The sequence below is a fragment of the Mustelus asterias genome, chromosome 6 (genome assembly GCF_964213995.1).
Source record: "Mustelus asterias chromosome 6, sMusAst1.hap1.1, whole genome shotgun sequence".
NCBI lineage: Eukaryota > Metazoa > Chordata > Chondrichthyes > Carcharhiniformes > Triakidae > Mustelus > Mustelus asterias.
This window is the reverse complement of record NC_135806.1, coordinates 92,014,929-92,159,107: the sequence shown is the minus strand read 5'-3', so window position 1 is coordinate 92,159,107 and position 144,179 is coordinate 92,014,929.

Below are 144,179 nucleotides of genomic sequence, written 5' to 3'. Positions count from 1 at the left end.
GTCTTTAAGAAACAAAACAATGGGAGTGGAGAGAGCATCAAGACAGGCTAAAAAGATGTGTATTGTCTCCAGACAAGACAGCCAGTGAAACTCTGCAGGTCCACGCAACTGTGGGGGTTACAGATAGTGTGACATGAACCCAATATCCCGGTTGAGGCCGTCCTTGTGTGTGCGGAACTTGGCTATCAGTTTCTGCTCAGCGACTCTGCGCTGTCGTGTGTCGCGAAGGCCGCCTTGGAGAACGCTTACCCGAATATCAGAGGCCGAATGCCCGTGACCGCTGAGTCAGCGGTCACGGGCATTCGGCCTCTGATATTCGGGTAAGCGTTCTCCAAGGCGGCCTTCGCGACACACGACAGCGCAGAGTCGCTGAGCAGAAACTGATAGCCAAGTTCCGCACACACAAGGACGGCCTCAACCGGGATATTGGGTTCATGTCACACTATCTGTAACCCCCACAGTTGCGTGGACCTGCAGAGTTTCACTGGCTGTCTTGTCTGGAGACAATACACATCTTTTTAGCCTGTCTTGATGCTCTCTCCACTCCCATTGTTTTGTTTCTTAAAGACTGGATTAGTTGTAAGTATTCGCATTCCAACCATTATTCATGTAAATTGAGTCTCTGTCTTTATAAGTTCTGTTTGTGAACAGAATTCCCACTCACCTGAAGAAGGGGCTTAGAGCCTCGAAAGCTTGTGTGGCTTTTGCTACCAAATAAACCTGTTGGACTTTAACCTGGTGTTGTTAAACTTCTTACTGTGTTTACCCCAGTCCAACGCCGGCATCTCCACTTCTGTGACCAAGCCAGTTCTCCACCCATCTAGCCACCTCCCCCTTTATCCCATGAGATCCAACCTTTTGCACCAACCTACCATGAGGGACTTTGTCAAACGCTTTACTAAAGTCCATATAGACGACATCCACGGCCCTTTCCTCGTCATCCATTCTAGTCACTTCTTCAAAAAACTCCACCAGGTTAGTGAGGCATGACCTCCCTCTCACAAGACCATGCTGACTATTGTTAATGAGTTTATTCCTTTCTAAATGCACATACACCCTATCTCTAAGAATCCTCTCCAACAACTTCCCTACCACATGTTCCCCTACCGAAACTTTGAAGACGTGACCGGGCTCATTTCCCAGTACTAGGTCCAAAAAAGCCCCCTCTCTAGTCGGGCTATCTACATATTGTTCCAAAGAACCTTCCTGTAGGCATTTTACAAATGCCTCCCCATTCAGACTGTCAGCCCTACGCGATTTCCAGTCTATACCAGGGAAATTGAAGTCTCCCACTACAACAACCCTATTTTTCCTGCACCTATCCATTATCTCCTGACATATCCATTCTTCCACTTTCCTTGGGCTGTTGGGGGGCCTGTAGTCTACCCCCAACATAGTGACTGCGCCCTTCCTGTTTCTGAGCTCCACCCACAGTGACTCGTTACATGACCCCTCTGAATTGTCCTCCCTCTGCACCGCTGTAATATGCTCTCTAACTAATACTGCTACTCCCCCACCTCTTTTGGCCCCTCCTCTGTCTCGCCTAAAACACTTGTACCCTGGAATATTCAGCTGCCAGTCCTGTCCCTCTTTCAGCCAAGTCTCTGTCACCGCAACCACATCCAAATTCCTCGTAAGCATTAAGGCCCTAAGTTCGTCTGTCTTACCTGCTACGCTCCTTGCATTGAAGTAGATGCACTCCATACCTCCAGGCCCAGTGAGGTCATCCTCCCCCAGAGTGCTCTTCTTCTTTGCCAGCCTTGTCCTGGCCCCAAGCTCGTCCCCAGCCTCTACACTTGTAGACATAACTTTTTGATCCCCACCCCCCTGCCATATTAGTTTAAACCCACCGGAACTGCACTAGCAAAACTCCCAGCCAGGATATTCGTGCCCTTCCAATTTAGTTGTGACCCGTCCTTCTTGTACAGGTGCCCTCCTCTCTTGAAAACTTCCCAGTGATCCAGGAATATGAAGCCCTCCCTCCTGGACCAGTCCTTTAGCCAAGCGTTCAATTGTACTATCTCCCTATTCCTAGCCTCACTGGCCCTAGGCATTGGGAGCAGCCCAGAGATTGCCACCCTGGAGGCCCTACTTTTTAGCCTATTTCCCAACTCCCTGAATTGCTCTCGTAGGATCCCCCTGCTCTTCCTATCTACGTCATTTGCACCAATGTGTACAATGACATCCGTTTCTTTAACCTCCCCTTTTACTCTGTCTCCTATCCGCTCGGAGGCATCCAGTACCCCAGCACCAGGTAGGCAGACTACCATCCTGGAGTCCTGTTTGCACCCACAGAATCACCTGTCTGTGCCTCTAACCGACGCGTCCCCCACCACTATTGCTCTCCTAATCCCTCTCTTTTCTCTTTAGAAAAGGTACCTCAATCGTTGCCTTTATGGCCTCGCCAAGAGAGGTTCTCTCTGGCAAGGAAAACACCCGCTCCCCATGAACTGTAGAATCAGAGGCCATTGAGGCCCACTGGAGAGGCCGAGGGCAAGAGGGGGGTTCCCCATAGAGCAGTGTTGAGGGAATGGTATGAAGGGAGTGGGGTCTTTGGGGGGGGTGGGGCCTGAAGGGACAGGGATTGGAGGGGTAGGGCCAGGCTGGGGCACCCTGATCGGGGAGGGAGAGAGGTGGAGGGGGCTGCTGTGCACTCTGCCTGCGATCAGTGGGGGAGGGAGGGGGTCCACTGCTGCTCTGCCTATGATCCATGGAGGAGGGAGGGGCGGCCCATTTCCACTCTGCCTGCGATTGGTGGAGGTGGCGCCATCGGTCTGGCAGCAGGGATGTGGCGGGGGTTATATTTTCGGGCAGTATGAGGCTTGTAATCGGTCATGGGACTCTGCGATTGCAGGGGAAGCGCTGAATTGAGGCTGGCGGGTTCAGCACAGGCCTGACTACTCTCTCTCTCTCTCTGTCAGGCCTCTGCTGTTGGGATTGCACATGTACAGCCACAGAGATCTGCACACGCATAATAGCTCCCTCTGCTGGTTGATCAAGTTGGCTGGCGAGTTAAGCCCTACCCACTGCTTCTAGTAGCTAGAAACAGTTTAACCCATTTTTTTGTCAAGCACTATGTGCATACAATTGGGAGTAAAAACTCAACCCTAAAAACAGATCTGCAACTTTCCCATTTTCTCGCTGGATGGACCCTTTGAATTCTTCTCGTAAAATTTCACCCGTTGAGTCACGGATTTGATCTCCAACAATCCGGAGACTGGGAGATATTGTTTACAATTTATATTTGAGTTTATATCATCTGTTTTTGTGAATATGGAACGTAAATGAGAGGCAATGATACAAAATCATCTGAACCTTCAAATGGCCAACCATAATTCTGACACCGATGCATTGCAATTGAAATTATTAAATTCTGACCAGACAGCATACAAATTGAAACAAAATTAAAAATCATAAACAGTTGGTTTATTCTCATGTTGAATTGATGCCAACTAGTTATGTCAATGGTGTATGCTTTCTTAATTTATTCCAGAAATGATGGGAATATTGGCAAAAAACAACCTCCTACCACATAGTCTAATTTGGCCAGCCACCTACCTGTTTTTGAATGTATCACCTCTACAATGACATCTTATATTTTACAGATTAAGATGATTCCTAGAATGAAGAATTTCACTGTTAATTATTTATAAAGAAACTGCGGTCACAAAATTTGGCAATATGGTCACATTGCGAATATTGAAGTTCATTTTCCATGAACTATCATTTGTTTTGATGGAATGTTCTAGAAATCAATGTAAGACCACAAAGCGATGAAAATAAATTAATATTTTGTTGTCTTATAGGCCTGATAGACCTACGGTACAAGTCTGGCATTTGAGAATAGCAGGAACAGCAATTTGGGCTGTGTCCAGAAATCACATGTCTCCTTCCATAAGACTAGAGGCAGGAGATTTGTGTTGAGGCCTGTGTAAGCAGGGCTGATGTCTATACCAAACGTGACCAAGCAACAGGGGAGATGGGCCAAAGGGGAAGGATTTCCCATGCAGGATGTTCTTCAGCTGCAGACTTCATTGTGCCCTGTGATATGGATGCCAGGACTACATGAGACTACTTGGATGCCAGGGTCTCAAGGTCAGGATCAGAGCAGGATGAACCAAACATTCTGGAACCTCAATACGTGATCTAGCCTTCGGACGCAGGGATTAATCAGATCAGCTGCCTTCATTACAGGGGAACTGCCAGCAAATACCAACCACCCGCTCTCCCTATTCACCATCGGTAGTGCATTTCATGCATCACCTACCTCTGCCACCTCAGTTTCCCAAGCTGTGTGCCTGCTAAAGGTATGCTAATAAGATGACCATCTTGACTCTGAATACTCTTGTGCAGTCAAGAGCAGAGGTTAGCAGCATTGCACTATTGCTGGCAGAAGACTTTTGGGGCCCCTATCTTAAAGAAGTGACAATATGGACCATTGAGATATAAAATTTCCTTTTTGATATTACTTTTTATATGTAACATATGAAAGTGATCTATTTTCTCTCAGTCATTTACAATTAGCCTTCCCAAAACTTCCCCCGAATAGAACAACCAAATGCACAGAAAGTGGGATATCCACAATATCTCCACTTGACCGGAGATGGAGAAAAAGAAAATACAATCCTTTTGGTTGCACTTTCACTTTCCCCTAACATCAGCAGCAGCTGGTTTTATTCTACAACTTCTGTCCATCTTTCATGTGCCAGATTTAAAATAGTTTAAATATAGAATTATTAATGTTCTTGTGGTAAAAATTGATTGGAATCTGTTTCAAGCACCCAAATGGGGGGAGGGGGGTACACTCGAGGCTAAAGGCCAAAATTGGGCCACATGTCAAATGTCCATTGACAGCTTGACCATTTTAAATACAGGTAAATGAATATTGGGCTGCTTGCTTTCAGGTTTTAAGGTAAGACCCATTAACTGGCATGGAGAAACGCCAACTGACAATACTGTGGAGTTGGGGACCACTGCTACTGATGCAAAAACTTTGGAATCGTTTTGTAGAATAAAATCATTGCTTCTTGGTGGGGCAGCATGGTGGCACTGGAGTGGCATGTGGCACAGTGGTTAGCACTGCTGCCTCACAACACCAGGGACCCGGGTTCGATTCCCAACTTGGGTCACTGTCTGTGTGGAGTCTGCTCATTCTCCCCATGTCTACGTGGGTTACCTTCGGGTGCTCCGGGTGCACTGGTTTCCTCCTACAGTCTGAAACTCATGCTGATTAGGTGCATTGGCCATGCTAAATCCTCCCTCAGAACTGATGCCGGAGTGTGGTGACTAGAGGATTTTCACAGTAACTTAATTGCAGTGTTAATGTAAGCCTACTTGTGACATTAATAAAGGAAAAATAACTGCTGAAGTATTGAAATATTCTGAAGAAAGTCAGCCGGATATCATGATCCAATAATGACAGCCTAAAACAGGCATTTATCTCCTCAATTACATAGATAAGGGCAGGGCCTAACTCGGTTATTTCGATTGTCAGCCTGATGCCTGCAAAATAATCCAATCTAATATAAGGTTGCACATCTTTCAGGCATGCTTTGGCGCTGGACTTTAGTCCCTGGAATCCACCCCCAATGTACTCACTTTCCATTTGTGAGACATGTGCAACGTGTTGGCAGTTTCAAAATCACTAGTTTTAGTGTGACTATCATTTAGTAGTTCATATGTTATTAAGCATTTTGTGCTAAATTGATTGAAGCTATTTTGATTAAAAAAACAGTATTATTGGAAAACAGTCAGATTAGTTAAGTAGATAGCCTAAATTGCGAGACAATTAAAGAATAAATAATTCATTAATAGATATGTTAGAAAGGCTGTCAATGTAATTTGGAATACACAATGTATAACTTTTATAATTAGAAACACATTATTAACACTTGATTATTAATACAGATTCTGAACATGTTGTGGGATTTATAAGCTTGTGCCCTTCTCAGACAGATAGAAAAAAAATAACATGACTTGTTAACCTTGACTGGAGGGAATGAATATGCCCCTGTTCAAGATGTCTCAACTTTAAATAACAGGCAGCTATGTTAACCAATTATTGGTCAACACTCAGTCTACCTCAAGATAAGAAATGTAGTTTGAGAAAAGCATTGTCTTAAAAATTAAGATAACATGTAAAATAAGCTAAAAACCCATTAGGCTAACTCTTAATTCATTATTGACAAGTTATAGACCAAATTGCTTTTTTCCAACAATTGGCTCAGGTGGGCTTTCAGCATTTTTAAGGTTATAAAAAATGGATCCTGATAGGCCATTTTTGGGAGAGGGAGAGCTGTTGAGAGAGTGTTAGAGAGAGAGCAATGCTGAGAGAAAGATGTAGGAAGAGAGAATGATGTTTACAGAAAAGTGTGGAGAGCTGTTGGTTTTACCTACTATCCAATTTCGAAGCCATCACTTCATGTCCTCGTCTGAGAAGTTGCGATTTGTGATAGGGGGTTTAGTGCAAACAAGTGAACCCCATGAATCTTACTGTGAATAAATCAAACTTCTTGTAGATTAATGAGGCAGGATTTCTACAACAGCATCTTTCCATTCGGCATGCTACTTCTTCCTTTCTCAGGTATATACATTTACATATAGAAACTTCTGTAAAGGAGCTGGCAGGACACCATGCAGCCAAGTCTTGAAAGGCATCATCCATAATACATTAAAGATTTTTGTACGTACAATGAACCCAAGTTAATTTCAGACACAAATGATGTTGTTCTGATGCATGGGACTGGAATTTGTCGGGTATGCTGCTATTACACCTGTTTGAAAATGTACCCTGAGTTTGTGTTGAAGCAGTTGCAGGCAAAGGATATACCTGCCCCTAAAGTGCCGCACATATCAAAATGACAGGATAATAAGAGCATTTGCTGACCCAGAAATGTTGTCGTTTACATTGAACTGCACCTGCTTCAAGTTAAGCTTGTGGAAAAGAAGATAAGTTACCTGCATGACTTGTTAAATCAGGAAGTGGTTGAATGTCCACAAACTGACAGTGATATCTGCTTTGACTAAAGCGATTAGGAAAATATTTTCACAGTTTCGCCACCGAGAAAGCAATCTGCAAGTTGCCAATGAGAAGCTTCAAACAAGAAAATATTTTGCTCCCTATCCTCTGTCACAGAGCTGCTAACATGAGTTCAATATTTCCACATATATCCTTACAATGGAGACAAGGCAGGAGCAAAGGGAAGGTGAAATGACAGAGGCATGCAAAATAAGGCTGCATCAAATAAAAATACCTTGGAGTAACCTTTTGGCTAAGGCTCTAAGACCTGGAATTCCCTCCCTAAATTACTCTGCCTCTCTACTGTTTTTTCCTCCTTTAAGATGTTAATGAAAACCCACTACTTTGATCAAACTTTGGTCATCTTCACCAATGCCACCTTATGTAGTTCAGTGTCATATTTTCTTTTTAACACTCCTGTGAATTGCTTTGGGATGTTTCATGACGTGAAAAATACCATATCAATGCATGTGGTTGTTGTAGATATTACTGACCTTGGAGAAGAGATTTACTTAAGGAGGCAATTGTTGGGTAAGGAGACACAGAAGAAACTCTAAATTCCATTTCAACTGAACCTCCAAATATCCTCTCAAACACAAGGAAGAAAGAACATGATTACAGAAATTGGCGCAGAGCTGTATAATTTATGCTGATCACGATTAGCATCCTATTAGCAGGCAGGTGACTGAAGTCTCCAGGTCAATTAGCGTCTCCCCACCCCTCCCCCCTGTCAGGAGTGTTTAATTCCAGCGGGGTTTACAACAGCACCCACTAGCAGGGAGCTGGTGGCCCGAACCCCCTGGAGTGAAGGGGGACCATTGAGGTCCCCCAGGAGGTCAGGGGTGAGGGGGGTGCCACCTGGGCATTGCTAGCCTGGCCCCTTGGCACTGCCCACCGGGCATCAGGCAGCGCCAAAAGGGTGGGGCCTCTAGGAAATGGGGTCTATAAGGGGCGGGGCCTCTGTGGGGGCAGATCAGTGGGGCGGGGATTCCCACTGCCACTTTGCACTTTGGGCTTGGTGACGGAGGAAGGGAGGCCGGCGATCGGGGCTGGCCATTGGGGTGAGGGGGGGGTTCGTCTGCCAGTGGAGGGGGGGCGCTGCTGGGGCTAACGGGGAGTGGGGGGTTGAGTGTAGGGGGATCGGGGGGCTGCTGATGGGGGGGGGGGTTGGTGGAGGGGGATTGGGATGCCGGGGGGGTGATCGAGATGGACTGAGGGCGGGGGGGGAGTTCGGGACTGCTGCAGGGGGGGTTGGATTGAGGCGGGCTGGGGGCGGGGGAGGGGGTCGAGGCTGGCTCAGGGGGCTAGCAATCTGGCCGTAAGGGGATCAGAAGGGCAGCAATGTGGGCGGGGGTTGCTGTGGTGGCCAGCGATTGAGCTCGCCAGCGATCAGGAGGCCGGCAGTGCAGGACTACTGCACATGCGCCAATCTAGACAAATCGGTGCATGTGCAATGGCCCACTCAGTGTTATGCTGCCGACCTCTTCAGCAGGAATAGACCCTGCCTACTGATTGTTCGCATGAATCACTCTGCAGTACATAGAGTGTGGGAAATACATTTTGAAGATCCCGCTGAAATAAACAGTAGAATTTACTCCAGTTTTTACGTGAATTCGACAGTTAGAATCTTTTTGGGAGAATCCCACCCAAAGTTGTCTAAGGCATAACAGATCTTACAGTGAGAGCAAGTCTACCAAGAGAGGAGAAGCTTACTCTCAAGAAAGGAATAGAAACGTGCAAAAGAACAGAGGGTGTAAAATATATCGCTTCTCAGCCTTTTGGCTAAGATCAAGTGTAGTTATGCAGATGCTGCACTTGGTAGTGGCCATTGGGTTGCATTTAAGCTTCATTTTCATATGAAGCAATTTTTAAAAGCGGTATCTCGGCCTTTTGGCTAAGATGCAAATGAGATCAAGCTTGGGGGGGGCGGAGACGTCTGCCTACTCCAATCAGCTTGGCTCATGTAGATCAGGCCCAAGACAGGGTAGAGGATTGCATGCCCTGTTTTGTCAGCCTGGATCGGAAATGTCTCAACTTGTTGAGACTCTGAATTGGACTTGATTTGATTGAATTGGAAAAGTATTTTTTTTTAAATCAGTTAAAACGTACATTTGGCAGAACAGACCAGGAGTTGCATGATGCTGATATGCACGGAAGTAAAAATAGCCCATACAGATGGCCACTGGAGAGATATTAGCTTAAGAGTCTGACAAATCACTATATACCGTACAACAGTTTGGTTCCATCAAGTCTGTAGGTGATAAAAGTAAAGTTTATTTATTAGTCACAAATAGGCTTACATTCACAGTGTAATGAAGTCACGGTGAAAATCCCCCAGTCGCCACACTTCGGCGCCTATTCAGGTACACCGAGGGAGAATTTAGCATGGCCAGTTCAGCAACCTGCACATCTTTGGACCCCACCCCACCCCTCGCCCCCACTGGGAGAATGTACAAACTTCACACAGACAGTGACCCGAGCCAGGAATCAAACTTGGGTCACTGGTGCTGTGAGGCAGCAGTTCTAACCATTGTGCCACCATGATTTGTAACTGTTAGAATGATGACCATAGAAGGAGAGCATCAAGTGAACAAACAGTGCCTGATAGATACTGGTGTGTTTTGCAACAGCATGACCTTTACCAACGAACTGATTTGTGCAAAAGCTTTTTTCTCTCTGTTGCAGACCCAGCTCTGCCCATTAACCATATCATCACATGACCCTATCAATCACTCTAATCAGAAATCTCAGGGGAACTTAAGTAAACAAAAGTGCATTAGCTCTACTTAAAATAAATACTTGCAAGGTTGAAACGACTAATTATCCTGCTCTCCCAAAATCTGAGCTGTATTCCCTCCAAACCAACCGATTGCCTGTATCATAAAGCTGAATTTTTAAACATTACCCTCAAACATAAAATATATATATCCATATCAATTGCACTACTATCATCACACAAGATAGATTTTGGAGCAACCTAAATGCAGCAAGGGCAACCAACTGCATTTGCATCCAGGGCAAACTGAATGATTTATAATCAGATCGAGAAAGAGTACCTGGCTATTGTCTTTGCTTGTGAGCATTTGCATCAGTACCTGCTTGGGAGAGACAAAGTGACAGTGGAGTCTGACTACAAGGCACTTCAATGCATTTTGCTCAAACCTCTGTTATCAGCCCCAAAGCATCTGCAAATAATTTTATTTTGGTTATTGCAGTTCAGCAAGCACAGGTGTGATGGGTGAATGGGGCTTGGTGTGGATTCGGATGATCTCATGTTTATGGAGGGTAGAATGAGAGAGGCTGGCTAGGGGCCCATTGGAATAGTCAAGTCTAAAAGTAATGAAGGCATGAATAAGGATTTCAGCAGCAGATGAGCTAACATGGTGGAATTGGGTAATATCAAGAGAGTGGAAATAGATGGTCTTATTGATATTGGGGATAAGTTAAAAGCTTACCTAAGGGCTCAGATATGATAAATGCTGTGAATAGTTCTGTCTCAGCCAGTTGCCAGGAAGATGGATAGATTTTGCCTAAGTTTCAACAATTGTCAGAAGAATGAAGAGGTTGGTTGTGGCTATTTGTCCTATACTTTTTTTTCATCTTTAATTGATTAATTTTTTTACATCATAATATGCCAACTAAATGGTCCTCAGTTAAAAGAATACCACAACCATTGTTATTTTTAGGCCAAACTAAATTATCAGATTGCCTCAGTTTAAGATTCAATATTATTACTGTTTATGTAATTCTCCTCTGTTGGTCGTAATCTATAGATTTCAACATGTTTCTCATAAGTGATTTTCACCCATTGGGGCTCAATGTGTATTGATAATATGATTTCACATGGGAGACCAAAATATTCTCCAGTTTATTTGCATGCACTGAATAAAATCTTTGCTCTCATTAGCACATGAGTTCAATATTTTACTAGTCAGCTGGGACTCCTCAATTTATCAGCGTTCAGAGTAATTAATGGAGCATTTTTATTTCCTATCCTCCTTTCACATTATTGATTTCAAAATCATGTCTTGATTCATTTCCTTTCCTCTCATGGCACAATCACTGACTAACATTGTGGATGACTTAAATTTGCCTTCCCAAATATTTTGATATTTTGAATACATGCTCGTAATAACCCGGGGATGGGGTAGGAGTGGGGGGTGTTGTGGTGACGGATTCTTACCTCCTCCTACCCAGCATCCCCCGTCCAGGAAGCAAACCTGAATCACTCCATTCCAGCCCTTAAAGTCCCAGCTTCTAACTTTTTATATCCCTGGCTTTTCTTCCTTGCTGCTTGTCCATTCATTTTATTGCACAACTTTCCCGACTGTCTTTCCTTTGGTTTGAATAAGATAAAATAAGTTCATAATAACCTTAATTTCAGCCAGTTTACAGATGATTTTGCCTCAGGTATATATTTCCCCAGAAAACATATTCAAATCTGCTTAAAATCTATTATTTCATTAATATCCATATATTATTCTCTCAGCTGAATTTGAAGTCCTCATGATTTTTTTTTAACCCATTCTATTAATTACCCCAAATTCAGAATTCCACACAGGTCCAGTTTATAGCCATGACCTGTTAATGTTAGAATTGCCCCAACCAAGGTCCACCCTTTCTGCCTCACTTGGCTCTCGTGATTCATCTTTCTGTTTTCTCCCAGTTTGCCACCTCCCTTATGTAATGCACCATGTCATTCGCCTGTCACATTCATTTTTACTCTCCAGCTGAATTCCCCAGCTTGGGTTACTATATGTGCGGAGTCTGCACGTTATCCCCGTTTCTGTGCGGGTTTCTTCTGGGTGCTCTGGTTTCCTCTGAAAGATGTGCTGATTGGCCATGCTAAATTCTCCCTCAGTGTACCCAAACAAGTGCTGGAGTGCCGTGATTAAGGGATTTTCACAGTAACTTCATTGCAGTGTTAATGTAAGCCTACTCATGACACTAATAAATAAGCTTTAACTTTAATCTGGTTTGGAGAATCGGTGCAGATGATGGGCCGAATGGCCTCCTTCTGTGCGGTAACAATTCTGTGATTCGAGGAATAATATTAGCAGAATATAGCGCATAAATAATTACTGCATATTGCTATTATTAATTTAAAATTATTGGAGAACAGATCCATGCACTTTGTAATATTGCTATAAACCTTAGAACATATTAAAACCAACCTTGGACTGAATTGTGTAACTGTTATTTTTTTAAATGTACTTCTCAAAAGTAAATTTCTCGTAAATGGCTTCCTTTATTTTACATAATTACTTTGCATTTTTGATATCCCAGTATATTTGTAATTTACAATTCAGTAGAATGGTAAAATGTTGTACATTAACGCATTCCTCCCCTGCAGTGTGTGCGTTCTGCATAACAGCCGGTTTTGCAAACAAATGTATTATTTCCCAGATTGCATTTTCCTTAAATGCACCTAACAGGACACTTACGATGCTTACTTTTTCCTACCGACAGATACACAAAGGGCAGCTCGTGCGTTTAGAATTTCTAGCACCGGTACATATAAATGTTAACAACGGCGCTTAATTACAGGAATTACATCAATATGTTATTGCTTGCTCACAATCTGAAATTGCTCTCAAAATCTTAATAGTGCAGATGTCTATGAATTCATGTCCATCGTCTATTTATTAGTGCCACAAGTAGGCTGACATTAACACTGCAATGAAGTTACATTCCAAGATCATTACTGAACAAATATTAATATAATCTCTGCTCAGCGGTTTAAAGTGCAAGTAGCAATTTGGATTTATGATGAAAAACAAACATTTTTGGAAATAGGAACTAAAGATGGGAAATGCTGGAAATGCTCATTGTGAGTATTAACGTAGCTTCGGCGTGATGTTTAGATGGATGCACCGAGGCCGTGCCTGTGGTGATTTTTGAAGGGAGCAATCAATATCCTCGGTGGGATTGTGTCAGAGAATGCTACCACCATTACTTTGATGATGTGTTGCTATCTAACAACGTGGGGACAGAGGCAGAATGTTGAGATACAATTTGCAATCCTTTTGCTATTTTCAAGGCAATGCTTGTTTTCTGTCATGCAACCTCGATGGAAAAATTGCCATGGAGATTAATGCAGGGAGGTTTGAATCAAAAGGAGTCACTGCGACAGTCTTTCAAATTCTAAACCTTCATTCATGACTTCAAGTAAGCAGGATTACCACCAGTGTAATATTACAGAAAGGTTTGTTACAATACTGCTTCCAAATTTTTTTTTTGATTGGCTTGTGATTTCCTTAGAAATGTATAGAAACTTTGTATGTTTCCAGATTGTCCATTTTTTAATGTCTCACAGTTTCAGCGGTCGCTTCACCATTTTTCTGAGAAAGTACAGAAACACAAAATTTACTGGAGGAAATGGAGTAAAGATTCTGAAATATGCTACAACGATAAAGTCACCCCCCCCCCCCCCCCCATACACACACACACACACGCAACTTTTAACGAGACTGAGGAAAGACCTTGGAGAGAATAGAAAGGATATTTTCAGGGTTGAGGGATTTCAGTGTGGTCAAACTGCAGAAGTTGAGATTGTTCTGCTCAAGACAAAGAAGTTTAAGGCTTTAAGTATTCAAAATTATTCATGGTTTCGAATGGGCTAGTAAAGAGAAAATTTCTCCCCCAGCAAGTGTGGTGGATAACTAAATCATATCTCAAAGAATTGTTAAGATTTGAAAGGCCTGAAAACCCACGGGTTTCACGGAAACTTGCAACAGGCAATTGGACACGTACTCGATTTGCAGGCATCTGGAGAAAGAAAGGTTGGGCAATGGGACTAAATCGGACAGCTGTTTCAAAGAACCAGGATGTGGAGATGCCGGCGTTGGACTGGGGTAAACACAGTAAGAAGTTTAACAACACCAGGTTAAAGTCCAACAGGTTTATTTGGTAGTAAAAGCCACACAAGCTTTCGGAGCTCCAAGCCCCTTCTTCAGGTGAGTGGAAATTCTGTTCACAAACAGAGCATATAAAGACACAAACTCAATTTACATGAATAATGGTTGGAATGCGAATACTTACAACTAATCAAGTCTTTAAGAAACAAAAGAACATGAGTGGAGAGAGCATCAAGACAGGCTAAAAAGATGTGTATTGTCTCCAGACAAGACAGCCAGTGAAACTCTGCAGGTCCACGCAACTGTGGGGGTTACAAATAGTGTGACATGAACCCAATATCCCGGTTGAGGCTGTCCTCGTGTGTGCGGAACTTGGCTATCAGTTTCTGCTCAGCGACTCTGCGCCGTCGTGTGTCGCGAAGGCCGCCTTGGAGAACGCTTACCCGAATATCAGAGGCCGAATGCCCGTGACCGCTGAAGTGCTCCCCAACAGGAAGAGAACAGTCTTGCCTGGTGATTGTCGAGCGGTGTTCATTCATCCGTTGTCGCAGCGTCTGCATAGTTTCCTCAATGCACCATGCCTCGGGACATCAAAGAACCAGCACAGGCAAGACGGGCCGAGAGGCCCCCTTCTGCGCTGATAGATTCTACGGTTAAAATGTTTTGTTATTTTCCATGCGATGTGCACACATATAGGTACAACTCAGGCATGAGAATGTGAAATTTCTCAGCCCTATTTCGGGCCTTTAAGTGGAGCTGGACGTGTCCGATTCTTTCCAGTGCATGGACTGACTCCTGTCTTGAGATGTTCAGTCTCAACCTTCCCCAGCTACAAATCTACATTATACATGGGGACTGACATATAACATAGATGATTTGGAGTTGGGGACCAAGTGTAGTATGTCAAAATTCGCAGATGACACTAAGATGAGTGGTAGAGCAAAGTGTGCAGAGGACACTTTGAAAGTCTCCAAAGGGATATAGATAGTTTAAGTGAGTGGACAAGGATCTGGTAGATGGAGTACAATGTTGGTAAATGTGAGGTCATCCATTTTGGTAGGGATAACAGCAAAATTGATTATTATTTAAATGGTAAAAAAATTGCAGCATGCTGCTGTGCAGAGGGACCTGGGTGTCCTTGTGCATGAATCACAAAAAAGTTGTTTGCAGGTGCAGCAGGTAATTAAGAAGGTAAATGGAATTTTGTCCTTTATTGCTAGAGGGATGGAGATAAAAAAAACAGCAAGGCCATGTTGCAGCTGTATAAGGTGCTGGTGAGGCCACACCTGGAGTATTGTGTATATTTTTAGTCTCCTTACTGGAGAAAAGATATACTGGCACTGGAAGGGGTGCAGATTCACTAGGTTGATTCCAGAGTCGTGAGGGTTGGTTTAGGAGCAGAGACGGAGTAGATTGGGACTATACTCATTGGAATTCAGAAGAATGAGGGGGAGATCTTACAGAAACAGATAAGGTTATGAAGGGAATATATAAGATAAAAACAGGGAGGTTGTTTCCACTGGCAGGTGAAACTAGAACTAGGAGGCATAGCCTCAAAATAAGGGGGAGCAGGTTTAGGATTGAGTTCAGGGGGAACTTCTTCACCCAAAGGGTTGTGAATCTGTACAGTGAAGCAGTTGAGGCTACTTTGTTGAATGTTTTTAAGGCAAAGATAGATAGATTTTTGAACAGTAAAGGAATTAAGGGTTATGGTGAGCGCACGGATAAGTGGAGCTGAGTCCAGGAAGAGATCAGCCATGATCTGATTGAATAGTGGAGCAGGCTCCAGGGGCCAAATAGCCTACTCCTGTTCCTAGTTCTTATATTCTTATAAACCGAAGTGCGATTGACAGAAAACAAAGTTCTTCAGTTTATGTCTCTAAATATGGTGACATGACTAATTCTCTCAAACAGCACCCCCCCCCTCCAAAAAAAGACTGTACACAGAGCAGAATCACAGCTGATCAGCTTCAGACTGAATGTTACAATAGTAACCACTGCTCTCAGTGCTGTAAGTACAAAAACAACTTTGTTATACTCGATAAGATTAGGGATTCAGCCTTAAAAAGTGGGCTGCTGTCTAACTGAATATTGCTAACACAGTTCAGGTTCACTGTCAGTCCAGCATCTGTTATCAAGGTAAATACTGCAAGCATAATAGACATCGAAGGTAAAACCATTGGACACAGAATAGTGTCTAGCTTCCGTTTTTAGCTTCCCTCATGTCGCCACTGCAATAACAGTATTCGTTTTCAACAATCGTATATTCATATAAAAATTGTGTCATTCAATCTCACCCCAGTTTAATCTGCCAAACTGCGGATAGTGGTTAAGCAATATCGGTTTCACCCAATTAAGAAGCACAGTTATGATGGGCGCGTGCAATAAGTCCATCATCTATTTTTCTGACTTCTTCAACTCCAATCTTTCGATTTCTTTGAGCCTGAATTCTTGGAGCTTCACCGTGCCTTTTCAATATGCAAACAAATCTGTCTGATAAAAGATGTGGCGGGTGATCAAGAGTACTTACATACAGGGTCGAGGACGTTGTCGAAACTGCTTATTATTGTCAAGATAAAGCTGCAGATGCGATTGAATTGACGGGTGCTCGCTCCAGGTAAAAGGATTTCGCAGCGACACATTTAAACAAACTGGGAGAAGGTGCCACCCATCATCTTGTGAGGGGCACTTTCTCATCCCCTTCTCTGTGGTTTCATTAGCAGCGTGTATCTCATCCTCCTCCCACCCTGTGGTGTCGGTTTCGCCCGTGCTGAAATTGACGACTTTTTTCAACGACAAACACGATCAAGATCTTTATACAGCGAGTAAAAAGATGCCTGTGTTCTGAACCGCTCTGTGGCAGTTGGCATACCCAGGACCAAACAGCGGGAAGCGAAGGCTTCACTTTCCCGAGATACAAGCTGTCCAGGTGGCAGATAGAAGCGAAGCCGGCAGCTGCTGCAATGATTATTCCCAACACTCGAGATGGTCTAATGTTGCAGCCTGATTTCCCAGTCATGTTGGGAGAACTACAACATTTTTTAAAAAGTGCAATCTATTGGACGTTAAAATGATAGCCTCACAACAACAGAAACATTGCAAGCACATCTTAAAGAACGCGCTCATATGAATGCCGGACCAGAAACAAATATCTGGAGTTTCCAATGATTCTCTAGTCAACTCTTGTCAATAGTATATTTTGTGTCGAGCAATCTTTTTCTATCATTTCAATTTCTTATTATCTATCATATATACTCGGGGATCTTTACGTAAACCCAATTCAGAAATATCGAAAACCTGGGAAATAGTCCGAATTTCTAATTTATGTACTAGTCATTTTTTTTGCTCAGGATGATCATGTTTCAATCGTTTCTATATCAAACTGTTCAATACCACTGGATTCATGTTTGAAAGTGAAGCTACGTATTTGAGCTTTGCACAATCTAAAAATACCGCAAAACCCTCACAGTCGGTTCAAGTATCTTTTAACAAAATTACAAATGTTGATTTGATTTGATTTATTACTGTCACATATATTGGGATACAGTGAAAAGTATTGTTTCTTGCTCTATACAAACAAAGTATACCGTTCATATAGTACATCAGGGAAACGAGAGGGTGCAGAATGTAATGTTACAGTCATAGCTCGGGTGAAGAGAAAGATCAACTTAATATAAGGTGGATAGATTCAAAAGTCTGATGGCAGCAGGGAAGAAGCTGTTCTTGAGTCGGTTGGTATGTGACCTCAGACTTTGGTATCTTTTTCCGGACGGAAGAAGGTGGAAGAGAGTATGTCCAGGGTGCGTGGGGTCCTCGATTATGCTGGCTGCTTTTCTGAGGCATCAGGAAGTGTAGATAGAGTCAATGGATGGGAAGCTGGTTTGAGTGATGGACTGGGCTATGTTCACAACCCTTTGTACTTTCTTGCGGTCTTGGTCAGAGCAAGAGCCATACTAAGCTGTAATATATCCAGAAAGGATACTTTCTATGGTGCACCCCAGCAAAGTAGCTTCCTTATAAGAATTCAGTGAAATCTAAACACCATAGTGGTTATATCCGCGCCGTCTAATTTGCAATTTAATAAAATTAACTTTCATCGTTTCACAAAGCAACTCACATCAACTATCTAAGATAGATCAGTGAACAATTAATCCTAATCATCTACACATTATACTATAAAACTTTAATAGCTATTCAATATACAGGAAGGCTAAAATTCTGTAGAATCGATTGTTGTTGCTTTTTCTTTTGAAAGGCATTATTACATGGTTTAGGAAAGGCACACTTATTTAAATGAATCAACACACATACAAGAAATTGAAGCTATTAAGATTGATCACCTATGGTTTGTATGGGCAGTAAGATTTATTAACTGGGGAGAACTGACTTCAATGGGGCAAGAACAGAACTGGACAGGACAAACTGAAAGGAAAGGTTGGCGGGATAGGCTGCCTTCAAAAAAGAAATGGTTCAGGCACAGTCAAGCTATATTGCCTCAAAAGACAAAGGCAGGGCAAACAAATCCAGTGCTCGCTGGATGAAAAAAGAAGAAAGAAATTAAGATGGGGAAGAAAAAGTGTGCTTATGACAGGTGTCAAGTAGAAAATACAGTTTAAAACCAAAAGGAATACAGAAGGTTCAGAGGGGAGGTGAAAAGCTGCATTAGCGAAGCAAAGAGGGATTAAGAGAAAAGACTGGCAGTAGCATAAAGGGGAATCCCAAAGTCTTCTATAGGCATATAAATAGTAAAAGGGTAGAAAAAGAAGGGTAAGGCTGATTAGGGACTTCAAAGGGAATTTACACATGGAGGTGGGAGCATGGCTGAGGTTTTAAATGAATACTTTGCACCTGTCTTTATCAAGGAGGTAGATACTACCCAGGACATGATGACAGAAGAAGAAACTGTCACTAGAAGGGTTGAAAAGTGATAAAGAGGAACTGTTGGATAGGCTGTTGGTACTTAAAGTTGACAAGGCACCAGGACCGGATGAGATGCATCCAGGGATATTGAAGGAAGTAAGAGTAGAAATTACAGGGGTGCTGGCCATAATCTTCCAGTCTTCTTTAGACTCGGGGAGGTGCAATTCCCCAGGCTGCGACACCTTCGCTGGGTGGGAATCAGATTGGCATATTTAAATATTCATTTAAATATTCATTTAAATATGCTTAGTCGATTTCAAGCTGGGTTCTTCCTGCCATTGGGATTCTCTGACCCTCGGGTGCAGTGGATACCCAAGAGAATCACTACTGGTCTCCACAAATGGAGATTAACTGTGATGCCCTACTCTCTGAGGCCATTAAAGCCCCTGGGAGGGACATGGATATGGCTAGGCAATGCCCATCTGGCAGTGCCCCCCAGTACCCTAGCAGTGCCAACCAAGCTAGTGTGTGGATAGCAGTGAGCACAGACCTGAAGCAACAAGCAACACCAGTGAAGTAGAAACAATTCCAAGGCTCAGTAGAAGCATGAAATCCAGACTACCAGTCCCAGAACTATTTTGGAGCGTTGACAGCATGTAACAGGTCCAGAATTGGAACAACTGGAGAAAGAAGTTCACGAGATAGTGAACTGCTTCTGGATTGCACAAAATATATCAAAAAGATCAGGCCAGTGCACTACTTTGTGGAGTTGGATCTATTGCTGATGATATAATAGCAAGGAAGGGAATTAATGAGACTTCAACTTCTGGCAAGGAAGTCCGGAAAACTTTAAATTCGTATTTCAACATCAGAAGAAACTTAATTATCAAAATTAGTTTGTAGAATTTAACAAGAAAAAGCAAAGAGCAAGCAAAAGCATGGATTCATTCATTAATGACCTATACAGGCTGACAGGGAATTGTCATTATGGAACCTTAGGGATGAATTGATTTGTGACAGAATGGTAGTCCTAAATGAAGCATTATCCGCTCTCTTACATACAAGGAAGGATTTACGCCAGTCAAGATAGTACAAATTATGAGGCAAACAGAGCTTAGAAAACAGAGTTGAGTGTTTGTCCATAGACAAGGCAAAGTCTGATGGAAAAGATCAAGTGAGGCCATTTGGTGTGTCAGCCGTAAGAAAGAAAGTAAGCAAAAGCCTAAGTCCACCAAAACAGGAAAGTGTGCCAACTGTCATCTTGAAATGTCATTGGTGTGGTGGAAACAAATTGCACAAGTGAAAACAATGTCAAAAGGTGAAGGAGAGTGCCACAACTGTGGGAAAGTAGGCCACTTCGGAACTCTCTGCTGTTCAAAAATGCTGACAACCTATAAGAAGAGACAAAGTACATTAAACCGAAGCCATTTTCAAGAAGTGGAAGAACCACAAACAAAGGAAGTAACCTTCTTAGGGGAGATAAATGATACTGAAAATAAATGCTGGAGTATTAAACTTCAAGTGGATGGACACCCTACAGAGTCTAAAATTAGACACAGGAACAGAAGTTTCCGTTTTATCAGATAAAGTCAAATGGCTCAAGTAGATTGCATTGTAACCCTCACCTACCAAATTTCAGGTCTTGGTCAGACTATATTGAAACTCAAAGGCCAACTCATGGCAAAGTTGAAGTATAAAGTTGGAACATCGTCGAACCTCTCTACGTTATTCAAAATCAGGAATCCTATACTAAGTAGAAAAGCATGCTTAAAATTGAAACAATTATATAAAATGGATGAAGTTGCTGATGAACACTACAACAATACAATCAGGAATTTCCAAAATTATTTACGGGCCTAGGGAAACTAAAGATCATATCACCCAATGGGCTGCTGCTAAATCAATCAATCCCTAAACACGTTAAAGAAGCCATCCCCTCCGGACAAGCCCTCCGTATACACAGGATCTGCTCATCCTCGGATGAGGAGGATCGCAACAGACACCTCCAGACGCTGAAAGATGCCCTCATAAGAACAGGATATGGCGCTCGACTCATCGATTGACAGTTCCGACGCGCCACAGCGGAAAACCAGACCGACCTCCTCAGAAGACAAACACGGGACACGCCAGACAGAGTACCCTTCATCATCCAGTACTTCCCCGGAGCGGAGAAGCTACGACATCTCCTCTGGAGCCTTCAACATGTCATTGATGAAGACGAACATCTCGCCAAGGCCATCCCCACACCCCCACTTCTTGCCTTCAAACAACCGCACAGCCTCAAACAGACCATTGTCCGCAGCAAACTACCCAGCCTTCAGGAGAACAGTGACCACGACACCACACAACCCTGCCACAGCAACCTCTGCAAGACGTGCCGGATCATCGACATGGATGCCATCATCTCACGCGAGAACACCATCCACCAGGTACACGGTACATACACTTGCAACTCGGCCAATGTTGTCTACCTGTTACGCTGTAGGAAAGGATGTCCCGAGGCATAGTACATTGGGGAAACCATGCAGACGCTACGACAACGGATGAATGAACACCGCTCGACAATGACCAGGCAAGACTGTTCTCTTCCTGTTGGGGAGCACTTCAGCGGTCACGGGCATTCAGCCTCTGATAAGCGTTCTCCAAGGCGGCCTTCACGACACACGACAGCGCAGAGTCGCTGAGCAGAGACTGATAGCCAGGTTCCGCACACATGATGACGGCCTCAACGGGGATCTTGGGTCCATGTCACATTATCTGTAACCCCCACAACTTGCCTGGATGTGCAAAATCTGGAGACAATACACATCTCTTTAACCTGTGCTTAATGCTCCCTCCACTCACATTGTCTGTACCTTTAAGACTTGATTAGCTGTAAAGACTCACATTCCAATCATTATTCATGTAAATTGAGTTTGTGTCTTTGTGCCCTGTTTGTGATCAGAACTCCCACCCACCTGACGAAGGAACAGCCTGTTCTGAAAACTAGTGGCTTTTGCTACCAAATAGACCTGTTGGACTTTAACCTGGTGTTGTTAGACTTCTTACTGCTAAATCAATCTGCCACTTTACACTGAGGAAAATCCCTCACCCAGTTTTGAACAAAGTCAAGGGTGAAACATAAGATGCAACAGCAAGAAATTATATCACTAGTCACCTCACAAACAAAATAGTGTTCAGGAATGTTTACTGTCCCAAAATCAAATGGGTCTATAAAAATCTGCTTGGATTCAACTCAATGGTGGCACAGTGGTCAGCACTGCTGCCTCACAGTGCCAGGTTCCTGTGTTCAATTCTGGTCTCGGGTGACTGTGTGGAGTTTGCACGTTCTCCACGTATCTGCATGGGTTTCCTCTGGGTGCTTTGGTTTCCTCCCACAGATGTGGAGATGCCAGATGGACTGGGGTAAACACAGTAAGAAGTCTCACAACACCAGGTTAAAGTCTATGTTCTTTAACCTGGTGTTGTGAGACTTCTTACTGTGTTCCTCCCACAGCCCAAAGATGTGCGGGTTAGGTTGTTTGGCCATGTTAAATTGCCCTGAAGTGTCAGGGTTATTAGCGGTTAATTACATGGGGTTATGGGGATAAGGTCTGGGTGGGATTTTTGGCCAGTACAGGCTCGAAGGGCTGAATGGCCTCTTTCTGCACGTTGAGGATTCTATGATTCTATGACATCAGCAGAATGTGAAATCCACCCAATTGCCTCAGTGGATGAAAGTTTTAACAAACTAGGCAAGAATACACTGTTCGCCAAATTGGATGCAAACTGTGGGTTTTGGCAGTTGCCTCTGGGTAAACAATCTGGATTGCTAACCACTTTTCTAAAGCCATGCGGTCAATATGTCCAAAGATGTGCGGGTTAGGTTGATTGGCCAGGTTAAAAATTGCCCCTTAGAATCCTAAAATGCGTAGGTTAGAGGGATTAGTGGGTAAATATGTGGGGGTAGGGCCTGGGTGGGATTGTGGTCAGTGCAGACTCGATGGGCTGAATGGCCTCCTTCTGCACTGGAGGGATTGTATGATTCAATAGTGTTTCAATAAATTACCATTTGGAATTATGTCTATTACAGAAAGTTTGCAGAGTTTGGCAGGTTCAGAAATACCTTTGGATGGTCAACCAAATGGGCAAGTTCCTATCCAATTTAGCAGAGGCGAGCGAGTCTTTGAGATACCTGTTGAGACAGGGTCAACTGTGGTGCTGGAACATGGATCAGCAAAATGCTTTTGAAAAGATTAAACAATTTATAATCCGCTCTGAAATGTTGGCACATAATGATCCAGAGTTACCGACCATAGTAGCAGCAGATGCGTCATCTACAGGACAAGGGACAGCATTATTTCAAGTGTAGAGAGATGGCAAATGCAGATCAGTTTATTATGCCTCAAGGTCATTATCAGAAACAGAATAAAGATATGCCACAATCAAAACTAAGCTGTGGCAGCAATGAGTGTGAAAAAAAATTGCAGACTACATCATGAGATTGCAGTTCAAAAGTGAATCAGGTCTGAACATAAAACAAATTGTGAAGATACCACCCAAAATCCAGAGGTTCAGATTAATTTCAACATGATATGACTCCATAACAGAGTGTGTCCAAGGGACGTATCAAACAACAGTTGACACATTGTGGATGACATCAGAAAGAACCAAACAAGAGGATTGACACTTCAGGAAGTGAATGCATATATGACTTTAATTACTCAACGCTTGCCAGCTACTGCAAAAAAGTTGCACAAAATGAAACAAGCACAGCAGCAAGATGACAAAGATCTCCAGTTAAGAGAATATTGCCAAGAAGGATGATCATGCTATATCCCCTGCAATCTAATACTACGTCAATACTTTGAACAGTGCAAACACCTCACAGTCATTGTTGATTTATTCGTCTTCAATGAGAGGAGTTATACCAAGAGCAGTTCAGCTAGATATTCTTCTAATACTTCACCAAGATCACTTAGTATCAAGTGAGAGCCCAGCAATCAGTCTGGTGGCCAATAATTATTTGTTCTAGAAGATAAATGATTTCTCCTGCAGCAAACAGCAAAGAGCAAAAAGAACCATGATCACCTTCCAAAATTTCATCAAGTCCATGGGAGAGTTTGGGGATGGATTTATTTTATTTTAGGGGAAAACATTTTTTATTGTCTTTGATTATGACTCAGGGTAGATTTATATAACCAGATTGCGTAGCATCACAGGGAAAGCAGCCATTTAATCACTGAAGAGAACTTATGCAACACATGGCTTCCAGGATAATGTCGTGTCAGGCATTGGGCTGTAATTTGCTGTTGTGTTATTTCAAAATTGTGCACAGTACTATGGATTTGTTCATGTAACGGATTTATCTCATTATCCTCAAGCAAATGGAGAAGCTGGGAGAGGTCTACGAAGCATTAAGGATTTTATGAAGTAGAAGAATGAAGACCTTAATCTCGCTCCTCTGAGTTACCAAACCTCACCAATGCAAAATGCTTGTTCTCCACCAGAGTTGCTAATGGGAAGGAGACTGAGAACCCAACTTCCTCTCTGACACAGAAGCTTAAATCCAATATCACCACAGCCAACCATGATGGAGAACAGAGAAACAAATAGGCTCATAACTTTAACCACAGGCACAGAGCACATGAGTTACCCGTGGGGAGAGTATCTGGATTGAAGATAGAAGGCGCATTCATTGAAATAATTCCACAACGAAGATCACTTAAGATTAAGACAGACCAGGGTCGCATCAGGAGAAATCATAGTTCCTTAATTCCTTGGAAAGGAAGCCGATAGAAACTTGGACTTACTACTCAGATCCTCACGTGGAAGGAGAAGAAATAAGATATAGCTCTACAGCCTCCCAGGAGAAGAGCACTCACACCGACAGCAGAGAGAATATGGAATATCCCAGGGCTCAAGAACAGATCAGAACAAGGTCAGGTATCTTAGAGACTAACCCTGTGGAGTCTGAGACTTTGGTGTGCGTGTAGAATGTTGTATATATGATAGGGATAATGACCTGGGGAGAGATGACAGTAAAGCGTTAAGATCGGAAACATATGATGCTGGTGTAACAATGATGTAACATCACATGATTGAGTTAAAGAGATCTGAAGGAAGGAAAAGTTACAACCTTGTGGCGAATTTCCAATATGTATAAAATAGCTGTAAGTCATGCGGCATTTAACTCACCTCTTGAGTCTCCAAAGCCTGTCTACCATCCAAAAGGCACAAGCCAGGAATGTAATGGAATACTCTCCACTTGCCTGAATGAGTGCAGCTCCAACAACATTCAAGAAGCTTGAGACCATCCGGAACAAAACAACCCGCGTGATGGGCACCCTTTCCACAAACATTCACTCCCTCAACAGCCAATGAACAGTGGCAACAGTGTAGACCATCTACACGATGCACTGCAGGAATTCACCTATGCTTCTTAGGCAGCACTTTCCCATAACTGTTACCATCTAGAAGGACAAGCAGATACTTGGTAACACCACCACCTGGAAATTCTGCTCCAAGTCACTCACCATTCTGACTTGGAAATGTATCACTGCTCCTTCCCTGTTACTGGGTCAAAACCTGGAATTCCCTCTTTATCAGCACTGTGGTACCTACACCACATGGACCTCAGCGGTTCAAGAAAGCAGCTCACCAAAACCTTCTCAAGGGCAATTAGGGATGGGCAATAAATTCTGACCCAGTCACCAGCACCCACATTTTACACTGAATAAAAGAGAGTGTAATGATTTTAACAAACTACAGTCTCAAGCAGCTTGGAGGCGATTCACGCAGCCAGCGCAGCAGGCCGGGAGACATCAGCGGAGGCCATGTAGCGGGTTTCCAGCTGAATGCCAAGGCCACCGCACGTCACTAGCCAATGGATTTCCGGCATCATCAGCTCCGTGCCAGAAATCGGCGTGGAGCTGAATGAATGAATTAAATGGGGATTTACATCTCATTATCAGGCCCGGGACTGAAGTCTCTGGGTCTGCTAGTGTCTCCCCCCACCGTCAGGAGTGTTTCACTCTAATGGGGTTTACAACAGATCCCCACGAGCGGGGAGCTGGTGGCCCGACCCCGCTGGAGTGAAACACTCCTTTCTGTGGGGGGTGGGGGGGAGATGCAAGCAGACTCGGAGACTTCAGTCCCAGGCCTGCTAATGAGGTGTAAATGCCCATTTAAATAATCCCCAATAGCGGGGAGCTGGTGGCCTGACTCCACTGGAGTGAAGGGGGCCATGGAGGCCCCCTAGGAGGCCGAGAGTAAGGGAGTGCCCCCTGGGCATTGCCAGCTTGGCATTGCCCACCTGGTCCCCGGCACCGCCCAAGGGGCAAAGTGGCAGTGCCAAGGGGCTGGAGTGTGTGAGGGGGATAGTTTGATGGGGGTTCCCGCTGCCACTCTGCATTTGGGATCATAGGCAGAGGAAAGGAGGGAGGTCAGTGATCAGGGCTGGCCATCGGGATGGAAGGGGTAGTCAACCTGCTGGGTGGCGGGGGGATGGTCGGGACTGCCACAATGGGGCGGGGGGAGGGGGTCATGGGACTGAGAGGGTGGGGGTGGGCTGGTCAGGGAGGCTGGAGGTAGGGGAGGGATCGGGAGATCGGGACTGCCGGGGCGGGGGGAGATCGAGGCAGGCCTGGAGGGGTGGGGTCGGGTAGTTGTTTAGGGCTGGCCCGGACACTTCCGGAAGACCAGCAATCAGGTGCTGGGGTGGAGGGGAACGCATGGCCAGCGATTTGGATTTGTGGGGCTGGCCAGCGATCAAGCTGGCCAGCAATTGTGAGGCTGGCAGTGCCCATGTGCCCATCTCCAGTCTGACAGATCGGCGCATGCACAGTGGCCCACTCAGCGCAATGCTGCTGGCCTCTCCAGCCCACTGATGTTTAGCATGGTCCACGCTAGCGCTCTCTTTGATGCACAGAGTGTTGGAGATTCATTTTGAAAATCCGCTGAAAAAAAACAACGGGATTTACTCCAGTTTTTACACAAATTCAGCACTTGGAACTTTTTTGGGAGAATCCCACCCCTTATTTTGGGAGAATAGATAAGCCCCCAAAAACCCCATGAAGACCCCAAACAAATGACGAAACAGTAATAGTTATAGTAAAGAAGCAAAGCATTGGTTTAATGGTGTTAATAGCAGAATGAAGATCAGCTTTGTCTGAAAGCAATAATGTGAAAACTGACACAGCCTGGCACTTGATAAAAAAGAACCCAAATGGGGACAGACTTGATGACCTGAAGTTTTTGAATTTAATATTGAGCAGAGGATACTGTAAAGTGCCGAACTGGAAGATTAGATGCTTGACTTAAAGATTATGTTGAGTTTCACTGGAACATTGCCACAGGCTAGGGACAGAAATGTGAGCATGAGAGCAAGGTAGTGAATTAAAATGTCAAGTGACTAGAAGGTCTGCACCATGCTTGTGGACTGAGTAGAGGTGGTCCTCAAAGCATTTGGTCTTCCCAATACAGAGGAGACTGCATTGTGAACAGCGAATACAGCAGACTAAACTGAAAGAAGTCCAAGTGAATTTCTGCTTCATCTGGAAGGAGCATTTGGGGCCTTGAACAGTGAAGAGAGAGGAGGGCAGGTCTTACTCCTCCCATGGTTATAGAGTCATAGAGGCCCTTTAGCCCAGCTTGTCCATGCTGCCCCTTTATTTAACACCTAAGCTAGTCCCAATTGCCCGCATTTGGCCCGTATCCCTCTATACCCATCTTACCCATGTAACTGTCTAAATGCTTTTTAAAAGACAAAATTGTACTTGCCTCTACTACTATCTCTGGCAGTTTGTTCCAGGCACTCACCACCCTCTGTGTGAAAAAATTGCCCCTCTGGACCCTTTTGTATCTCTCCCCTCTCACCTTAAACCTATGCCCTCTAGTTTTAGATTCCCCTACCTTTGGGAAAAGCTATTGACCTTCTAGCTGATCTATGCTCCTCATTATTTTATGGAGCTCTATAAGATCACCCCTAAGCCTCCTACGCTCCAGAGAAAAAAGTCCCAGCCTATCTAGCCTTTCCTTATAACTCAAACCATCAAGTCCCGGTGGCATCCTAGTAAATCTTTTCTGCGCTCTTTCTAGTTTAATAATATCCTTTCTATAATAGGGTGACCACAACTGTACAAGTGTGTGTGGCCTTACCAATGTCTTGTACAACTTCAACAAGATGCCCCAACTTATGTATTCAATGTTCTGACCAATGAAACCAAGCATGCTGAATGCCTTCTTCACCACTCTGTCCACCTGTGACTCCACTTTCAAGGAGCTATGAACCTGTACCCCTGGTTTCCTTTGTTCTATTACTCTCTCCAAAGCCCTACCATTAAGAGTAAGTCTTACCCTGGTTCAATCTACCAAAATGCATCACCTCACATTGATCTAAATTAAACTCCATCTACCATTTGTCATCCCACTGGCCCAATTGATCAAGATCCCATTGCAATCCTAGATAACCTTCTTTACTGTCCACTATGCCACCAATCTTGGTATGATCTGCAAACTTACTAACCATGCCTACTAAATTCCCATCCAAATCATTAATATAAATGACAAATAACAGTGGACCCAGCACTGATCCCTGAGGCACACCACTGGTCACAGGCCTCCAGTTTGAAAACCAACCCCCTACAACCACTCTCTGTCTTCTGTCATCAAGCCAATTTTGTATCCATTTGGCTGCATCACCCTGGATCCTGTGAGATTTAACCTTATGCAACAACCTGCCATGTGGTACGTTGTCAAAGGTTATTTGCAGAGGAAGGTGCCAGCGCAAGGGAATGAGGTGTTGTGGTGATGGAGGAATGGACCAAGGTGTCGCGGTGGCAATGGTCCCTTCAGAATACAGACATGGGAGGAGAAGAGAAGATGTACCTGTTGGTGGCATCACATTGGAGGAAATGGTAAATTGTAGAAAATGATCTTTTGAATACAGAGACTGGTAGAATGGAAAGTGAGAGTAAGGGGAATACTACCATTGTTCTGAGACAGAGGGGAAGGAGTGATAGCAGAAGTGGGGAAATGAGTCAGACATTGTTGAGGGTCCTGTCAACAGTGGGGGAGAATCCACAGTTGTGGCACCCAGAAAAGGCTATGCTATTGTGGAGATGGCTGAAGCTTAGGGAGGTTCTCTGGTTTCAATTGATCTGTATGCTTTCTGGGAGAGGTGGTTAGTTGCAGGTTGGACCTCCTATGATTTTTAGAGCACAGAGAAGCCCTGAGAGCCGAGAAAGTGTCAGCATGTTGTTGATTCCATGTCGGAGACAATTTTAAAGAAGCGTTCGTTCATGGAATGTGGGCATCGCTGGCTCGGCTAGCATTTGTTATCCATCCTAACTGCCCTTGAGAAGAAGGTGGTGTGCTGCATTCTTGAACCACTGCAATCTATGTGTTGTAAGAACACGCATCTACAGTCCATCTCTTGGGCAGGAGTTCCAGGATTTTGACCGAATGGCAGTAAAGATAGTGATATACTTCCAAGTCAGGATGCTGTGTGACTTGGAAGGGAAATTGCAGGTGATGCTGTTCTCATGCATCTGTTGCCCTTGTCCTTCAAAGTGCTAGAGTTTGTGGATTTCGGAAGATTCAGAGAAGCCTTGGGAACAATGTATAGCTCAGTGGGAGAGTGGCACTGTCAGCTTAGTGAATCTAGCGGTCTGTGAAAAAGTTTGAAGTGTGCAGGTACTTAGAGGCAGGAGTGCAGCTTTATGAAGCCAATGGAACACAGTCTAAGGAAAGGAGATCAAACCAATGATAGGTGAGTAACCATTTAGGCAGTCCAAATCAGAGCAGTGTTTCAGGGAATTCAGGGGCTAGATCTTCAAAAGTGAAGAGTCGAAATCCCTTATGAGTGAAGCAGAGAATGTGTGACTCACAGTGATCACTGACATCTGGGTGGAATCTGTCTTCATCACAGTTGCAATTTTATGTGCAAAAAGTGGCATGTTCTATCATAGTTTGCCTCTTAATTCATATTTACATCATGTTAATCCTGAACATTAGACAATAAGATAGATATTGTAGATTGTTTTACTTTTCTAATTCGGTATAGTAAAGTTTATTTTGTTCATTTAAAACTGTGGGATCTTGTGCATTTATTCTCATTGTGAGTAATTTCAAACTTCTAGTTTAAATAAAAAGTTACTGGTCCCTAACTGGATTGTAACTTAAATTGAGGGCTCTTGTGGGATCTCAAATTCATAGACAAATATGGGGGCTGGAACCTGAGGAGGTTAAGGTTGGTAAGATTTCCATGGTGAATTTTACAACATTTATTGAAAAGCAGAATGGTTTTGCCAGTTGCCATGACTTTTCTGGAGAATGATATTGCTGGGGAAGAATTAAACAAAATTCGATTTAAATGGGATCAGGAGCACCTGAAGGATTATATACAGTTTAAAGATCAAACCAAACAAGAATAGCAAACCTTTTTGTATAAAAAGCATATGGATTATATTCTTAAAGTAGCGAAGGAAGATTTGGATCAAAGAAGGAATGAGTTGTGAGCCTGAAAAGAAGCCATTTTGAACTTGCTCTCTCAAATTGAGAATTTAAAATGTTTGAGTCTGAAAAATGAAGATCTGACTACTGCCGAGGAAGAGGGCAACAATTTAACAATGGTCCTTAACTGAGACGTTGTAGAGTTTAAAGATGGGTAAGCTACAAGAGAACAATAGGCTGAAATCAGCACAGATTGATTTAAAGATTAAGCTTGAATTCACCTGTACATAACAATGAGGAATCTTTATTTGCAGATGGACCTTTAGACTATAATTATTGTAAGATGAAACCTTAAGTAAATGCTGTGACAAGTAATATTTTTCATCTTAAAATGGATATGGAATTGAGCAGAATTCTGATGGACTTGTAAATTACATCGGACAATGGAAGAATGATTATTGATGTATTGCATGCTTTGAATAGTTTTTAAAAAAATATATATTATTATTAGACGTTTCCATTTTTACAAGTAATGCAACACACCCTCAAAACTGGTACAGTACAGCTTGATCATTTCTCCACATATAAATATAGAGAAAGACAGAAGGAAAGCAACACAGTTGGTTCAGTATATTCAGTATACTCGGTATTTTCACATATACAAAAAAGAGAGGACAAATAACAGGATGAGGAAAAAGAGGATAAAGCCATGAAAACATGGTAAAGTGGTGCGCACCCTCGTGTAAAGTACATTAGAGGCAGTGCTACATAGCCTACAGAAAGCCTTGTAGGAATAAGTCAGAAGTTATGAAACCTGTATATTTAAAATAGGATCCCCATACTTTCTGGAATTCACGGTGGCACAGTGGTTAGCACTGCTGCATCACAGCGCCAAGGACCCAGGTTCGATTTCCAGCTCGGGTCACTGACTGTATGGAATTTGCATGTTCTCCTCGTGTTTGCATGGGTTTCCTCCAGGTGGTCAGGTTTTCTCCCACAATCCAAAAGATGTGCTGGTTAGGTGCAAGAAGACATACGGCATGCTTGCCTTCATCGGCCGGGGCATTGAGTTTAAAAATTGACAAGTCATGTTGCAGCTTAATAGTACCTTAGTTAGGCCGCACTTGGAATATAGTGTTCAATTCTGGTTGCCACACTACTAGAAGGATGCGGAGGCTTTGGAGAGGGTACAGAAAAGATTTACCAAGATGCTGCCTGGTATGGATGGCATTAGCTATGAGGAGAGAATCATAGAAACATAGAAACCCTACAGTGCAGAAGGAGGCCATTCGGCCCATTGAGTCTGCACCGACCACAATCCCACCCAGGCCCTACCCCCACATATTTACCCGCTAATCCCTCTAACCTACGCATCTTAGGACTCTAAGGGGCAATTTTTTTTTTTAACCTGGCCAATCAACCTAACCCGCACATCTTTGGACTGTGGGAGGAAACCGGAGCACCCGGAGGAAACCCACGCAGACACGAGGAGAATGTGCAAACTCCACACAGACAGTGACCCGAGCCGAGAATCGAACCCGGGACCCTGGAGCTGTGAAGCAGCAGTGCTACCACTGTGCTACCGTGCCGCCCGGAGGTTGGAGAAACTGGGTTTGTTCTCACTGGAACGACGGAGGTTGAGGGGCAACCTGATAGAAGTCTACAAGATTATGAGAGGCATGGACAGAGTGTATAGTCAGAAGCTTTTTCCGAGGGTGGAAGAGTCAGTTACTAGGGGTACAGGTTTAAGGTGTGAGGGGCAATGTTTAAAGGAGATGTACGAGGCAGATGTTTTACACAGAGGGTGGTGGGTGCCTGGAACTCGTTCCCAGGTGAGGTAGTGGAAGCGGATACGGTAGTGACTTTTAAGGGGCATGAATAGGATGAGAATAGAGGGATATGGTCCCTGGAAGGGTGGGGGGTTTTAGTTAAGCCGGGCAGCATGGTCGGTGCAGACTTGGAGGGCCGAAGGCCTGTTCCTGTGCTGTAATTTTCTTTGTTCTTTGTCCTTTGTTCTTGGCCATGCTAAATTCTCCCTCAGTGTACCCGAACAGGTGCCAATGTGTGGTGACTAGGGGATTTTCACAGTAACTTCATTGCGTGTTAATATAAGCCTACCTGTGACACTAATAAATGAACTTAAATAGACATAAACAATTTGGATCTGAGTATGCAGGTTAGGAATTCCATTGGGATAAGTTCCATAATAATTTTATGCCAATTCTGAACAGAAGGACACTTATCACTAATCCAAGACCAAATTATATTCTTCCATGTAACTAATAATAGGATATTGTTGAGCCTTTTCTCATTGAAGTGAATTATCTTTATGTCTGGGAGCCCCAGAATTAAGTACAAAAGACCTCGCTCGGGCGAGGCTTGTAAGATCCTGCCCGAGGCCAACGGAAAATTCCGTTCTGTGAGCTGCGCCCACCCCGATTCTTTGGCGGGCGTGGTGGTAAAATTCTGGCCAATGTGTGGAGTCACCTCTCATCAATTTGCAATTTTGGCATAATGGAGATATAGCTGGGTCTATCCTGTGTCTCAAGTTTGGTGTAAGCAGACGGTATAATATATTAAGTTGGGTCTCCTTCATCTTATTACAGACTGAGATTCTATTGGCATTTTCCCAGATGCTGCCCCAGGTCTCCTCATCAATATTCACTGTGAGATATTTCTCCCAAGATCATAGAGTGTCTAGCATATTTACAGAGGATCTAGAACAAAATGTGTCATAAACCTTGTGGATTTTGATATCAGGATATTTTTCATCAGAGGACACTAGTGTCAAGCTACAGATATGTTTTATTAAAAATAACATCTCTAAGTTGTTGTAAATATCTGAAAAAGGAATATCTTGGGATACCATGTTGTTGACACAGTTGCTTAAAAAATAACAAAGGGGCAGCACTAAACATATCACGCAACCTAATGCTGGAATTTTTCTGCCCCGCCCACCACAGGAATCGGAGCGGGGGAGGGGCGGGCCATGGAGAGGTCCATTGACCTTGGGCGGGGTTTTATGGTTTTGGCACGAGTGAGGCTGTAAAACCCCGCCCACTGAGTCCCCTAACCTTCCAAATATAAAACCCATAATCCATAATACCCGGTGGGAAATCTGATTTACCCTGAATGGAAGAGAGAGCAGATGTAAAATTAAATCTTGCTTCCAACTCACAGACCATCCTCCGCCTTCTCAGAGTGTTGATGATTATTGGATTCTCACATTTGTCAGGCACAGACTTGAAATCCTTAAGAACCAACAGAGCTTGTCAGGAGTACACAGACTGGCCAGCTTCAATATCAAGCCGAATGGAGGTGAGGTCTCCTCTTACTCGAGTATAAATCTAAGAGAGACTAATCGATACATCTTAATATTCGACACCGATAGACCCTCCTTTGAACTAGGAAGATGCAATTTGGCCAATTTTAAGAGAGGTCTCTTTTTGTTCCATATAATGGAGCTAAACACCCCATTAATTTCCTTTAAAACATTAATAGAAAGAAAATTTGATAGCGTATGTAAAGGATACAACAACCTAGGCAGCACATTCATCTTAATCAGTGCTATCCTGGCCAGGCATAATATTGATAAGGGGGACCACCGATGTAGGTCCCACTTAACAGACACAACTAAGGAGGGGAACTTTGCCTTTATACAACTGTCAGAATAAGGAGGTAATGGAAATACCCAAACAAGTCAACCCTTAAAGGGGAGGGCAGCAAGTGGAGAGATCTCCCTCTAAACCTTCCCAGAGGTATAGCCTTGGATTTTGCAAAATTAATTTTATAGCTTGTAAATAAGCCAAATCTGCTCAGATATCAATAATAGCAGGAACAGAGACATCGACTTAGACACAAATAGTAACACATCATCCACGTATAATCTTATATTGCTTTCCAGCACTAAACAACACTAATATCAAAGGATGATGTCTAATTGCCTCCACTCAGTCCTCTGGCAAACAATAACGGTGATCATGGGCAATCCTGCCTAGCCCCTTGCTGTGGACTAAAATGATAAGCTCTGTAACCATTTTATCAGATCTATAACCGTTAGTAAGAACTGCCGCCAGTGGATTTTTATAAAGCACCTGTATACATTTAACAAATTACCCCCGCAACCCTCCCCCCGACCCCAGCGCAAATTTCTGTGGTGTGTAGAATAAATAATTGCTTGCCACCCAGTCAAAGGCTTCCTCTGCATCTAATGAGATCACAAAGCCATTTATCGCCTGCAATCTCCATCGAAATGCTTTCCCTATGTAGCAGCCCCTTAACAATCACATTCCTTTCCCCCTTTATCCTTCACACAGTTCTCCAATTTAAAAGGCACATTATTATTAACTAAAATTGCAACCCCTCAGCTGCTAGTCGAGAATGCGGCAAAAATCACCTGCCCCACCCAGCCCTGCTTCAATTTCAGGTGCTCCTGTCTTCTCGATGAGTTTCCGGCAGCAATGTCAACTTTCTCCTTTTTAAGGAAAGACAAAATGTTGTTTTTTAGTAGGATGATGTATCCCCTGTACATTCAAGGAGCAATGTTTCAAAGTAGTTACTGCCATTGCTTATTCAGCCAATGAGAGTACAGGATATTGACACAAAAAGAAATGGCTTACCCACCAAAGATTCTCTTGTCCCACTCGGACATGCTCAAGACAAATTTCCCCCATCTCCAGCTATACTAGAAGCACCAAGACTTGTCTGTACCCTTGCAGAAACAAAGTAAGAATTCTTTAACCCCAGAATAATCAAAAAATGAAACCAATAGTTCTAACGGAATTTTCCTCACCAAATGTGAAGCCCTGTAGGGCTACACCAACAAGCCTTTATTAATGTGTTGTCTTTCTCATCAAAAAAGAGGAGGCAAGATATGCCATGACTACAGATTGCTCTTTTTGTATTCTAACCCCTCTTATTAAGACTTAAGCCACTCACCCATCTTCCAGCAGTAGTGTTACTCTTGTTTGTCATGATCAGAGCAAAGGAGAACATAAAACATATACCACTATTATAAGTGTATGGATGACAAGAAAGGAAGAAAGATATTTTTACATAACCCTAATCTTATACAATCTGCACTGTATATTCCTTAACTAGGAACATGCTGAGAAATTGGGGGCGATTCTCCCAAAAGAGCTGAATTTGTGGGAAAACTGTTCTAGATCTCGACTGTTTTGTCAGTTCAACTTCTCACCCAAATCTCCACACTCTGTGCACTGCAGAGGTCCCAATCGTGAATATCATTAAAAACCCGGGGGATGAGGGTGCTATTTGCGCCGCAGTCTGACAGTTCTGGGACTCTGCGCATGCGCAGTGGCCCCGATCTGTCAGCCTCCCCGTTTCCTGGCCAGCCCAATCGCTGGCCAGCCTGGGACCCCCACAGTGCTGCTCCTCCAGCGCGCCCCCCCCCCCCTCCCATGGCCCCATTGCAGCCCCCACAATTCCTGGGCCAGCCCTGACCACACTCCTGAACAGGAGGGCCCTGATGTCCAGCCCCCGTACCCAGTAGTGGCAATCCCCCCCACTCCATCACCCCGGTCAGAACCCCCACCCCCCCCGCCCGCCCAGTGAACTCCCCTCTCCCCCAGGGTCAGACCCTCCCTCCAGAGGCAGGCCTCCCAGCCCCCCAGACCACGCCACTAGCCCACCCCAATCACTGCCCTCCCTCCATCCCAGACCGATTCTGTCTGCAGAGTGGCAACGGGATCCCCACCCCCACCGATCACCCCTAGGTCCCGCCCACAATAGGCCTCACCCCCTTGGCACTACCCGATGCCTGATGAGCAGTGCCAAGGTGCCCCCTGGGCATGGGCACTTTGCCCCTTGGGCAGTGCCACAGGGCACAGACTGGCACTGCCAGGGTGCCCATGCCCAGAGGGCACCTAACCCCCCCCCGCCACCCGATCCCTGGGGGGGCCCCAATTGCCCCCCCTTTCATTCCGGTGGGGTTTCCCACTAGTTCCCTGAACATGGGGAGCTGATGTAAACCCCGCTGGAATGAAATACTCCTGGCGGGGTGGGAGATTCAATTGGGACCGGAAAGTTACCGATAATTAGATTTAAAATACATTTAAAACATATTAAAAAAAGATGCAAATGACTTCCCTGTCTTCCCACCAGTTTCCAGCATGGTTTGACCGGCGACTGTTCGCCGGCTCTGGGAGATGTGCATGCATTCCCGGCACATGCGTAAATCTCGGAACAAGGCCGGCGACGCGCATCTCCCACCGCGACTCGCCAGAAAAGTTGCGGGTCACGATGGGAGAATCGCGGCCGTGTTTTCCATTGAGGACAAATGGAAGTCCCTGCCAATCTCAGTGTAGTGCTCAATTACTAGATCACCCCCTTCAGGATGATAAATACCCACACAGAATCATGAAGGAATTATAACGATAAGGGATAGAGTCCAAATTTTACAGTGAACTGCAGTGTGCTACTCTAGCTAATGGCCTCCCATGGAGTTCACCAAAGCCATGGCTTTAGCTGGATTGTCAAACGTCGTTATAGAATTACCAAACGTCACCTTCAGTGTAGCAGGATATAATAGGGCAATTTGCACTCCAATGGCTTTCCATCATCTTCTAACTTCATTAAAATGCTTGCGCCTCAGTTGTATCACTGCTGAGAAATCTTGAAAGAAGAAGAACTTAGCTCCATCATAGAGCAAGGCCACATTCCATCTTGCTGCCTCCAATACTGTTTGGCGATCCTTGAAGTTGGACCTCATAGACAGGATATGATGTGCCCTTTCAAGCTTAATGTGCCAAGCTTTCGTTTCGAAATATGGTAGCCAGCTCTCAAAGAATTTTACTGGGAGAATGCCCTCAGCTCCTTCTTGCAAACTAACAATCCAGGCATTTTTCCTTTGGCCCTATTTCTCTAGATCATTCCATGCAACTGTTTTTCCACAGATTATATGTAGGCCTCAACTGAGGAAGTTGTATTTTCAACAATAATAATTCTCTCCTCTGCTTCATCAAGTCATTTACCAGTATTCTGCAGTTCTATAGTATGAGTACTGATATTTTGTGCTAATAGGCAGAGTTTCTCATCAATGACCTTTAGTAATATTAGTAGTCATCAGTTGTAATGTCTTTGTGAGTGCCAGATCGAGAACCTATTCGTTCACTAAGTTGCCATGTTGAGAACTTGGCTCCACCCTAGTTACTTCTGACTGTTCTCTTTCGTCGACAGTTTTCTCAATATTTCTAGGCATTTGTCATTAACATTTAACCAGAAATCTTTCAGGGATAATATAGATAATTTGGGTGATACAGTAGCACACTTATTAGCACTGCTGCCTCACAATGCCAGGGACCCAGGTTCGGTTCCCGGCTTGGGTCACTGTCTGTGTGGAGTTTGCACGTTCTCCCCATGTCTGCGTGGGTTTCCTCCGGGTGCTCCGGTTTCCTCCCACAGTCCGAAAGACGTGCTGGTTAGGTGTATTGGCCATGCTAACTTCTCCCTCAGTGTACCTGAACGTGCACCAGAGTGTGGCGACTCCAGGATTTTCACAGTAACTTCATTGTAGTGTTAATGTAAGCCTACTTGTGACACTAATAAATAAACTTTAAACTTTAAACTAGAGTTCTCACTTCCGGATTCGGTAAATTCAAGCTGTATAAACACAATAACTGAAAAGGATTATAGGCTGAGGAGCACCAGAGCTCACGGAAACATAGCTATTCCCACACTTGCATCATGTGACCCCCCTTTTACTAGTTTTCAGATACATCACATAGAGCAGCCATGATGTGGAGGTGCTGGTGTTGGACTGGGGTAAGAACAGTAAGAAGTCTCACAACACCAGGTTAAAGTCCAACAGGTTTATTTGGAATCACGCGCTTTCGGAGCGCTGCCCCATCATCAGGTGAGTGAGTCACATATATTAAGTTGTTGTATTCTAAATGGCAACTGAAAATACATTGGGGACGATTCTCCCCAAAAAATTTGAAGTGTCAAATTTGCATAAAATCTGGAGTAAATCCCGCTGTTTTTCTCAGCAGGAGTTTCAAAATGAATTTCAAACACTCTGTACATTGCAGAGTGCCTCAGCATAAATCACGTGAAAAATCTGTGGGCAGGGTCCATTCCTGCTGGAGTGGCTGGTAGCATAGCGCTGAGAGGGCCACTTGGCCTGCGCCAGTCTCTCAGCGCCGATATCGGCATATGCGCTGTAGCCCCACACTTTCAGTCTCCTGATCGCTGGCCAGTGATTGAGCTCAGCGACAGAGCCCTCTGACCCTGCCACGGCCCAATCACTGGCCCCACGAACATGCCCGGGCCAGCCTTGACCCGCCGTCCCCGGCCTGCTTCAATAACCCGTCCCGGCAGCCCCGATCACCTGATCCATCCACCCCTCCCCCAACAGCAGCCCTGGCCCCCTCTCCACTGGCAGCCCCAACCCCCAACCCCCACCCCTGCAGAACACAGAGTGCTATCAGTCAGCAGTCTACCTTCGGGAGTGCCAGAGGAACTGACACTCAGAAATTAAATGCAAGGAAAAGACTCCCTGATTGGCCTGTCAATTAATTCCTTAATCAGGGAGTTCATATTCCAATAGGCCAACCACAATGGCCTGATTGAAGTCATTACAGTGGGTAACTAGGATTTCAAACTTTATCTACTTTAAACAAAGAATTATTGCTCCCTGACCAGATTGTAGTATTCTGTCTTCAGATATAACCATTAAGAACGCCTCCAACTCACTTTCATTCTCTTCCCCCCCCCTTTTAAAATCACCTGCTGTTTCTTAAGCTGCAACAGCCTTCAAACTGTTGTTGCTACCTATGCCCACCATGAACTTCTTTCCTTTCAGGACAAGGAATATAATCAAGAGCTGCATTTCCACTCAAATCCCTTGAGATACAAATAGGTCTCCCAAGCAAAATGCCATCAGCTGTGAATGGTATCACCTGGTGGGTTGAAGTCCTGTTTCACCAATTTTCCAAGGTCTCAGAGAATTCAGTACAAGGATCCTAAGTCCAGGATTTTATGGCCCCGGCGGATTTGGCGGGCCATTTAAATTGTCACTTACTTTGGCAGGGCCGTAATATTTTGTCAGACAGGAGGGGCTGCAAGATCCTGGCCTGAAAACAAGTTGAATTCAAAACTATGGTGATGATCCTACCATTTTGTCCCACGGGCCGATGGGCACAGCAAACCGGTGAGATCATGAGAGAGCCAAGAAATCAGGTTGATGCCCGATTTCTGCCATTTTCACGCTTGTTTGGGTCTTAGAATTATTTTGGTAAGACCACCCCCTTTCATAGAAAGTGGTGAGAGCCCCCTGTGTTTTCAGTTTAACTCCTGCAAATGTGGAAATTTGTTTGTTGTCTTCAGACCTATGACAGGTTTAAACAAACAATTGTTTGTTCAGTCATGCTACACTGTTGTAAATTCACCTGATATGTTGTGGCAACCCCATTTACTCACATAAACTTGTTTTCTGGCACTCTTCCAATGTTGCACACTTTTGCAGGTGATAGGAATAGCTCCAAGGAAACTTCTGGGCTTTTTGTGATTTTTGAAAGAATAATTTTCAGGATGTGGATTTGGGGACAAGACTGACACTTACTGCCCATCCCCAGTCACCCTTGGCAATGTGGTGCTGGTCTTTCCTTGAACGAATGCAGTCCATGTGAATGTACTTATTCAAAGCTGTTCAGCAGCGAATTCAGAATTTTTATCCTGTGACAACTTGTTTATTTAGTTACATGTATGATAAAAAGGTACTTTGGAGTTTAGCTGTCAGTTATTAAAATCATCAGCTATTGGTGGGGTATTTTTTAGTGTGGACTGTTAATGCATTGAGTTACTTTGGAACTTGCAAAAAGTTAGGTTAGGCCATTTAGCTGCTTCAGTTGATGAGACCATGAAAAGAAAATAGCTATGCATACAAAATCTGTGAAATAGTTCAGCATTAGGATTGTGAACATGTATTATTTTTGAGGTTATAGTTACTTACTTATCCTCTTCGTCCCATGAGGTACATAAGGCTGCTATGAGTTTACATCACCTTTCTGTATCTTCAGACACATTTTGTGCTTCGCCCCATGAGAGCTCCATCTCACTCAGCTCAGCCGTCACACTTCCACATCAGGTTGTCTTTGGGCTGCCTGGTTTTCTCTTCCCTGGCAGTATCCAGCTCAGGGACACTTTGACTATTCTCTTCAATGACATTCTGAATACAAGCTTCTAATTGACACCATGGGCGGGATTTTCCGGCCTTGCTCGCCCCTAAACTGGAAAATCCCACCAGCGGTCAACAGGCCTTTCCATGGTCCACCCCTCGCCCGTTCACTCTCAGGGCAGACGGGACAGTAAAATTCTGGCCATTATATCTGCTATAAAAATATACGCTATTTATTTGCTCCTCCATCTATTGTTCAATCTTTTGGGTAGTTAAAGTCCAAAACAAGGCTTGGTGATGTGATACTCTTCAACTTTTTAAAATTATGAACTCCACATTCCATGAATGAATAAAGAAGTTGTTATCTCCTTATGGCCTCACAACTGTCTTCACTGATCCTCACATTTAAGTGTATTTTGGTAAAGTAACTAGTACCAATCAGTGCCCTTTTCTCTGTCCTCGGTCACGGCTGGGATTCTCCGGTGTTGCTGACAGTGAATGAAGTTTTGGTTGGAATGCTAACCTCTCCATTCTCACTTGCAGCAGGGTGGGCACAGACGAAATCCCACCCTTTGTATTTTGCTGGAAAATGAGACATGTTGCTGAAGCTTTTCATCTTGCACTCATCAGGACAAACACAAGAATGCCAAATTTTAAACAATCACAACAATTTATTCGACAGGAGAAAAGGGCACTGATTGGTACTAATTACTTTACCGAAATACACTTAAATGTGAGGACCAGTGAAGACAATTGTGAGGCCATAAGGAGATAACAACTTCTTTATTCATTCATGGAACGTGGAGTTCACAGGTATCGTCAATGTTTATTGCTCACCTCTAATTGCCCCTGAAAAGGATAATTGAATCAATAAATCCCTACGCTGCAGAAGGAGGCTATTTGGCCCATCGAGCCTACACTGACTACAATTCCACCCAGACCCTGTAACTCCACTTATTTATCCTGCTAGTCCCCTTGACACCAAGGGGCAACTTAGCATGACCAATCAATCTAACTCGCATATCCAAACTGAGGCTGGAATCGACCCGGGTCCCTGGCACTGTGAGGCAGCAGTGTTAACTACTGTGCCATCGTGCTGCCCATCTGCCTTCTTGGCAACTGTGTGGCTTGCTAGGCCATTTCAGAGGGAATCACATACAGGCTGAACCAGTTATGGACTGCAGATTTCCTTATTCGTTAAAGGAATAAGTTTGGTTTTTAAAACAATCTGGCAGTTACATGGTCATCATTACTGATATTAGCTTTCTATTTCAGATTTATTGAGTTAACTAAATTTAACTAAATTTAAGTTCCCCTGCTGCCTGGCAAATTTTAACTCATGCCTCTGAATTATTAAAACCAAGCCTTTATAATACTATTCCCTTAACATAGACACTCTGCTATCATTTCCTAATTCCCTACTTACGGATGAGGGTAATCTGAAATATAAATGTTATGTAGAGGCAAAAGATTTTGCATTAGAGCCAGAGATGGCTAACAAAAGAGGGTGGGCATGGATTCTAGATTCTGTGGTATGATTTAAATGGTAATTTCCTTTAAGTTACCAATAAAGAGCTTTACCTTGCCTTGAACAGAAATTCAGATGTGTATAGCACATAATTTTCAGCCATTTATGTGAATAGTTTGGGAATTGAATATAATACCTGCCAAAAGTTCTCCTGAAGGGTAAGGCTCCTACTGGCAGCATGAATTCCATTCTTTCAATGACCTCCCATAGCCTTCTTCTCCTGAAGTTGTCTTTTGAATACTGTGCAATGATTGACAGTAGAACAGTGGTATCTCCTATAAATGGATATTCTTTACACATGAGCCTGCTGACTGAGTGTCAGTGGGCTAATTGACTTGGATACCGGCCCTGAATCTATTCCTCACACATGCAGATTTTTGGCACATGTTGCTGCAGACTGAGGAGGAATGTAAACTTTCAGCTTTGATATAGTTTACTTACTGCACTTTTCCATGCATTGTTGGATGTAATTTGCAGTTTAAATTGAGAAAACTTGTAAATTTGTATTGCACGAGGACACCTTTTACATCCATATTTTACAAAATTTTATTTGCTCACAAATGTGTGGTGGAAGAAAAGAATCATAGAATCCCTACAGTGCAGAAGGAGGCCATTCGGCCCACCTAGTCTGCACCAACTCTCCAACAGAGGATCCCTCGCATTCTGCACCAACTCTCCGACAGAGGTTCCCTCCCAGGTCCTATCCCCATAACCCCACGTATTTACTCCACCTCCCCTAATTTAATTCCCTTAACATACATATCTTGGGACACTAAGGGACAATTTAGCATGGCCAACCCACCTAACCGGCACACCTTTGGACTGTGGAAGGAAACTGGAGCACCCAGAGGAAACCCATACAGATTGGGAGAGAACGTGCAAACTCCACACAGCCAGTCACTTGAGGCTGGAATTGAACCCGGGTCCCTGATGCTGTGAAGCGGCAGTGCTAACCACTGTGTCTCCCTGCCGCCCCCATGTCAATCAATTGATGTGTAAATATTTCAATGAGTTACCAGAGACCACAATTCTGAAGTACTTCTTTCCCTCTTTTTAAAGAATCAAAATAATTTAATTTGGGGAATTGCTAGAATCACACTTAAAAATATAAACAAAAATTACAAGGTGCGGGTAACTTTTTTAGATCGGCTTTGTATGTCTATGAGGCTCTAATGTGCCGACTAGTATACATTGTTAATAACCAGGTCTAGATTTCTTCTACATCTTAGATCATTTATTTTATTCCAGTTATGTTTTGAACTCTGATACATATGGTTGATATTCGATGCATATCTCATACATTAAAAACAAATCTATGATCGGTACACAGCTTTGCATAGAATTCATCAAAACTGGATTCACGATTACCAGATGACGGTAGCTTTAACTAAATCTGTGTAGTGGTTGGCGTAAGACTTTCACAACTTCTTTGAGTCTCTGACCTCCTTTCCCCCGCTGTGGTGATCGCTTTCGGCCTGTTGTATAGCCGTGTCACATCTGTCCGCCTACATGCCACCTCCAGGCTGCCGATCTGTCCCATCGGCACCAAAGACTCTTTTTCCTGCCTTTTTACTTTCTATTAAGCTTTTAATTTTATTTTAAAGCAAACAGCTTGCTGGTGGACATGAAGCCACCGTGGATCCGTTACATTGACCCACACTTTGAAAATATATAAACCTGTTATATATTTACCTTAGACACACTCTCAATAACTAAAATCAAAATCAGAAATGCCCACTGTACTGCAGAATAGTTTTAAAGCAAAGCTTTTGGAAATTATGTAAAATATCACAATGTAAGAGGAGTAATTGTACAGTTAATTGCACTGTAAATAGAAGAGTCTCATTCGTGGATTCGATATTGCAGTGAGTAAAAGTTTTTTGCCATTCATCTTTGGAACAGATTGAATATAAAACATCAGTTATTGGACACTGGAAAAAGAGAAAACAAATAAAAAATAAGTTTTATTTTCATGTACACACAGGCATGGATAAAACTAGGGTACAAAACCAAGAACAATCAAACACATATTCATACAGTCTTATAATAAAGACATTCTTTATGAGATCTTAATATAGCTATAGATTTATCATGTATCATATATGAAGAAATCCATTGTCAATGACAAACCGAGGCTGTAGACAGAGATAGCTATGGGAAATCTCCCATATTGTTGGAGGTTCTCCTCACAACCTCCTTCCCCTTTAACATAGTAACAATTTCAGGCAGAAAATTAGTGCATTTATGGTGAGAAAAGTTTACTAACGTGTGCTTAGCATTACATAGGGTTGGATTTTACATGACAGCAGGGCCCCATCAATGGTTGGAAATTCAGAGCAATCCCCTCTTTGCTGGCCCATAAGCTAAGAAGCAATTCTGCATGGCTCAGGCAATTAATTGTCTGAGGTTGTGGCTCCTGTTGCCTCGAGGGGGTTTCTCCAGCCTCCAAGACTGTCAACCAATTATTGCCATCGGTTATTCCTCAATTCGAGGGTGAAAGCTGTTTAGGGGTCATGAATTTCTGCCATAGTTTTTCACATGACTGAACAGGCTGATTCTTGACCCACTGATCATTAGGCAGATGGGGCAGGATATGGCATGAGGTAATTTGATATGGAGTGGAGGAATCATTTCCTTCTTTCATTCTCTGCTGCTACTCAACCTCATCATTAAGACATTGTGACTCAAAGCATGATGCATATTGCTTGTCGCCATTTTGAATGATAATTAGCAAGTTCTTCCCAGTCATTACTGTTAATGTTGTCACATTTCAAAGAGAGCTTCAGAGAGTCTTTGAAACATTTTCACTGTTCTTCCCTGGAACGTTGTTATTTGAGAGTTGAGAAACAGGACCTGGTTGGGGAAATGGTTTTTGGAAATGCAGACACAGTGTCCAGCTGATTGAAGTTGATTTTGTTGGAGTGTTTTCTACGCAGTAGAAAGACTTATGCAGTTTTTCACAGACAGCCTTCAATGATTTTTCCACTTTTCCTGGGAGCAAGCTCTTTATAACTTGACATAAACTTCCAAAATGCTTGTGGAGCTGGGGAGCTGGCTTCAGAAAGGACATGAGTATTTGTTCGATGGTTCTCCGATTGAATGTAGAGGATGGGCCGGAGGCATTGCTGATGGAATTTCTCTAATGCTCTTAAGTATCACTGATACTTCAGATGGCACTGTGGTGCTGGAGCATTGTGATGATAACTGCACTGTACACTAAGACTTTTGTTGACCTGTGGAGTGCTTTGCTCTCAAATACTCATTGTCGTAGTTTGTAGAAGGCTGAGCTGGCGGAGCTAACCCAGTGTTGGATCTTCTCATCGTTGGTGGCCTTTTGAGCTGCCAAGATATAGGAAATGTTTGACATATTCCAGAGCCTCTCCTTCAGTGTACATGGAGGTGGAATAGATGGCTGACCAGGTGTGAGTTGATATGAATTTTCTTTTGGTAATATTCAAGGACAGGCTGAGTTTCTTGTACGCAGAATTAACAAGATCAAGAGTGGCTTATAATCGGGTGCAGACTGAGAAATGTCACCTGCAAACTATAGATTATATATACTTATGGTTGTCTATTTAGTTTTGGCACACAGGTAACTGAGGTCAAAGAGTTTTCCATCTACATGGTAGTTAATACTGACACCAGAAGGCTCAGTCAGCATTTATTGTCCATCTCAAAGTTTGCAGATGATACCAAGTTGGGTGGGAGGGTGAGCTGTGACGAGGATGCAGAGATCCTTCAGAATGATCTGGACAGGTTGGGTGAGTGGGCAAATCAATGACAGATGCAGTATAATTTGGATAAATGTGAGGTTATTCATTTTGGAAGCAAAAACAAGAAGGCAGATTACTACCTGAATGGCTATAAATTGGGAGAGGGGAGTGTGCAGCAGGACCTGGGTGTCCTTGTGCAGCAGTCACTGAAAGTAAGCATGCAGGTGCAGCAGGCTGTAAAGAAGGCAAATGGCATGTTGGCCTTCATTGCGAGAGGTTTCGAGTACAGGAGCAGGGATGTGTTATTGCAATTATACAGGGCTTTGGTGAGACCACACCTAGAGTATTGTGTGTAGTTTTGTCTCCTTTTCTGAGGAAGGATGTTCTTGCTCTTGAGGGAGTGCAGCGAAGGTTTACCAGGCTGGTTCCAGGATGGAGGGACTGATGTATGAGGAGAGATTGACTAGGTTAGGATTGTTTTTGCTGGAGTTCAGATGAATAAGGGGGGATCTCATTGAGACTTATAAAATTCTAACAGGACTAGACAGGGTAGATGCAGGGAGGATATTCCCGATGGTGGGGGAGTACAGAACCAGGGACCACAGTCTGAGTATTCAGGATAGACCATTTAGGATGGAGGTGAGGAGACATTTCTTCACCCAAAGCGTGGTGAGCCTGGTAATTCAATGCCACAGGAAGTAGTTGATACCGAAACATTGAACATATTCAAGAAGCGGCTGGATATAGCACTAGGGGCGAATGGGATCAAAGGTTATGGGGAAAAAGCAGGATTATGCTATTGAGTTGGATGATCAGCCATGATCCTAATGAATGGCGGAGCAGGCTCAAAGGGCCAAATGGCCTCCTCCTGCTCCTATCTTCTATGTTTCTATCCATAAATGCCCTTGAGAAGGTGATGGTGAGTCAACTTCTTGAACCATTGCAGTCTACGTGGTGTAGGAACAGTGATACATTTCCAAGTCAGGATGATGAGTGACTTGGAGGTGGTGTTCCCATATGTCTGCTGCCCTTATCCATCTAAATGCTAGTGATCTAGCATGCTGGAGCGCATGCACTGAATGGGGGAGGAAATGCTGGCAATGATGGGGGGGGTGGGGGAAGGGAGATGCTGGTGATGACTGTTTGGCAGGGGAGTTGGGGGGAGCCCGTGAGACCTCCATTGGGGGTTGGTTGGGGGGGAGGTCATTTTTTGCTCTGACTGGGACGTACTTTAAAAAGGATCTCCGTGGAGCCGGCTTTGCCACTGTCTTTAGGACCCGCCCCTCATAATGACTGCATGAAACAAACCCCCGCCCCACCCCCTACTTTTTTTGACAAAGTGCCATAAGATCTGGAGAGAAAACCTGCCTGTTTCTCTGGAAGGAAACACACTGGTTACTTTGCAATTTTTTGGTTAGATTCCACCCAATGTTATAAACTAAGAGGAAAGCATTCATTAAACGCATTTTAAAAATGTTAATGGTATATCTGGGTTACTGCCTGGACAGAATTTATAGTCGATTTCTAATTGCCCATTAGAAGATGGTGAACTAGAACATAAAACAGTACAGCACAGGCACAGGCTCTTTGGCCCACAATGTTGTGCCGAACATTATGCCAAATTCAACTAATCCCTTTTGCCTGCCCTTGATCCATATCTCTCTGTACCTTGCACATTCATGTGCTTATCTAAAGGCCCCTTAAAAACTCCTACCGTATCTGCCTCCTCCACCACTCCTGGCAGCGTGTTTCAGACACCTACCATTCTCTATGTAAAGAAATCTACGCCTCACATCTGCTTTGAAATTTCCCCCTCTCACCTTAAGTGTATGCCCCCTAATATTACACATTTCAACTCTGGGAAAAAAGATTCTGACTGTCAACCTATCTATGCCTCTCACAATTATATGGGCTTCTATCAGCTCTCCCCTCAGCCTCTGCCACTCCAGAGAAAACAACCCTAGTTTGTCCAGCCTGAGCGCCATGAGTCGAGCGCCATATCCTGTTCTTATGTGGGCATCTTTCAGCGTCTGTAGGTGTCTGTTGCGTTCCTCCTCATCTGAGCAGATCCTGTGTATAGGAGGGCTTGTCCGTAGAGGATGACTTCTTTAACGTGTTTAGGGTGGAAGCTGGAGAAGTGGAGCATTGTGAGGTTATCCGTGAGCTTGCGGTACAGTGAGGTGCTGAGGTGACCGTCCTTGATGGAGATGTGTGTGTCCAAGAATGCAACTTATTCAGGAGAGTAGTCCATGGTGAGTCTGATGGTGGGATGGAACTTGTTGATGTTATCAAAGAATAAAGAAAATTACAGCACAGGAACAGGCCCTTCGGCCCTCCAAGTCTGCACTGACCATGCTGCCTGACCCGCTACCCTTCCGAGAACCACATCCCTCCATTTCCTTCCTATTCATGTATTTGTCAAGATGTCCCTTAAAACTCACTATTGTATCTGTTTCCACTGCCTCCCCCAGCAGCGAGTTCCAGGCACCCACCACCCCTCTGTGTAAAAAACTTGCCTCGTACAAACCCTTTAAACCTTGCCCCTCACACCTTAAACCTATGCCAGCTAGTAATCGACTCTTCCACCCTGGGAAAAAGCTTCTAACTATCCACTCTGTCCATGCCCCTCAACCTCCGTCGTTCCAGTGAGAACAAACCAAAATTTCTTCAACCTCTCCTCATAGCTAATGTCCTCCATACCAGGCAACATCCTGATAAATCTTTTCTGTACCTTCTCCAAAGCCTCCACATCTTTCTGGTAGTGTGGCAACCAGAATTGAACACTATATTCCACTATATTCCGGCCTAGCTAAGGTTCTATAAAGCTGCAACATGACTTGCCAATTTTTAAACTCAGTGCCCCGGCCGATGAAGGCAAGCATGCCATATGCCTTCTTGTCTACCTTCTCCCCCTGCGTTGCCACTTTCAGTGACCTGTGTACCTGTACACCCAGATCCCTCTGCCTATCAATACTCTTAAGGGTTCTGCCATTTATTGTATATTTCCTATCTTTATTAGACCTTCCAAAATGCATTGCCTCACATTTGTCCGGATTAAACTCCATCTGCCATCTCTCCGCCCAAACCTCCAACCGATCTATATTCTGCTGTATCCTGTGATGGTATCTGCAAATCCACCAACCTTTGTGTCGTCCGCAAGCTTACTAATCAAACCAGTTATATTTTCCTCCAAATGATTTATATATACTACAAACAGCAAAGGTCCCATCACTGATCCCTGAGGAACGCCACTTGTCACAGCCCCCCATTCAGACTTCCACTGCTACCCTCTGTCTTCTATGACCGATGATGTGGAGATGCCAGCGTTGGACTGGGGTGAACACAGTAAGAGGTCTCACAACACCAGGTTAAAGTCCAACAGGTTTATTTGGTAGCAAATACCACAAGCTTTCGGAGCGCTGCTCCTTCGTCAGATGGAGTGGAAATGTGCTCTCAAACAGTGCACAGAGACACAAAATCAAGTTACAGAATACTAATTAGAATGTGAATCCCTACAGCCAGCCAGGTCTTAAAGGTACAGACAATGTGGGTGGAGGGAGCATTAAACACAGGTTAAAGAGATGTGTATTGTCTCCAGACAGAACAGCTAGTGAGATTCTGCAAGTCCAGGGGGCAAGTTGTGGGGGTTACTGATAATGTGACATAAATCCAACATCCCGGTTTAGGCCGTCCTCATGTGTGCGGAACTTGGCTATCAGTTTCTGCTCAGAGACTCTGCGCTGTTGTGTGTCGTGAAGGCCGCCTTGGAGAAAGCTTACCTGAAGATCCAAGGCTGAATGCCCTTGACTGCTGAAGTGCTCCCCCACAGGAAGAGAACAGTCTTGCCTGGTGATTGTCAAGCGGCATACCGGTGATTGAAAAGATTAATTGAATTCTTTGTTTCCCTTTCCTAAAGCTGCTTGTCACTTGTCACACACCTGTTCTGAGGTTGTCTGTACCACCACGTTTACTTGGCACAGAAGAGCGTCTGTGGCTCATCATTATTATCAATGTGGTTTTGTGGCAATCTTTACTCATGTCCACACATAAGAAGGCAATCTGCCGTCCTTACCGTATCTGACCTACATATGACTCCAAACCCACAGCAATGTGGTTGACTCAACTGCCCTCTGAAGTGACACTCAGTCTAAAGGCAATTATGGATCCTTTGACTAATTCTTAAAAAATATCTTGGCAATGCAGCAGGATATTTAACTTCTCCTGCGCTATGAGACCCTCGGTGAACTAAACCCTTGAGGACCACAGCATCACCAGAGACAGAAGCTGACAGGATGGTGGAGCGGGGTGGGGGAACGGGGGCAGGGGGGTGGGGTGGGGTGGGGGTGGTCAGCTGTTAAAGTTCAGAGAGCACAGGGAGAACGATTGAACACTGTGACACCAGGCCAGTACATTCTGGCAGACCCATTGAGATATAGACATGTCTGATGTGTACAGTCATTGTGAAGGTATGCCATCAATGTGCTGGGAAGGTTGAATAAAGGGAGGAACCTTGTATTTATGTTGTACAGGGATCAGGTTTTCACTTCAGACTGACAGGAATGTTGCTTATGACAACAAGGTGCTATAGAAAACGTAAAATTATTGGGAGTTTATTTACGTAAGTGAATGTTATGATCCTCCCCTGCGCCCACACTACGCAAGCACAACTTCTTAACCTTCCTGCAGCAACATTTAGGTGCATCTCCAACATCCACAGCGGAGGTGGAGGCAGCTTGTTGACTGCTACGTCCTGTTATCTGTGTTGACCTTGGTGGGCGTCCTTTGCAGGGTTAAAGGTAGACCTGGGTAGTCCTGGTCTGCTTTCGGGATCCTGCTTAGTGGTAGTGACACCCTCCTCGACCCTTTGGAGCTGTAGTTGAAGCAATCACAGGAAGAGGGGATTTGGATGGGTGGGACACTCTCGGAAGCACCAGGGTGGATGGGCCCATAATGTGCAATAGCTAATCCTTCTCCCTTAGGGTTCCCGAGGACCACCTAGCTTTTACCTTGAATAGAGGGGCAGCTGGAGTGAGCTCAAGATGCTCTGCCCCCTCTGGTGTTGGACTGGACTGGTGTTGGACCTCTGGTGTTAACATTGATGGCTGCCAGCAAGTGCTTCAGTGATGGAATGCAGTTCCTGCTGCAGTGCAGGGCAGATGTCCTGGATCACAGTCTCCACACAACCGTCACCCTACCAGCGTTGCCTTGATGCGTTGGCATGTTGGCACTATAATCTAGGTCTGAAGGCAGAAGGATTCCTCCACTGTGTTTTGCAATCTAAGGAGTGTAGCAGAGATCCCTTTCCAATGTTTCTGAACTTGTCTTTGCAGGTCCAACAACTGAGGCATGACCGAGTCCTGAGGATCCTCATCTGACTCGGACTCAATAGATTCCTGCCCTCCAGCAATTCTCCGAGTACCAGCACCATTGGATACCTCTGCTTCTGCCTGCTGTGGATTAGACAGTGCGATGTGCTCACCAGATTTTGACCCTGAGGCTACTCTGGAACTAGGTCCTACCAGGCATGTGTATTTGCACTAGTGGAGGGTGTGGGTGAGTGCTGTGATTGTTTTTCTATTTCAGAGTCTGTGAATTCATGGTCGGTGCTGCTCTCGGGACTGAAGTCAAGGGCCTGGCTTGTGGACCCCTTCAGCTGCTTCCCAGTTGTGCCTGCGAAAGAGAGGAGAGATAAGATTTTGAATTGTTTCTTTAAATATTTCCCACTGTTCTTTTACCTCCATATCTTTTAGTCTATGTTGCCAAATAAACTTAGCAGATTCTCTCCTCATACCTATGTAACTGACTTTATTTAAGTTGAAGATTCTTGGCTGCCTTTGGTGTATGTCACGTTCATACTTAACATGGAAGTCAATGATATTATGATTACTATTTCCCAGAAGATATTTCACAAAACATTACTAATTAACCTTTTTTCATTACATAATACTAGATCTAAGGTAACATTTTCCCTAATTGGTTTCACAACATTTTGCTTCAGGAAACTGTCATGAAAACGTTTCACAAGCTCATCTGTTAGACCAATTTTTTGCCATAGTCTACATGAAGATTCAAGTCCCTCATAATTATTTTCATTGCCTTTGTTAAAAGCTCCAATAAGTTCTTGTTTAATACTCTGCCCAATGGTATAACTACGGCTCAGAGGCCTATAAACTACTCCCATCACTGTTTTCTGACCTTTATTATTCTTAATTTTCATCCATACTGATTCTACTTCATGATCTTCTGAGGTCAGATCCTTTCTCATTAACATCCTTATATCGTCTTTTACTGTCGGGGAAACTTCTCCTCCTTTGCCATTCTGTCTGTTTTTCCAAAATATTGTCTACCAAGGATTATTTATTTCCCAATCTTGATCAGTTTGTAACCATGTCACTGTAATGGTGATTAGATCAAAAACATATATTTCTATTTGTGCCATTGATTCATCTATATTATGGTCACGAAATGTCCTTGGCAGACAGGATTAAGGAGAATCCCAAGGCATTTTATTCGTACGTTAGGAACAAAAGGGTTGTCAGGGAAAAAATCGGACCTCTCAGGGACAAAAGTGGGGAATTATGCTTAGAGCCCAAAGAAGTAGGGGAGATCCTAAATGAATACTTTGCGTCGGTATTCACAAAGGAGAGGGATGTGTTGACTGGGAGTGTCTCGGAGGGGAGTGTTGAACCGTTGGAGAAAATCTCCATTAAAAGGGAGGAAGTGTTAGGCTTGTTAGAGAATATAAAGACTGACAAATCCCTAGGGCCTGATGGAATCTATCCAAGGCTGCTCAGGGAGACGAGAGATGAAATCGCTGGGCCTCTGACGCAAATCTTTGTCTCGTCATTGGACACAGGTGAGGTCCCAGAGGATTGGAGGATAGCTAATGTGGTCCCGTTATTTAAGAAGGGTAGGAAGGATAACCCGGGTAATTATAGGCCGGTGAGCTTGACGTCCGTGGTGGGGAAGTTGTTGGAGAAGATTCTTAGAGATAGGATGTATGCGCATTTAGAAAGGAATAAACTCATTAACGATAGTCAGCCTGGTTTTGTGAGAGAGAGGTCATGCCCCACTAACCTGGTGGAGTTTTTTGAAGAAGTGACCAGAATGGTTGACGAGGGAAGGGCCGTGGATGTCGTCTATATGGACTTTAGTAAAGCGTTTGACAAAGTCCCTCATGGTAGGCTGGTGAAAAAGGTTGGATCTCATGGGATAAAGGGGGAGGTGGCTAGATGGGTGGAGAACTGGCTTGGTCACAGAAGACAGAGGGTGGTAGTGGAAGGGTCTTTTTCCGGCTGGATGCCTGTGACTAGTGGTGTTCCGCAGGGCTCTGTATTGGGACCTCTGCTGTTTGTGATTTATATAAACGATCTGGAAGAAGGTGTAACTGGGGTGATCAGTAAGTTTGCGGACGACACAAAATTGGCAGGACTTGCAGATAGTGAGGAGCATTGTCAGAAGCTACAGAAGGATATAGATAGGCTGGAAATTTGGGCAAAGAAATGGCAGATGGAGTTCAATCCTGATAAATGCGAAGTGATGCATTTTGGTAGAAATAATGTAGGGAGGAGCTATACGATAAATGGCAGAACCATAAAGGGTGTAGATACGCAGAGGGACCTGGGTGTGCGAGTCCACAGATCCTTGAAGGTGACGTCACAGGTGGAGAAGGTGGTGAAGAAGGCATATGGCATGCTTGCCTTTATAGGACGGGGCATAGAGTATAAAAGTTGGGGTCTGATGTTGCAGATGTATAGAACGTTGGTTCGGCCGCATTTGGAATACTGCGTCCAGTTCTGGTCGCCACACTACCAGAAGGACATGGAGGCTTTGGAGAGAGTACAGAGGAGGTTTACCAGGATGTTGCCCGGTATGGAGGGGCTTAGTTATGAGGAGAGATTGGGTAAACTGGGGTTGTTCTCTCTGGAAAGATGGAGGATGAGGGGAGACTTAATAGAGGTGTATAAAATTATGAAAGGCATAGATAGGGTGAACGGTGGGAAGCTTGTTCCCAGGTCGGTGGTGACGTTCACGAGGGGTCATAGGTTCAAGGTGAAGTGGGGGAGGTTTAACACAGATATCAGAAGGACATATTTTACACAGAGGGTGGTGGGGGCCTGGAATGTGCTGCCAGGCAAGGTGGTGGAGGTGGACACATTGGGAACGTTTAAGACTTATCTAGATAGCCATATGAACGGAGTGGGAATGGAGGGATACAAAAGAATGGTCTAGTTTGGACCAGGGAGCGGCACGGGCTTGGAGGGCCGAAGGGCCTGTTCCTGTGCTGTATTGTTCTTTGTATATTATGGTATTCAAATAAAGAACCCTAAATTTCAATTTTGTAGTTCTATTCTCTGCAATGTCCCTCTTCACCAATGTGACAGATTATTAATTCCCCTTTTGTTTTTCACAATCAATGCATGTCCTTATTGGCAATGTTGACATACTTCTAGGAATCCTAGAGGAACCAGTTGATGTCCATCATTTGAATGACTCACTGTCTTTCATATAATAATCTTCAACCTTTTATTTTGAATCAATGGAACTTCAGCTTTTATGGTGGCGCAGTGATTAGCACTGCTGCCTCACAGTGCCAGGGATCCAGGTTCAACTCCGGCCTTGGGTCACTGTCTGTGCGGAGTTTGTACTTTCTCCTCGTGTCTGCGTGGGTTTCCTCTGGCCAGTCTGGTTTCCTCCCACAGTCCAATGATGTGCGGGCTAGGTTGATTGGCCATGCTAAATTGACCCTAGTATCAGGGGGATTGGCAGGGTAAATATGTGGAGTTACAGGAATGAGGGCCTGGGTGGGATTGTGGTCAGTACAGACTTGATGGGCCGAATAGCCTCCTTCTGTACTGTAGGGATTCTATGATTCTAAGCTGAGGAAGTTTATTCATTCAGCAGCAAGTTCATTTTTTTCACAGAGACGCCCCCCATTAGAACCCAGGCAGCGATTGAAGTGATGAATCTCTCAGTTCTTCTTAAAGTAAAGCCAGGAACGGCAGATACAGAAGGCGTTGCAACAGACGGTAACCATCCCTATAAAGAACTGTTGGATCTGAATTGGTTCTTCCTAGAAGGAAGTGATGAGAAAGAATCCCTTACAGAACTGAGTGATCTTTGGAGGTTGAGGCCCTAGAAAATGATTCGTCTTTCCAGGTGATGGATGCACCTTATGAAGTCTCTGTTGTCTTTTTTCAGGAGTCAGCGATGTTTCTTTGAGCAGCACTCAGATCTTTGTTCCACTGAACATATTGAGGTATCTGAGCAGCACTCAGATCTTTGTTCCACTGAACATACTGAGGTATTCCCTAGATTATGTCTCGTTGCATGTGAAGAATCTTCCAGAGAGGATGCCTTGTCTGAGCCTTTGTGAAATTCCATAGAGTGCCTTCCTGGGGTAAAAGTGAATTGACACTCAGTCTTCAGTCCCAACTGAAAGTCTTCTTCCCTGCAGAGCTGGAGATCAGTACAGAGACTGTATTAGAATCTTCAGCATTCCTGAAGATATAGAATCCTGTAAGCATTCTTGACCCTGAGTTAAATGTCTACAGAAAGTTTGCCTCATCACAGAGGATGAGGCTGTCTTGTTTCCATGTCCTCAGCAATTTTTCCCATTGCCCATAGTGGAGAAACCTCACACAGAGTGAAGTGGGGCTCTGAAAGGATTAATAATCACACAAGTTTAAAAATCACACAGGCTGAAAAAAAAAGGTCTTCTTATAAGAGCCTTCACAGACAGACACCAAGGCCATTAGTCTGGCAAAGCACATAAATCAGACATCTGTAACTGGAAAATGGGAGTGATCCACAGATACAGAAACGAGCGGTACGATGAAGTGTTCATGCTGATTGGATATTATAATGAAGCAACTGTAAAGTGATTGTGATTGGTTTATGCTAATTATATGTAATCGATTTTGAAAACTTTAATGGCCTTTGTATCTTGGAATACACCGCTCTGGCTAGCTACAGGGATGTGAACTGTAGCTTCCCAGTGTCCTTGCTATAGCTTGTATTAAAGCAGCTGTTTAAGAAAACTCTGTTACTTGTCTGGTTACTCAAAGGGTAAAGTTGTGATCAATTAAAAGACTGACATCAAAGCCTGCAACAGTTTTGGCGACGAGGATGGGATTTTACTCAGGCCGGCTAGGGATCATGGTGAGTATCAATCATCTCTGATTAATACTCAGTTGAGTGCTATTGTAAATCCAGCAACAGTAGCCGATTTAACGAGTGAAATCCGAGCCCAGAGTAAACCAGGCGAAGGGAGTTTTTGAGGATCGACCCCGCAGTGATAAACTACAATCGCACGGAGTGGTCAAAATACCATAGCCCATAGCGAAAACCGAGAAGATGTAGCCGATAAAGCGGTAAGCCAAAAGGCATAGCCAGAAAGGCAATAAGCCGGAAAGCCAAATGGCGATAAGCTGAAAAGGGGGGTAAGCCCAAAGGTGTAAACCGAAAGGCATATCTTGAGGAATGGGGAGGAGAAACAACTTGCTCTTAAATCATTTTGACTAAGCTGCACTGCAGTTGTAAGATCAGTAAAAGTTAAAATGTAACCAATTAATATCTGTCTAAAGGACTGTCTTAACAATTTAGAACTTTGTGTTGTAGGTTTGAATTGCAGATATAGAAGTAAATCAGGCACTGGAAATTAAACTTAAAAATAACTTGAGTTGCTCTGTCACTTTAAGAAGCTGGAAGTGGAAAGTGACTTGTTTAAAGCTTATGAGCTGTGGCTATCTTGATATTGGATGTTAAGTCCTGTTTGGGGTCTGCAGGAAAGTTAAATATTTCAGCAAACAATTGATTTGATTTTAAATCGCTCTGAAACTCATGCCTGTGTTAGTTTGGTCTGGATGTGCTTGCAATTATACATTTAAGAACAGATCTCAGACATGCACACTACTCGACCAACAACATGGCATGAAATGGGAAATGGGACCAAAGAGAAAGTGGTCGCCCCAAAAAGCATCAGAAGATTCTTACTGTGGATTCACCACAGGACACAACATACCGGACAGAACAATAGATATAATGGGCCGGTGCTGTTGGGAAAGGGAATGGGAAGAAAAACTGCACAATTTTGTCAACATGTGCCCAGTACAACCCTGGAAAAGCAATAAAAATAAAACTACATCACCAGCCTCCTTCCAGAGGACCTTGGGAACAGAGATTGATTTTATAAGTTTATAAGTTTTGATTTGGTTTGATTTATTATTGTCACATGTATTAACATACAGTGAAAAGTATTGTTTCTTGCGAGTTATACAGACAAAACATACCGTTCATAGAGAAGGAAACGAGAGAGTGCAGAATGTAGTGTTACAGTCATCGCTAGGGTGTAGAGAAGGATCAACTTAATGCAAGATAAGTCCATTCAAAAGTCTGATAGCATCAGGGAAGAAGCTGTTCTTGAGTCGGTTGGTGCATAACCTCAGACTTTTGCATCTTTTTCCCGACGGAAGAAGGTGGAAGAGAGAATGTCCGGGGTGTGTGGGGTCCTCAATTATGCTGGCTGCTTTGCCGAGGCAACAGAAAGTGTAGACAGAGTCAATGGATGAGAGGCTGGATGCGTGATGGATTGGGCTACATTCACAACCTTTTGTAGTTCTTTGCGGCCTTGGGCAGAGCAGGAGCCATACCAAGCTGTGATACAACCAGAAGGAATGCTTTCTATGGTGCATCTGTAAAAGTTGGTGAGAGTTGTAGCTGACATGCCAAATTTCCTTAGTCTTCTGAGAAAGTAGAGGCGTTGGTGTGCTATCTTAACTATAGTGTCGGCATGGGGGGGGGGGGTACCAGGACAGGTTGTTGGTGATCTGGACACCTAAAAACTTGAAGCTCTTGACCCTTTCTACTCCATCCCCGTTAATGTAGACAGGGCATGTTCTCCTTTACGTTTCCTGAAGTTGATGACAATCTCCTTCGTTTTGTTGACATTGAGGGAGAGATTATTGTTGCCGCAACAGTTCACCATATTCTCTATCTCATTCCTGTACTCTGTCTCATCATTGTTTGAGATCCGACCCACTATAGTGGTGTCGTCAGCAAACTTGAAAAGCGAATTGGAGGGGAATTTGGCCACACAGTCATAGCTGTATAAGGAGCATAGAAAGGGGCTGAGAACACAGCCTTGTGGGGCACCGGTGTTGAGGATGATCGTGGAGGAGGTGTTGTTGCCTATCCTTACTGATTGTGGTCTGTGAGTTAGGAAGTTCAGGATCCAGTCGCAGAGGGAGGTGCCGAGGCCCAGGTCACGGAGTTCAGAGATAAGTTTTGTGGGAATAATAGTGTTGAAGGCTGAGCTATATTCAATAAATAGGAGTCTGACATAGGTGTCCTTGTTATCTAGGTGTTCCATGGTTGAGTGCAGGGCCAGGGAGATGGCGTCTGCTGTGGACCTGTTGTGGCAGCAAGCAAACTGTAGTGGATCCAGATAGTCCGGGAGGCTGGAATTGCTTCGTGCCATGACTAATCTTTCGAAACACTTCATAATGATGGATGTCAAGAGTCACCGGCCGATAGTCACTAAGGCATGCTGCTTGGTTTTTCTTAGGTATCGGGATGATATCTAAGATAAAAACCTCAGATTATTGTAAAGAGAGGTTGAAGATGTCTGTGAATACCCCGCCAGCTGATCCACACAGGATCATCCCCATGAAAAAGGAAAGCAATATTGCCTCGTAATTATGGATCAATTTACTAGGTGGGTGGACTATCAGACATGCACACTACTTGACCACAACATGGCCAGAGATGAAGAGACTCACAGTTTATTTATTTTTTAAAATTTTATTTTATTTATTGGTCATAAGTAGGCTTACATTAACACTGCAATGAAGTTACTGTGAAAATCCCCTAGTCGCTACACTCCGGCGCCAGTTCGGGTCAATGCACCTAACCAGCACATCTTTTAGACTGTGGGAGGAAACCGGAGCACCCGGAGGAAACCCACGCAGATACGGGGAGAATGTGCAAACTCCACACAGCCAGTGACCCAAGCCGGGAACCGAACCCGGGTTCCTGGCGTTGTGAGGCAGCAGTGCTAACCGCTGTGGCACTGTGCCGCCCCACAGGACAATTTGGATATCTAATGGATATATGATTCAAATATTGGGTTTGTGGAAATATTTATTCATTGTCATGGAGCCTGGCTTTGAGGGCCAGTATTGTGAAGAACTATGTAAACATGTAATAGGTAAGACTTGATTGTGGAGATATTAGATGTTACCAGCTTAATACCTGTGGATATCAAAAATCTACCCAATGTCCAAACATGATAGAGGCCCCCAGATGGGTTAGTTAGGATTGGGAAAGCTAAACTTTACTACATGGTGAGAAAATGGTATCTCTAGGGGTAACCTACAATGTTTTGGGTTATTAGCAATATTACATTTCAACATGCCACGGTCATCCTAATGCCATTAAATGGGCAGAAGTGCAACTTCAGGGAATCAGTGATGATTATACTCACAGAATTGCCTCTGAACCATGAATACGAGGTATTGGGGGATTGTTTGGAGTGCAATTATACAATTGTCTGAACTGAATATCTATTCATCCCTGGGTTGCCACAGAGATTGGAAAGGGACTACAGTATGGAGCTTATGGAATCGAGTATGCACTCATCTTAATAGACCTACAGGATGAAGGATTCCCAGAAACATTCAATCACATAATTGAAGGGATAATTAAGACCACTGAGACCCAGTCAAAGGGTGGGCAAGTAATAATCTCACCAGAGATCTGATAGGTGAGGTTAGGTCTGACATTGAAGATTTGGGATTTGGAACCACTCCTCGATATTTATTTGTCTGCCTGTATAAAAATAAACTTTCTCAACTTTCAAGGGACAGACATGAATTAGTAGGCACTTGACCAAGAGGAGGTCCAGTGAAGGGGGCTATAATACTCATTGACAAAGGGTTTGACAAAGGGTCATCTGGACTCGAAATGTCAGCTCTTTTCTCTCCTTACAGATGCTGCTGGACTTGCTGAGATTTTCCAGCATTTTCTCTTTTGGCTATAATATTCATTATGGTGGTACCACAAGAAAGTACGTCCAATGAGATCCTTAAGGATGGCTACAGATTTGAATCAAACCCTAGGGATAGAAGAAGGGGCTGGGTTCATTGGGCCGAATCTAAAAGGATACTTGACCCAGAAGGAGGGCCTGGCATATGTGAGCACGACAGGATGCTGTTCAGAATCAGAGCATTACATAGTGTGTGCTTGTTGGACCCTTGAACCTCTAGGGAACACCAGCAAGATAACCGTAAGGCATTTAAAGCAGTGTGGGTAGGCCCCATGCAGTGATGCATAACCAACCCGGAAACAGAAATCATGTCCGGGGGCTGACTTTGTGAAAGTAATCAGTTTTTGTTTGCAAGTGACAGACCCATTGACTGTGGGAGGGTTCCATTTGCCGGGAAAATTGTTGGAATACGCATTTGGTGCTTGGTGGGATGATTCATTGTACACTGACGAGACACTGGGTAAAGTGGTCTGACAGGCCGTGAGAGAGGCTATGGAAATTACCCATGAATATGTCAGGAGCTTCATAGAACAGACCCATAAGGGACGTAAACAGGTGAACCTAGCCACCCAGACTGCCAACAGACTAATTCAATCAGGAACAAACCATTGGTGGGACGTATTTGTTCAAGGAACCGCCTAACCAATTGGTGGGAAATAATCAGTTCGGAGATAACTTTAGGGACAGGGGTAGTATTGCCACAGCTCTCTGAATAAAAGGAGCGAAGTTAAAAGCTGAAATTTACAGCTGAATAGTTTAAGACGCCTCTCAACATCTGGACAGCTGGCCACCAGAAGGATTGGGAACCGTATTCTCAACATCATATTGGCCTTTTTGAGTGGTCACCCAATGGCCAAAGGAGGGACTGAAAGGGTTAATAGTCACACAAGTTTAAAAATAACACAGGCTGAAAAACAAAGGTCTTCTTATAAAAGCCTTCACAGACAGACACCAAGGCCATTAGTCTGGCAAAGCACATAAATTAGACATCTGTAACTGGAAAATGGGAGTGATCCACAGATACAGAAACAAGCTATAGGTAGGCCTAAAAGGTAGGGATGTGTTCGGCACAACTTGTGGGGCCGAAGGGCCTGTTTTGTGCTGTGGGTTTCTATGTTTCTATGTTTCTATGATGTTTTCACACTGATTGGATATTATAATGAAGCAAGCATAAAGTGATTGTGATTGGTTTATGCTAATTACTTGCAATCGATTTTGAAAACTGTAATGGCCTTTGTATCTTGGAATACGCCGCTCTGGCTAGCTACAGGGATGTGAACTGTAGCTTCCCAGTGTCCTTGCCATAGTTTGTATTACAACAGCTGTTTAAGAGAACTCTGTTACTTGTCTGGTTACTCGAAGGGTAAAGTTGTGGTCAATTAAAAGACTGACATCAAAGCCCGCAACAGGCTCTCTTACCACTGTCTGCAGAAAGTAAAGAGTCCACCTGAAATTTCATTGGGAATTCATCTATTTTGCTTTTCCTGACAATCGTCGAGGAATTTTATTGGTTCTTCCTTGGTTGTCCAAGTTGGTTGAGATCTTGGATCTTCAATCCCTTTTCCATCTTTGATACAGCAGTGGAGGATACAGCAGTGACAGTCTTCCCTGGAGCTAAAGATCATTCCTCTTCTGAAGAAATTCTGCAGCGTGCTTCGAGAGAGCAACAGCTCTTCAAAATATCCTGAGTTATTAGAGTCATAGAGTCTTACAGCACGGAAACAGGCCCTTCGGCCCAACTTGTCCATGCTGCATTTTTTAAAAACCCCTAAGCTTTATAGAGTCATAGAAACATAGAAAACTACAGCACAAAACAGGCCCTTCGGCCCCACAAGTTGTGCCGAACATATCCCTACCTTTTAGGCCTACCTATAACCCTCCATCCTATTAAGTCCCATGTACTCATCCAGGAGTCTCTTAAAAGACCCTATTGAGTTTGCCTCCACCACCACTGACGGCAGCCGATTCCACTCACCATAGAGGTCATAGAGGTTTCTCTTCTAGTCCCAGAGGGTCCAAAGGTCAATGTTTTTCAATCTATTCTTTTGGATCAGTCTTTCATTGAAGTCTTTTTTTTCCTTGCAGTTCAGCCATCCTGAAATGTACACTCTGCTAACCATCAATGCTGCTAAAGTGCGTGTCCTATTCTGCAAATAATCATGACCTACCAAATGCCAAAGAAAGTCTTCCTTCTCCAAGACACTTCTCTTAATGGCTGAGAAAACCGTGAAAGATTGAATCCTCCAGGATTGTGACTTGTGGACGGGGGGAGGGAGGGGAGAGTCGCAGTTGTATTTGGTAGAAGCTGTTTCTGTTTAAAAAAGAGTTACAGAAATGAAATGCAAATAGTTAAAGATATAGGCTGAGAGTCTCCCAAAAAAATTCTAAGTGCCGAATTCATGTAATAACTTTTTTTCAATGGGATTTTCAAAGTTAATCTCCCACACTCTGTGCATCACAGGGTGCCCCAGCATGAATCACGCTAAAATCAGTGGGTAGGGCTTATTCCCACTGGAAAGGCTGGCAGCATAGTGCTGAGCAGACCACTGTGCATCTGCCGACCTGTCAGTGCCGAGGTCGGCGCATGCGCAATAGCCCCGCACTGCCAGCTTCCTGATTGCTGGCCAGTTCAATCGCTGGCCAGCCTCGCAACCCCCCAATTGCTGCCCCTCCGACATCCCGCCACCCCCCGATCGCTGGCCTGCTGGACGTGCCCGGCCCACCCCAATCTCCCCTCCAACCCCCCCACCACGGCAATCACAATCCCCCGTTCCCCCCCACCCATCGGCAGCCCCGACCCCACCCCCCACCTACAGTGCCAAACCCCCCATAAGTCCCAACTCCCCTGGCAGGCCGACCCACCCCCTCACCCTGATGGCCAGCTACGATCACTGGCCTTCGTCCCTCTGTCACTGATCCCAGTGCAGAGTGGTAGCGAGACCCCCCCACCCCCAACCATCTCCCCACCCCCCCCCCCCCCCCCCCCCCCCAGAGGCACTGCCCCTTATAGGCCCTGCCTCCACTCTTTGGCTGAGGCTTCCTTGGCACTGCCCGATGCCCGGTGGAGCTGAGGCGCCGGAAATCCAGCAGCCGGAGACGTGTGGAGCCCGTGTTGCCCAGCGGGAAGCCTGCTACACGGCCTCCACTAATGTCTCCCAGCCTGTTGCGCTGCACTAGCAGCACAGCAGCCTGGGAGAATCCCCCCCATCGTTTCATGTTGTTGAAAATTGGATAGTATTCTGGGGGAGGTGTAGTATAAAGGGTTAACAGATAGAATGTGCTTAGAATCCAACATAGAAGGATCATCTCAGAACATATAATATATACAATATGCAGCACCTCATCAAGGTTCATTCAATAGCACCTTCTAATCCTGTGTTCTCTACCACCTAAGGACAAGGGCAGCAGATGCAATGGGAACACCACCAGTTGCAAGTTCACCTCCACAGAATTCTGACCTGGAACTCTATTGTGGTCCCTTCACTGTCACTGGGTCAAAAACTTGGAACTCCTTTCTTAATTGCACTGTGGGTGCACCTACATCACAAGGACTGCAGTTTTTCGAGAAGGCAGTTCACTATCACCTTCTCAAGGGCAATCAGCAATGAGCAAGAAATGTTGGAATTGCTATGATCCCATGAATGAACAAGCTTATGAATGCATACAATACTCAATGGCTCAGTTACAGCCATGATGTGGAGATGCCGGCGTTGGACTGGGGTAAACACAGTAAGAAGTTTAACAACACCAGGTTAAAGTCCAACAGGTTTATTTGGTAGCAAAAGCCACACAAGCTTTCGAGGCTCTGAGGGGCTCAGAGCCTCGAAAGCTTGTGTGGCTTTTGCTACCAAATAAACCTGTTGGACTTTAACCTGGTGTTGTTAAACTTCTTACTCAGTTACAGCCCACAGCTTTTGTATTTCACATAACAATGGCACCCTCTAGTGGATGAGTATAAATTTATACTTTCATAAATAACATCAGGAATGAAAGGCTTCACGGGAGGAAAATTATGATGGGCACTGATGAAAATGTTAAAACTTATGAGAGGTTTGGAAAGTGAAAGCTATTTCCATTGTTTGGCAAGTTAGTAATGAGGGAACACGAGTTTAACATCATGAAAAGGACAAAAGAAGTGGCAAGCAGAATGTGCTTTTCCTGCATTGTTGAGCATTGAATATCCTATCAGGCAAAATGCTCGAATTAAAATCCATCAGAGCATTTAAAAGGGAAGCGAATAAATATTCAAAATTGGAAAGGAAAAGAATGGAAAAGCTAATTGGGAAAGAAGAAGAGAATGGGATTAAGTGTTAACGGAATACATTCAGAGTCAGGGCAGGCGTAAAGACCTTAATCTTCTGTAAACCTCAGTGACTGTAAATATTTGCACAGCTTAAAAGAACAAATGAAAATTGCCTCAATTATTTGCAGTGGAAGAATGAGTCAGCACTTCATGCCTCAATTAACTATGTGCCAACTCGTGATAATTAGTTTGTCATGTATCTAAACTTTTCTATCTCACATTAAATACTGTATGTGATTGTTTCTCAAGTTCAGCTGTTAGAAGCCTGATTTACACTTTAATCCTCTTAATGTGAAGTTAAAAAAAAATCATTTTTTTCAATGTTTAGAGTTAAGTACAGCAAAACATTACAGTTATAGTAAAATTTGAATCAAACATTATCACAACCATTCAATTGCATATGACCATACCTCAAACATTGTACAAGCTCTGACACACAAGTTCAGTCATTTCCCAATATACTCTGACTGCAGCTTGCTCCCAGCCAATTTAGGGACAGGAGTAGCCATATCAGCTCCTTGAGCCTATTCAATTAGATAATGCCTGATCTGTACTTTAATTCAATTTACTGCCTTTACTCCATATTCTTGATGCAGAACATTACATTCACCCACCAAGTGTTTAACACCAGGAATAGTTGCACTGGGACATAGGTCTCTCTCAGCATTTGTACAGGTAGGCATTAATCGGGGTGAAGAGGACTGAGTCCAATGAGCAGTCAGAGATAAAGGAACAAACCAATGGTCCCTCTAATCTTTCTTTGTACTGGATGGGCTTCAAACTCCTCTGAGTTTGGCCTTGTTTATCGGCAGTTTAAATTTTAAAAGTCACTGAACTTCACTAAGTTGTGAGTGGCCTGTTTATTTCAATGCACAATCTATTCCAGATTGTTGCCTGGCATGCGCAGTACACCTTAGAATGGACATTGATCTCTTCCCCTTATTCCCATCTGCCATTCTTTCATGGCCCAACTTGGAGGTTCACCATGTCCCTGATCCCATTCCACTTCTCCCCTTACAGGCCACATTATACATCTAATCTCATCCATCCAATTCCTCCCCTCCCCTCACAACTCCCCTTATTCCTCTTCTTGCATGTGCCCCTTTTTATCTCTATTCATATATTTCCCATTGTAACTCTCTGCATGCTTCCTCTCCTCACGCATCCCATTCTACCCCTCCTCACATCCATTCCAATCTGCCACTATATATGCCACAACTGGATTGTTAGCTCACCATTCACAACACAAAAGTTTGCACTTTCAGGAGAATGGATGAAATGTGAAAGGAGCAGGGAGAACGTGCACAGTTAGGAATCATAGAATCATAGAATCCCTACAGTGCAGAAAGAGAAAGAGCGCCATTCAGCCCACCAAGTCTTTACCGACTATCTGAAAGAGCATCTTACCCAAGCCTATCTCCGTAACCCTACATATTTACCCCACTAATCCCCCAAACCTACACATCTTTTGACACTACTGGCAATTTAGCATGGCCAATCAACCAATCTGCACATCTTTGGACTGTGGGAGGAAACCGGAGCACCCGGAGGAAACCCACGCAGACACATGCAAACTCCACACAGACAGCCATCCCAGGTTGGAAATGAACCAGGGTCCCTGGCGCTGTGAAGCAGCAGTGCTAACCACTGTGCCAACATGCCGTGGAAGTCTTGGCTTAGATGTAATGAACGTTAAAAAAATCACTCACCTCGCTGAATCATGAAATAAAACTAACAAATCTGGGGCAGGATTTTCCAGTCGCGCTCACCTTGAAACCAGAAAATCCTGCCTGAGGCCAACAGACCTTTCCGTGGTCCGCCCCTCACCTGCCACAATTCCCATGGTAGGTGGAACGGGAAAATTCATACCCTGATCTCTCATCCAATATCCATTAACCTAGACTGTTAGACAGCTTCAATTAATCTCCGATTTTCAGGCTTGTGTATTTGCCTGAGTCAATGTTAAAGATAGGTTCTCATTGTCCATGTTCTATGTATATGAAAAATCACAAAAGCTGCATTATAAACATGCCCATCAGAAAGCAATGGTTATTCATTGAAACAAAATCAGCTGATAAAGTTCATCCCAGGCATGGCATTCTTATCTCACCATGATGAACTGAGTTTGTGGCCTTTAGTTACTGTGGGACTTTCAGGGCCATTTGGCTCCAAGTTGAGTCATGGGTGACTGAGAGTGTCTGAATAGGGAATATTCCTGAATCTCTCTTTAATTCTCTCTAATTCAGGGCTGGCAGCCAGACACTCACTTTCATTCAGATAATCGCCTCCCCTCTCTCAAAGGCCGATTGGCTATAGGGGAACTTTTCCAAGGCTCTTCCCCTCCCACAGCACTTGACGAATAAATCTGAAATGTTCTCACCTTCTGACCCCTAGTTTATTGCGTTACACTGAACTGCTTTCTAGCTTCTTGCTTCCCACACTTTTTCCTATACGCTGCTCATTTCAGAATACACCTATTGCTTCCTCTAGTCCAGCCTTACTGTTCCTCCAATTACAGCTGCACTTTTTCATGGTCTAATTTCTTCACCAATCACAGATTCCCTTTCGCCTAAATGGACTTTAGTAAAGCGTTTGACAAAGTCCCTCATGGTAGGCTGGTGAAAAAGGTTGAATCTCATGGGATAAAGGGGGAGGTGGCTAGATGGGTGGAGAACTGGCTTCTTCACAGAAGACAGAGGGTGGTAGTGGAAGGGTCTTTTTCCGGCTGGAGGCCTGTGACTAGTGGTGTTCCGCAGGGCTCTGTATTGGGACCTCTGCTGTTTGTGATTTATATAAACGATCTGGAAGAAGGTGTAACTGGGGTGATCAGTAAGTTTGCAGACGACACAAAATTGGCAGGACTTGCAGATAGTGAGGAGCATTGTCAGAAGCTACAGAAGGATATAGATAGGCTGGAAATTTGGGCAAGGAAATGGCAGATGGAGTTCAATCCAGATAAATGCGAAGTGATGCATTTTGGTAGAGATAATGTAGGGAGGAGCTATACGATAAATGGCAGAACCATAAAGGGTGTAGATATGCAGAGGGACCTGGGTGTGCAAGTCCACAGATCCTTGAAGGTGACGTCACAGGTGGAGAAGGTGGTGAAGAAGGCATATGGCATGCTTGCCTTTATAGGACGGGGCATAGAGTATACAAGTTGGGGTCTGATGTTGCAGATGTATAGAACGTTGGTTCGGCCGCATTTGGAATACTGCGTCCAGTTCTGGTCACCACACTACCAGAAGGACGTGGAGGCTTTGGAGAGAGTACAGAGGAGATTTACCAGGATGTTGCCTGGTATGGAGGGGCTTAGTTATGAGGAGAGATTGGGTAAACTGGGGTTGTTCTCCCTGGAAAGATGGAGGATGAGGGGAGACTTAATAGAGGTGTATAAAATTATGAAAGGCATAGATAGGGTGAATGGTGGGAAGCTTTTCCCCAGGTCGGTGGTGACGTTCACGAGGGGTCATAGGTTCAAGGTGAGGAGGGGGGGGGGGGAGGTTTAACACAGATATCAGAAGGACATATTTTACACAGAGGGTGGTGGGGGCCTGGAATGCGCTGCCAGGCAAGGTGGTGGAGGCGGACACACTGGGAACGTTTAAGACTTATCTAGATAGCCATATGAACGGAGTGGGAATGGAGGGATACAAAAGAATGGTCTAGTTTGGACCAGGGAGCGGCACGGGCTTGGAGGACCGAAGGGCCTGTTCCTGTGCTGTATTGTTCTTTGTTCGCCTGCAAACTAAGCTTTGCTGATCACAATTGCATTTTTCTTGCTCTCTTACCTCTGAGAGGACATTGGAACCACAATCATGGTTGTGAGATTTAACCTTGTGCAAAACTCCTGCAGAAAATGTTGACAACTGAGTGAAATTAAACATTTTCATCAAATGTGTCTGCATCATTTTACTGAAATAAGATAAGCTTTTTCTTTAAGTTTGATACCATTTTTCACCTTTCCAGTTTAAATAAAACTGTGAACCGACAGGCACCAACTGACAATGATAGGTTGTGAAATCAGTCATGCATCACTAATCCTGTAATGATAATCCTCAGGTTTATAGCAATAGACAGAGTGAAATAGTAAGCACTGACTTATTTTACAATGTAGACAGTTTGCCTAAATGGTAGGGCATTTAAATGTTTTGACAGCTTGACAGTTCTCTTGACAGTTCTATTGACAGAACTTGACATGCTCCAATGTGTTTATGCACTTTTTATGCATATTCATGTCTATTTTTAACACTCCCAAAGAGCACCTTGCCTCTCCTAAAGGGCACTTTTCCTTTCCAAAAGGTATCCCTGGACCACATTCCAAAGGGGTACCTTACCTCTCCAAAGCAACTTTGGACTTTCTCCCAACAAGTCTAAAATGCACAAGTCATGGTTTAGATATCCCACTAGTCAAAAGCAGATCTGACAGAGGCAGTTGCATTTTAATATGTGCAACTACCTTTGTGAAACATGAGTGTGTACATTAGAACTCATACCCTCCCTTCCTCCCCCTGCCTCCCCTCAAAACCCACCACAAAAATGGCAGAGACTGGGTCCACGGACAGGATTTCTGAATCCCGGCCTCTGCCACTATTTTCACTAAGATGGAGAGCCTCTCTATCTGCACAAAAAGTGTGCCCCATAGGTTTTTGGGTGCTGTTACTCAGTCTGTACTGCATAGAATAAACAAAAGGATGTGAGATAGTAGAGCTGAGTTGCAGGAGGATCTGGGTGTCTTAGTGCATAAATCACAAAAGGCTACTGTGCAGGTCCAGCAAGTAATCAGAACGATAGAAAAGTTACAGCACAGGAGTCCATTTGGCTCATCTTGTCCATGCCAGCCTGAGGACACCCAGGTGTCCTTTCTAACCCCACCTTCCTGCGCCTGTCCAAAGCCCCATAGCTTATGCACTTAAGGTGCAAATCCAAGTATTTTTAAAAAGAGTTTCGGGTCTTTGCCTCCACCACCAACTCGGGCAGCGAATTCCAGACAGCCACACGTTCTTGCTCGTGTCCCCGCTACACCTCCTATCACTTATCTTGAATCTATGTCTCCTGGTTTTAGAATTCTCTGTCAAGAGAAACAATTTTATCCCAAGTCACCCCTCAGCCTCCTTTGTTCCAATCACTCTTTGTAGCTACACTTTTCGAACACTGGCAACTTTCTTGTAAACCTCCTCTGCACTCTCTCCAGAGAAATGATGTCCTTCCTGTAATATGGTGAGCAGAACTGCACACAATGGGCAGGATTTTATGGCCTTGCTCGGGCGAAACCAGAAATTCCCACCCGAGGTCAATGGAGATTTCCATTGTCGGACCCTCGCCCGCTCTGATTCGGTGGCGGGCAAGGTGGTAGAGTTCCGGCCAGTATTCCAGTTGTGGGCTCACCAGTGTTTTATACAATTCCAACACATCCTTACTTTTATATTCTATACTTCTGCCAATGAAGGAGCACAATTAGGAAAGATAATCGGATGTTATTATTTATTACAAAGGGAATTGAATGCAAAAGTAGGGTGGTTACACTTCAGTTATACAGAGTACTCGTAAAATCACATCTGGAGTACTGTGCACAGTATTGGTCACCTTAATTAAGGAAGGATGTAAATGAGCAGTTCAGAGAAGGTTTACCAGAATAATACCTGAAATGTGTGGATAGTCTTATGAGGAAAGGCTGGACAGGCTAGCTTACATCCGCTGGCACTTAGAAGAGTATGAGGAGACCTGATTGAAACATATAATATCCTGAGGGGTTTTGGCAGGGTGGGTGTGGAGAAGATGTTTCTCCTTGTGGGAGAGTCTAGCTCTAGGGGTCATTGTTTAAAAATAAGGAGTCGTCTATTTAAAATAGAGATGAGGTGAAATTTTTTCTCTCAGAGGATCATGAGTCTTTTGAACTCTTCCTGAAAACATGGTGGAAGCAGAGTCTTTGAATATTTTTTAAAGCAGATTTAGATAGATTGTTGATAAGCAAAGGGGTGAAAGGTTATTGAGGGTAGGCGGGGTGCAGATTTGAGGTTACTATCAGATCAATCATGATCTTATTTAATGGCAGAGAAGGTTTGAGGGGCTAATTGGCCTACTCCTGCTCCTTGTTCATGTGTTCATATGTTTGTATGTTCGTATGAATTGGCCGTGATGGACTGGGAAACATTACTGAATGGAAAGGCAGTGGGCAGGCAATGTCAGGCATTTAAAGAATGAATAGGTGAACTCCAGAAATTGTTTATTCCTGCTTGCCGCAAAGGTTGTAAGAGAATTGTGGCCAAACCATGGCTTACAAGAGAAATTAGAGATAGTATCAGATTCAAGGAAAAAGCATACAAATTGGCAAGAAAAGGCAATAGCCCTGAGGATTGGGAGCAGTTTAAAATTCAACAAAGGAGGACCAAGGGATTGATTAAGAAGGGAGAAATAGAGCATGAAAGCGGGGAACATAAAAACTGACTGTAAAAATCACTATAGATATGTAAAGAGAAAAAGATTGACAAAAACAAACGTTAGGTCCCTTAAAGTCAGAAACAGGAAAATTCATAACGGGGAATAAAGAAATGGCTGAGGAATTAAATTTGTACTTTGCTTCAGTCTTCACAAAGGATGAATAATGTACCAGAAGTGCTGAGAGAAACATGTTTTAGTGAGGAGCTGAACAAAATCAGCATTAGTAGAGAAATGGTTTTGGGGAAATTGATGGGATTGAAGGTGGATAAATCTCCAGGTCCTGATAATCTTCATCCCAGATTACTTAAGGAAGCGGTCCTAGAAATAGTGGATCCAATGGTGGTTATTTTCCAAAATTCTTTGGACTCTGGAATAGTTCCTACGGATTGGAGGGTAGCTAATGTAAGCCCGCTCGCCATTCAAAAAGGGAAGTAGAGAGAAAACAGGGAACTATAGACTAGTGAGCCTAACACCGATACTGGGGAAGTTGCTAGAGTCTATTATCAAGGATTTCATAACTTGGCACTCGGAAGGCAGTGGTATAATCAGACAAAGTCAGCATGGATTTACAAAAGGAAAATGTTGCATGAAGAATCTATTGGAATTTTTTGAGGATGTAACTAGTAGAGTTGACTGAGGAGAACCAATGGATTTAGACTTTCAGAAGGCTTTCGACAAGGTCCCACATAACAGACTACAATGTAAAGTTAAAATACATGGGATTGCAGGTAATGCCTTGAGATGGATTGAAAGCTAGTTAGTGGATAGGAACCAAAGAATTGGCATAAATGGGTCTTTGTGCTGCAGAAACCCCTGCAGAACCCCACTAGTCACCGACTGCCAATCAGAAAAAGACCCATTTATGCCAATTCTTTGGTTCCTAGTCACAGCCTTCCATTCAGTAAAGCACTCCTCTACTGCTACCTTCTGTCTTCTATCTCCAAGCCCAAGAAGTTAATAACTGTTTTACATTGGGCCGTCTCTGAACATTGAAACATTGCTCACATGGTCGGTGCAGGCTTGGAGGGCCGAAGGGCCTGTTCCTATGCTGTAATTTTCTTTGTTCTTTCTTTGTTCTTTATGGTTTCTTTAGTTGAGAGAAATCCCAGCCTCTATTAATCACTCTATTAATCACTGCTGTGGCTCTGGAGTCACATGTAGGCCAGACCAGGTAAGGAGGGCATATTTCCTTCGCTAAAGGACATTAGTGAACCAGAGGGGTTTTTCCAATAATCGACAATGGTTTCATGGTCATCAGTAGATTCTTAATTCCAGATATTTTTTATTGAATTCACATTCCACCATCTGTCGTGGCAGAATTCAAACCCAGGTCCCCAAAACATCAGCTGAGTTTCTGAATTAACAGTCTAGCGATAATACCACTAGGCCATCGCCCTCCCTTAAAGCCTTGTATTATATCTTCCCAATTTTTATTCAGCAGAAACAAAATTGGTCGCTTGAACCTTTCCTCACAACTTAGTCCTGAGGCCTGAAATCATTTAGTTCGTTCTTCTCTGAACTATTTCAATATCCTTTTTGAACTGAGGTGACCAAAGCTGCCAAACTCCAGTACCTGCCTTCTTGTTGAGCTGTACAATGTTGAAATAAAATATTCTGACTTATGACCCAGTGCCCTCGAGAAGTAACAAGTCCCTGTTTTTTTAAAATGATGAACAGCTTCTCACTGGTCTCATGCATTCAAGTTATGGGTTATGATCACGATTAAATAATTTTCTTTTTCAGGTTCTGTCAATAGAAACCCTTTTATGCCACCCATTTTCACTGTTAACTGTTCCTCTATGAATTATCCTATAGTGTCCTACATCAAAATGTGTCTATCAAATCAATCCAAGTCTATTAAAGATAATCAGCCTACCCAGAGAGCAAATTCAATTATAGAACTACAGAGATTCTCTGTCATATCATTAAAAATGTTGTGGAATTACACAGTTCTGAAAGCAGATCCTTTTGGAATACCAGTTGTAATATCTCCAGGAAGACCATTTTCATTTACAATCACCACTTGCCTTTTGTTATGAAGTCAATTGTCACTCGTGTAGATAATTTCTCACTTATTCATGTGTCTTAACCTTCCTTATTAATGTCACTTGAGGAACATTGCACATTGTGAAAATCTGAGTAACCTTCATTTACTTGAATACTTTTAACTTGGTTACCTTCTCTTCAAGGCACTCTAGTAGGTTGAAAATGTTGCAGCTGACTATTGCAATATCAATGCTGACTATTCCGTATAAACTAAGGAGTCAAGTAGAATTCTTTAGGATTGAGTGGCTCTGAAATTATTTATCTGATGATAAAATATTGTAACTTAGTCAGTCTTCTGGAGAATATAAAACTTAAGACAAGCATGAGGGTGAAATTAACCAAACCAAAAGTGCTTAATGGACTGATTTAAAATAGGCAGCTTGATTTTCTGTGCCATAATTCAAGTGAAAAGAATAAATCAAGTCTGATGTAAAATGAGTTGTTGATTCCTTATTGATTTATTTTGTGTTACTACTTTGACTGATTATAGCCCTTCCCTGTATCGCCCCAAGCCACATTGATGTCTGAACAACTCATTAATAGAGGCTGGGATTCCTCTCAACTAAAGAAACCATAAAGAACAAAGAAAGAACAAAGAAAATTACAGCATAGGAACAGGCCCTTCGGCCCTCCAAGCCTGCACCGACCATGTGAGCAATGTTTCAATGTTCAGAGACGGCCCAATGTAAAACAGTTATTAACTTCTTGGGCTTGGAGATAGAAGACAGAAGGTAGCAGTAGAGGAGTGCTTTACTGAATGGAAGGCTGTGACTAGCGGTGTTCATGATGTGGAGATGCCGGCGTTGGACTGGGGTAAACACAGTAAGAAGTCTCACAACACCAGGTTAAAGTCCAACAGGTTTATTTGGTAGCACAAGCCACTAGCTTTCGGAGCGCTGTTCCTTCATCAGGTGAGTGGGAGTTCTGTTCACAAGCAGGGCATATAAAGACACAAACTCAATTTACAAAATAATGGTTGGAATGCGAGTCTTTACAGGTAATCAAGTCTTAAAGGTACAGACAATGTGAGTGGAGAGAGGGTTCAGCACAGGTTAAAGAGATGTGTATTGTCTCCAGCCAGGACAGTTAGTGAGATTTTGCAAGCCCAGGCAAGTTGTGGGGGTTACAGATAGTGTGACATGAACCCAAGATACCGGTTGAGGCCGTCCTCATGTGTGTGGAACTTGGCTATCAGTCTCTGCTCAGCGACTCTGCGTTGTCGTGTGTCGTGAAGGCCGCCTTGGAGTACGCTTATCCGAAGATCACGGGCATTCGGCAACCTGGTGTTATGAGACGTCTTACTGTGTTTACCCCATAAGAGAGACAAACAAGATCTGAGCTGACAAGCATCGCACCTCATCTTGGACTTGAGCTAACCCTTGATCTTAGCCAAATAGTCAAGAAACGATTGCACATGGCGCTACATTTTTTTATTCATTCATGGGATATGGGCATTTATTTGCTTGTTGGGCCATTTCAAAGGACATTTAAGTGTCAACTACATTGTAGTGGGTCAGGATTCACATATAGGCCAGACCAGGTAAGGAGGACAGATTTCCTTCCCTAGGTGGGGTTTTATAACAATAAACAATGGTTTCATGGTCATCATTGGACTTTTAATTCTAGATTCAAATTTCACCATCTACCTTGGTGGGATTTGAACCCAGAACCCCAGATCCCTGGGTTTCTGGATTACTAGTCTAGTGGCAATACCACAATGCCACCACCCCTGGGTGATGTAACAGCTTGTGGTCTTGTAAGACACCTGTGTAGAATTGTCTATTTAAACTGAAATTTACTTTTTTAATTCAAAATATCATTTGCCTGCTAATTGGTGTTTGAATTAAGTTAATTTTTGTTTGCTTGTTACAGTAAAAGTTTTCAAAAGTGAAATTTTGTCTATTAGTTATTTCCATTGCCACTGGGATTACTTTTTTAAAGTAGTTACCGCTCTCTATGGAGACCATAATAGAATCCCCACAGTGCAGAAGGAGGCCATTTGGCCCATCGAGTCTACACTGACTCTCCAACAGAGCATTTTACCCAGGTCATATTCCTGTAATCCCACATATTTATCCCGCTAATCTCTCAAACCTACACATCTTGGGACACCAGGGGGCAATTTATCCTGGCCAATCCATCTAACCGACACATCTTTGGACTGTGGGAGGAAGCCAGAACATCTGAAGGAAACCCATGCAGACATGGGAAGAATGTGCAAACTCCACACAGTCACCCAAGGCTGGAATTGAACCCAGGTCCCTGGCGCCATGAGGCAACAGTTCTAACTACCGTACAACCGTGCCACCCACCCATAATGCATGATACTTGAGAGTTTGCAAAGCAAACTACTGAGAAAACTACGCAGTTAATTGCTTGAAATTATGTGCACACGTTATATTTGTAAGAACTCATCATACAGACCTAAGTCCATGAGGTGGCAGGTGCCAAAGCTGAGGCATCCCCATGGGAATGCTGGATTTTGATTAGCTAACTACACAGCTTACCAGAAACAAGCATAAAGAACAAAGAACAGTACAGCACAGGAACAAGCCCTTTGGCCCTCCAAGTCTGCGCCAACCATGATGCCTGCCTAAACTAAAACCGTATGCACTTACGGAGTCCTTGTCCTTCCATTCCCATCCTATTCATGTATTCGTCTAGATGCCCCTTAAATGCTGCTATCGTACCTGCTCCCATCACCTCCCTGGGCAGCACGTTCCAGACATGCACCACCCTCTGTGTAAAAAACTTGCCTCGCACATCTCCTCTAAACTTTTCCCCACGCACCTTAAACCTATGTCCCCTAGTACTTGACTTTTCTACCCTAGGAAAAAGCATCTGACTATCCACTCTGTCCATGCCACTCATATTCTTGTAAACCTCTATCAGGTCACCCCACAACCTCCGTCATTCCAGTGAGAACAAACCAAGTTTATCCAATCTCTCCTCATAGCTAATATGACCAGGCAGTGGTCTCCAGACCAGGCAGCATCCTGGTAAACCTCTTCTGTACTCTCTGGTAGTGTTGTGACCAAAATTGTACACAATATTCTAAATGAGACCTAACTAAGTTTCTGTAAAGCTGCAGTATGACCTACGAATTTTTATACTTAATGCCCCGACCGATGAAGGCAAGCATGCCGGATGCCTTCTTGACTACTTATCCACCTGTGTTGTCACTTTTAGTGATCGGTGGACATGTACACCCAGGTCTCTCTGTCAATAATACTAAGAGTTCTACCATTTACTGTATAATTCCTACATGCATTGGGCCTTCAAAAATGCATTACTTCACATTTGTCCGGAAACTCCATCTGTCATTTCTCCGCCCAAGTCTCCAATTGGTCTGTATCTTGCTGTATTCTCTGACAATCTTCTTCACTATTCGCAACGCCACCAATTTTTGTGTTGTCTACGAACTTATTAATCAGACCAGCTACATTTTCCTCCAAATCATTTATATATGCTACGAGCAACAAAGGTCCCAGAACTGATCCCTGTGGAACACCGCTAGCCATCCCCTACGGACAAGCCCTCCGTATACACAGGATTTGCTCAGATGAGGAGGATCGCAACAGACATCTCCAGACGCTGAAAGATGCCCTAATAAGAACAGGATATGGCGCTTGACTCATCGATCGACAGTTCCGACGCGCCACAGTGAGGGACTGTGCCGACCTCCTCAGAGGACAAACACGGGACACAGCGGACAGAGTACCCATCGTCATCCAGTACTTCACCGGAGCGGAGAAGCTACAACATCTTCTCCGGAGCCTTCAACATGTCATTGATGAAGACGAACATCTCGCCAAGGCCATCCCACACCCCTACTTCTTGCCTTCAAACAACCACACAACCTCAAACAGACCATTGTCCGCAGCAAACTACCCAGCCTTCAGGCGAACAGTGACCATGACACCACACAACCCTGCCACAGCAACCTCTGCAAGATGTGCTGGATCATCGACACGGATTCCATCATCTCACGCGAGAACACCATCCACCAGGTACACGGTACATACACTTGCAACTTGTCTACCTGATACGCTGCAGGAAAGGATATCCCGAGGCATGGTACACTGGGGAGACCATGCAGACGCTATGACAACGGATGAATGAACACCGCTCGACAATCACCAAGCAAGAGTGTTCTCTTCTTGTTGGGGATCACTTCAGCGGTCACAGGCATTCGGCCTCTGATCTTTGAGTAAGAGGACGCCCTCAACCGGGATCTTGGGTTCATGTCACACTATCTATAACCCTCACAATTTGCCTGGGCTTGCAAAATCTCACTACCTGTCCTGGCTGGAGACAATACACATCTCTTTAGCCTGTGCTTAACCCTCTCTCCACTCACATTGTCTGTACCTTTAAGACTTGATTACCTGTAAAGACTCGCATTCCAACCATTATTTTGTAAATTGAGTTTGTGTCTTTATATACCCTGTTTGTGAACACGACTCCCACTCACCTGATGAAGGAGCAACGCTCCGAAAGCTAGTGGCTTTTGCTATCAAATAAACCTGTTGGACTTTAACCTGGTGTTGTGAGACGTCTTACTGTGTTTACCCAAGTCCAATGCCGGCATCTCCACATCATCTCTTATGGGAACCATGGATTGGATTCAATTTGAATTTGAATTTGATTTTTGGAGCAAGCAAGGAATGGACTTGGGTTTGCCTGGTCTGTTCTGAGTTTGTAACTTTAAGGAAGGAGTTAAAAATGAAAAAAGAACACCATGTGCAATTCAAAGTACCCTATATGTTGAATATTTTTAAGGTAGAGATAGATTCTTGACTAACAAGGGAGTCGAAAAGTATAGGGGGTAGGCAATTAAGTGGCATACTCCTACTCTTTATTTGTATTTTAATATAAAACTAAGCCTCTGGTAATGGGTTTAGTCCTTGAGTCACTTTTGCCACAGCTTTCTTCTATCTGGATACAATTGACATTGATTTACCTTGATGTGGGATCCACGGGCCTTCTTCTTGGGCCTGCTTGCAATCACGACTGCACCCACTAATGGACTCTTGGCGCTGCTGGAACTGATAGAGCTTCCAGCCAATTTGATTGATTAACCTGGAGTTAACCAAGGAATCTAATGGAATTCTACTCTTTATTTTGAGAGGAATTGAACATCAAAGTGTTCAGGGCGTTGGTAAAACCACATCTCAAATATTGTATACTGTGTGCAGCTTTAGTCTCCTTTTTATGAAAGGATGTAAATGCATTGGTGGCAGTTCAAAGGAGGTTTACCAGATTGATATCTGGAATGAGCAGGTTGTTTGATGAGGAAAGGTTAGACAGGTTGGGCTTGTTTCCATTGGAGTTTGGAAGAGTTTGGGGAAGCCTAATTGAAATATTTAAGATCCAGGACAGTATTGACAAGGTGGACATTGAAAAGATGTTTTCTCTTGTGGCTGAGTCCAGAATGAAGGGGTATTGTTTTAAAATTAGGGGATCGCCCTTATTAGACACAGATGAGGAGGAACATTTTCTCTGTGTTATGCAACTTTGGAACTCTCTGCCTCAGAAGATGGTAGAGGTGTGGTCACTAATGTTTTTAACGCAGAGGTGGTTTCTTGTTAGGCAAGGGAATCAAAGGTGAGTAGGGATTGGGGGGGGCGGGGGGGGGGGGCGGGGGGGAGGTTGGGGTGGTGGATGGAAATGTGGAACTTGAAACACAAGCAGATCAGCCATGATCTTGTTGAATGGTGACACAGGCTAAAGGGGCCGAATGGTCTACTTCTTCTCCCTGCATTCCACTGCAATCAAAGAATCATAGAATCTACAGTGCAGAAGGAGGCCATTTGGCCCATTGAGCCTGCACCAACAACAATCCCACCCAGTTCCTGTCCTATCCCCGTAACCCCACATATTTATCCTCCTAATCCCCCTGACATTAAGGAGCAATCTATCATGGTCATTCAACCTAACCAGCACATCTTTGGACTGTGGGAGAAAACCAGAGCACCCAGAGGAAACCCACGCAGACACAGGGAGAATGTGCAAACTCCACACAGTCACTCAAAGCTGGAATTGAACCTGGGTCCATGGCGCTGTGAGACAGCAGTGCTAACCACTGTGCCACTGTGCTGCCCTAATGATATGCGCTAACCCCGATCTCGGAGTAGTATCTGCTACTGAATCTAACATGAGTTTTGAATTTCCTACATTATTCATGCTTTTGAACCCTGGGAGTGAATTAGTGATGTATTACCTGAATCTGGCGAATAATGGGCAGTTTGGTGCTGTATAAAGGATGGTGTCTACATTCAAGCACCATCTGTCCTTTTGTTAATCTGAAAAAGTAAAATTAAATGAATCTTCTCATGTGAAGCAAGTACTTAACTGGAAAATAATGACTGTGTTGAGCTGGGTTGTGTGTTATATCGACGCTTCTTTCTTTCGCGTCTGTATCTCACAAATATATTTATATGTAAAACAGTGGGAGGGAAATATAGATAACTAATCTAAAATGTTTAGTTAACTCGAACTGTAAAAAATGATTACTCTCCCACTACCACATTAGTATGTCTGTGGCACTGGCTTGGCTGAACAACAAAATAGAACCAGAAAGTTTAAACATTCACAAAAGAATTCAATTTAATCAATGATGCCAGAATTGTGCTCCAATGATAATTTAAATTTTATTTCATTCAATATTAAAGATGAGCTATTGTGCAGGATCGACAGTCAGGTGCCTGAAGCATGGACCTGTGTCTCATTTGTGTACAGCATATGAAATGAAGGGATCCAATTAGCATTACCTTAGCCTGGGAAGGAGATTTTCTTGTGGCAGTAAAGACATGATTCAGAAAACAATTTATTAGTACCGAATGAAGTCAACACGAGAGACATAATCCTTCTTTTAACTTGACGTGAGGGGATGGGTGGCGAGCTTGCGTTACTGCGCCGTCTAAGATCTGGAGATTGGAATCTGGATTCCTGACAAAAAAGTGACATCAGGTGGGTTGATGCGGGACTTTGTACAACCGAAGCTAAGAATCCAAGGGAATTGTCCTTGGCATTCAATTAAACGAGGAAGGGTCAGTTAGATGATAATCGTGGTCAGGGTGGGGTGCCGGAGGTGTGGGTGTGAGGGGGTGGTGAGCCTGTGAGAGATGTAGCCGAGGTTTCCCACTCCTCCGAGCCCACAACGATACCATCAAAACATTAAAAGTCACTCCTAATTCCGTTGCTGCTTGCTGTCAAGTTTCTCTGGCAGATCTGGCATTCAATGCAGCACGTTCAGTCTGGGGTAATAGGATCCCTGACTTTTGGATACCTGTGAGACCCCTTGCTGTGACCAATGGTCCATCACAAAACCAGGATGGCAGCAGACAGGAATGTGACCCGAGTAGGCAGATAAGAACTCTGACCCCATTTTAACCATTTGCAACCTTTTTATATTGGGCACAGAAATTTAAAAACAGGGATATAATTTTCAGTTCTGTTATAGCCAGCAGAGGGCAATAGTGCTTTTTTTACCAGCTCTCTTTTAATTTTTCATTGCAAACTGTAGAACAAAAGGATAATTTCAACACATCTGAAAAATCTATAATTTATTAATCTACAAAGTAGAAATAACATTTTATCACCTCTTACTTTGTGCAATGACCTGTCAGAGTGGGAGATGATTTCCCTATAATTTTGCACCTTCCTGGTAATTGGTGCTTACTGTTGATGCCCACATCACAGACATGGGGACCCATTTTGTAGATGGAAGTTGGAAAAATGTATTTTTGTAGCTATTACACAAACAAGTAGGGTGTCATGGATCACTTGGAAGTTTGAGGAAGACTGGTTTAGACTCATTTGAAGTTCTGACTACAATTCTGGTCATAGTGCTGAAGTGGAGACATCCTGGTTTCTGGAGAGGAGCCAGCAAGGGGATATCAGCATAGGGGGCTGGTGGTGGGTGTTCGGGAAGGGGTTAAGGGATAGGCGACTAAACGCTGATACCAAAATTTGAGAAATCAGTGCAAATGATTATTTATGTCTACATTATGTACAGCACTATGAGAGTACCCAGGATATTTTTGCACTTACTTTAAATAGATCAGTAGCTATCTTCATCCACAAAGCTGGCCAGGCCTATGGATCGAATTAATCATCTAATTACGCTCATTTGTGAGCCATCAGGGAGGCTGTAAAAATTATGTTGCTTCTTCTGGTCAGAATGACAGAATAGGCATGCGTTAAACATGTTCAAATGTTTTCTTTAATTTATCATGAAACTGATTACTGTATATCTGCATCCCAACATATCGAGATTATGTACTTTTTTTTAAATTGAAAAAGCCACTTTCATTTATTTAAAGTCATGTTAGTCATGGGTGATGGAATAGACACTCATTAAAATGCTTAAACTCATTCTCAGATGTGTTTTCAAATTGTGCCTTTTAACTATGAAGCACAAATCAAATTAAAATATATTCTAAATGTATTGCACTGGTTCACGGCAAATCTTCAGTTCAGCAATATGCTAATAAGTTTGCAAGGAAACCTGAGAACAACACTTCTAAAAATGAGCACAATTTGGGTGTAATTAGTGATTTGGTCTCAAAGTCGAAACTCTGCTCCTTGAACTGTGAAGGACGCAGGAAATTAGGAATCTTCATGAAGATGGAGGGAAAACTTTAATAAAGCTTTCAATAATCAAAGGGATGGAACTAAGAGGAAACCTGTGGTGAACCATAGATGGTTACCACTATGGGTACTGAACCATAGATGGTTATCACTATGGGTACTTGCACATATGTTACTCTTGTTACTGTTGGGGTTAGGGTTGGGGTGTTCCACCTGTTGGTATTGTTCTGTGGTACACTCCGGTTGGCTCTGCCTTCCTGTAGGAGTATAAAGGTCACTGCACTTCCTAGTGACCCTTTAGTCTGGGATTGTATTGTTAAGCAGTATGCTCTATTCTTGTTGCTAATAAAAGCCTTTATTTCCCGGGTACGATCCAGCCTCCCGAGTGAATTAATCGCGCATCAATTTTATTCGCAACAATTTTTGTTTTGGAAAAAAAAAGAACCATGGAGCAAATGTTAAAACCCGATCGGCTTACCTTAGATCCGCGTGCCGCTGGAGCGTCGAACACTTTCGACCATTGGTTGAAGTGTTTCCAGGATTATATCGACGCCTCAACAGCAGTCCAAAGCGACGCCGACAGATTGCGGGTCCTCCACGCAAGGGTAAGCGACACTGTGTATGCAACAATCCGCGATTCACAAGACTACAAAGAGGCCATCGAACTCCTTAAGAAGCTGTACCATAAACCGCCAAACGAGATTCATGCTCGTCACCTACTAGCCACTCGACGGCGGCAGCCCGGCGAAACGACGGGACAGTACCTGCACGAACTTCAGCAGCTAGCCAGAGCCTGCAATTGCAAGCCAGTGTCGGCTACTCAATACACTAACGATCTGATCCGAGATGCGTTCGTGGCGGGAATCAGCTCATCCTATATTCGCCTGCGGCTGCTAGAGCAAGGTAATTTGGACCTATCTAAGACGGTGGAATTGGCTGATGCGATGGAAACGGCCTCCAGAAGTCTTGAAACTTACCCCACCGACCACGTGGGAACATCGTAGCAAGTACAGCAACCGACTCAACTCTATCCAGCGGCTCCTAGGAACTGCGCGATCGTGCATTCAACCTCGGACCTGACGGCAGCGGCAGCTCCAGGAGCCACACGGTGCTATTTCTGCGGATTGGCGAAGCACCCTTGTCAGCGATGTCCTGCCAGAACGGTATTTTGCTCCGCGTGTGGGAAGAAAGGGCACTATGCTAAAGTGTGCCGAGCAAAACCACCTTCGAAGCCAAGCAGTGCTGCGTGTGACTCTCCAGGATCCGTCTCTTCGTCTCCAGCTTCGTCGATGTCTTCAACCACGTGCGATTCACGAGCGCCGCCATTCCTGAGGACGATGACGCAAGACACGTGCGACCTGTGAGTGCCGCCACTTTCAACGCCATCGACCACGTGCGATCCATGGGCGCAGCCATTTTGGTCGACACCGACCGCAGATGACCAGCAGGGGTCCTCATCATCGACTATCTCAGCTGCCTGCAGTTGCACTCGGGATTCAACGGTGGCGTCAATCATCCTGGACCAGGCAAGCCTCACAGACTCGACAAGTCCATGATGGACATAGAGGTAAACGGACGCCTGATACATTGTCTGTTTGACAGCGGGAGCACGGAGAGTTTCATTCATCTGGACACCGTGAAACGGTGCGGACTCCGAGTACAGACTGTCAGACAGACAATTTCTATGGCGTCGAGGTCCCGATCTATTACCGTTCTTGGGAGCCGCGTGGTAAATCTAACGGTGCGGGGCACAGTTTATGAGAACTTCAGGCTCCTCATGTTACCGCACCTTTGCGCTCCGGTACTCCTGGGACTAGACTTTATGGTCCACCTGAGGAGTGTGACCCTGCAGTACGATGGGCCACTCCCTCCACTTTCAGTGGGAGAACAGCAGCCTCCAAATTGCCCAGCGCGCTCCATGTGCAGTCTCTCGACACTCAAAATCACCCCGCCGTCTTTATTTGAAAATCTGGTGCCAGGCTGCAAGCCCATCGCAACTAAGAGTAGGCGTTACAGCGCTGAGGATCGGATCTTTATTCGATCTGAGGTTCAGCGGCTCCTCAGGGAAGGGATCATTCAACCTAGCACTAGCCCATGGAGAGCACAAGTCGTGGTGGTTAAAACTGGAGACAAGCCCCGGATGGTCATAGACTATAGTCAGACCATTAATAGGTACACGCTGCTGGACGCGTACCCTCTCCCGCGCATATCTGACATGGTCAATCAGATTGCGCAGTACCGGGTGTTCTCCACCATCGACTTGAAGTCAGCCTACCACCAGCTCCCCATTCGCCCAGAGGACCGCAAATACACGGCCTTTGAGGCGGATGGTCATCTCTACCACTTCTTAAGGGTCCCTTTTGGCGTCACTAATGGGGTCTCGGTCTTCCAGCGTGAAATGGACCGAATGGTGGACCAAAACGGGCTACAGGCTACCTTCCCGTACCTGGACAACGTCACTATCTGCGGCCATGACCAGCAGGACCACGATGCCAACCTCCTGAAGTTTTTACGCACTGTGTCTCGCCTGAGTCTGACCTATAACAGGGAGAAGTGTGTATTCAGCAAGCGCCGCCTAGCAATTCTCGGATACGTGGTGGAAAACGGGGTCATCGGCCCCGATCCAGACCGTATGCGTCCCCTCCTTGAACTTCCCCTACCCACGAGCATCAAAGCACTGAGAAGATGCTTAGGCTTCTTTTCGTATTATGCACAGTGGGTTCCCAATTATGCGGACAAAGCCCGTCCGCTCATAAAGTCTATCTCTTTTCCCCTGCAAGCAGAGGCTCGCTTAGCCTTTGAAGGGATAAAAGCCGATATCGCGAAAGCCACGATGCACGCTGTCGATGAGTCCATCCCCTTCCAGGTGGAGAGTGATGCATCTGATTTCGCCCTGGCCGCCACACTTAACCAGGCGGGCAGGCCCGTCGCCTTTTTCTCTCGCACCCTCCAAGGCCCTGAAATTCGGCACTCCTCTGTGGAAAAAGGGGCTCAGGCCATTGTGGAGGCCGTCCGGCATTGGGACCATTATTTGGCTGGAAAACGGTTCACCCTGCTCACGGACCAGCGGTGTGTGGCATTCATGTTCAACAACACGCTAAGGGGTAAAATCAAAAATGATAAAATCTTGAGGTGGAGAATCGAACTCTCCACCTACAACTATGATATCATGTACCGTCAGGGGAAGCTCAATGAGCCCTCAGATGCCCTGTCACGTGGAACATGTGCCAGTGTGGAGGAGGACCGGCTACAGGCCCTCCACAATGATCTCTGCCATCCGGGGATCACTCGGCTCTTCCATTTTGTAAAGGCCCGGAATCTGCCCTACTCCATAGAGGATGTCAGGTCGATAACTCGTAGCTGCCAGGTATGTGCTGAACGCAAGCCACACTTCTACCGACCTGACAGGGCACACCTCATTAAGGCCACTCGCCCTTTTGAAAGACTGAGTGTTGATTTCAAGGGCCCTCTTCCTTCGACAGATCGGAATGTGTACTTCCTCAACGTGGTTGACGAGTACTCCCGATTCCCTTTTGCCATTCCCTGTTCAGACATGTCCGCTGCCACGGTCATCAAAGCCCTGTGGAGTCTTTTTACCCTGTTCGGCTACCCCAGTTATATCCACAGTGATAGGGGTTCGTCGTTTATGAGCGACGACTTGAGGCAATACCTGCTCTCTAAAGGAATTGCCTCAAGTAGGACTACGAGTTACAACCCCAGGGGTAACGGGCAGGTGGAAAGAGAAAACGCGACAGTCTGGAAGGCTGTCTTACTGGCGTTGAGGTCTAGGGGTCTTCCAGTCTCCCGTTGGCAAGAGGTACTTTATGATGCGCTCCATTCAATCCGGTCCCTCCTGTGTACGGCAACCAACGCTACCCCACATGAGCGGATGTTTACCTTCCCTAGGAAGTCTTCCTCTGGGACCTCACTGCCGTCTTGGTTGACGTACTCAGGACCTGTCCTCCTGCAGCGGCATGTTAGGACCCGCAAGTCCGACCCTTTGGTTGAACAGGTCCATCTCCTCCACGCCAACCCTCAATATGCCTATGTAGCATATCCTGACGGGCGAGAGGACACGGTCTCTATCCGAGATCTGCTGCCTGCAGGGGACCTGGAAACCCCCGTCGCTCCCGCACCCCTGGTTAGGGTTCCTTTGCCCATTATCTCCCCTGCTGACACGGCGCGGGCAGTATCGGGACCTCCACTAAATCCTCTTACTCCCGTGTACAGCTTGCCTGAGTCCAGGAAATTGTCGTCGCCTCGAGGTCCACCCGTCCGTGACGAACTGGAGGAGTCACTGGACACCGCCTTGGAGAGAGGGTCACCACGGTCACCAGAACCAGCACTACCGCCAGTGCTGAGGAGGTCGCAGAGACGGTGCAGCCCTCCGATACAACTGAACTTGTGAATATATGGACAGTTCGTAGTGTTTTTTTGCCCCACCGGCCTTTGTTTTTAAAGGAGGGGTGAATGTGGTGAACCATAGATGGTTACCACTATGGGTACTGAACCATAGATGGTTATCACTATGGGTACTTGTACATATGTTACTCTTGTTACTGTTGGGGTTAGGGTTGGGGTTTTCCACCTGTTGGTATTGTTCTGTGGTACACTCCGGTTGGCTCCGCCTTCCTGTAGGAGTATAAAGGTCACTGCACTTCCTAGTGACTCTTTAGTCTGGGATTGTATTGTTAAGCAGTATGCTCTATTCTTGTTGCTAATAAAAGCCTTTATTTCCCGGGTACGATCCAGCCTCCCGAGTGAATTAATCGCGCATCAAAACCTAATACGTTTTTTGCAAGAAGCACAAGCCAGTGCGAAGATGGATTCAAGCAGAGAGAGAAAAGCGAGTAGATGGTTAAGGTTTAATGCCTTCCCAGAATACATGGTGAATGTCTGAAGGCAATTGCCCAATGAGACATGAGGACAAGTAAGGTCAGGAAATTCAAGTGCAGGCGCATAGCTTTTTGACAAGCATTTACAATGTGTAAGAAGGAGAATATCATATTTTTGTTGTTTTATGGCTAGGTGGACTTCACAGAATGATTATGGTGCAGAAGGAGGCCATTCAGCCCATCACATCTGCACCGGCTCTCTAAGCAAGTCTTCAATGGTTCTCTATAATGCTATGATAATTCAGAGAATGCACACTTAAATAAAGTTATTATAGATTAGATTTGAACTTAAAGGGGATTTTCAGCTTACCACTGGAGTGTAAGATTGGCATTATATGTTGTACAATAGGTTATAGAAAATGTCTAATTTTCCAAACCATTAACTTCACACAATCTAAAGTTCATTATTAGTTCATGTGTAATTATACACATTAAACCAACGGGTTGCAGAAGGAGATGGATGCCTAACTCCAATGTTGGTGGCTTGAAGTCATACTCCTTTCAGAAGTTTAAGGCAGACATCTTTAAAATTTAGGGTACAGGATGAGATCATTCAGCCCAAGGTGAGTGTACTGACTGAAAATGAGCTATCCAGCATAACTACATGCATGCTAAATGGTGGAAGCAACAGAAGATAGACAGAGCCAAGCAATCCCACAACCAATGGATGCGATCTAAGCTCTGCAGTCCAGCCACATCCAGTCATGAATGGTGGTGGACAATTAAACAACTACCCTGAGGAGGAGGCTCACAGATATCCCCATTTTTAATGAAGAGGGAGTCCAACACACCAGTGAAAAGTGAAAAGCACCAGGCTGAAGCATTTATAACGATTTATAGGCAGAAGTGCTGAGAACATAGAACATAGAACATAGAACAGTACAGCACAGAACAGGCCCTTCGGCCCACGATGTTGTGCCGACCTTCATCTGAAACCAAGATCAAGCTATCCCACTCCCTACCATCCTGATGTGCTCCATGTGCCTATCCAATAACCGCTTAAATGTTCCTAAAGTGTCTGACTCCACTATCACTGCAGGCAGTCCATTCCACACCCCAACCACTCTCTGCGTGAAGAACCTACCTCTGATATCCTTCCTATATCTCCCACCATGAACCCTATAGTTATGCCCCCTCGTAATAGCTCCATCCACCCGAGGAAATAGTCTTTGAACGTTCACTCGATCTATCCCCTTCATCATTTTATAAACCTCTATTAAGTCTCCCCTCAATCTCCTCCGCTCCAGAGAGAACAGCCCCAGCTCCCTCAACCTTTCCTCATAAGACCGACACTCCAAACCAGGCAGCATCCTGGTAAATCTCCTCTGCACTCTTTCCAGCGCTTCCACATCCTTCTTATAGTGAGGTGACCAGAACTGCACGCAATATTCCAAATGCGGTCTCACCAAGGTCCTGTACAGTTGCAGCATAACCCCACGGCTCTTAAACTCCAACCCCCTGTTAATAAAAGCTAACACACTATATGCCTTCTTCACAGCTCTATCCACTTGAGTGGCAACCTTTAGAGATCTGTGGATATGGACCCCAAGATCTCTCTGTTCCTCCACAGTCTTCAGAACCCTACCTTTGACCCTGTAATCCACATTTAAATTAGTCCTACCAAAATGAATCACCTCACATTTATCAGGGTTAAACTCCATTTGCCATTTTTCAGCCCAGCTTTGCATCCTATCTATGTCTCTTTGCAGCCTACAACAGCCCTCCACCTCATCCACTACTCCACCAATCTTGGTGTCATCAGCAAATTTACTGATCCACCCTTCAGCCCCCTCCTCTAAGTCATTAATAAAAATCACAAAGAGCAGAGGACCAGGCACCGATCCCTGCGGCACTCCGCTAGCAACCTGCCTCCAGTCCGAAAATTTTCCATCCACCACCACCCTCTGTCTTCGATCAGACAGCCAGTTACCTATCCAATCGGCCAACTTTCCCTCTATCCCACACCTCCTTACTTTCATCATAAGCCGACCATGGGGGACCTTATCAAACGCCTTACTAAAATCCATGTATATGACATCAACCGCCCTACCTTCATCAACACACCTAGTTACCTCCTCAAAAAATTCTATCAAATTTGTGAGGCACGATTTGCCCTTCACAAATCCGTGCTGACTATCCCGGATTAATCCGCATCTTTCTAAATGGTCGTAAATCCCATCCCTAAGGACCTTTTCCATCAATTTACCAACCACCGAAGTCAGACTAACCGGTCTATAATTACCAGGGTCATTTCTATTCCCTTTCTTAAACAGAGGAACAACATTTGCCACTCTCCAGTCCTCTGGCACCATCCCCGTGGACAGCGAGGACCCAAAGATCAAAGCCAAAGGCTCTGCAATCTCATCCCTCGCCTCCCAAAGAATCCTAGGATACATTTCATCAGGCCCAGGGGACTTATCGACCTTCAGTTTATTCAAAACTGCCAATACATCCTCCCTCCGAACATCTATTTCCTCCAGCCTATTAGCCTGTAACACCTTCTCTTCCTGAAAAACATGGCCCCTCTCCTTGGTGAACACTGAAGAAAAGTATTCATTCATCACCTCGCCTATCTCTACTGATTCCATACACAAGTTCCCACCACTGTCCTTGACCGGCCCTAACCTCACCCTGGTCATTCTTTTATTCCTCACATAAGAGTAAAAAGCCTTGGGGTTTTCCTTGATCCGACCCGCCAAGGACTTCTCATGTCCCCTCCTAGCTCTCCTCAGCCCCTTTTTCAGCTCGTTCCTTGCTAACTTGTAACCCTCAGTCGAGCCATCTGAACCTTGTTTCCTCATCCCTACATAAGCTTCCCTCTTCCTTTTCACAAGACATTCCACCTCTTTTGTGAACCACGGTTCCCTCACTCGGCCATTTCCTCCCTGCCTGACAGGGACATACCTATCAAGGACACCCAGTATTTGTTCCTTGAAAAAGTTCCACTTTTCATCAGTGCCTTTCCCTGACAGTTTCTGTTCCCATCTTATGCCCCCTAATTCTTGCCTAATCGCATCATAATTACCTCTCCCCCAATTGTAAGCCTTGCCCTGCCGTCCGGCCCTCTCCCTCTCCATTGCAATAACAAAAGACACCGAATTGTGGTCACTATCTCCAAAGTTCTCTCCCACAACCAAATCTAACACTTGGCCCGGTTCATTTCCCAGTACCAAATCCAATGTGGCCTCACCCCTTGTCGGCGTATCCACATATTGTGTCAGGAAACCCTCCTGCACACACTGCACAAAAAGTGCCCCATCCAAACTATTTGACCTACAAAGGTTCCAATCAATATTTGGAAAGTTAAAGTCCCCCATGACAACTACCCTGTGACCCCCACACGTATCCATAATCTGCTTAGCAATTTCTTCCTCCACATCTCTATTACTATTTGGGGGCCTATAGTAAACTCCTAGCAACGTGACCGCTCCTTTCCTGTTTCTAACTGCAGCCCATATTACCTCAGTGTGCATATCCCCCTCAAAGTGCTTTTCCGCAGCCGTTAAACTATCCTTGATTAACAATGCTACTCCTCCACCTCTTTTACCAGCTTCCCTACACTTACTGAAACATCTATACCCCGGAACGTCCAACAACCATTCCTGTCCTTGTTCTACCCACGTCTCCGTAATGGCCACAACATCGTAGTCCCAAGTAGCAATCCACGCCCCAAGTTCATCCACCTTGTTCCGGATGCTCCTTGCATTGAAGTAGACACACTTCAACCCATCTTCCTGTCTACCGGTACCCACCCTTGACCTTGATACCTTCCCCAATACCTCACCACCCTCAACACTGACTTCTGGACAACTATTACCTCAGTGTGCATATCCCCCTCATGCTGAGTGAATGATCCATCTCGGCCTCCTTCTGAGAACCCCAGCATTATAAATGCCAGTCTTCATCCGATTTGATTCATTCCATGTGATGTGATATCAAGAAATAGCTGAAGGCACTGGACACAATGAAGACTGTGGACCCTGACAACATCCCAGCAGTTTTACCGAAGACTTGTGCTCCGGATCTTGCTACGCCCCTAGCCAGCTCTTCCGTTTCAGCTACAACATTGGCATCTACCTGGCAAAGCAGAAAACTGTCCAGTTATTATCTGCTCCAATCTGGCCAATTACCATCAGTCTACACTTTATCATTAACAAGGTAATGGAAAGTGTTATCAACACTGCTATTAAATGGTGCTTACATAGCAATAACATGCTCACTGATGCTCTGTTTGGGTTCTTGTTCTTTTCTATTTTAATGACACATGCATGCACTACACCTCTGAAAAATCAATTCCTGTTCCAAGACTGCAATAAACTACAAAGGGTCGTGAATTAAGCCCAGTCCATCACGCAAACCAGCCTCACACCCATTGACATTGTTTACACTTCCCGCTGCTTCGGAAAACCAGCCAGCATAATCCCCAGGGCCTGATGGAATCTATCCAAGGCTGCTCAGGGAGATGAGAGATGAAATCGCTGGGCCTCTGACGCAAATCTTTGTCTCGTCACTGGACGCAGGTGAGGTCCCAGAGGATTGGAGGATAGCTAATGTGGTCCCGTTATTTAAGAAGGGTCGGAAGGATAACCCGGGTAATTATAGGCCGGTGAGCTTGACGTCCGTGGTGGGGAAGTTGTTGGAGAAGATTCTTAGAGATAGGATGTATGCGCATTTAGAAAGGAATAAACTCATTAACGATAGTCAGCATGGTTTTGTGAGAGGGAGGTCATGCCTCACTAACCTGGTGGAGTATTTTGAAGAAGTGACCAGAATGGTTGACGAGGGAAGGGCCGTGGATGTCGTCTATATGGACTTTAGTAAAGCCTTTGACAAAGTCCCTCATGGTAGGCTGGTGAAAAAGGTTGGATCTCATGGGATAAAGGGGGAGGTGGCTAGATGGGTGGAGAACTGGCTTGGTCATAGAAGACAGAGGGTGGTGGTGGAAGGGTGTTTTTCCGGCTGGAGGCCTGTGACTAGTGGTGTTCCGCAGGGCTCTGTATTGGGACCTCTGCTGTTTGTGATTTATATAAACGATCTGGAAGAAGGTGTAACTGGGATGATCAGTAAGTTTGCGGACGACACAAAATTGGCAGGACTTGCAGATAGTGAGGAGCATTGTCAGAAGCTACAGAAGGATATAGATAGGCTGGAAATTTGGGCAAAGAAATGGCAGATGGAGATCAATCCAGATAAATGCGAAGTGATGCATTTTGGTAGAAATAATGTAGGGAGGAGCTATACGATAAATGGCAGAACCATAAAGGGTGTAGATACGCAGAGGGACCTGGGTGTGCAAGTCCACAGATCCTTGAAGGTGATGTCACAGGTGGAGAAGGTGATGAAGAAGGCATATGGCATGCTTGCCTTTATAGGACGGGGCATAGAGTATAAAAGTTGGGGTCTGATGTTGCAGATGTATCGAACGTTGGTTCGGCCGCATTTGGAATACTGCGTCCAGTTCTGGTCGCCACACTACCAGAAGGACGTGGAGGCTTTGGAGAGAGTACAGAGGAGGTTTACCAGGATGTTGCTTGGTATGGAGGGGCTTAGTTATGAGGAGAGATTGGGTAAACTGGGGTTGTTCTCCCTGGAAAGACGGAGGATGAGGGGAGACTTAATAGAGGTGCATAAAATTATGAAAGGCATAGATAGGGTGAACGGTGGGAGGCTTTTCCCCAGGTCGGTGGTGACGTTCACGAGGGGTCATAGGTTCAAGGTGAAGTGGGGGAGGTTTAACACAGATATCAGAAGGACATATTTTACACAGAGGGTGGTGGGGGCCTGGAATGCGCTGCCAGGCAAGGTGGTGGAGGCGGACACACTGGGAACGTTTAAGACTTATCTCGACAGCCATATGAACGGAGTGGGAATGGAGGGATACAAAAGAATGGTCTAGTTTGGACCAGGGAGCGGCATGGGCTTGGAGGGCCGAAGGGCCTGTTCCTGTGCTGTATTGTTCTTTGTTCTTTGTATAATTAAGGACCCCACGCACCCCAGACCGACTCTCTTCCACCTTCTTAAGTCGGGAAAAAGATATAAAAGTCTGAGGTCACATACCAAACGACTCAAGAACAGCTTCTGCCCTGCTGCCGTTAGACTTTTGAATGGACCTGCCTCACATTAAGTTGATCTTTCTCTATACACAAGCTACGATTATAACACTACATTCTGCACCCTCTCCTTCTCTATGAACGGTATGCTTTTTCTGTATAGCGTGCAAGAAACATTGCTTTTCACTGTATATCAATACAAGTGACAATAATCTTCTCTACATCCTCACTGTATTGCGATGAAGACTTACTCGACTGTCCCCCACTCTATATACTGAAAAAGAAAGAAATCCCTGCCTTTCTGCGTCTTCCTCTGACAATCCACAGCCCTTTGATACGACCTGTTCGAACCTTTCAAGTCACCTTGACTTCTTTGCCGCTCTCTTAATGTTTGTGCTTCTCTGTTCTACGCCCCTTAGTGCTTCATCTTGGTTATAAAATAAAAGCACATTGCTGAAGGGAAGTTTTCTACAATAATCTCAGATCCTGAAAGATAAACAAACGAACCTTCTGAACATTTCTTCTGTTCATCCTCACACCTTCTATTATTCAGTACTCGTGATCTGCTCCCTCCATTCACTAACACTACCCATCTCCAGAGCCCCAACTGCAGAAGACCATTCTGTCTCTTTGAACATTTCCTCATTTCAGTTGATTACCATCCCAATAATTAACCAGGTTTGAATCCAGATTGGATATTTAAATTTTTTAAGGAGCTTATTTATTTAATCTCAACTGTTTTTGTGAAGACTGTTCTACCTATTCGCTGCATTAGGGAAAATGTTTCTTGCGATTTCAAATCTCACTTGAGGGTTCTTAATTTAAAACTTTCTCTTCTGGTTCTCTGTATTAATTATCCCAGATTGTTGGAACGGCTCAGAGGGACAACATAATAACCCAATTAGCAAAGCTGCTTATTGCAAAGTGGTTATGAATGCTGTGCCCCAGGGTATAAACAAACACTGAGGATTTAACCTGTTGAATATATAATTAGCCACAACTACCCCACAAAGGATAAGTTTACCAACTTTTACAAAATATTAGTCAGAAATAGTTCACTTAAAATCTCATTTCCTCGTACTTATTTTATATTTACAAGTATCACAAATAAAGCAAAAGTATATGGGTAATAAATATCTAACAAGAAATGAGAACACATCTTCATTTTAATAATTCAATTGTAAGGACAAGGTGATAACAATGGGTTTGATCTTAGTCTTATGGATAACTTGGCACAGGTGAAATAGAAGAGGGAAGAAAAAGAAAAAATTGAAAGAAAATTGTTTCTAGTCAGCATCAGGACACCCGCATTTTGCATTCATAATGTTAAATGATAAATCAAAAACTGAGGGAATCAAACAGCAGTTAAAAGTCTTTCAAATTGCAGTGTATATAATGATCTGACATTAAAGAGCATACAGGACTTAATAACTTCATGTGTAGGTGAAGAATACTTCTATTTTAATATGATTTGAATAAATGCTACCAAATTTTCTGTTTCCTATTGTTATCTTCCCTAACCTTTGTGAACAATGTGCTGTCATGTGACACTCTAGGTCATTGTCATTTAAATTATTTTATTGATGATTAAACACCATCATCTACATGTTTTCATTATATTTTGTTGCTTTTAATTCTTTGGTGGGTGTTAATAGTCTGGATCAATGCCAGCTACTGTATTAAGACATATCCACGCTCACACAAAACATCTTCTGAGCGCTATGAAGATGATACAAATATATTTCCTCAGAGATCATGACAGTTCTAATGCTATTATGAACTTAGTGACATTACCTGTTTTTTGAATTCCTTTGTTAAAGCTCATACTATAGAGATAAAGCTGCAAATGGAAAGGAAATATTGAGCTCTTGGCCATTCGACTGAAATAGTTACAAGAAAAATGTTTAGATCATCATCAATGATCATTAGGTCAACTCTTTTGTCTATGTTGTACCAAGGCTGTCAAGAGGTCAGGAGCTGAGTGACCCTTGCAAAACCCAAACTTGAGTGTCAGTGAACTGGTTATTGCTGAAGAAGTGATGCTTAATAGCACTGTGGATGTCACTTTCCATTGCTTTGCTGATGATCGAGAGTGGACTGATGGGATGGTAATTGGCTAGGTTGCATTTGTCCTGCTTTTTATAGACAAGACATATGTGGGCAATTTTCCACATTGTTGGGTAGACAATGTTGTAACTATACTGGAGCAGCTTGGCTCAGGGCACAGCCAGTTCTGCAGCACTGGTCTTCAGTATTATTGTTGGTGAACGAACTAAAATACAAGAAGGGCATTACTTCTCTTCAAATTGAGCTTTGGTTAGCTCTGGGGAAGGAGACCATATTTCAGGTTTACTTGAACTATGGTTTTTATTGTTACTTTTAAGCTGATGTTCAAAGCTGAAATAAATCCAGTCGGGTTCAAACTTAATGCCAGAATACTCAGGGGCTGCCTTATTTCAAATGGGTGAAAAATGCTGGGTTGAAGTCAAATACTATATTCAGGCGACCTGCATTCATAGTAACAGTCATTCTATTTTTAAACTTGTCTCAGGAAACCAAACAGGTGAAAGGAGGTAAGGTGGAATCCAGGAAGCATGTACCTTTACAGTACTGCTTGTGGGTCAGGAAGTGCAGGATTGTTTCCTCCAAACTCAGCAAGTTACCCAGAAATATCACCACCAGGTGCCCAACAATCTATCTGTACCACCGCCCCCCCCCCCCCCCCCCCCCCGCCACACACACATCATCATATGGGCACCTGGACCAACATCAAGCCCTCCCTGATCAGTATCTGCTCCCCTTCTGACTCCCTCTCCCAGGAATCAGAAAAACCTCACTCTTCCCTTTCATCGGAAACACCCCCCCTGCTCTATCATCTGTAATACCTGCCCCCGCCAAGCTCTCCTTAGCTGCAGTCTTGCGCTGCAGGCTTCCCACCTGATGAGCTTCTAAGTTGCCTGTAGCTGGGAACCGGCAGAAGAAAATTGCAGGAACCAAGCAATGAACAACTTCTGGATATTCAGTGAAACCTGTTCTTCTGGGTTACCCAACCTTAAAACAGTGGCACGCTTTCCCCTTCACATCCCTCTATCCAAGGTGGAGTATGTCTCCGGGCTAAAATCTAGCCCATTGCTTTTAAAGCCAGGCATAGCTCTTCCTTTCTCTCGAGCTATATATCATGTTAAACATCTTGCCAATAACATGGGTAGGATTGAATGTATTACATAATTCAGGCATGTAAGTACGATAGGAAGGGGGAACTTATATTTATGCAGAACTTTAATATGCTAAGAATATTCTCAACTACTTCATTGCTTTCATTTGTTTTCCCCAACTATTTTCTAAGGATATTTTAACAGCCACAGGCAAAACACTCAGCTCATAACGAGCACTGTGAAATTTCTTGTTGTCTCTCCCTGCCAAGAAATTTGAGCAAAAATCCAGGACTTCAGTCTGTATTCATTCAACTGCAAAAGAACAATTGTATTCCACAGAGAAATTAATCATCTATTTTCACTGATCCTTATAACCTTCAATTTTAGTCTTAATCTGATGTGTTATTTGCTCTTAGAGGGCACGTAATGCAATAGGATTTAATTTAATTTAAATCTCTCCAAGTAATATTTATCGTCGATGAGACATCGGGGTAGATTTTCTGAGTGGTCTCATTATGCAAGGCCACTCAAATGTGATAAGCACACCAGGGAGAATCTTGAGCTTATTTTCCAGTGCATTTTTGCGCCTGAGATAATTTGGCACATGCAAATACTGGGGAAATCGACTACCTTATTTTTTTTCTGGTTGCTATATTTCTTTCCTTATCATTTTCTAACCCAAAGAGATTACTGTAATGTATGTTCTTCTGGGATACTTTTATTGCTGGATGGTGGATTAGGAGACATAATCTCATTGGATGGATCTAATGGTGTGGAATGGTGGATATATGGTCGCCAAGGGAGTTTTACTGAAAATGGCGTCTGAGAATGCACCCCTGTACAGCCTATCCAGTGAGAAGGGGTTCAGGATGCATCCTCCTTGCTTCCTCCACCTCCTCCTCCTCCTCTTTCCCCTCCCGAGGTAGCCTCTGAATTCCTGGAGGTGACAACTCAAACAAAGGTGCAGCAAATCACCAAACGTTTTGAAATCCATGCTGCTGCATACTATCGAGGACTTCGCCGACTCCCACCCACACTGAATGGTCAAGCAGTGGAAACGTTGCTGGAATAGGTTGATTGTCTGCTTCACGATGTTTCTTGTGGTTTTGTGGCCTCACTGGACACAATCGTATTGACCTCAATGAGTCAGCTTTCCTGGCATGATCGGGGGCAAGATCGGATGGAAGGACGTTGGGTCCGGATGACGAGTTTCTGCACTTGGCTAAACTTGCTGGAGGCAAGATGGAAGGGGCAAACAAGTGTTACCAGCCTGGCAGTTGTGGGTAGTAGCCAGTTTAAATATTTAAATCTCTACTTCTGGGCAGACTGGCGACAGTGTCAGGACCATCCCAGTGGTTGAGAAGCTCCACAATGAGGGTAAAACCTGGCAAGTACCTGGAGGTAGACCCCCTCTGGAGAAGTTCCTCGCCCAAACTCACAGCTGCAGGTCAGCCTTTGGAGGGAATTCCATTCACAAGATGGGCTGCAGTTGTGGCCTGAAATACTGTCACACATCTTCCGAGGGCATTTACGTATAAAGGCATTCTCATGCTCTCCTGCCTGCTGCATCAGCTGCCGTCTCTCCCAGTGGCTCTGCCAGCAGAATAAATGTGCCAGCTAGGTGCCTATTCTACCTGCTACCCTTAATTGGATGGTTCATCTGGAGGCAACCCCTAAATCACCCTCCTCCAGTAGGATTGCACAGGCAGGCAGGCATCACCTTGGGGCTGGGACCCACTTTGAGTCCTGAGCTCAAAAATCTTCATAGGTGGTGAGATTGAACCCATTATATGCTCACTGTCCTGGTATAGTCGTATGTGCATGGCGTGTGCGTGGCGTGTGTGTGGCATAGGCGCCATAAGCCACATGTGCAGCGGAGCCTCTTTGTCCTGAACAGCCAGCCTCTAGTTCTCTGTGGAGGCCTGAAGATGATGGGTACAGCCAACTGAAACAGGATGAATGCACTGCCAGGAGATTAGGCATTCGCCAAAATGATTTCTTGCATTAATCGTACACGATTGCAAATTTATATACTGATTGGAGCACTCTCTACTGTCAAAGAAAACCTGCATACAAACAGTAACTAGCATCCTGCACCATCAGGAACTCTGCTGTCCTTGTGAAGGCCTATGTCCTCACATTCTGCTTGTCCTTGCTGAGGGAGGAGATGATAGCCTCTCCTCTTTTGGAATAGATGGTCTCTGTGGCTTTCTGCATGCTCTAATGGATGGCATAGTGGGAAAGTTTTGAGGTTTCACCTGCTCCAGTCCAGAATGACCCAAAGAATTCAGTGCCTCTATGACCCTTGGTGGCCACTCACAAGGTTGACCTCGCCCTGGTCTGAGGCTCAAGGCTGGGTTGTAGAATGTAGGACAGTTCTGTGACAACTCCTTGTTGAATCTGAGTCATCTCAGGCACTACTCTTTGGTGAGGCAGATAGAGAAGTGTTCTCACACCCATTGATGGCTGAGCCTCTGTGGAGCGTCCTCTCCCTCCTTCCTACTCACAATGCTTCCTCTCTCTGCATCCTATTCTCCATTTCACTTTTATGGTCATATAACAGACCAAGAGGCATGGAAACCACAGACTCCATAGTTCAGAGGTTAGATCCTGTGTCCACCGTGACTTTCAGTACCATCTCTCCAAAATGCCTCCAAATATACAACACACCTTTCCACAAATTCAACTGAAGTGGTGGTCAGCCAGGAACATCTTACCTTTAAATAACACTGTTAGGGGTTGGGGGAGGGTTTGTCCATGGTACTGAATACCTGTCATGATGTGGAGATGCCGGCATTGGACTGGGGTAAACACAGTAAGAAGTAAGAAAACACAGTAAGAAGTAAGAGTCGCTGAGCAGAAACTGATAGCCAAGTTCCGCACACACGAGGACGGCCTCAACCGGGATACTGGGTTCGTGGCACACTATTTGTAACCCCCACAGAGTTTCACTGGCTGTCTTGTCTGGAGACAATACACATCTTTTTAGCCTGTCTTGATGCTCTCTCCACTCACGTTGTTTTGTTTCTTAAAGACTTGATTAGTTGTAAGTATTCGCATTCCAACCATTATTCATGTAAATTGAGTCTGTGTCTTTATAAGCTCTGTTTGTGAACAGAATTCCCACTCACCTGAAGAAGGGGCTTGGAGCTCCGAAAGCTTGTGTGGCTTTTGCTACCAAATAAACCTGTTGGACTTTAACCTGGTGTTGTTAAACCTCTTACTGAATACCTGATCAGCTGGGCTGGTCAGCACAGGTGTTGTTTGGACACATGCACACAGAATTCCTGAAGCCAATGATAAATCAGCCAGGGTGGCCAAAGAAAGCATCACTCCTGATGCTTCTGATGTATACATGACATGCCCACACTTGTGTGATTCCAAGCATGGGGCACCATACAGGCTGCACCCACAGTGGTGGGTAGTGCAGGCAGGGTTATGTTCTTGCTTTGGGGCTCCAGTATTGCCTGCACTGGCTACGGAGCCTAATTACACATCTCAAACATTTCTCCCAATCCCCGGCTGTTTGTTCACATTGCCATTTGGTTTCTCAGTATTCATTTTGGCCCTAAACTGACCTTTAAATGCCATCTTGCATCCATCACCTCTGCAATGTTTTCTGTTGTCCTTCTGCTGCTCGATACATTCTCGGATATATCTTGAATGTTTTATGACACTAAGGGGGGAATTTTGCCATTTTGAGTCTAAGTGCCGGGCGTCAAATAGATCCGCGCCTGGAATCCTCTTTGCAGCGCACCCATATGTGTTTTGCCGGCTCTGGTCTGATTCGTGCAGTGGGCGGGGCTTAGCGCTGCCGGACCGATCGGAGCTCTGAACTGCGCATGCGCAGTTCGAAAAAAATCTGACAGAGCGCCCGGGCGCGAAACAAAAAGCAGAAAGCGGAGAGAGAGGCTCTCTGACGATCATCCTCTGGTTGGGGGGGCGGGGAGGGGGGGGGGGGGAGGTGGGAGGGGAGGGGGTGTGACCGATCATCCCCTGGGGGTGTGGAGAGGGGGTGTGATGTCTCATCCCCTTGGGGGGGGGGGGGGGGGGGGGGGAGGAGAGGGGGTGTGACGCAACATCCTCTGGTCGGGTGGTTCCGCTGCGTGTCTGCGGCCGATCCCTCCTGGCACCATCACTGCTACACTACCAGCCACAGATTACTCTTCCCTGCAGGTGCGAGAGAGCGGGAGAGATGGCTGTGGCTGGTAGTGTACCAGTGATGGTGCCAGGAGGGATCGGCCGCAGACAGGCAGCGGAACCCCCCCGACCAGAGGATGAGACGTCACACCCCCTCCCCTCCCACCCCCCAGGGGATGAGACATCACACCCCCTCTCCTCCCCCCAGCCCCCTCCCGCCCCGACCAGAGGATGACCTGGGTCTGAGAGCCGTTGCAGTCTCTGACCCCGCTCTTCAGAAGCTGCAGCGGCGACTTCAGACTTTTATTTTGCAGGTCGATAATAGCGCGGACGCGGATTGGGACAGAAGACGGTAAACACATTGATGAAGGGAAAGCGGTAGATGTGGTTTATATGGATTTTAGCAAGGCGTTCGATAAGGTCCCCCATGCAAGGGTTCTAGAAAAAGTGAGAGGGCATGGGATCCAAGGGGCTACTGCCCTGTGGGTCCAGAACTGGCTTGCCCAAAGGAGGCAGAGAGTGGGTATAGAAGGGTCTTTTTCTAAATGGAGGTCGGTCACCAGTGAAGTGCCCCAGGGATCTGTTCTGGGACCCTTGCTGTTTGTCATTTTCATAAATGACCTGGATGAGGAAGTGGAGGGATGGGTTGGTAAGTTTGCCGACGACACGAAGGTTGGTGGGGTTGTGGATAGTCTGGAGGGATGTCAGAAGTTACAGAGGGACATAGATAGGATGCAAGACTGGACGGAGAAGTGGCAGATGGACTTCAACCCAGATAAATGCGTAGTGGTCCATTTTGGTAGGTCAAATGGGATGAAGGAGTACAATGTAAAGGGAAAGACTCTTAGTACTGTAGAGGATCAGAAGGACCTTGGGGTCCGGGTCCATAGGACTCTAAAATCGGTCCCGCAGGTGGAGGAGGTGGTTAAGAAGGCGTATGGTGTGCTGGCCTTTATCAATCGAGGGATTGAGTTTAGAGTCCGGGGATAATGATGCAGCTATATAAGACCCTCGTCAGACCCCACTTGGAGTACTGTGCTCAGTTCTGGTCGCCTCATTACAGGAAGGATGTGGAAAAGATTGAAAGGGTGCAGAGGAGATTTACAAGGATGTTGCCTGGATTGAGTGGCATGCTTTATGAGGATAGGCTGAGGGAGCTCGGTCTTTTCTCCTTGGATGAGAGGAGACCTAATAGAGGTATATAAGATGTTGAGAGGCATAGATCGGGTGGACTCTCAGATGCTTTTTCCCAGGGTGGAAATGGCTGCTATGAGAGGACACAGGTTTAAGGTGCTGGGGGGTAGGTACAGGGGAAATGGTAGGGGGAAGTTTTTCACACAGAGGGTGGTGGGCGAATGGAATCAGCTGCTATCAGTGGTGGTGGAGGCAAACTCAATAGGGTCTTTTAAGAGACTCCTGGATGAGTACATGGGACTTAATAGGATGGAGGGTTATAGGTAGGCCTAAAAGGTAGGGATATGTTCGGCACAACTTGTGGGGCCGAAGGGCCTGTTTTGTGCTGTAGTTTTTCTATGTTTCTATGTTTCTAAAGTGGGATTTGGTGGTAGAGTTGGGCGCGCGGTTCATTAAGTCGATTTAAATGCATGCAAATGCATTTAAATCGTCGTGCCGCCCGATTCGGGCGCGGGCTGGACCCGCGCCCAAATCGGGTGTCGGTAAAGTCGCGATCTGCTCGGATTCAGGTACAGATCACGGTATAGACCCGACGCCCAACTTTACCGCCTTTTACCGCCCGAAAATGGGCGCGAGGTTTTGGTAAAATCAGGCCCTAAGTGTTCAATACAAAAATGTGTGGCGCTATTGTTGTCTTTGTTGCCATTCATCAGAATACAGTACAATCAGCCTGATGTAGCACGAGCCTTGCAGTATGCTAGAAGTTAGTTCACATTGATATATGGATGCCATGGTGGCACAGTGGTTAGCACTGCTGCCTCACAGTGCCAGGGATCTGGGTTCAATTCCTGGCTTGGGTCACTGTCTGTACGGAGTCTGCACGTTCTCCCAGTGTCTGCATGGGTTTCCTCCCACAGTCCGAAAGGCGTGCTGGTTAGGTGCATTGGCCATGCTAAATTTCTTATTTCAGAATTCTCTTGTTGCAAAACTGATCGCAGGCTGATTCCCAAAGCTCCAAAATGATCAAGAAAACTCACATTCATGACTTAACAGCACTTAAGTCTGCTTTGATGAAAAATAATCATGTAAGTGTTCAAGATAACAAGAAAAGTCAATCTTGTTTGTTGAAATTTATTTTTAAAATCTTAAAAAGCTCAAGTGAGTTTGTTGCAGCAGAGTCAGAAATCCTATCTGCTCAAATAGTCTGACTTTGTACTGAACTGAATCAAAGAGCAAGAATTATATTTCTGCATTACTGACTAAAGATGACTAGATTACTCTACCACTCTACATATAATTTACAGTGCGAAAACAGACCAACTGGCTCAGCTAGGCTGGGTTGGTTTTTGCACTCCACTTGATCCTTCTCCAACCCTGGTCCATCTAACTCTGTTGGTATAATCTCCAATCCCTTCCTCCTTCCTCCTTATCTAGGTTCCCATAAATATATCTATGCTATTCATCTTAACTACACCTTGTGGTACTGATTTCCACTCTCTTGCCAGTATTTGAGCAAAGAAGGTTTCTCTTATACTTGTTATTGGATTTATTGCTGACCATCTTACATTTATGGTCCCCAAAGTTTGGATTCCCAAACAAGTAGAAACAGCTTCCCTCCATTTACCTTATCAAAACCTTTGATATTCTTAAAGTCATCCATCAGTTCACCACTCAGCTTTCTTCATTAGAGAGATAGGAGCCCCCGCCTGTTCAGTCCTTCCTGGTAATTTATTTTAGTACTGGTGTCATTCAGGTGATTTTTTTTGTCGCAATTTCTCTGTTTTCATTACAACCAAATGTCCGCACAATATCCCGTGTGTGCCTTTATATTTAAAAGAATAAGTGATTTGAAAAGATGAGTGATGCAAAAAAATTTCTGATGAAGTACGCAAGGCAACAAATATCTCTAAGGAGGAATGGAATTTAAATCAATAAAATGGACTGCTTACAGCTTGCGTTTGACGGGGAGTGGAGTGCGGGGGGGGGGGGGGGGGTGGGGGGGCGAGGTGGGTTGGGGGTGGTAGTTGGTGGTGGGAGTGTGGCTGTGGGCTGCATAGGTTACCCTTGGTTTGGTCTGTGGATCTCTTGAGCACAGGACACACCACTGGACTTCTTCTTAGCAGTATTGACCTGCAATTGGCCATTCAGCTGATGAGGGTCAACTGGCCTAAGGAGGCAATTTGAGAGAGCTGCTTTCAGACTGAGGCACTGGGTTAAGGTTTCCCAGTAAGGCGTGTCTGTTATTTGAGGCACCTTCATTTTCAGAGTAAGGGGTGAGCTCTGTAAAGAAATAAAAAGGTTACAAGTTGGTTTTTGCTCTTGACTTTTGGCTCAGCCCCAGCTGTGTAAGAAAATTTCACATCCAATCAAGCATTCAAACTGAGGCCAGTTTCTTTTCAGCCTAATTCATAGAAATTGATCAGCCATTTTTAAAAACCATTTCAGTAACATGGGTGGTCCATCCGGTTTCATTCCTATTATGTTTTCTTTGTAGCGGTTGAATACAATGGAGTTCACTTCAGAGGGCATTTAAAAATCAACCACATTTCTATGAGTCACAAGTAGGCTAGAGGACATGAGTGAACCAGATAGGTTTTTCACAACAATGGGTTCATGGTCATCATTAGACTTTAATTTTCAGATGATTTATTGAGTTTCAGTTCCACCATCTGCCATGGCAACTTTTGAACCCTGGCTCCCCTGAGCATTACCCTGGGCCTCTGGACAATATCACTGCACCACTGCCCCCACAGAAACAACGCAGGACTCCCACAGGTTCTCCAACCAGTGGGGAAGGAACGAGTGGCGATTCCTCTGACGCAGAGTAGGATTAACCACTGTAGATGAGGTTGAGAAACTTATCAGCCATGATTGAATAGCAGAGCAAACTCGATGGGCTGAATGGCCTAATTCTACTCCTATGTTACGTTCACCTTAGTGATGGAAAGGGATAGGCATGAACCTCGGGCCAGTGGTTTTAGCTGGGGGAAGGGTAATTATGAGGCTATTAGGAGAGAATTAGGAAACATAGGTTGGACTAGGAGATTACAGGGACTGGGAACGTCCGACATGTGGAGTTTTTTCAAGGAGCAGCTACTGCGAGTCTGTGATAGGTATGTCCCTGTCAGGCAAGGAGGAATTGGTAGGGCTAGGGAACCGTGGTGCACCAAAAAAGTTTCTTTGTTGGTTAAAAAGAAAAAGGAGGCTTATGTTCGGATGAGACGTGAGCACTCGGGTAGTGCACTAGAAAGCTTTAGATTGGCTAAGAGGGAGTTGAAGAGCGAGCTTAGAAGGGCTAAAAGGGGACATGAGAAGACTTTGGCGGATAGGGTTAAAGAGAATCCTAAGGCGTTCTATAGGTATGTCAAGAACAGAAGGTTGGTTAGGGCAAGTTTAGGGCCAGTTATAGATGGCAGAGGGAAGTTATGTGTGGAACCGGAGGAGATTGGTGAAGCATTGAACCAATATTTCTCTTCGGTGTTCACGCAAGGGGACATGAATATAGCTGAGGAGGACACTGGGTTGCAAGGGAGTAGAATAGACAGTATTACAGTTGATAAGGAGGATGTGCAGGATATTCTGGAGGGTCTGAAAATAGATAAATCCCCTGGTCCGGATGGGATTTATCCAAGGATTCTCTGGGAGGCAAGAGAAGTGATTGCAGAGCCTCTGGCTCTGATCTTCAGGTCGTCGTTGGCCTCTGGTATAGTACCAGAAGATTGGAGGTTAGCGAATGTTGTCCCATTGTTTAAGAAGGGGAACAGAGACTTCCCCGGGAATTATAGACCGGTGAGTCTCACTTCTGTTGTCGGCAAGATGTTGGAAAAAATTATAAGGGATAGGATTTATAGTTATTTGGAGAGTAATGAATTGATAGGTGATAGTCAGCATGGTTTTGTGGCAGGTAGGTCGTGCCTTACTAACCTTATTGAGTTTTTTGAGAAAGTGACCAAGGAGGTGGATGGGGGCAAGGCAGTGGACGTGGTATATATGGATTTTAGTAAGGCGTTTGATAAGGTTCACCATGGTAGGCTTCTGCAGAAAATGCAGATGTATGGGATTGGGGGTGATCTAGGAAATTGGATCAGGAATTGGCTAGCGGATAGGAAACAGAGGGTGGTGGTTGATAGTAAATATTCATCATGGAGTGCGGTTACAAGTGGTGTACCTCAGGGATCTGTTTTGGGGCCACTGCTGTTTGTAATATTTATTAATGATCTGGATGAGGGTATAGTTGGGTGGATTAGCAAATTTGCTGATGACACCAAAGTCGGTGGTGTGGTAGACAGTGAGGAAGGGTGTCGTAGTTTGCAGGAAGACTTAGACAGGTTGCAAAGTTGGGCCGAGAGGTGGCGGATGGAGTTTAATGCGGAGAAGTGTGAGGTAATTCACTTTGGTAGGAATAACAGATGTGTTGAGTATAGGGCTAACGGGAGGACTTTGAATAGTGTGGAGGAGCAGAGGGATCTAGGTGTATGTGTGCATAGATCCCTGAAAGTTGGGAATCAAGTAGATAAGGTTGTTAAGAAGGCATATGGTGTCTTGGCGTTTATTGGTAGGGGGATTGAATTTAGGAGTCGTAGCGTTATGTTGCAACTGTACACAACTCTGGTGCGGCCGCACTTGGAGTACTGTGTGCAGTTCTGGTCCCCACATTACAGGAAGGATGTGGAGGCTTTGGAGAGGGTGCAGAGGAGGTTTACCAGGATGTTGCCTGGTATGGAGGGGAGATCCTATGAGGAGAGGCTGAGGGATTTGGGATTGTTTTCGCTGGAAAGGCGGCGGCTAAGAGGGGATCTTATTGAAACATATAAGATGATTAGAGGTTTAGATAGGGTGGATAGTGATAGCCTTTTTCCTCTGATGGAGAAATCCAGCACGAGGGGGCATGGCTTTAAATTGAGGGGGGGTAGTTATAGAACCGATGTCAGGGGTAGGTTCTTTACCCAGAGGGTGGTGAGGGATTGGAATGCCCTGCCAGCATCAGTAGTAAATGCGCCTAGTTTGGGGGCGTTTAAGAGATCCGTAGATAGGTTCATGGACGAAAAGAAATTGGTTTAGGTTGGAGGGTCACAGTTTTTTTTTTTTTTAACTGGTCGGTGCAACATCGTGGGCCGAAGGGCCTGTTCTGCGCTGTAATGTTCTATGTTCTATGTTCTATGTCTTATGGTTGTACGGTGGATAAAAATGTGTGATCGATATGCACAATAAATACTATGCTGTGGTGACATAAAAAGCGAACTGCAAACATTAAGGGTGGGATTTTTTGGCCGCGCTCGCCCTGAAACTGGAAATTCCCACCCGAGGTCAACGGACCTTTCCATGGTCCATCCCTTGCCCTCCGATTCCCGTGGCAGGCGGGATGGGAAAACCCACCTCTGGAACTCTGAAATAAAAGACAGAAAATGGTAGAAATGCACAGCAGGTGCAATCAGCACTTTGAAGAGAAAAGACAGCTTAAAATTCCTTCACCAAGGTCGGAGTTTAGTGCTCAGTTCGCCGCCCCCCCTTTGTGGGTTCAGAGGTATGGATGGGGTTGGGAGGGGGTGAGGGGGGAGAGTGAAATTGCATGGACAATTCTAGGAACCAATCTACCCCAACTTGGTTGCAATTTAATGGTTGGGTTGGCTTCCTGCTCTCCCTTGCCCTAATTAAGGCTCTTGGGTAGCCACTTGAAGGCCTTTTCGCACCCAGCCTCAATGGTAAAGCTGGCGGGAGCTAAATAGACCGGGGTGGGAGGGGCTGGATGGTTGGGGGGGGGACGTGGAGGGGGGGAGGGTGCAGAAATAGAACTCCCAAATCTTGGGTGAGAAGGTGAGGGTACTGCCAGCAGATACTCCCTTTTGACTAGGGGCATCCTCCCCTCAAAGACCAGACACCTCTGGACCTCCCTCCCCTATCCACTGATGCCCCCCCTAATTGCCCCCTATGTGACCCCTTTCCCCTGGGAGATGCAAGCCCTTCCCTCCCTGGGCCCTTGCTACTTAGCTGGCCTCTATGTCCCAACACTTAGTCCCAGGCAGTTCCCTGCAGTGCCTCTTCTGGCCACTGCAGCACTGTGGCAGAAAAGGCTGGAGAACAGTCGGCCAATTTGATTGGCTGGCAGGGAGGCCTGTTGGAATTGGTGGGGGGCTGTCAGATTTGGTGGAGACATTCCCCTCCACTGTCTCTCTAAGACAGGGTATCAGACTTGTGGAGTAAGATGGCATGAATGAAAATAACAAGTTGAATATGGACAAGTATGGGGGCGGCACGGTGGTTAGCACTGCTGCCTCACAGCACCAAGGACCCTGGTTCGATTCTGGTCTTGGGTCACTGTCTGTGTGGAGTATGCACGTTCTCCCCGTGCCTGCATGGGTTTCTCCGAGTGCGCCGGTTTCCTCCCACAGTTTCAAAGATGTGCGGGTTAGGTTGACTGGCCATGCTAAATTGCTCCTAGTATCAGGGGGATTAGCAGGGTAAATGTGTGGGGTTGCGGGAATAGGGCCTGGGTGGGATTGTGGTCAGTGCAGACTCGATAGGCCAAATGGCCTTCTTCTGCACTGAAGGGATTCATTTGTCCTGGTGGAATTGGACAGTATTGCGTTCACTGCCTATTTCATGTGCGGCCCAATATTCAGATCCACTGTAGCCAATGGCATCAAATATGAGACAGAGTCTTTAACAGATGGCTGATCCAATATCACACCTTTTGCCCCACCACCCCAATTGGATTTTTACCCCACATAATACCAGTGCATGGAATTTGAGATTTTATGGTTAAGCTTGATAAAATCTAGAAACATCAGTGCTGGCATATTGTGCAAGGACTGGTTAATCTACCCTCTATACTGGTGGGTAACACTGAAGTAGAGTACATCTTCATTTGCCCATGCAATATCCTAAAAGGCACTAAGGATGTAGTTAATGTACGCCAACCCCTGTTAGCATACTTCATGAAGAGATGTGCAACTGCTCGTTTACTGAAAATTGCTTTGCTGATTAATTCTAAAATGTTCTCATTATAAACATTCTGATTTCCTTTTATCCTGGAAATGCAAGCATTACTGAATCTAATAATGATCAGGAACAGCTAGCCTGGGGCTCTCCTTTATCACAAGGAGGTAATTAACCACAAGGGACCAGTGTTCCATATCGAATGAAAAGTGTATCACTAATTACTAACCACAGTTAAAACTGTTATTTTATGTGAGAACATACTCAAGATTATCAATATCACAGTGTTACAATTATTATTACAATGCTTGTTACCTTCGCTCAATAAATCTGTTTTACTGAAACTTTTAGCTTTTAAATTTATAAGTTCAAAGACCTAAAAAATCGATGGAAATGTGTTTTATTTTGATTATCTTAAATATTACTATGTTTGCATTAACTTAATACAGTGCACATTACAAACCTGAGAGTATATTGAAGTATGTTGAAGTTGAGTATGTTAAACTGAAGCGGGAGAATCCATCAAAGAAAATCATGCAATGTTGGTCTGAGGAATCGGATGATCTCCTACGGGGCTGCTTGGAGTCAGTGGACTGGTCAGTATTTAAAAACTCCGCGACCAGCCTGAACGAGTAGGCCACTACAATAACTAACTTCATTAGTAATTGTGTGGAAGACTGTGTGCCAAAGAAGTGTGGTGAACCATAGATGGTTAGCACTATGGGTACTTGTACATATGTTACTGTTGTCACTGTTGGGGTTAGGGTTGGGGTGTTCTACCTGTTGGTATTGTTCTGTGGTACACTCCGGTTGGCTCCGCCTATCTGTAGGAGTATAAAGGTCACTGCACTGCCTGGTGACCCTTTAGTCTGGGATTGTATTGTTATGCAGTATGCTCCATTCTTGTTACTAATAAAAGCCTTTATTTCCCAGGTACGATCCAGCCTCCCGAGTGATTTAATCGCGCATCAATTTTATTAGTAACAATTTTTGGTTGAAAAAAAAACCATGGAGCAAATGTTAAAACCCGATCGGCTTACCTTAGATCCGCGTGCAGCTGGAGCGTCGAACACTTTCGACCATTGGTTGAAGTGTTTCCAAGACTATATCGACGCCTCAACAGCCATTCAAAATGACGCCGATAGATTGCGGGTCCTCCACGCAAGGGTAAGCGACACTGTATATTCAACAATCCGCGATGCCCAAGACTACAAAGGGGCCATCGAACTACTTAAGAAACTGTACAACAAACCGCCAAACGAGATTCATGCTCAACACCTACTAGCTACTCGACGGCGGCAGCCCGGCGAAACGACGAGACAGTACCTGCGTGAACTTCAGCAGCTACCCAGAGCCTGCAATTGCAAGCCAGTGTCGGCAGCCCAGTATACTAACGATTTGATCCGAGATGCGTTCGTGGCGAGAATCGGCTCATCCTGTATTCACTGTGGCTGCGAGAGCAAGGTAACTTAGACCTAGCTAAGACGGTGGAATTGGCTGATGCGATGGAAACGGCCTCCAGAAGTCTAGAAACTTACCCCACCGACCACGTGGGAACATCGTGGCAAGTACAGCCACCGACTCAACTCTACTCAGCGGCTCCGAGGAACTGCGCGATCGTGCTTTCAACCTCGGATCTGACGGCGGCGGCGGCTCCGGGAGGCCCGCGGTGCTATTTCTGTGGATTGGCAAAGCACCCTCGTCAGCGATGACCGGCCAGAACGGTATTTTGCTCCGCGTGTGGGAAGAGAGGGCACTATGCTAAAGTGTGCCGAGCGAAACCACCCTCGAAGCTAAGCAGTGCGGCGTGTGATTCTCCAGAAACTGTCTCCTTGTCTCCGGCTTCATCGAGGTCTTCCACCACGTGCGATTCACGAGCGCCGCCATTCCTGAGGACGATGACGCAAGACACGTGTGACCTGCGAGTGCCGCCACTTTCAACGCCATCGACCACGTGCGATCCATGGGCGCAGCCATTTTGGTCGGCACCGACCGCAGACGACCAGCAGGGGTCATCATCATCAACCATCTCAGCTGCCTGCAGTTGCACTCAAGACTCAACGGTGGCGTCAATCATCCTGGACCAGGCCAAGCCTCACAGACTCGACAAGTCCATGATGGGCATAGAGGTAAACGGACGCCTAATACATTGTCTGTTTGACAGCGGGAGCACGGAGAGTTTCATTCATCCTGACACCGTGAAACGGTGCGGTCTCCGAGTACAGACTGTCAGACAGACAATTTCTATGGCGTCGAGGTCCCGATCTGTTACCGTTCTTGGGAGCTGCGTGGTAAACCTAACGGTGCGGGGCACAGTTTATTAGAACTTCAGGCTCCTCGTGTTACCGCACCTTTGCGCTCCGGTACTCCTGGGACTAGACTTTATGGTCCACCTGAGGAGTGTGACCCTGCAGTACGATGGGCCACTCCCTCCACTTTCAGTGGGAGAACAGCAGCCTCCAAATTGCCCAGCACGCTCCACGTGCAGTCGCTCGACACTCAAAATCACCCCGCCATCTTTATTTGAGAATCTGGTGCCAGGCTGCAAGCCCATCGCAACTAAGAGCAGGCGTTACAGTGCTGAGGATCGGATCTTTATTCGATCTGAGGTTCAGCGGCTCCTCAGGGAAGGGATCATTCAACCTAGCACTAGCCCATGGAGAGCACAAGTCGTGGTGGTTAAAACTGGAGACAAGCCCCGGATGGTCATAGACTATAGTCAGACCATTAATAGGTACATGCTGCTGGACGCGTACCCTCTCCCGCGCATATCTGACATGGTCAACCAGATTGCGCAGTACCGGGTGTTCTCCACCATCGACTTGAAGTCAGCTTATCACCAGCTCCCCATTCGCCCAGAGGACCGAAAATATACGGCCTTTGAGGCGGATGGCCGTCTCTACCACTTCTTAAGGGTCCCTTTTGGCGTCACGAATGGGGTCTCGGTCTTCCAGCGTGCAATGGACCAAATGGTGGACCAAAACGGGCTACGGGCTACCTTCCCGTACCTGGACAACGTCACTATCTGCGGCCATGACCAGCAGGACCACGATGCCAACCTCCTGAAGTTTTTACGCACTGCGTCTCGCCTGAATCTGACCTATAACAGGGAGAAGTGTGTATTCAGCAAGCGCCACCTAGCAATTCTCGGATACGTGGTGGAAAACGGGGTCCTTGGCCCTGATCCAGACCGTATGCGTCCCCTTCTTGAACTTCCCCTACCCACTAGCATCAAAGCACTGAGAAGATGCTTAGGCTTCTTTTCGTATTACGCACAGTGGGTCCCCAATTATGCGGACAAAGCCCGTCCGCTCATAAAATCTACCTCTTTTCCCCTGGCAGCAGAGGCTCGCTTAGCCTTTGAAGGGATAAAAGCTGACATCGCGAAAGCCACGATGCACGCTGTCGATGAGTCCATCCCCTTCCAGGTGGAGAGTGATGCATCTGATTTTGCCCTGGCCGCCACACTTAACCAGGCGGGCAGGCCCGTCGCCTTTTTCTCTCGCACCCTCCAAGGCCCTGAAATTTGGCACTCCGCTGTGGAAAAAGAGGCTCAGGCCAATGTGGAGGCCGTCCAGCATTGGCGCCGTTACTTGACTGGAAAACGATTCACCCTGCTCACGGACCAGCGGTCCGTGGTGTTCGTGTTCAACAACACGTTAAGGGGTAAGATCAAAAATGATAAAATCTTGAGGTGGAGAATCGAACTCTCCACCTACAACTATGATATCATGTACCGTCCGGGGAAGCTCAATGAGCCCTCAGATGCCCTGTCACGTGGAACATGTGCCAGTGTGCAGGAGGACCGGTTACAGGCCCTCCACAATGATCTCTGCCATCCGGGGATCACTCGGCTCTTCCATTTTGTAAAGGCCCGGAATCTACCCTACTCCGTAGAGGATGTCAGGTCGATAACTCGAAGCTGCTAGGTATGTGCTGAATACAAGCCGCACTTCTACCGACCTGACAGGGCACACCTCATTAAGGCCACTCGCCCTTTTGAAAGACTGAGTGTTGATTTCAAGGGCCCCCTTCCTTCGACAGATCGGAATGTGTACTTCCACAACGTGGTTGACGAATACTCCCGATTCCCTTTTGCCATTCCCTGTTCAGACATGACCGCTGCCACGGTTATTAAAGCATTGCGGGATCTTTTCACCCTGTTTGGTTACCCCAGTTATATCCACAGTGATAGGGGTTCGTCGTTTATGAGTGACGACTTGAGGCAATACCTGCTCTCAAAAGGGATTGCCTCAAGTAGGACTACGAGTTACAACCCTAGGGGTAACGGGCAGGTCGAAAGAGAAAACGCTACAGTCTGGAAGGCTGTCTTACTGGCGTTGAGGTCTAAGGGTCTTCCAGTCTCCCGTTGGCAAGAGGTACTTTCTGATGCGCTCCATTCAATCTGGTCCCTCCTGTGTACGGCAACCAACGCTACCCCACATGAGCGGATGTTTACCTTCCCCAGGAAGTCTTGCTCTGGGACCTCACTGCCATCTTGGTTGACGTACTCAGGACCTGTCCTCCTGCGGCGGCATGTTAGGACCCGCAAGTCCGACCCTTTGGTTGAACAGGTCCATCTCCTCCACGCCAACCCACAATATGCCTATGTAGCATATCCTGACGGGCGAGAGGACACGGTCTCTATTCGAGATCTGGCGCCTGCAGGGGACCTGGAAACCCCCGTCGCTCCCGCACCCCTGGTTAGGGACCCCTTGCCCTTTATCTCCCCTCCTGACACGGCGCGGGCAGTATCGGGACCACCACTTAATCCTCTTACTCCCGTGTACAGCTTGCCTGAGTCCAGGAGATTGTCGCCACCTCGAGGTCCACCCGTCCGTGAGGAACTGGAGGAGTCACTGGACACTGCCTTGGAGAGAGGGTCATCACGGTCACCAGAACCGGCGCTACCGCCAGTGTTGAGGAGGTCGCAGAGACGGTGCGGCCCTCCGATACGACTGAACTTGTGAATATATGGACAGTTCGTACTGTTTTTTTGCCCCACCAGCCTTTGTTTTAAAGGAGGGCTGAATGTGGTGAACCATAGATGTTACCACTATGGGTACTGAACCATAGATGGTTATCACTATGGGTACTTGTACATATGTTACTGTTGTCACTGTTGGGGTTAGGGTTGGGGTGTTCTACCTGTTGGTATTGTTCTGTGGTACACTCCGGTTGGCTCCGCCTACCTGTAGGAGTATAACGGTCACTGCACTGCCTGGTGACCCTTTAGTCTGGGATTGTATTGTTATGCAGTATGCTCCATTCTTGTTACTAATAAATGCCTTTATTTCCCGGGTACGATCCAGCCTCCCGAGTGATTTAATCGCGCATCAAGAAGCAAATCCGTGTGTTCCCCAACTGGAAACCATGGATGAACAGGGATATTCACTGATGAAAAGCATGACAGCATGTAAAATCACCGGCTGTAACGCATTCTATGCCTGTTTTGAGCAAGAGGTCAGCAAGAGCATGGCCTCTATCCTGGAAGCCCTGGATGAACCTGTATCTGGGGTCACCATTGCAGATGTCAGAGCAGCTTTCTCGAAGGTCAACCCACGGAAAGCAACTGGCCCGGATGAGATACCCGGACGTGCACTCGGATCCTGCACGGACTAGATGGCAGGGGTATTTGTAGACATCTTCAACCTCTCTTTACAACAATCTGAGGTCCCTATCTGCTTCAGGAAGATGACCATCATCCCGGTACCTAAGAAAAACCAAGCAGCGTGCCTTAATAACTATTGGCCGATGGCTCTGATATCCATCATTATGAAGTGTTCGAAAGGAAAGTCATGGCACAAATCAATTCCAGCCTCCCAAACTACCTGGATTCACTACAGTTTGCCTACCACCGCAACAGGTCCACAACAGACGCCATCTCCCTGGCCCTGCACTCAACCCTGGAACACCTAGTTAACAAGGACATCTATGTCAGACTCCTATTTATTGACTACAGCTCAGCCTTCAACACCATTATTCCCATGAAACTCATCTGCAAACTCTGTGGCCTGGGCCTCAGCATCTCCCTCTGCGACTAGATTTTGAGCTTCCCAACTCACAGACCACAATCAGTAAGGATAGACAACAACAGGCGGCACGGTAGCACAGTGGTTAGCACTGCTGCTTCACAGCTCCAGGGTCCCGGGTTCGATTCCCGGCTCGGGTCACTGTCTGTGTGGAGTTTGCACATTCTCCTCGTGTCTGCGTGGGTTTCCTCCGGGTGCTCCGGTTTCCTCCCACAGTCCAAAGATGTGTGGGTTAGGTTGATTGGCCAGGTTAAAAATTGCCCCTTAGAGTCCTGGGATGCGTAGGTTAGAGGGATTAGCGGGTAAAAAAAAAAAGGGGTTAGCAGGTGGGGCCTGGGTGGGATTGTGGTCGGTGCAGACTCGATGGGCCGAATGGCCTCCTTCTGCACTGTAGGGTTTCTATGATTTCTATGAACACCTCCACGATCATCCTCAACACCGGTGCCCCAGAAGGGTGTGTTCTCAGCCCACTATTATACTCCTTGTACACCTATGACTGTGTGGCCAAATTCCCCTCCAATTCGATTTTCAAGTTTGCTGACGACACCACTATAGTGGGTCGGATCTCAAACAATGATGAGACAGAGTACAGGAATGTGATAGAGAAACTGCTGAACTGGTGCAACAACAATAATCTCTCCCTCAATGTCAACAAAACGAAGGAGATTGTCATCGACTTCAGGAAGCGTAAAGGAGAACATGCCCCTGTCTACATAAATGGGACGAAGTAGAAAGGGTCGAGAGCTTCATGTTTTTAGGTGTCCAGATCACCAACAACCTGTCCTGGTCCTCCCATGCTGACACTATAGTTAAGAAAGCCAACCAATGCCTCTACTTTCTCAGAAGACTAAGGAAATTTGGCATGTCAGCTACGACTCTCACTCACTTTTACAGATGCACCATAGAAAGCATTCTTTCTGGTTGTATCACAGCTTGGTATGGCTCCTGCTCTGCCCAAGACCGCAAGGAACTCCAAAAAGTCGTGAATGTAGCCCAATCCATCACGCAAACCAGCCTCCCATCCATTGACTCTGTCTACATTTCCCGCTGCTTCGGCAAAGCAGCCAGCATAATTAAGGACCCCATGCACCCCGGACATTCTCTCTTCCACCTTCTTCTGTCGGGAAAAAGATACAAAAGTCTGAAGTTACGTACCAACCGTCTCAAAAACAGCTTCTTCCCTGCTGCCATCAGACTATTGAATGGATTTACTTTGCATTAAGTTGATCTTTCTCTACACCGTAGCTATGACTGTAACACTACTTTCTGCACTCTCTTGTTCCCTTCTCTATGAACGGTATGCTTTGTATAGCGCGCAAGAAACAATACTTTTCACTGTATGTTAATACATGTGACAATAATAAATCAAATCAAATCAAATGTTGTGTTAAAATAATTTGATCACATTCAATAATCAAAGCCATCATTTCTGAAAACCAATACAAATCTAGAAAGAAAGAACTTGTCCTTACAATACATCTCAAAGTGCTTATAACCAGTGACTTACATTTGAAATGCAGTAATTGTTTTATATAAGTAAATGCAGCAGCCATTTGTCAAACCACAAACAACGAAGGAGATTAAAGAGGAGTTAATTTGTTTTCACTCAGGGAACAATGTTGGCAGTGTATCAGGACAGCTTGTTGCTCTTTTGCAAATAGTGCCATGGGATCTATTAAATCCACCTGTACAGGCTGACATCGTTGTCATTTAACATGGAAAAACAGAAAATGCTGGAAATACAAAAACAGCTTGAGTAGCGTCTGTGTCCTCCATTCTTGTCCCATATTAAGGTGAAAATTCTGCCCCATAATGACAGTTTGTGGGCAAAATCCCCTCCAATTAGATTTTCAAGTTTGCTGACGATTCCACCGTAGTGGGTCGGATCTCAAACAATGATGAGACAGAGTACAGGAAAGAGAGAGAATCTGGTGAACTGGTGCAGCAACAATAATCTCTCCCTCAATATCAACAAAACAAAGGAGATAGTTTTCAATTTCAGGAAGCGTAGTAGAAGAAAGCCCCCGTCTGCATCAACGGGAATGAAGTGGAACTGGTTGAGAGCTTCAAGTTTTTAGGTGTCCAGATCACCAACAACCTGTCCTGGTCCTCCCCGTGCCGATGCTGTAGTTAAGAATGCCCACCAACGCCTCTACTTTCTCAGAAGACTAAGGAAATTTGGCATGTCCACGGCGACTCTCACCAACCTTTACAGATGCACCATAGAAAGCTTTCTTTCTGGTTGTATCACAGCTTGGTATGTCTCCTGCCCCATCCAAGACCACAATAAACTAAAGGGTTGTGAATGAAGCCCAGTCCATCACTCAAACCAGCCTCCCATCCATTGTCTCTGTCTATACTTGCCGCTGCTTTGGAAAAGCAGCCAGCCTAATTAAGGACCCCACGCACCCCGGACATACTTTCTTCCACCTTCTTCTGTTGGGAAAAAGATACAAAAGTCTGAAGTCACGTACCAACCGACTCAAGAACGGCTTCTTCCCTGCTGTCATCAGACTTGAATGGACCAACCTCGCATTAAGCTGATCTTTCTCTGCACCCTAGCTATGACTGTAACACAACATTCTGCACTCTCTTCCTTCCTTCTTTATGAACAGTATGCTTTGTCTGTGGAGCATGCAAGACACAACTTTTCACTGAATACTAATACATGTGAAATAATAAATCACATCAAATCAAATCAGTTTTGTGATGCTGGAAACAATAGTGCTGTGCATGCTTTGACATGAGCCATTAATGTCAGATGATGTTTGTACTTAAAGAGGAAGCACCTTATTCCAGGCTGGGAGCATTGGTTATATGGGGTTTCAGGGCAAGGGAGGGATCCTTTTCTTAGAGGTTAGCTTCCCATTTCTTACCTGAAATAAGAAGTACAGGGAGGGTTGTGATGACACCAGTGACAGCCAAGATGCCCTGCTCATTTAATTAATATGAGGGACGGACCATAGAATCCTAACACTGCAGAAGGAGGCCATTCAGCCCATTAAGCCTGCACCGACTCTCTGAAAGAGCATCTTACTCAGATCCCACCCCCTCCCCCGCGCCTCCCCCCCGCCCCCCCCCATTCCTGGTGATCTTTCACATTTCCCATGGCTAATCCACTTAATCTACACATTTTTGGACACAAAGAGGCAAATTATTGTGGCTAATCCACCTAACCTGCACATCTTTGGACTGTGGGAGGGAACCAGAGCATCCGGAGGAAACTCACGCAGATACGGGGTGAACATGCAAACAGACTCAAGGCCAGAATTGAACCCGGGTTCCTGTTGCTGTGAGGCACCAGTGCTAATCACTGTGCCACCATGCCGCCCATAGCAGAAGGGACCAGAATGTTCATTTGTTTAAAACATGAAGCTGCTTATGTACGCAGATCTGGGTCTTATGCTGGTTATAGGATACCATTTACAGTCTCCAGGCATTCATCATTGGGAGTGTTTGTCACCATCCTTTGTGAACATTGCCAAAGAAGGCACTTCGCCATATTGCAAAATGTTGGTGCTTGAGGAGACCTATTGTGGTGGACTTCAGTTGTGCCTTTGTCCTACTTGGACCACCGTTGTGTGTTTGTTATGCCTGGGCACATCCCCTGCCAGCTCGGCTCCTCCTCTTGTCACCTAGTATAAAGGTGGCTGTCTCCTCCCCCTTGTTCAGTCCGGGTCGGTTACCTGTTGGGATGTGCTCCTGATTCTGTTATGAATAAAAGCCTACAGTTGTATTGGCACACAAGTAGTCTTTTGCCTAATTGATAGTGCATCACCTATCTAACCAGTCCTGTTACTATCAGTCCATTTAGTCTACAGTACTACAAAAGACCATTCAGCTCAACTAGTTTATGCTGAGGATTATACTCCACATCAGCCCTCTCCACTTTTCTCAAGTTTCCTTGAGGTCATAGAATGTGTTCATAGGAAATCATATGCAGATGGAAGATAAAAAGTTGTGGTGTGTTGCTTACTGCAAGTAGTTTAATGATAAGCCCGTGGGCCACACCAGCCACCTGGAATCTATGTCAATATTTTGCTCTTCTCCCCAACTTTTACTAGATCTGTCTCTACCGAGAATTCTTAAATCAGTCGCTGAGACCTAAGTAGCAACTGCCACCTAAAGCAAATTAAAATTCAAAGGGAAACAGAACCTTCCTGTCGTGCCAAACAAAGCAGGAGTTCTCCCTGGACTACACAGTGCTTATCATCTGCTTCCCATCACTGCTGTTCTACTAACAACTCCCCAGAGTTCTTCTCCTCAATGCCGTCGATAAAACAAGTGGTTTCATATTCACCCTTGGAGACATGCCCTTGTCCACTTGGTCTGCCCGTGTGCCACCAGTTAAACATTTGAAAATGGATCGTATCCCATTTCTAGACTCATGTTTTCATTTCAGCAGTTTACCAGAAATGTGAGATTAGTTCAGATTCTCAAATGAAGATTTGGTGCCATCATTCTATTTTGCTCCATATGTGTCAGGAAACTGGAATGTCACCAAAGTCAACCAATTTTCCTGATAAGCGGTTGCTGTGACATACTGCAAGCATTTCTAACAGTCTCCTTTCAATTCTGCAACCTGAGCTCAGGCCCAGCTCAGATTAATGGTGTCTAATGGTGGCGTGTGCCTCAGTCAGATACCCAAAGGAAGCATGTGTTCAACTGACTTTTATGAGTGCTAAATTTAATGAAAAAAAATCCAGCTTCAGCAAAACAACAATTACTACTTACCTGGCCATTTGATTAACAATAAAGATTTACGGGAAGCTACTGTAAAATGATCGTTATTCATAACCGTAAAATGCCTGTATAGCCATTCTCCTGATAACATGTTTAGTGTCAGTCTTGGAAAAGCTTGCAAATGCCACAGAAGATCAACTGACACTTCAATATCTTAAAATACTGTCAGCTGTGACAACCATCGGAATAACCAATGGATAATTTAGGGAAGGCATTTCAAAGTACATTGTAAAAAAGTCTAACCTTATGTTCATTTGGAGTTCAGACATATGGGAAGAATTTTATTAACTTAATTCCTGCTGAAATGATGGGAACATGTCAGGGATGGGAATAGCTTGATTAATTAGTGGGATTTCCCAATCGATGCTCTTTTACTGGGATAGGACGTTATCATCCAGCCTCTTTTTGCCGTCATTCTTTGTTGTCCAAATTGCCTTGAATTGAATGGCTTGCTAGGTTGTTTCGGACGACAGTTAAGAGTAAGATCTGGACTCACATGTAGGCCAAGCCAGGTAATGATGGCAGATTTCCTTAGTGAATCAGTGATAGTTTCATGGTCTCCATTTCTGACACTAGCTTATATTGAGATTCATTAATAGAATTCAAATTTCACCAGCCACCATGGTGGGACTTGAACACAGGTCCTCTGAACATTAGCTAGGGCCTCTGGATTACTAATCCAGTGACACTATCACTATGCCATTCCTCCTCATCAGGTTCCAAAAATGCATCTCTGCCAATATTGACTACTGCACAGTCACTTGTTGCTTCAAGGAGTGTTAATTGGTTGGCGGTGGCTCTTAGGCCTCTCACTCGGGTGGAAGTCCTGCCTCAGAGAGCTGTCAGTTAATTAGAATGATTGGCAGCTCTGTAGTCCCAGCAGTGCCAGAGTGGTAGTGGCCACAGTTGGGACTACAAGTGGACTCAGATTGCTAGTGGCGTTAGGGTGGGGGATGGGGTCTCAAGGTGCCGAGAGAAGGTGAGGCCTGGTGATCTGGAAGTGGGTGTCGGGGTTGAAAGTGGGCGTGTTGATGGGAGGCTGCAGTGAAGGAAGCACCCAGCGGAGGGGGGGGGGGGGGGGGGAGGTGGGGGTGGCCAGTTGTGGAGGAGTGGCGTCTGATTTTGAAAGGAAGACCTTCCCTCCCAAGGTGACTTTCCAGGCTTCATTCTGCTCTTCAACACTGCTTGCCTGCCTCAAAATTGAAGCTGGATGGAAAACAACTCCGAAGAGGCCTCAATTTAAGGACCTCAATTAGGGCGAGGATGGGCAATCAGCCTCTGCCTCACCCTCACACAATAAAAATGTGGACTGGTCAGGGGAGGGCAGAGGTAGTGGGGGGATTGCTGGGGTGAGGTATAAGTGGGAAGGCCATCTGAGATATACTGCAGGCCCCCAACTGCAAACCGTTGCTGGGGAACTGTAAACTGGAGCACAAAGGAAGTTGAAGGGTTAGTCATTAAGATAAAACTTCATCCAATCTTCCATGGTAATCAGGGAGAAATTTTCTTGAATCAACAGTTAATTAACTGGACTGCTCAGCCTTATCATGTAAGAATATCAGGACTTGTCCCAGTACAGGTTTAAATGAGGAAACAGCTGCTTTCTCTGTGAAGTCACAAGATTACTAAATAATATAACCTTCATACATGATAAGCCTGTCTTTGTTTCAATTTTAACAATTTTCATGAATATTTTGTATTAATACATTATTTGAAGCCCATGATAATAATCAGGACATACAGCAAATTCCATTTAGTAATTTTATAACGGGTAGAGGGTCATTATTTGAATATTACTTTCTTTATTATTCATTCAGGTTGGTCCACAGGATGGCATTTCTATCTATCTTAGGTATATAGCTGAAATTTGAACTGTGTAACAGAAGTGAATCGAGCAAGTAAAGATTACTGCTTTCAATTTTAGAAGAATTGTTGAAAATATATCTAAGGTTTGCATCTGTTAATCTCTTCATTGTACCATATTTAACAGAATTAGCAATTGCAAACTAGCTAAGGGTTGACTAGCTTAAAGGTTGGCTGATTCTTTAACACCATTTCAATTATCAAATTCGAGACCCAACAGCCTCTTCACACAAAATACTTTTTTTTATTGAAATGAAGGAACAGTCAATACAATCCTGGAATATGCAGAGCTTTCAAAATACCATTTAATTAGCAGCAACATAAAAAGTCTTAACATGCCTTCAATACTGATTCTTTATTCAATCAATCTAATGGAGAAATCCATCAATCCACCCCGAAGGAAGCAATTTGTTTATTTCAAAATGGCCAAATCCCCAGAAAAAATTGTTTATTGATGAAGAGTGATACTTGATCATTTTGGTGGGAGACAGAGGCTTCAAATACGCAAAGGAGCAAAGCAAATATTGATGACAAAGTGAACTCTTGTGGCAATTTTAAAAATACTTTGCTATTGAAACACTCCACATAATGATTGTAAAGGCAACATTTTCACATTCGTTTTGAACAACAAATTTCCATTGTAAGATGAAAAGACAACCATATTCCATTATTATTTGGCAATGTTGTAGTCAGTCCACAATGCATGTTTGCAACAGGAACACATCGCAATATGGTAGACACGACTGGTCTGGACATCAGGAAGAAGCTGCATGAATTTTAAAAAAACCAAAGGAAATATATGAACATCACTGCAAAAACAGCACAACAGGAATTTTACGGTTACAAAGAAAAGTTGAATAAGATAAAACTTTTGCTCATACAGCAAAACATGGTGGCAAAGATGAGGCATGCAATGTGTAAGAAGAGAAATGACCAGGCTTATGCTGGTTAAATTACTCTTGCCTTAATGGGAGAAGGAATATACTTTGTGAGAATCTCCATGCACCAAATCATTTGAGTCTCCAATGGCACATAACAATATGAAACAATTGGCAAATCCCATTTCATTAATCAACAGGCACCATATGAAAAAGTTCTTGCTTATTTCCCCAGGGAGGAGAATTAGGAATTTGTTAGGATTGTGAAAATTGGAGGGAAGGATTAAACTGGTGTGTATTATATTAGTCATATTTTCATAATATGCATGATGTTATATCACTGTGCCCATGCACGATGATTATGCAATAGATCATGAATATCCCTGTGCTTGGTGCATTATCACCAATCAGCTCTATAGCTCATCCCAGAACTGGAAGAGATTACAGAGATAGGGAAGTGTGAGATCATGGACGGATTTGAAAGCAGTGATGAGAGTTTTAAAATCAAGATGCTGCCTGACTGAGAGCCAAGGTCGAACAGTGAGCACAGGCATGGTAGGGGGACAGGACCTGATGCAAGTTAAGACATGGGCAGCGGAGTTTTGGATGACCTGAGGTATACGGAGGGTAGAAATGTGGGAGACCAGCCAGGGGTGCATTGGAATAGTCAAGTCTAGAGGTAACAAAGGCATGAATTATAATTTCATCTGCAAATGAGCTGAGAGAGGGCAAAGTTGGGAAATGTTACAGAGGAGGAAATTGGCATTTTTAGTGATAGCATGATATCATGCTACTGTATGTTATAAACTTTCAGTCAATAATTTACAACTGGATAAAAACAGATTATTAAACTGGCCATTGTAAGTCATGTGATCTTTGACATTTGAGCATTAGATAGTATTAAGCTCTAGTCAGTGCCTAATTGAATATGGATATTCACAGCTTTCTGGGAAATTCTTATATAGCTTTGTTTAAGGATGGATCAACACAAAAGGACTTATGAAGTTCCAGTTGACTTGACTCACTGTATCACCCTGGGCAAAAGTGAACATCTAAACTCAATGGCCAGGAATTTAGGCCTTGCCATGGTGTGTCTCCCCCTGGTGGATGTGGCAGACAACTTAAATTGCAGTTTATTTCAACAGGACCGTAATTATCCTGCTAGTCAGCTGGGCCATAAAACTCTGGCCAATGTGTGCAAGATGGATGTGAATGGATCCTATCAACTGGGGGAGGCGATTGCCTAGTGGTATTATCACTGGGCTGTTAATCCAGAAACTCAGCTAACGTTCTGGGAACCCAGGTTCGAATCCCACCATGGCAGATGGTGGAATTTGAATTCACCCATTAAAAAAAATCTGGAATTAAGAATCTACTGAAAACCATTGAATAAATTGGGCCTACACGCTCTGCAATGTAGAAGAATGAGAAGCGGTCTCATTGAAATATATAAGGTTCTGCTTTACAGGCTGGACTCAGAGGTTGTTTCCCCTGGCTGGGGAAATCATGATGTGGAGATGCCGGCGTTGGATTGGGGTAAGCACAGTAAGAAGTCTCACAACACCAGGTTAAAGTCCAACAGGTTTATTTGGTAGCAAATACCATAAGCTTTCGGAGCGAAAGCTTATGGTATTTGCTACCAAATAAACCTGTTGGACTTTAACTTGGTGTTGTGAGACTTCTTACTGGGGAAATCATAGACTTAGGGTAAGTGATCGATCAATTAAGACTGAGATGAAGAGGAATTTCTTCTCTCAAAACGTTGTAAATCTTTGGAGTTATCTACTCTGGAGGACTTGTGGATGCTCTGTTGTTGAGTATATTCAGGGCTGGGATAGATAGGTTTTTATTCTCTCATGGAATCAAGGGAAATGGGGAGCTGACAGAAAGTAGAGTTCAGGCAGTAGATCAGCCATGTTTGTATTGAATGGAGGAGCAGGCTTGAGAGGCTGTATGGTCTACTCATGCTCCTAGTTCTTATGTTTCATTGGTTAATCCAAAGGCTAAGGTACGTTTTCACAGGTGGATGGGATCATGAGGATACCTTTAGAAGGAGTCTTCTTGAGGAAGGTGATTAATAAAGATAGGAATTTTGTTTAGTGCCTATGAGGGAAGTAATAGTTTTAGTAGCGGAGGCAGGGGCATATGAGAGGTCCATATTTAGAATTAAATGTATACAGTGATGACTTGGGCATTTTAGAAAGTGTCGATACTGACACCTGAAAAAATCTGATTCTGACTTTAATGCTAATGAATCGTGGCAAAGATCCTGAAACATTTCTCTCATGCTTATTAATAGCATTAATGATCAAACCTGCTACACATATAAAGGGAAGTTTCCTATACTTTTTCAAGGTGTCTTTTATTAATCACATATTAGTATACATTCAGAAACGAAAGGAGTGACAAGATAAAAGGCAATTCTGTTTCAGTTTATGGTATTGCATGTCAGAGAAAAAATATCATTGAAAATCTGGTTTCTGGGACTGATATATTTTTAGTCCAAACTGTTAGCCTTGGGCTGCTCATCATGCCTCCATCACAGTAAGGAGGTTTATCAGTGCTAACAATCCCTGGAGTCTGGAAATAATAAGCCTAACTCATTTTAATGATCAACCATTGTGCCTTTTTTGAATGTAAGGTCAGATGACAGGGCAAATATATTTTCACATGCTGCTATTTCTCACGGCTACACAAGATTAGTTGCAGCAGGATGAGAAGACCCACCAGTGGAAACTGCTATTAAATTTGCTGTCGCAGTCAACAGATAACAAGTCACGTTGTTTGACGTGGCTAGTTACATGCTTTAAAATGATGGCCCAAAAGACAACGGGAGCCAAATTGGATAGCGCCCCCACAAACCCCCTTCTACACTGTAGGGATTCTATGAGGAAACCAGCATGCATCTCTTAAAGGGGAGTTTCATTTTGTTGAAGCAGGTATTGGAGTCATTGTTGAAGTTAAACTGACCTGGGAAAGAGTGAGGGATGACACAGCAAGGAAGAGAGTATAGACCCCAAGATTTTTGATTGCTGAATTAAAGGCCTTGGTAGGAGGTGAAAAGAAGGAGAGATGTCCTATATCCAAAGGGAGGAAGGAGGCCCCCAGACACATAGTAAGAATCTAGTGGGAGCAGATGACTATGGAAGTGAAAGATAGGAATCAAGGTTTGATGCAGCGCTGCAAGGTGCCTTACATCCACATCTCACAGCTTGCAGACACCATCAGCTATTCAACCACAACAGCAGACACATTGGACAAACCTTGCACAACGCTCATTGACTAATTTCCGTTTCTCTTGTAGGACAAGGTTGTGCACCATGGGAGATAACTAAGTGGAAGGTACAGGCACCCCTTCATGAACTGAGCCACATGGAAGAGATAGTGCTCTCCATTATCAAGACAGCCATTGCTGAGACCATGGCCATTGAAGATCAAGTTATCTTCATACCCAATCCTCCCAGACCCCCTTTCCCCCTCAATTGACACATCTTTTGAATTACAGCTTTTAGGTTATTTAAGGCTGTACTTCTCAACTTCCTCTATTCGCATTCCACAAACGCACCCTTGTACCATTTTCCTTTTACATAGGCAGTGGAGGCACACCATGAAGACAGTAATGAGAAAGACACAGCAACATAATTTAATTGCACATTTGCAGTTACCAGATCAGACACTGACGCTGGGTGGGTGAGTTATTTTATGGAGCTCACAAGAGCAGGAAATGTCGCATGCAGTGTGACTTAGTCAGGCAGGATGCGAAAATTCAATTTCCCAATGGCAGGTTGAGATCCAGAGATAAAGTTAGCAACGTATTTACTGTGTTTTGAGCCTCAAGCTGGCCTGTGGCAGGTTCCTACTTTTAATACATTCGCACACCATGAATATTCATTAGCGTAAAACCTTTTAAAATGACGTCTTACCTTCAAGATACAGTCAGCAGCACACAAGAATTGCATGGTACCCAGTTTTCACCATCATTTAAATGTGCTATGTGCTGTGCGGTGTTGGTTACATTCTGGCAAGTTTCAATGAAGTCTTCGTTATCTGAAGTAATTTGCTGTAAGTCTTTATTAACTACTTACAAATATATAATAAAGGGTACACTCTATGCTTGGGTCTGCAGGTGACTCTGTCCAACACCACACTGACTCCTTGGTGCAGCTAATGTATTCTCTTAGATCACTGTGTGGGCAGTACTGTACTCAGTCCCATATTAACCCTGTATGTGCCAGACTCTTACATGCCAGCGTGCACCAATTGGCTTTCTGCAATTGTGTGTAAGGTCATTGTTTTTCAATGTTTACCTCTACGGCACAAGGGAGCAGAGAAGGAGAATGGAATCTTGCTTGGAGGCCTGGGGCTGGCAAGGGTGAGTCAGTGGTGAGGGGGAGTGGGCCAATGGCATGGAGGAGTGGAAGGGGAATCCAAGGGAGGAATTTCTCTCCCTCTCTGCCTGGCTTCTGCACATTTGTCTGGTCCTTATACACCTATGGCCAAATTCTCCTCCAACTTGATTTTCAAGTTTGCTGATGACACCACCGTAGTGGGTCAGATTTCAAACAATGATGAGACGGAGGCACAGGAAAGAGGTAGAGAATCTGGTGAACTGGTGCGACAACAATAAGCTCTCCCTCAATGTCAACAAAATGAAGGGGATAGTCATCAACTTCAGGAAATGTAGTGGAGGACATGCCCCTGTCTACATCAATGGCGATGAAATGGAAATGGTCGAGAGCTTTAAGTTTCTAGGTATCCAGATCACCAACAACCTGTCCTGGTCCCTCCACGCCAACGCGGTTAAGAAAGCCTCTACTTTCTCAGGGGGCTAAGGAAATTTGGCATGTCCTCTATGACTCTTACTAACTTTTACAGGTGCACCATAGAAAGCATTCTTTCTGGTGTATCACAGCTTGGTATGGCTCTTATTCTGTCCAAGACCGCAAGAAACTACAAAAGGTTGTGAACGAAGCCCAGTCTATCATTCAAATCAGCCTCCTATTCACTGATGCTGTCTACACTTCCCGCTGCCTCGGAAAAGCAGCTAGCATAATCAAGAACCCCACGCACCCCGGAACTACTCTTTTCCACCTTCTTCCAACAGGAAAAAGTTACAAAAGTCTGAGGTCATGTACCAACCAACTCGAGAACAACTTCTTCCCTCCTGCCATCAGACTTTTGAATGGACCTAACTTGCATTAAGTTGATTTTTCTCTACACCCTAGCTATGGCTATAACACCCTCTCCTTTCCTTCTCTATGAACGGTATATATAACGCAAAAAACAATACTTTTCACTGCATACTAATACATGTGACAATAATAAATCAAATCAAATCAAATCAAATGATGTATTTCAAGAGCAATGTTTATTTGTGCAACCATGTCTGGGAGCAGGTGTTTTGTGTAGAAGCCTTAAAGCTAATAATTGGTCATTCAACAGCTGCCACACCACCTCCTGCAGTCATTTGCAATCTGAAACAACTAACCACTTGTATAATTGTACCAATAGCCTGAAGAAATTACCCAGCAACTAACTATAAGTTGTGGATCTCTTTAAATAGTGTTGATGCTGGACAAAGAGTGTGTCTTTTAGATCATTGACCATAAGGCCATAAGACATAGGAGCAGAAGTAGGCCATTCAGCCCATGAAGTATATTCTGCCATTCAATTACATTGTGACTGACCCAATATGATAATCCTCAACTCCACTTTCCCATCTTATTCCCATAACTCTTGATTCCCATACTGATTTTTCTGCTGCTGAATTCATATTCAGTTCTTTAAACTTAATAGATAGTGTGACTGGAGCATTGAGCTAAAAGAATGGCACTGTACATGTCAAATCAGGGTGACACCACGATCTGCATGTGCTGCATATTTACAGAGAATGTTCTTTGCTCACACTAATGTCCAATTTGACATCCAACATGATTCACCCCACATGTGTGTGCATGCACTCTGGGCACCATTTCAGAGCTTCAAGGGCACTCAAAGAGCCCTGAAACATGTTGCCAATGAACTCAATTCCTTGCCAAGCAAGTTTTATTACTGACTGATTTGATTTAAACCTGAGTTAGAGATTGTTGGACTTCATTCTTAAGGCTGGTAATTACCATTCTTTTCATTCATAAGGAAGCAAGACTATAATACAGCTGGGTAAATGAATAACTGTCTCTTACATCTTGTTGCCATAGCAAGAGATTTCAATGTCTGCAACCTAAAGCTTCAGTGACTGAGATATAATCCCAAGTTAGTTTAGGGCTAAGTACAAAAATGGTTTTAGAAAATGTCAATTTTAATGTTTTGTTTTCCTCCTGTTACATAAGGCATGGTGACACAATGGTTAGCACTGCTGCCTCACAGTGCCAGGGATCCAGGTTCAATTCTGGTCTTGGGTCAGTCTGTAAAGAGTCTGCACGTTCTCCCCCTGCCTGAGTGTGTTTCCTCTGGGTGCTCCGGTTTCCTCCCACAGTCCGAAAGACTGTTCGATGGATTGGCCATGCTAAACTCTCCCTCAGCGTACCCGAACAGGCGCTGGAGTGTGGCGACTAGGGGATTTTCACAGTAACTTCCTTGCATTGTCAATGTAAGCATACTTGTGACACAAATAAATAAACTTTAAAAACTTGGCATAGTCACTAATAATTGTCGGGATAGGGTCAATTAAAGTTACTGGTACGGTAAGGTGACTCATTGTGACCCATAAAGCATATTTCCTCTGAGCATTTAGCCTCACTGTGAAGTGTAAGAAGGTAATGAATTCCTACTAACAAATATAACCCACGTGTAACAGCTTTTTTAACTTATAAAAATAATTGTAGGAGTTTTAGGAAACTTTATTTGATAAACACTTAAGTTAAAGCAATAAAGGCAGAACGGAAAGAAATAAACTGCTGATTACTCACATATTAATTCCAATTGTTCATTGACTCTGAAATAGAGACAGATACAAATAAAGGGCAGTATTTAGGTGCACCAATAGGTGGCAGCATGAAATAATGGAACAAAATACAACCGTTTACACATCCTTTTGCTTCTTTCACATTATAAATATTCTAAGCAATTTTGCAAGAGATATGATGTTCCAAGCAGGAAGTGAGCGAAGGAATAGTTGAAGAAATAGATTCAATGGATATTTTTGAAGGTGAACAGACTGAGGGAAAATTGAAGGAGCCAAGGAGGATAATTCCCAAGTGGCAACTGGTAATTAAGCTTATTGAGAGAGGCATATAATATAACAGAACTGGCAAAGCAGAGAATGCATACTGGGATGTAAGTCTGGAGGCTATGATAGAGATAGATGGAGCAAGGTCATGGAAGGATTGATATTAAAAATGAAGAGATTTACTAGGGTTGGAAGCCAGTGGAGATTGGTAAGTACAAGGGAGGCGAGCTGTATGTAGTGAAGGATAATAGATGACATGCAGAGTTTTGGATCAGATAGAATTTGACCCTGAGAGGTGCTTCCATTATCATCAGCTGTCCCTCGATTCGAAAGGTAATGTCTATTCAGGGTCATGAGTTTCTACCACAGGTCTCCATGTGATTGAACAGGCTGATCCTCAACCCACAGAACTTTGGACAAAATCCATGAGATAGTAGGATCTGGAGTGCAGGCTTTGTTTCCCTTTTCTTTCCTTGTTGCAGCTCTGCCTCATCTTTAAGAAGTTTGGAATCAAAGTGTGATGGACATGTAGTTTTTGCTGCTTTGAATGATTGGTAATAAGCTCCTTGCAATCACTAATGTCAATGCCACCATGCTTTGACGAGAGCTTCTGAGTGTCTTTGAAGTGTTTGCTTTGACTTCCTGGAAGTCAGGCCATTTGAGTATTGAGAAAACAGGACTTGATGGGCAGATGTTTTTGGCCATCTAGACACAGTGCATGGAGTATTGACATGAACAAAAGCCTACCACCTTTGGAAATACTACTGGAGCCACAGGCGTTGTTGTTTTTCATCCATCCGATTGCTTGCTGCAGATTTTCCATCAATGGTGGTTCTCCCATGTATTCTACCATAGGGCTTTGGAGATAGACTGGAGAGTATCAGGTGTCACTGTGATTCATGGATGAGAAGTTGTTGAAATGTTCTCTCCAGCATTGATGAATGACATTGTCATCCTTGAGAAGTGAAACACAACCTTACAAGCAAAAGGGATTTTGTCCATTTGATCTTGATCTATAGAATGGCCCTGGTGGCTTTACGTGCCATATTAGTCAACATATTGTCATATGCTTTCTCCTGCTGCTACATGTCCTTTATCTTTGGCATTTGACTTTGTATGTCAGCCTTGAGTTTTTGGAATGCTGCCTTGTTGATTTGTGACCTTGGGTTGTTCAGCCAGGAAATGAGGGCTGCTTGTTTTTGTTCCAGAAAGTCACATATTTCAGGATCAGTCCCCTGCATGGATCAAGTGATCCATAAATCTCTCCAATCTTTGTCCCAGACAATATCATAATGGAGGAGGTGCCAGTGCTTTGGTCTAGGATGCCTCCATATGTTTTTGTGTTTAATTTTTTTGTGAAAGAGAGTGTTTCCTATAATGAGGCCATGCTGAGCATACTTTGTCAGCAGGAGGACACCATTTGCATTAGCCTTTCCCATCCTGCTTTGCCCAATGGTTCTGCGCCAGACACTGGAGTCACCTGCCAACCCTGGCATTAGTATCCCATGAGGATGATCTTTTCTTCTTTTGGGATGGCAATGAGGACTTCATCAAGGTCAAAATAGAACGATACATCAGAGTTGTGTGTTGGGCCATAAGTGTTGGTCACAGTGGATATTGGTTACAGATGAGCTGTGTGAAAAGTCTCTTGAGTCTTTTGTTTATACAATTGGGAAGTTCTGGCAGTGAGTCCCATTCTGGATGGAAAGACTAACTCTCTGGCCATGAGCGTTGCTGTCAGCATTTCCTTTCCAGTAGAGGGTGTGTCACCCTGCTTGCTCCTTCAGCTGCTCTTCCCCAAGAAGGTGGATGCAGACTGAGTGGTCACGTGAGAACGGCTACAAAAGAGGTCACATGGTGGAAGTGTGGGAACATGGGCAGAACACAAGTGTTGAAGCAGCTGCTAAGCTAGTGAAGAAACTACACTTTGTTGAAAGTCCTTGCCGTCAGTGATTCAGGAAACCACTACATTTCCAGGGTATCAGAAGTTGGAAGTGTGTCACAAGGACGTCACCATATCGATCCACTAGTCTTTGATGAAAATATTGTGGATAGATGGAAAAGTTTGAGAAGGAGTGGTGCATTTACTGTGGTGCTGCATTGTCTGACAGGTCAAAAAAGGTACAGGTTTATACTCTACTAAACTCAGTAAGTCCTGAGGCTATTGAAAAATTTGAGCTGTTTGTTTTCCAGATGAAAAAGGAAAAGAAAACCCTGAAATAATCCTAAATACATATTTGAAAATATGTCTTCTGGTAAAAAAATATAATCTTCGATAGACATACATTCAATTCAGCAAACCAAATGAGCAGTTGAATCAATACTGGCTTACCACCCTGAAAATATTGGCAAAGAAATGTGCATTTGGAACTTTCACTGATGAACTAATCAGGGATCGAATAGTTAGTGGAATTCATAGTGATTTACTCCATGAGCAGCTGCTGTGAGAGAAAGATCTAACGTGACAAGTAGCCATTAGTATCTGCATGTTAAATGAACAATCAGAAAAAGGAAGCAGGGATTTTAGCCAGGAGACAGAACCATTTAGAGTTTTAGAGTCCTAGAGATTTACAGTATGGAAACAGGCCCTTTGGCCTAACTTGTCCATGCCGCCCTTTTTTTCAAAAATCCCTAAGCTAATCCCAATTGCCCGCATTTGGCCCATATCTATACCTATCTTACCCATGTAACTGTCTAAATGCTTTTTGCAGTATAACAGATTGCCCTGTTCTGACTGCATTGGCCAGCACCTTCCGAACACAGCAATTTGTATTGTATCTCGTAAAAGATGCAACAAATGTGGGAAATTAAATCACTTTGCTGAGTGCTGCTGATCAAAACCATGGCAGCACCACCCCCCACGCCCCCCCCTCCCCCCGCCCCCCCACCCTCGCCATCAGCAACATGGCAGCTGGTTGGTCCTCCATGGGTACGAGCCTCAGTCACATGAGTGAATTGGAGCTTAGCCAAAGCAGCAAATGTAGAGAGCTTCCAACAACACTCTCATCAAATTCATCAACTCAAAGATGCTTTACAGATGGACATCAAATGCAAACAATTGCAGGACATTATCATGAGTGATTGACCAGTGTACTCAAGGAAGCCTCCTCATGAGCTCTGCACATTCTTCACTATCTGGGATGAGCTAACCATACAGGATAGATTAATACTGCATGGCCAGCGATTCGTCATCTCTTGTGCTCTTCAGAGATACTACACCCAATAACTTTACCAAGAGCACTCCAGGTTGGAAGCAACTGGCCCTCCATGTATGCAAACATGGAAAGGGAAGTTTCCAGATGTGCACCTTACAAAGCACTCAAGCTACATCAAGCAAAAGAACTGCTGCATTTGCATGACGTCCCCAATCCCCCATGGTCATTCACAGGAGCTGATATCTTCGAATTGAATAGTAAACAACATTTAGTCTAAGTTGATTTGTATTCTGAATGGTTTGAGCTCAACTACCTGCTAAACATGGTGATTACCACATTCATTATCAAGCTCATGAGACACTTTGCCAGTGAAACTCATGATAGGCAATGCTTGCCCATTCATCTCCATGGAATTTCAGAACTTTGCACACACATAGGACTTTGAGTATATCACAAGCAGCCCCCTATTTCCACAGTCAAATGGTCTGATGGAACGGGCAGTTACTCAGTCAATAATCTTCTAGCAAAATGTGCACGGGATTGCACAGACAACTATGCTGCACTCCTCAGCCTGTAAAATCTACCAAAATAGGACCAGCTCTCATCTGCACAATGATTCTTTTCCAGGCGTACCAGGACCATGATTCCTGCTGCTAAGGCTCTGTTGCAGTCCAAACTTGAAACCAACGTGAATGATGCTCTCAATTAATGTAGATTGAGAAGCAAAACAGACTACGATCAAGATGTCCACAGACTTTGCCCCCTAATACCTGATCAAATGGTCAGGATCCAGGCCACACTTGGGCATGACCAGTTAGCGGTGGTAAACAGCCATGCCCCACAGATAAACAGTTATGTGATAGACTCAGAAGGTGCCCACTATGAACACAACTGTTGACACCTCCTACAGATACCAGAACTAGCACCAACAGATGACACAGCACTTCAGTCATTGGGCTTATGGCACAGGCCTACACCAGTGCACATCCAGAGGCCAACACAATGGGCTCTGCACCCGCAGAACACACTTGCAGAATGTTCTGGATCAACCGCTCTAAGGACACCAGCCAAGGAAAGACTACAACACCATCAACCCGAATAACCACATGCTCAGGGTACATGAGCAAACCGAACACAAGGTTCCAGGACTTAATTACCTCTTAGCCTAGAACTGGCTTTCCAATTCCAGCTTTCTACAACAAAATGGAGTGGGTACGAAAGAGACACAATGGGCTATGCACTAGCTGCAACAGGTTAATCCGTGTCTCACTGTTTATGTAAATAGTTATGCATTGTAGCTCACAACTTGTATGTTACACAATGTACACAGTTTCCTCTTGTGCATACTGTTACATGCCACTGGGTGTTCCAACTAAAAGCTGATCATATGAGAATGTGATCACATGGCTACAAAAGAGGTCATGTGGTGGTAGCACGGGCGTCCTCCCCAGGAGCGCAGGCAGACCACAAGTGTTGAAATAGCCTCTAATCTAATGGATAAGCTACTCTTTGTTGAAAGTCCTTGCTGTCAGTGATTCAGGAGCCCATTACATTTACAGTGGGTCTCACTGAGAAATTTAGAGTCTGGATAGATCGTGTGGTACATAATTAAACACCACGGCAGATACTTGCAATGAGCGGCAGTAACTTCAATCAGCTATGATTTCACTTTCAATTCCAAACGCCTTAGCCCTGTGTGACCTTTGATCTTAGGATAATACGGTTGATGTTGCAAACATCTTTGTGGCATTGTTCTTTATAGAGTTGTAGATTAAATCACTTATCGAGTGTCCCCTAGTGCTCCATCTGTATTGTCATTTGAAAACTGGACCCATCAGGAAATGAATAGTAGGAATTTGGTTGCGGAGGTTAGTAGAGAACACATTACTTTTTAGAAATGCAAAATACAATGAGGCCTGCTAACTTCATATATTAATAGTACAAAATTATAACATTTACCCATATATATCTCATGACTATCATTCTGGAGTCATTTGATTTTTTTAGGCTGAATTTCTTTTATCTTTCAAATCGTAGAGTAGTATCTGAATAAATGAATGGGTAAGAAAAGGAAGGCTATCGAGGAACACACATAGACAAGAGGTACACTAATTAACTGGTCTTCTCCGTAGGGATTGTAACCAGCAGGTAACTTTGGGAAATCAATTTATCAGAGAATGAACTGCTAAAGCAAGAAACCTTAAACAGATATACCCTAGAGCAGTACAGACCTGAAGTGAAACTGAAATAGCACAACTTGCACTCGAACCTCACCTTCATGTAATTTATTACATAAAGACCAGAATAGATACTGATTTCATGTAGCTGTGTTGCTATAAAATTTTACAAGGAGAATTTACTCAACGGCACAAACTGCACTCAGTATGCAACCACTCATTTTCTTTGGCATTAATGGTCAAAAAGAACATTTAAAAAAAATTAAGATTTGAAACAATTGTTGTGCCTGCCGCAGAGTCTGTTTTAATCCTTATACAATGGACAAAGAACTGCGAGTAGACGTCTTGTTAGTACAACCAATATTTATTTAAAACACACAATCAATAATCACCCACCCAACCAACAATAAGTTATCTTACAGAAAATACTAAAGTTCAAGTTGACTTAACTTTGCGTGACTGGCAAGTACCCAAGCAGATATTAGCCTTTATCTGTGTGCTGGTCTCGGTTGTGCTCTGCGTAGTCTGGTCCTTTGGTCTGGTCTGGCACCTTCTCGGGTGTGGTGGCTCTCCTCGTGCTGGTCGTCGCTGGCGACGGTCACCATTGTTGTAGCTCGTTCGTGGGGTCAGAGAGAGAGAGAGAGACTCTTGGTTGTGCAGCACCCTTTATACCCCGTTGGGTTTCGCGCTCCTCTTGGCTATTGCCAATCAATCGATCAGGACTTGGTCACCCTGATTGATAAAGTCCAATCGGGTGCTGGCACACCAACCTCGGGGTGTGTCCCCGACGGCCATGTCTGCAGGTGCTGGGGGCACGTAGAATACACACCTCCCTCCCAAATAAGGGGTTACGGCGCCCTTATGTCTGGTAAACAACCCAGTTTGACCAGAAAGTCTCTTTTGTCTTGGAGATGACCCATATCCTGTGTATTCACTCGTCTGGGTTGCAGCCTGTTTGTTTCTGTCTTTTAGGCTGCAGCCTGTCGTTTTAGTTCTTGCCCAATTGTCCCAGAGTGCTTTGCAAATCACCATTTTAGATGGCCCGTTTGGCCACACAAGGGATGGGTGGGATGAAATTGGTCTTCAGCAGTGTGGTGAAAAATGTTCACAATGAGTTGACCACTTGTTTTACACTGCAACTGGTGTTTTATTGACTTCAGTAAAAGTGAAGATAAGGCAGTGTGTAAAATCAGACAGTCTGTAAATCAGCTACTGATTCACTGTGAACTATCGGCAAAGGCTAATTTCATTCCGATTATATGTAGCACAGCTGACCATTACTGGCACTCATGATGCCAATCCCATTCATTATCGGTGTGCTTATGGTGGAAGGCACAGCCCTGAACCTATTTCCTTGCTGAACTAGAACATCACCAGGCCGCCTTTTAAGGGGTTGGATTTTGGTGCAAAGCTACAGGTCCTGGTGGCGGCACAGGAAATGGGTGTCCATTCAACCCGGGCATTCAGCAGCCAGCCGCATACGATCTCACAGCGATCAACTCAGGGGAGATGTGGGGGCTGTCCAATTGAACAGCAGAGGCTGGAACTGAGATGGAGATGGCTGCATCAGGTGCTACCACCATATTTAAGGAGCCTCTGCCTGACAGCTGGCAAGGAATTGAAGAGGAGCCGGCAACAAGAGTGGCTGAAGGAACACCCCAAATAGTCCCACAGCTCAGCAATGCTTCTCCTTCAGGCTGCAATGGCAAGATGGGAGGTCCTCTTCCCCAAACTTGACTCTCCAGCACCCATGATTGGGCAGTCACCCACTGCGGTTTCACATTTCAGACTGTTTGAGGTATGTATAGCTAGTGTGCTGCAGGTTAGGGATTCAAAAACTGGTCATAATTAATTTCCATCAGGATGTCTGTTTATTGAGTATAATAAGTCAGAAAATCTACTTGCCAGGTATTGATTGATAAGAGCATGAGTTTTATCAGACACAGACTGGTGAAATCCATAAGTGATCTCATTTGATTTGACTTCAAGTTTTTAGGTGTCCAGATCACCAACAACTTGTCCTGGTCCCCGCATGCCGACACTATAGTTAAGAAAGTCCACCAACGCCTCTACTTTCTCAGGAGACTAAGGAAATTTGGCATGTTTGCTATGACTCTCAACAACTGTTAAGGATGCACTATAGAAAGCATTCTTTCATGTTGTATCACAGCTTGATATGGCTCCTGCTCTGTTCAAGACCGCAAAAAACTACAAAGGATTGTGAACAAAGCTCAGTCCATCACTCAAACTAGCCTCCCACCCATTGACATTGTCTACACTTCCTGCTGCCTCGGAAAAGCAGCCAGCCTAATTAAGGACCACAAGTACCCCAGACTTACTCTCTTCCACCTTCTTCCGTCAGGAAAAAGATACAAAAATCTTGAATCAAGAACAGCTTCTTCCCTGCTGCCATCAGACTTTTGAATGGACCTACATCGTATTAAGTTGATCTTTCTCCACACCCTAGATATGACTGTAACGCTACATTCTGCACACTCTCCTTTCCTTCTCTATGAATGGTATGCTTTGGCTGTATAGTGCGCAAGAAACAATACTTTTCACTGTATATTGATACGTGACAAGAATAAATCAAATCAAAAATCTGATTTGATTTATTATTGTCACAAGTATCAGTATACAGTGAAAAGTATTGTTTCTTGTGTGCTATACAGACAAAGAACAAAGAAAATTACAGCACAGGAACAGGCCCTTCGGCCCTCCAAGCCTGCACCGACCATGCTGCCCGACTTAACTAAAACCCCCTACCCTTCTGAGGACCATATCCCTCTATTCCCATCCTATTCATGTACTTGTCAAGACGCCCCTTAAAACTCACTACCGTATACGCTTCCACGACCTCCCCCGGCAACGAGTTCCAAGCACCCACTACTCTTTGTGTAAAAAATCTGCCTCGGACATCTCCTTTAAACCTTGCCCCTCGCACCCTAAACCTATGCCTCCTAGTAATTGACTCTTCGACCTTGGGAAAAAGCTTCTGACTATCCACTCTGTCCATGTCTCTCATAATCTTGTAGACTTCTATCAGGTCTCCCCTCAACCTCCGTCGCTCCAGTGAGAACAAACCAAGTTTCTCCAACCTCTCCTCATATCTAATGCCCTCCATACCAGGCAACATCCTGGTAAATCTTTTCTGTACCCTCTTCAAAGCCTCCACATCCTCCTGGTAGTGTGGCGACCAGAATTGAACACTATATTCCAAGTGCGGCCTAACTAAGGTTCTGTAAAGCTCAACATGACTTGCCAATTTTTAAACTCAATGCCCCGGCCGATGAAGGCAAGCATGCCGTATGTCTTCTTGACTACCTTCTCCACCTGCTGCCCCGGCCGATGAAGGCAAGCATGCCGTATGTCTTCTTGACTACCTTCTCCACCTGCGTGGCCACTTTCAGTGACCTGTGTACCTCTACACCCAGATCCCTTTGCCTATCAATACTCTTAAGGGTTCTGCCATTCACTGTATATTTCCTATCTGTATTAGACCTTCCAAAATGCATTACCCCACATTTGTCCATGAGTTCTTGATTGTCACCACCCTTTGGGTGAAAAAGTTTATATTTTTAATGCATTTGACAATTAACAACTGGAAAGACAATGTCACGCACCACACCACTTTGTCTGTATAGCGCGCAAGAAACAATACTTTTCACTGTACGTTAATACATGTGACAATAATAAATCAAATCAAAACACCAGTAACACAATGGTAGTCAATGCAAGGGTCAATTTACTTTTTCAGGAGAGATCCCTGTGATGAATCACTGCATTAAAAACACATTTACATTACAATACATCATCTAATAGTGAAACTGGAAGGTGTCAAAACATTCTTTAACCTAAATTTCAGGATGTTCTTGATTCCTTTAGCAGACTTCCCCCCCAGTGTTGGTAAACTCTTTAAGGAGATGTGTTATTCCGGGCTTCCAAAGCCCAGACCAGCTCACAAAATTTGTGCATGCATAGAAAAGAACAATTTCCTCTGATCCTCACTGTGCCACGTAATCGCACTGTTAACAACATCTACCATTATTTTGCTAATGACCAAGAGGAGGCTTATTGGCCAAATAGAATTTATTCTACTTTTTGTGGACAGCACATACTTAACATTATCGAGTAAATGTCAGTGTTCTGTCTGCACTGGAACAAATTGTCCAGCAGCACGAGTAGTTCTGGAGTGCAAGTACTATTGCTGGAATGTTGTCAGGTCTCATAACCTTTGCAGTATCCAGTGCCTTCAACCATTTCTTGATAACACATAGAGTGAATTGAATTGGCTAAAGCTTGACATCTGTGATACTGGGGATCTCAGGACGAGGCCAAGATGGATTATCCACTCACCACTTCTGGCTGAAGATGGTTGCAAGTGCTTTAGCCTTATCTTTCGCACTGATGCGCTGGGCTCCCTCATCATTGAGGGTGGGGATATTTATGGAGCCGCCTCCTTCAGTGAGTTGTTTAGTTGTCCACCACCAGTCATGACTAGATGTGGCAGGACTGCAGAGCTTAGATCTGATCCATTGGTTGTGGGATTCTTTAGCTCTGCTTATTACAATCCACTTCCTCGATTGGCATGCAAATATTCCTGTGTTGTAGAGGTTTCAATAAAGATTCATCATATTGATTTTGGGGATGAGAGGACTGCCCTCGGAGAATAATTCGAGTAGAATGAGTCTTTGGAGTTAGAACATCACCTTAAAATGCATTTGGTTCTTAGAGGGCTTGATAGGGTAGAAGCTGAAAGGCTATTTCCCTTGGTTGGAGAGTCTGGAAGGAGTCATAGGGTGAGGTTTTATGGCCTCACTTGTCCCAAAACCGTAAAATCCTGCCCAAGGTCAATGGACCTTTCCATGATCTACCCCTTGCCTGCTCGATTCCTATGGCGGGCGGGACGGTAAAATTCCAGTCATAGTCAAAGGATAAGGTGTCAGCCACACAGGACTGAGATAAGAAAAAACTTCTTAACTCAAAATGTCGCAAAGCTGTGGAATTCCTCATGCTAGAGGGGTGAGGCTGCTCAGTTATTGAGTGCCTATATCCTAGATTGACATTGACAGATCCTTGGGCAGTAAGGGAATATTGGGATAGGTTGGGAATGTGCAGCTGATGTCTGAAATTCAGCCGTAACTTATTATTTGGCGGAGCAGGCTTGATGAGCCATCTGTCCTCCTGCTACTCTTGTTTCTTATGTTCCATGTTCTTCAACGCAAGGAAGTTAAGTTGCATCTTTATTAATTACTGGCTAGCCCCCATCTGAGAACGTCCTTCAGTAAGCGTGGCACTGACCTCGGGTCTTGCGATGCTGCTGGGTCCTAGCGCACTCAGCTCACTTCCAGCTGAAGGATGTGCACAAAGACTCTGCAAATAGCACTGCTGCAGCCTCTCAACTTTGCAAGGAGCCGTGATTGTGGGGAGCATGTGGCTGGGGGCATTGGGGGACTGTGATTCGGAGGAGCATGTAGCTGGGGGAATTGGGGGGTGAGGGGGCTCTGATTGTTGATGTGCTAGGGGCAAGCAGCGTTGCATGACTTCCACATTTGTTCATCTCGCTCCCACCTCGCCCCCCCTTCAGAGTGATGAGATGGCTTTTGCAATGCAATCGATAGATGCAGCTGTTTTTTTGGTTGCTGCTGGAGCTGAGGAGGAGGAGCAGGAGGAAGAATTGCGGGCACGGGAGACCCGGGCCTTACCACTTGCAGGAGTAGGGGGAGACGACCACCAGAGGCAGGAGGTGGCCACCATTCACCCAGAGAGGGGGCATAGAAGAAGGCGGAAGCATGGAAGAAGGCAGGGCACGGGGGTGGGGGGTGGGGGGGGGGGGTGCATAGGAGAAGGCAGTTCCATGCATGAGTGTCTTTCGAGGAGATGTCGGACACCATATGCCGCCGACGTCTCCGATTCCGAAAGGAGACAGTGCAACACCTGTGCCACCTGTTGCAGGACCTGGCACCTAGAGGCTGGGGGGCGGGGGGTGTGGGGGGGGAGGCACCCACTCTCAATGGCTGTCAAATTGACGGCCGCTCTGAGCTTCTATGCGACTGGCTCCTTCCAGAGTCCATGCGGAGATGTCTGTGGCATCTCCCAGTCTTCAGTGCACACCTGTGTTAAGCAGGTCACTGAAGCTCTGTATGCCCAGGCTGGGCAATACATCAAATTCAACCTGGACCAGGCCTATCAGGAAGGCTGCAGGTTTCGCTGCAATTGTGGGGATGCCGAATGTGCAGGGGGTGGTCGACTGCACCCATGTCGCCCTCAAGACCCCCCTGCAGAATCCACGAAGATTTGTTAATAGGATGGGGTTCCACTCCCTGAATGTACAAATCATGTGCGACCAAAATATGACCATCATGCACGTCTGCGCCAGACATCCAGGCAGCGTGCATGACAGCTTCATTGTCAGGAACTCGGACATCCCGGAGGCATTTGAGGAGGAGCCCAGGCTGTGGGGGTGGCTCCTGGGTGATATGGGTTACCCACCTCGGATGTGGCTGATGATGCCTGTGCAGAGGCCTGTGTCTGAGGTGGAGACCTGCTATAACGAGGCCCATATAGCCACCCGCGCGACAGTGGAGAGGTGCATTGGGCTACTCAAGATGTGATTCCAGGGCCTGGACCGATCTGGAGAGGCCCTCCAGTACAGCCCCCTGATCTCCTCCCGCCTTGTAGTGGTGTGCTGTGTCTTGCACAACCTGGCATAGCAGAGAGGTGACCTCTTGGAGGAGGAAGAGGACATGGAGGATGACCAGCCGGCCATCACTGGGGAGGATGACCAACAGGAGGAGGAGGAAGAGGAGGAAGAGACCGCCTTGGAACACCAGCCAGGCGGTGGAGGGCTGACATCTCAACTGATCGTCAATGGGGCAGGATTCATATTCGAGACAACTTGTTTACAGGTGGGTGTTGAAAAAAACATTTATTTACAATAAAGGTGTTTAGATAAGCCGTTGTAACATAACTTATGAAAAGAAAATGTTAAGGTGCTTGCATTTCTTTCTAATTAATGCAGCCCTTCACCCGTGCCATCTCAGTGCAGAATGTACATTGGAGGTGGAGGGGGCCAGCTGCCTTCCTCGCCCCATGGCCAGGGTGTCCTCTGGAGCCCTGGACCTTGAGGGCCCTGGCCTGCTTCCAGGTGTCTGGAATGTTTCCATGATGCCCTCTTCATTCCGCTGCCCCTGAGATGCCCCGGTGTCAGGAAGGGGGGAGTCAGAAGGTGTTGCCATAGCCACGGTTTCCTGGCTGGAAGGTTCCGGTGTGGGCTCGAGCCCTTCCTCCTCCCTTGGAGTCCCTGTTGGCCCCTGGGTCACTCCATGGGACACTGGTGCTTCTGCAGTGAGCTCCAGACGTGGTGTCAACTGGCACTGCCAATCCTGGAGGACCACCTGCGTCCTACCCATGGTGGTCGACCCCTCTGAGATGGCCACTTGAGTCGTGGGCCATCTCTCAATGGCGGCGGCAAGTGCCCTCTGGGACTGGGCCACACTCTGCAAGCCCTCAGCTATGGCCCTCTGACACTGGGCCATGCTTTGCAAGCCCTCAAGGGTTGCTGCCATTGCCCGCTGTGTCTCAGTGCTGTCCCACTGGGTCTCCTGCAAGCTCTCGAGCCTCTCAGCCATGGGCTGCTGTGACTCGGCCATCGCTTGACGTCTGGCACCCATGGTGAGGACCCCCTGACCCAGGCTTTCCACTGCAGACGCCACCCTTGCAGTGTTGGCCTGGGAAGCACACAAAACAGGCAATAGCTGGTCCACTTGAAAGCTCTGGGACTCCTCCCAGCAGCCTCGCAGTTGGTCCAGTGTGGCCGTCAGCCCCTCCTGCATTCCCTGGCTCTGTTGCTGCATCTCCAGCAGCTGAGGGTGAAGTGATCTCAGAGGAACAGCATGTAGCCTGGGGCCAGCTGAGTCCTTGCCTCCGCCAGACCCCCGTTCACCAGAAGCCTTGGACGTTCGCTCCTCTACCCGATATACATTAGCAGATGTGTCGTGCTCACCAGAGAGTGACCCAGAAGCCTCAACACTAACTGGATCCACCAACGTGTCAGTTTCTGAGATGGTGAGTTGTGAGGTACAAGTTGATGGATAAACGGTGCCACCTTCGGAGGTCCCTTCACCCATATCCTCCGAGGACTTGTCCGAGCTATCGTTATCAGGATGGGTGGGAATTGTAGTTGGGGCCTGCGGTCCAGAAGGCCCCGGGGTGTCCGGATCTGTCCCTGCAACACAGGACACAAGGTTAAGTGCAAGGGAGGGAGAGGAATCCGGGATGCCAAACATATGAATCACGTTTCCATTGAACATAGAACAAAGAACCCAGAAAATTACATCACAGGAATAGGCCCCTCGGCCCTCCAAACCTGTAGCGATGAGGCTGCCCATCTGATTTGTTAGCCCCTACCCTTCCAGGGGGCATATGCCTCTATTCCCATCCCATTCATATAGCTGTAGAGATGCCCCTTAAAGGTCCTAATGGTTTCTGCATCCACAACCTCCCCCGGCAGTGAGTTCCAGGGACCCAAAACATACCTCTTACATCTCCTTTACACCTTGCCCCTTGCACCCGAAACCCGTGCCCTCAAGAAGTTGTCTCAAAATGAGTGGAGGAATGACAGGTGCTCACGTCTGGACGGCAGTCCGATCATGCTGTCGCTGACAGCCCCGTCTCCCCTTCTCTGGAGAGCTCCAGCGCCCGCTCCTCAAAGGGGGTGAGGACCCGGAGGTCTGGCTCACCACTTCCTGTCTTCGCCCTCTCACGAATGTTGTGCTCGGTCTTCTTCTGTGGAGACAGAAGGAGCCATGAAAGAAATGGTGGCGTGACTCCTGCAGAGAATCAGGTGGTGACTCTTACAGGGCAAACATAGTCGGGCTCATTGGGGGGAAAGGAAGGATGTGCTTGGGGGTCAGGAGCTGGAAGCATGCAGGATGCTGGGGATGGGAGGATCTGGGGCAGATACGGGGGAAGATGCAAAATGGGGTTCAGCACTCACCCCTGCTGCAGAGATGAGGTCATTGAGTTTTCTCCGGCACTGCTTTCCGGTTCGGGGGGGCCACTGCCCTGGCACTGACCGAGGTGGCGACTTCCTCCCAGGCCGCATTTCCATCAGCCCCCCTGGGTCTGCGTCCTCCTGGGAGGAAGAGTGTGTCCCGCCTCGCCTCTGCTGCATCCAGCAGCCTCCCCAGGTCACCCTCAGTGAATCGGGCACACACCTTGTGCGGGAATGCCTGCCTGCCTGTCCATCCTTGAGTTTTTAATGGAGCTGCTCCTCGTTAGGGCAGATCAGCTGCAGGCAGTTTGGCAGAACATTCCAGCAAGTTCCATGCAGTTTGCTTGTTAGCATTGAGGGGAAGGCAAGTGAGCACTTGCAGGTGTGCTGCTGGGGAGGGGGGACGGGAGGGGGTGGGGGGTGGTGATGGATGAGTGCCTCAATGATTGAGGACAGGGGAAAGAGAGGGGGGTGTCACACAGCCATCGGATTCCAGAGGACATGGGGGCCTTATGTGGGAGGGTCCGAGGTGAGGGTGAGGGGGATCACTCTGCCTGATATCTGTAGGGTGGAGGGGGGTGGGTGGATCACTCTGCCTGAGATGAGTTAGGGGGAAGGGGGGGTCAGCTGCCACTCTGCCTGAGATCGGTGGAGGGGAAAGGGGGAGGAGGCCGCAATTGGTCTGGGTGGCGGAGGGTGGGGGGATAAATGGGTCTGTTATGTTGTGGGGGTGGGGCAATGTCTGTGGGGGCAAGGGGGAGGCATTAACAGGCTCGGGCGCAATATGGCAGGGGTGAGCTTTTCATTTTTTTAAAACTGCGCACGCGTAGTTGAAGGCTCCGATCGGAGCTGCAGCGTTTCAGGCGCGATAAGCCCCGCCCACAGCACAATTGAGATCCGCGATTTCTTTCAGGCTAAGTGCGTATGGGGGCGGCTGAGAACAGTTTTCCAAGTCGGATCTGAATTGCGCCCAGATTCAGCACTTAGAATCAAAATGGTAAAATTGGGGCTAATGTCTCAGTCAACGCTGCAAGTTTCCATGCCCATGGCCCTGTTCCTGCCTGTGAAGGTCAGCATGTTGGCATCAAGGGTTCAGCCTTGGTAGCAGCTTCCAGTTTCACAATGTACTTCATCATCACTTGCAAGAAAAGTGGAGCGTGTCCGTGATGGTTTGTGAGGTGTTCAGAACCATAGTAAGGTTATGACACAGATTGAGGCCATTCAGCCTGTGTCAGTTTTCTGTGAGAGCAACTTACGCATCCCCCGGCCTCTCTCCACAGCCTTGCAAATTGTTTTTCTACAAATGCTTATCTAATTCTCATTTGAAGCCAAGTTTGAATCTGTCTTCACCTCCCTCTCAGGCAGTGCATTCCAGATCCTAACCAATTGCTGCATAATAATTGCTTTTCCCGGTTCTTTCAGCAATCACCTTAAATCTGAGTCCACTAGTTCTTGATCCTGCTGCCAATGCGAACAATTTTGCTACTCTGTCTAAACCCCTCATTATTTTGAATACCTCTTTCAAACCTCCTCTCAATCTTTTTTGGGGAAAATAGCACTAGTTTCTCCAAGCTATCCACGTAACAGTAGTCCCTCAGCCCCGGAGCCATTTTTGTAAATCTTTTCTGCATCCTCTTTAAAGCCTTTACATTTCTCCTCAAATGTGGTGCCCAGAATTGAACATAATTCTTTGTTTGAGACCAGGGTGGTGTTTTTCAAAGGTTCATCATAACTTTCTTGTTTTTTACCTTATGCCTCCAAATCTCTATTTATAAAGCCTAGGATCCTTTGTAAGCACTTTTTCAAGTGTTGGTGTATGTATATCCCCAGCTCCCTCTATTCTTTAATCTTCCTTAGAATTGTAATTTTTTTAATACTAACTTTT